The 121,959-nt window shown below is 32.1% G+C and overlaps 6 protein-coding genes, 1 long non-coding RNA gene and 1 pseudogene across 16 annotated transcripts; 4 read left to right on the forward strand and 4 right to left on the reverse strand.

Moving 5' to 3' along the window:
• Positions 1-16,774: 16,774 nt before the first annotated feature.
• On the reverse strand, positions 16,775-23,288 carry LOC114168773. Of its 8 annotated transcripts, XM_028053716.1 has the most exons (6): positions 23,075-23,288; positions 19,746-19,777; positions 19,258-19,337; positions 18,839-18,980; positions 18,475-18,757; positions 16,775-17,082 (listed from the first exon to the last, which is right to left on the reverse strand). In XM_028053716.1, the coding sequence occupies exons 1-5, from the start codon at positions 23,128-23,130 to the stop codon at positions 18,714-18,716; spliced, it is 354 nt and encodes a 117-aa protein (XP_027909517.1). In that variant the 5' UTR covers positions 23,131-23,288; the 3' UTR covers positions 16,775-17,082; positions 18,475-18,713. The 8 variants fall into 8 exon arrangements, with proteins under 8 accessions (XP_027909517.1, XP_027909515.1, XP_027909513.1 ...); XM_028053714.1 differs by having other exon boundaries at positions 18,475-18,977; positions 19,261-19,337; XM_028053712.1 differs by having other exon boundaries at positions 18,475-18,980; positions 19,261-19,337.
• LOC114168775 lies at positions 20,172-21,007 on the forward strand (annotated as a pseudogene).
• A 6,418-nt stretch (positions 23,289-29,706) lies between the features above and the next one.
• LOC114168938 (zinc finger CCCH domain-containing protein 61-like) lies at positions 29,707-31,217 on the reverse strand. Its single transcript, XM_028053924.1, has one exon. The coding sequence runs from the start codon at positions 31,088-31,090 to the stop codon at positions 30,020-30,022; it is 1,071 nt and encodes a 356-aa protein (XP_027909725.1). The 5' UTR covers positions 31,091-31,217; the 3' UTR covers positions 29,707-30,019.
• A 15,882-nt stretch (positions 31,218-47,099) lies between these two features.
• On the reverse strand, positions 47,100-49,811 carry LOC114170678 (probable protein phosphatase 2C 58). The gene is made up of 5 exons (XM_028056206.1): positions 49,543-49,811; positions 48,956-49,204; positions 48,413-48,689; positions 47,839-47,993; positions 47,100-47,476 (listed from the first exon to the last, which is right to left on the reverse strand). The coding sequence occupies exons 1-5, from the start codon at positions 49,573-49,575 to the stop codon at positions 47,339-47,341; spliced, it is 852 nt and encodes a 283-aa protein (XP_027912007.1). The 5' UTR covers positions 49,576-49,811; the 3' UTR covers positions 47,100-47,338.
• Positions 49,812-57,384: 7,573 nt separating this feature from the next.
• On the forward strand, positions 57,385-59,155 carry LOC114168299. Its single transcript, XR_003600657.1, has 3 exons — positions 57,385-57,490; positions 57,596-57,667; positions 58,835-59,155. It is a non-coding gene; the product is annotated as an uncharacterized LOC114168299 (long non-coding RNA).
• Positions 59,156-84,542: 25,387 nt separating this feature from the next.
• LOC114168735 (protein TPX2) lies at positions 84,543-89,415 on the forward strand. Its single transcript, XM_028053646.1, has 18 exons — positions 84,543-84,872; positions 85,608-85,690; positions 85,776-85,874; positions 85,954-86,340; positions 86,415-86,513; positions 86,614-86,733; positions 86,824-86,976; positions 87,057-87,119; positions 87,240-87,320; positions 87,392-87,550; positions 87,631-87,765; positions 87,884-87,967; positions 88,044-88,163; positions 88,250-88,416; positions 88,515-88,623; positions 88,694-88,753; positions 88,843-88,937; positions 89,030-89,415. Exons 1-18 carry the CDS (start codon positions 84,716-84,718, stop codon positions 89,145-89,147), a joined length of 2,289 nt encoding a protein of 762 aa, XP_027909447.1. The 5' UTR covers positions 84,543-84,715; the 3' UTR covers positions 89,148-89,415.
• A 4,586-nt stretch (positions 89,416-94,001) lies between these two features.
• On the reverse strand, positions 94,002-100,199 carry LOC114168211 (putative E3 ubiquitin-protein ligase RING1a). Of its 3 annotated transcripts, XM_028052951.1 has the most exons (10): positions 99,883-100,198; positions 99,758-99,800; positions 98,526-98,584; positions 96,401-96,482; positions 96,123-96,243; positions 95,996-96,037; positions 95,111-95,632; positions 94,917-95,024; positions 94,444-94,665; positions 94,002-94,354 (listed from the first exon to the last, which is right to left on the reverse strand). In XM_028052951.1, exons 1-10 carry the CDS (start codon positions 100,016-100,018, stop codon positions 94,328-94,330), a joined length of 1,362 nt encoding a protein of 453 aa, XP_027908752.1. In that variant the 5' UTR covers positions 100,019-100,198; the 3' UTR covers positions 94,002-94,327. The 3 variants fall into 3 exon arrangements, with proteins under 3 accessions (XP_027908752.1, XP_027908753.1, XP_027908754.1); XM_028052952.1 differs by lacking the exon at positions 95,996-96,037 and having other exon boundaries at positions 99,883-100,199; XM_028052953.1 differs by lacking the exons at positions 98,526-98,584; positions 99,758-99,800; positions 99,883-100,198 and adding an exon at positions 96,997-97,285.
• Positions 100,200-105,637: 5,438 nt separating this feature from the next.
• On the forward strand, positions 105,638-111,502 carry LOC114168974 (mitotic checkpoint serine/threonine-protein kinase BUB1). The gene is made up of 14 exons (XM_028053978.1): positions 105,638-105,809; positions 105,905-106,043; positions 107,036-107,193; positions 107,265-107,355; positions 107,497-107,607; positions 107,699-107,786; positions 108,182-108,285; positions 108,383-108,454; positions 108,530-108,619; positions 108,701-108,858; positions 109,385-109,439; positions 110,276-110,410; positions 110,499-110,620; positions 110,838-111,502. Exons 1-14 carry the CDS (start codon positions 105,727-105,729, stop codon positions 111,025-111,027), a joined length of 1,596 nt encoding a protein of 531 aa, XP_027909779.1. The 5' UTR covers positions 105,638-105,726; the 3' UTR covers positions 111,028-111,502.
• The last annotated feature ends 10,457 nt before the right edge of the window (positions 111,503-121,959 follow it).

A 121,959-nucleotide genomic window follows, 5' to 3' on the forward strand; every position in this document is an offset into this window, starting at 1 on the left:
AGAAATCTAAATAGAAATTTCAAAAAAAGAAAATATGCATCTTTGTGGTGAAAAGATTTAAGTAAGTGGTGAAGGCCAATAAGGAAGATGGTTTGATAAAAAATATTGAGTGGAAAGTTAGATCAGAGACTAAGATCAAGTTTTGGAGATACATGGATAGGTGATATCCCATTAAATGTTAGATTTCCTAGACTACATGGTAATTCTAATAATAGGGAATGAACATTAATTGAGTCAGGGAGCTGGATTAGTAACATCTAGGTCCAGAGAGAATAGTTTGAATGAGAAAAGCCCCAACTAATAAAATGCATGCATGTGTTAACACATAACTCATTACATAGAGAATGTGAGAATATGTGGATTAGGAATGATGAGGTAGGGAAGAAGTTTACGATCAAATCGACTTATATAAAATTGCATAACACATTTAATGGGATTATGATATGTTCAAGTTATTATGTAATATAAGAGTTCTCTCATCTGCACAATATTTTGCGTACAGGGTAATTTTAAACAGAGTGGCAACAAAGGAAAATCTTAGGAGGAGAGGAACAACATTAGAGACACCTTTTGTGCATTGTGTGGGTTAGAGGAAGAAATTGTAATCCACTTATTTTTTACATGTAACATAGCTAACAAAGTATATGTGCAATAGATTGGTAGGTATAAGCAATACACATTATAATCAATCGTATGCTTATTTCCAAAAAATTTCCATGTTGTCTTTTAACAACAAGGGGAACAATATTATAAAAGGGATTATGGATTTCTATATATAGCTGATTTTAAGCAAGGAAAATTTTATGTAGAGGAATTTTTTTATGGCATAATTGAGTGTGGACATGGATGAAATACAAAACTTCTATCTTGAAAAATCTCATGAGAAACAGTACTCTAGTAGGTGTTAGATAAATGTTGTCTCGTATGTATGATGTAGTTCATTGAAGATTTAGTGCACTTTTCTACATAGGACTTAGATCGACTCACCTTTTGCAATCTTTTTTTTTTTACAATATGTGGATTTGTGTAGTTATATTTTCAAGCTGATATGTAAGTTTAGCAAGGAAAGGAAATTATCACAGTTCCTGTCATAAATATCTTGTATCAAGTTTGGAATACTCTAAGTACTCCATTTATACATATGTAGTCTTCTTTGTTGATTATAAAAAATGTAAGTTAATAAATAACATGACTATGCAAATCCAAAGCACTAGAGAATATATCATACATTTTAAAAAATGTCTATCATTACAAACCAATCAATCTCGAGCACAAGTGAAAAGATTATCATACATATTATAATGAATCCTTAGAATCAAGTATAATGAATAGATTGTCGTACAAGTCGATGAAATTATAAGAGTACACAAATTTCATTCTTAACAAAAAAAAAAAAATTATCATACAAGATGGTAAATATCCTAAGAGTAATATTAAAATGTTTTGAGGTCAACCCATTTTCCATAGATCCTTTCAAAGTTATCATTCATGATTGGATCATCGATGAATAGTGTATGTAATTCTAATTCATCACAACGTTTTTATCTCAAGTTTAATATGTAACGATTTTTCTATCTTTTTTTTTTTATATCAAAAGCTACTTTATCATTATTTTTTTTTCACTTACACTCGTGAACATTTCATTAAATTAACAACTAAATCAATTTTATCTTATAAATTTTTATTTTGAACGATTATTATGACACTAAGTGCGTCCCACAATAATGGTGAATTCTTGTGATCAACCATATGTCATCACAAAGTTAGTGATTTACTTAGATTTGAGACATAAGATATTATTTTGAATTTATTACAAATGATAGAAAAATAACAAATAAGAAAAAAAAAATAAAGAGTTGATGATAGAATTGTTAGGAACAAGGTAATAAAGAAAAAAATAAAGGAGAGAAAAATAGACACAGAGAATTTAACGTGTTTCGGCGTACAATGTGTACACTAGGAAAGTATTTGTATTTCTGATATATCTTAAAGCTTTACATAGAGTCTCTTCTATAAGAAATAAAATAGAGAACCACATCTCACTATTTGAGACTAAATCAAGTACCATAAAACAAACAAGAATTGTAATTATATTTAACATAATAATATGGGAAAGTTTTAATCAGATTCAGTAGCATAATTGACCATTAGAGATTAATTTTCAATCTGTTCAGTATTTATTTATTAATTAATTAGGTTAGCAGCAGCGTTGGTGTTGGTGCAGCAACGGCAAATCAAAGGAAAGAAAGCACCAGATTTTGTTGTATCCTGTGTGGGCCCCACAGAAAGCGCACCGTGTTGACGGCTATCGATTCACTTTGGACGGCACGTGTTACTCTTTTCACTCGCTTTGCCGTCCACACATAAATAACGATAAACAAATACACGCTCTTTTTTCATTTACTTTTACTATAATTATTTTTTTATCAACAACTTTTCCCTTCTGGATTATAAATACGCTTGCATTTCTCAAAAATTGCTACAGTAATTCTTTTTTATTCTAAAATAACAGAATAATTATTAAAGTCATATTAACATATTTATTATATAAAATTCACGCTTTAAATATTTTAATATGAATGAAGAAGAAAAGAAAAAGTGAAAGAGTACTAGTTTGGTACATTCAACCAAATTCTGAAAAAAGAAGAGTAAGATGGAAGACAGAAGAGGTGTGAAGGGGAAAGGTGGGGTCATTCCCCCCTTTCCTATGGACACTCATCTATCACCTCATTTTCTTATCACTTTCCAACTTTACTATTTTATTCACACATTATATTTTTCAAATAAATTTAAAAAAAAAAAAATCTCTAATTTCTTACACAACAATGAGATGCATGCAGTAGAAAAAAACATGCTTCTCTCCATGCTTGTACTTAGAGAACACCTCTTCATTGTCATTCATTTAATATCTTTATGTACTTTTACAAATAGATTAGATTTTTTATTCATTAATGATAAGAATACAGTATATAACCATACCAAGAACAATATTAAATAGCAAAGCTAGTAATAAAATTTCAATTCTTTTATTAGATTCAATTTGAGAAAATATGATATTAACACGAGGATCCTCAATGCAAAGCCGATAATAATTATCTCATCGTGTGTCAAATCATAAAACTAATGTGAATGCCATTGGTATTTGCATGCAATGTGTCCATATTCATTAAGATTACTAATTTTCAGAAATCGAGTATTAAGTGATTGGTGGATTGTGGCGATAGTTAGATATGAGTTAGATAATAAACCTGATCAATTTTACAATCGTTAATATAATTAATATTATACTATCTTGCCTGAATTCAATACAACTCTATAAGAAATATATTAGTATTTTCTAAGTAAAAAAGATATTACCTATTGGAATTGTCAACAGAACGATCATTTTAATAATTAGTGTACTGTTTTTACTGATACTAAAAAAAAGGCATGATGACTGTAACGAGTCCCACATCGGGGAGGTCACCTCAAAGGAGGCCTTATAAGGACTTGGGCTCTCCCACTTCAATAGCTAGCTTTTGGGGTGTGGTTCTCCCAAAGACTTATGCTCGTTACAATGACATGGTGTATGTAGCACAAGAAGACATTAATGATGCGTTGATATATTCTCTTGAGAGCAAGTTTGAATCTTGGATCATGGATTCTGGTGCATCTTTTCATGCTTCTACTTGCAAGGACTTGATGAAAAATTTTAGAACTGAAAATTTTGGCAAAGTTTGTTTAGTAGATGATGAAGTTTTAGACATTGCAGGCATGAGAGATATATATCTTAGAACTTCAATTGATATAGTTTGGACATCGAAGGATGTTAGATATGTTTCAGGACTCAAGAGAATGTTAATGTTTGTGGCAAGGATGTCAAGTCATATTCGAAGATGGTCAATGGAAGGTGGTGATGGGAAATCTAGTTGTAGCTTGCGGTTGGTGGTTGTGAAAGAATAAAAAGGACCTTGAATGAGAGGGCAAAGAGTATGAGAATGTAGGGTAACCAAAGACATTCTAGACAGAAATAGTAAGCACAACAACATACCTCATTATAAAGTACCCTCAATACCCATAGGATTCAAGATTCATGAGGAGGAATGACAAGGAAAGGATGTAAGTCTTTCCCAATTGAAAGTATTTAGTTGTATTTCTTATGTTCATGTTAGAGATGTTGACGGACAAGTTTGGTCTGAAAGCAAGAAAGTGCATTTTCATTGGCTATCTCCAAGAGACTGGATAGTTGAGGAGACCACCCGTGTCACCCCAGTAGTTCAAGTGAGGAGATTCAACGGAGTTATTAGCCTCCTCACAGGTTATCTCCTTCTGCAAATTACTTGTTGATTGATGATGGAGAGCCTTTGTGTTATTACAAGGCATTGCAGATGGACGATGCATCTCAATGGGAGTTAGCCATGCAAAAGGAGATGAACTCACTTGAGAAGAATAAAACATGGTGTGTTGATTGACCTACTAGCAGGAAAGAGGACACTGCAAAACAATTGGGTGTTTATGGTCAAGGAAGAACATGATGGCAATAAGGGATACAAGGCAAGGTTAGTGGTGAAAGGATTTCAACAAAAAAGATATATTGACTATGATGAGATTTTCTCTCCTATAGTTAAAATGAGTACCATTAGACTTGTGTTGAGCATTATGGCTGCACAGGATCTACATCTAGAATAGTTAGATGTTAAGACAATATTCTTACACGGAACAACCAGAGGGTTTCTAGGTGAAAAGCAAAGAGAACTTGGTTTGCAAGTTGACCAAGAGTTTGTATGGGTTGAAGCAAGCACCAAGATAATGGAACTTGAAGTTTGACAATTTTATGAATAGGAAAGGGTACAAGAAGTGTGGCATGGATCAATGTTGTTATATGAAAGATTTTGGTCCATGTTATATTATATTATTATTGTGTGTTGATGACATGTTAGTTGTAGACTTTAATATGGATGAAATTAATATATTAAAGGCATATTTGTCTGAAGAGTTTGAGATGAAGGATTTGGGTGTTGCAAACCAGATTTTGACCATGAACATCAATAGGAACAAATCTGATGGTTCTTTAATATTATCTCAATAGAAGTATATTGGGAAAGTGCTAGAGAAATTCAATATGCATGATACCAAGATCGTAAGTACAACTTTGGGAGTTCAATTTAATCTCACTAAAGAGTAGTCTCCTAAAATAGATGAAGACAAGGTAAAAATGGCTAAGATTCCTTACACATGTGCAATTGGTAGCTTAATGTATGCAATGATATGCATTAGACCAGACATTGCTCACGCAATGGGAGTTGTTAGTAGATTCATGTCTAATCCAGGAAGGAAGCATTGGGAAGTTGTCTTTGGTTTGTACGCACACACAGACACACACGCACGCAACACGCACACAGAACAATGATTTTCTTTCTATACTCACTTCAATCATCCATTTCACTTTTTTTAAAATAAAAAAAAGCAAAAGTTTCTATACTCACTTCAATCATCCATTTCACTTTTTTTTAAAATCAAATAAAAGCAAAAGTAAAACAATATAAGAGGATAAAATAAAACAAAATAAATTATAATAAAGAAAAATAAAATTAAATAACATAAAGTAAAATAAGATAAGATAAAATAAAAGTAAATAATAATAATAGAAATATAAACATATATTTTGTTTTGTATTCTTTATTTTCAAGTTTATTTTACTCACAATTATTTATTTTTTTATTGTTATTCGAATGAAATTGAGTGTTGACAAACACTTAATTCTTGATTGTAAATTCATTGACAAAGAAAACGCCAACTAAGTCTTTCAAAATCATGTAATGTATATGAAACTTCGTTTAGTCATACAAAGTCTTTTTCAAATGAAATGTAACTATAGTTATTTTCTAGATCTGATAATGAAAGGTACATAATGTTATTTCAGAACATATTTCCATGATTTATGTGATTAACTTTTGTGAGTGTATGAACAAAATTATGAGTGTTAAATGTCATAAAGTATGAGAAATATTGGATCGATTTTATAAAATGTTACATTTAGTTTTCAATTTTTTTAAATATAAATTGAGCCTAAGTTTTCTCAATCATTTTGGTCATAATTTCATCCGATATTTCAAAATGTATTTGGTCATTATTCTAAATGCTATTCTCCCAATAATGAAAGTTATCACTTTATTTTCAATAAATTTAACGAGAGTGAAATTGTTATATGTGTGTTTTATTGATTAAGAGTTGGTTTCTTTTATGATAGGATGAAACTAAAATCTATGAATAGGCAGAGTCTTAAGTTGAAACACATAAGAAACAAATATTCACTAAATTATTAGTGAAGTGTTTATAGAATTTTGTAACCTAATTTATGTTAGGTAATGTATTGCCTAAACTCAAATTGTAATAGTTAAAAGTTATTATCTTGTTCAATTATTCTAATTTCTAGTCAAAATTCATGGAGAACCTAATTTAGAATATTCAATGTTATTTTTGTACTAATTTAGAAGTTATTAAACTTTTATTTATATTTGATGATTTTTATCAAAGTCATATTGAGGCTCAAATCAAGGATGTCATCACTAGTGTTTTTTTTTAATCTAGCAATTAATTTATATATTATGTTAATAGTGAATATGTTTACTTTATTATAGAAGAAATTATTTAAGTCTTCATGTTTTGTGATTATCTTTCGAAAATATCCATTATTTCTTTTATTAGCCTTGAAATATAGGTAATCATTTAAGTCAACACAACCTAAGACTTTTTACACACTTCGTGAAAGCTAAGACTATAAAAATAGTCAATTAAAAGATTAACACAATATACAATACCTCAATCTCAAAGATAAACTAAGAAAATATATTAGAGAAGTTAATTAAAAATCTTGACACCATTCATCACTTCACTCTTAAATATAAGTTAAAACAGTGGAAGAGATCAATAAGAAAGACAAATCTAACATGGCATAAATGATTTGAAATAAAAATAAATTGTTAAATATAATGTTCTTTATTACACAATTATATCACATATTAAAATAATTTATTTAATATATTTTCAAAATTTAATAATCCATCACAGTCGTGTTAATAGAAATATTTTTATTCCTGTAATAAATTACATAATACATAACATTATTTCTAAAGCAAATGTATGGATACAGTAGAATTAAATAATTGCTGTAAAAGAACTAAATAATCGAGTAAAAAATTAAATTAATAAAGTGAATGTTTATATAGTGAATGTTTCCCATATGTTTTATATACTCATTAAATAAGTATACAATTTTGTACTCCTTCAAATAACACATTTTTCTTATTTTTATATGAATTTTATAACTTATTATTATTTTTTCTTTTCTATTGTACTATTGTGTTTCGTTTAATAATACAGAAAATGTAGATAAATAGATGGAGAGATAAAAGAAATGTAGAAGTATAAAGCATGGATGTTTAATTATGTTGGAAAAATACAATCAATTATCAATAATATTACACGTTAACAAAATTTGTAATTCTTCTGATAATAGATTATGAATCATAGATCAGTATTTCTTTTATATTTAAAACTAAATAATCTTATTTACACTGTTTTTATCAGTTCTATTATATATATTATATTCATTTATCTTTTCTTCATTCCAAACACAATTATAATTAAAAAAAAAGAATTTAAATTATAGCTGTTTCAAAAAGTGGTATTCATTATTTATTGTATAAACACAGATGTTCTGCACCTATAGTTTGGTTAATTTATAAAGAATAGAATGAAAACATGTAATAATTTTGTGGGGACAAAATTAGTATTTATTACAAAGTAAAAGAAATAAAGATATTTTCTAGATTTAGGTAGTCTGGCCAGATTCAAAGGTATGCTCGCATTTTCATAAACTCATCTAGTTGGATAATAATTGTTTTAAAAAGATTTTAAATTTTCAAAGAATATTCATCCAGAAAACCTGTAATTTAAATATTTTTGAATATTTATATAAATAGTAACTTTTCATTCAATATAAAAAACAAAATTATACAAAAATATAATTTGAAACTGAATTAAATATAATACCAAATAATACACAAGTAAAATCCATTTATTCAAACCTGGTATGAAAAAAATAAAAATTTAACAAAATAGAATTCAAACACACACGTGTGCGAACAGTGAGTTACGCTCCTAATTTGCAGACTTTTTCTTCTGTGTTGGTGATCACGCGCCGAGAGTGTGGAAGTGGTGATTAGGAAGAGGTGATACGGCATAAAGTGAGAAAGTGAGAAGAAGAGGGGAAATTTCTGTTTGGCAGGCAGAGTTGGGTACGCGTGACACGTAGAGCGTGTGTGGGACCCAAATATCATTGCATATTAAAGCGCCACGTGACGCGGTGCACCAAAATTAGATGCTGTGCTTTTCTTTGCCGTCACCACTCACACTCACAACACTCTTCAACCGCCAATTTATTTATTCACTTCCTTATCCATCACCCACACATTCTTCTTTTACATTTTTACCCTTTCAACAATCTCTTGGATAATAAATCTCATCACCATTTTGATAAAAAAAATCATATTCTTTTATTAAAAAATTAAAAAAATTAATAAAAAATAAATTTTAATTTAAAAAAATATAAACACAAATATTCATGATGCTGAAATGATGTGGTGCTGGTTTGTGGCTGTCAGGACCACAGTTGGACACCAAGATCTGACTCTTAAGAACTCATTTATTATTCTTTAATTATTCATACCTTATCTGTGTTTAATTTTAATTTATATATATTTATTATGATGAACCATACAATTTATTTGTCTGCTAACCTAATTAAATACTTACTGATCATTATTTTTTTAAAGGACCTTCTCTATCATCGGAAGTTTCCCTATCACTTTTTCATTATATTTTTTTTTACAATTTATTCTTTATCAGTATGATCATAGGATTATCCCACTTCCTTTTACTTTGTTTGTTTCAAAAAAAATTATTTGAGAAACAGGAAAATAATGAAAAATAAAAAAGAAAGTTAAAAAAGAGATTATTTGAATTAGAAGAAAAAAGGTGAAAAGTAAAAACAAATGAATGAAAAGTTTACAAATGCAATAACTTAATAAAATTATAAAATAATTAAAATATTCATATTATTATAAATCATTTCCATTAATTATTTAAATATAATTTATTGTTAATATATTGACATTATTATTTGTTAAATTTATTTTTAATATTAATACTAATATTATTATATGACATTATTCTATTAATATTATTATTATACAACTGTTTTTATCATTCTTTTTATTGTATAAATTTATATTACTATTATTTTATTACATACATAATAACATATAAATTATGTAAGTGTCTTAATTAATTTTTTTTTTTTAAAATCATTAATGTCATTAATATTATTCATTACTTTTATCATTAAATTTTAATATATATATATATATATATATATATATATATATATATATATTTAATTTTGTAAGTAATTTTAAATATCAATATTTTTAATGTCATTAATAATTTTTATCTGAAAGTGACCTAATTGAGGCATCTTTTCAAAAGTTGATACTCAATTGACACATTTTTAAAAGTGGGTACCAAACTGAAACATCCGAACGAAAGTGAGTACCATCCGATTGATTAAACCAATTTTTTTTATATTTAAATTTTTTCTATTTCTTTTAGATATATAAATAAATTAATATTAAAAGTATATTTAATCATATAAATATTTTTAATTAGATAAATTAAAATAATTATTACATGTACATGTTAAATTACTTTATTAAGTAATAATTGAAATTTAAATTATAAATATTAATAATTTAAGTTACAGTAGTATTGCATATTTATATCCTTAAAATACATAATATAAAATAATTAATGTTTTTAATTATTTTTTTATTGATTTTTTTTAAGAAGACTAACGTAACGGGCTAGTCTATCCCACCACACTTTTGGCCCACCAATTTAGCAAACTAGATCATAACGAGTCATGGTTTGAAAATTGGGTCTTTCTTCCTGCACCTCCAAAATTTCTTCTACACCTCCAAACTTTTTTTAAATTCCCAAAAAACCCTTTGACCATTTAAGAAAATCCGCAAACACCACACCCCCAAAATTATGTCGACTTCCGGAAGTCAAAATATATCACCGGAAGTCAATTTTCGGAAGTCAAAAATGACCTCCGAAAGTCAAAATGTATCACCGGAAGTCGACTTCCGGAAGTCAAAAAAAATTTTCGGAAGTCGACTTCCGGAAGTTAAAAAATATTTGACTTCCGGGAAGTCAAAGAAAAATTCTTCGACTTCCGTAAGGTAAAATTTTTTTTTTTTTACATTTTTAATTTATTTTAGAATTTCTATTTTTTAACTTTAAATAATATTAAATAAATATAAATATAAAAATAAAAATATAAACATTAAATAAATATAAATATAAAAATAAAAATAAGTAAAATTAAAATAATATTAAACTTTAAATTACAAAAACAAAAAAATAAAAAAAATTCTGCTTCATTTAATTTTATTTAATATTTAAATTCATTTTAAAATAATAAAACTTTAAATTAAAAACAATAAAAAAGAAAATATATACAAAATATATATATATATATATATATATATATATATATATATATATATATATATATATTCGTTTTTTTTATTTTAAATGTCATTATTTATATATGTTATTTTAAATATGATTTTTTAATTATTCTTTTATTTTTATTAAACTTTTAACAAATTATATAAAAATAAATTTAAATTTAAAAATATAAAAAGATATATAATTGAAAAAGTTTTAAAATGTTTAAAATAATAAAACTTTAAAATTAAAAAAAATGAAAAAAAAAAAATATATATATATATATATATATATACACGGAAGTCGACTTCCAGTATATATATATATAAACGGATTTTGACTTCCGTTTATATATATACGGAAGTCCGACTTCCGTGTGTATATATATATATATATATATATATATATATATATATATATATATATATATATATATATATATATATATATATATATATATATATATATATATATATATTTTTTTTTTTTTTAATTTTTAATTTTTTTTAAATCTTATTTTTTATTTTGCTAAAAAATTTGAAATAATATAAATAAATAATATATAAATAATCAAATTTAAAATATAAATAAATAGAAATATTCTTGAAAATAATATATAATTTATTTTAAATTTGATTATTAATATATGTTATTTCAAATATAATTTTTTTAATTCTTTTTTATTTTTATTAAATTTTTAATAAATTATATAAAAATAAATTTAAATTTAAAAATATAAAAAATGTATAATTGAAAAAATTTTAAAAATTTGATTAAAATTAAATATTTAAATTTTAAGCAGAATTAAAAAATTCAAATAAAATATAAAATAATATATATGAAATATATAAATAAAATATTTATAATAATATCAATAAAATAAGTAAAAGTAAAAATAAAATTCAAAAATAATTTAAATTATAATAATAAAACTTTATAAAATATATATGTTTTATAATTTTTAAAACCGGAAGTCGACTTCCGTTTGTATATATATACGGAAGTCCGACTTCCGTTTTTTATATATATATATATATTTTTTTTTCATTTTTAAATTATTTAAAGTTTTATTATTTGAATTTAAATTATTTTTCAATTTTGTTTTTTTATTTTTTATTTAGTAATTTTATTATTTATTATTTATTTATTTTTTAAAGTAATTTTTTTTAAATTTAAATGTTTTATAATTTTGTATACGTATTTTAAAAAATTAAATAAAATTAAATATATTTTTTTTTATATACGGAAGTCCCAAGTCGACTTCCGGTGATGATTTTTTATTTCCGGAAGTCGACTTCCGGTGATGGTTTTTGACTTCCGGAAGTCGACTTCCGGTGATGATTTTTGACTTCCGGAAGTCATATATTTTGACTTCCGGAAGTCGACATCCGGAAGTATTTTTGGGGGTGTGATGTCCGTGCGTTTCTTTAAATGGTCAAAGGGTATTTTGGAAATTTTAAGATTTTTTGGAGGTGCAGAAGAAATGCTTGGAGGTGTAGGAAGAAAGACCCTGAAAATTTTAGGGTTGTAAAAAAGGGTCTAGCCTGACCAGTCGACCCGCCAGCCCAACATCAAAAGGGGGTCGGGATAGGATTTTCAACCGACAAATCCGTTACAGTTCGACCCAATTTTACTGGCGACCTGATAGGTTGCAAGGTGGGTTACAGTGGGCCAGCTCGCAACCCGTTCCTAGGTAATTATGTGATGTGGTTGGTTGATGTTGCTCATTCATTTCTTTTCTTTCTCTATGTTGTGCACCTGTGAAAGAGGAAACACCTTTTTCTCCTTCGTTCTCCTTTTCTTTCTCTGTACATCACACCATCACACTCACATTCTCTCTTACTTAGAAGTTAGAACATAACCCTTCTTCCCTTCCCTCTTACTTCGCGTGACATCTTACTTCAAGCGACTTCGACGACACTTCGTAGCGGCCACCTCTCCGATGACGACGTACGTCATTGGCAACGACGAAGCTCACCAACAACAACGCCTCTAATTTCGTTTCTCTTCTTCCATAGTGAGATTGTGGTTAGGGTTTTTGCGGTATTTCGGTTTTTTTGGTTGTGATGAAATTTGTGAGTTAGGATTTTTGCAGAATTGGGGTTTGTTGTGGTTGTGATGAAATTTGTTAGTTAGGGTTTTTGCAGATTGGGGGTTTTTATGGTTGTAATGAATTTGTGGGTTAGGGGTTTTGCATATTTGGGTTTTTTGAATTGGTTTTTTACAAATCAAAGTATTTGCATAATGAGATTTTGATATGTTGTGGTGTTCATCTTCTTCCTTTTCTCATAATCAAATATGTAAGTTTATTTTAAACTTTGGCTAGGGTGCTTGTTTGCTTCTCCACATCTATGAAAACTAAGATTGCATTGACTCCATCTTCATGTTCCCTATAACTGGAAATTGAAAAAAAAAATAGTAGTGAAAATAAAAAAATAAAAAATACGAGTTAGCCCATTAACCCGTTAACTCGTTAGTTGTAGGACGAGTTATATTCTTCACCCAATTTTCAAGTGGCCAACCAACTTGGCCTGATCCGTTTTAGGCGGGTCAATAACGCCAACTGTAGGACGAGTTATATTCTTCACCCAATTTTCAGGTGGTCAACCAACTTGGCCTGATCCGTTTTAGGTGGGTCAATAATGAGTCAGGTAAAAAAAAAGGTCGAGTTAGCTTGTTTTGCCACCCTTAGAAAACTTTAACCCAACCCACGAGTCGTGACTCACTTTTGACATCCCTAGTATATAAAATGTAGAAACATCAAATATGGTGATAAATATGTTGGAAGAAAAAATAGTAATGATTAGGTGTGAGAGTGTAACAAATATAATGTATGGCAGGCTTAAGAAACTTATTGGAGAATCCATTAGTAACATGAGGAAATGCTTATTTTAATGCTTAGTTTTTGAATGTTGAGTTAAGTAGAGAAGTAATCTTGTTGGAGCTCATCAGATTTACTAGTCTTCCTAAGATTTCATGACAAAAGAGAAGAAGAAAAACAATAATTTTTGAAGAACACTTTGCTAACAATTGGTCTCCTTTACACATTTTAAGGAATAACCTATGGTATAGTGTGTAAGTTTCTTTTATTTACTTAAATATTATGCTTAAAGTGACGATAATGAGTGCATTCAAATGTAATAGGTGTTGTTCAAAAGTTGTTATTTATTTTTTATGATGATTGTATAACTTGTAATAGTCATGCAATGTGGAGTTATTTGAACATTAGCAGAAGATGATAAAGTTAGTGTGAGAAACATTAAGATGGGAAGCATGTCTGATTTTGAAGGCCAAAGTGATGAATATGTTGAGAAAGATATTGAAATGTCTAATAGAGGTAAGGGAGTATACAAAAGTCATAGACATGTGTCCTTAGACATATTAGGAATGAAATTTCAACGTGAGGGTGATGTTTACAATTTTAATTATGCATATGGAAGGTGTCATGGTTTTGATAATAGGAAAGGTGAAGTTGGATATGACAAAAACGATGAAGTAGTAATGCAACAATGTTTATGTGATAAAGTTGGATTAAGGGATAAGAAACATTTAATGAGGGACGAAAAAAATGCCCATAGACCGTTGACACAAAAAAATTGTAAAGAAAAGTTGCTTACAAGGTCTGATGAGAATATAAATATGTAGAAAGTTGTGTTTTTTTAGGAAAGTAACAATCATGTCTTGTGTTAGCCTAAACATGTTGGATTCATTAAATGTTTTAGAGGCCTAAGTGATGGAGATAAGGCTCAAGTTGATTACTTACTCAAGTTGCTTAATGGAACAAAAGGGTGAATGTTATAGTGCGGGGTATAATAAGAAGAATTTGATTAACTATATTAAAACACAAACGACAAAAATGAAGGATGGGGATGTATTGGCTACATTGAGTTACTTACATGGAAAGTAAATTGCAATGAAATATTTTATTCGAGGTGTATTACATCGAACAATGGTGAATTGAAACATAGTTTTTTAGCTCATGGCAAAAGTAAGACGGGCTACTAGTGTTTCGGTAATGTAGTTCTGTTTGATAACACGTACAAAAAAGAACAAGTACAACAAGTCAATGGTTATACTTTTTGGAAAAATAATTGTTAAATGGTTCTATTTGAAAGTGGTTTTGTTTCATATGAAATAAATTCCGCATACAAATGGGTCTTGGAAACATTTTTGCACACAAGGTGTAATAAGTATCTGGTGGCAATAGTGATTGATGGAGATACTGCTATGAAGGATTCAATAATGCAAGTATTTTCTAAATAGTCACCTTTAGTTTTTGTCTCACATTTACAAAATTATGTGTGTGAGAATATGAAGAACCCAAAATTTTTATCTCATTTTACAAGGGCCATGTACAATAATGTAACACATTAATGGTTTGAAATATTTTGGAAGGACATGGTGAGGAAAGACAATGTTGAAGGTAATAATTGGGTGTGTTAGGCATATAGTAGGTAGGGTATGTGCATTGTTGCTTATATGCACAATATATTTTGTTGGAATTTCTACTACCTTTACATAAGGAGAAAGAACTCCCTTGTTAAGGTGTTGTGCAATTTCAAGCATCTATTACGGAACTATAATTACAAAGACTTGAGTTATGATCTCAAATTATTGTATATGAACCCAGTCATAACATCTTATTTTCCGAAGTTGGAGCGGTATGCTGCCAACATTTATACTAAAAATAAGTATAATATAGGTTGCATTCAAAGTTGATAAACACAGGAAAGTCGTAGCCAAGTTGAAGTGATCTATAACACAAATGAAGGTGTACTTGAGTGTGTTGTATGATGTGTTAGTAAATTTTGTTTTATCAACGAATGTTTTTCTGTCGATAAAAGTCATCAAAAATGTTATATTATTGATGATTTTTTTTGTCAATAAAATTTCATTGATAATATAATATTTTCTTGTAGTGTCACAAACATTCACCCTTGCGTGACTTAATTCCATCTTTGACATATATTTCTTTCTTTCTTTTTTCTTTTACTTCATGTATATGTGTCTCGTTGTTTGATTATCTAAAGACAATTATTTTCTTTTGCTTTCTTCTATAATTCTAAGTTGAAAAATATTTTTTTATGCATAAGAAAGTCCATGGACAAGTTCCTTAGAAAAAAAACACTAATAGAGTAGGGTCTTTCTTCCTACACCTCCAAACATCTTTTTAAATCCCAAAAATATCCTTTGATCATTTAAGTAAAGTCACAGACATCACACCGCCAAAATATACAACCGGAAGTCAACTTCCGAAAATCAAAATATATTATCGAAAATCGACTTTCGGAAGTCAAAATATATTACTGGAAATCAACTTGTAGAAGTCAAAATATATTACCGAAAGCCAACTTTCGAAAGTCAAAATATATTACCAGAAATCGACTTTCAGAATTCAAAATATATTACGAAAGTCGACTTCCGGAAGTTCAAATATATTAACAGAAATCGACTTCCTAAATTCAAAATATATTACGGAAGTTGACTTCCAAAATATATATATATATATTGTTTATATTTTTTTAATTTCAAGTTTTTTTTAATATATATTTGAAAAATAAAACAAAATATTAATATATATATATATATAATTTTATTTTATTTAATGTACTGAAAAAATAAATATAAATACAAAAATAAATAAAACTAAAATATTATTAAGCTTTAAATAAAAAATTCAAAAAATGGATTTTTTTATTTAATTTTGACATCAGAAAGTTGACTTTCAGTAATATATTTTGACTTCCGGTTATATATTTTGACTTTCAACTTCCAGTTATATATTTTGACTTTTGAAAGTATTCTTTATCGGAAGTCGACATTCAGAGGTAATTTTAGGGGTGACACTACAAAAATAATTATTTTTAGTGGGGGTTATATTTGACATTTCTAGGAGTTTTAACTCTCACTAATGGGTTTATCCGGGGTTTGACATAAGAATATCATATTATTAGTCTCTTTCTTGAATTTAAGCTGATGGTCACTTTTAATAGTAGAATATATGATGGCAGTTAAAAAAATATGTTGTTGTATGATAATTTTAGAGTAGTGTGATTAAAATATCATCTTTAAATTTTTATGTTGACAGAGTATAATACTATATACTTGCATATATAATTGATGCATTAAAATAATTCAACTGCAAAAAAGTAAGTAGATTTTCTAACCAGAAGTTTTGACAAATATATATATCATAAAAATATTACAGGTAGATGCATTTAAGAGAGAAAGATAAGAAAGGAACCTTTAAAATTCTCTGTTTCAGAATATGTGATTTCCGAACTCGTTCCCATTCGAATTAAAAGTGTCTTCTCAAACAATTTTGATCTTGAGTTGCATTCAATTAATGTAAATACATTCTGCATTTGTGATGCCGTACCAGATGACTCCGTTTCATCAAGATTTGTCGCATATAAAGCATCCAAAATACTCGTTGTATCTCCAGAAAGTTGAACATCCGAACCACACTTTATCCAAAGACTTTGAAGCTTTCGAAGCTCCTCATATATATACGATAGCTGATTAGAACTGTTATTTTGTACATCTAAAGAAATAAGAGAAGACACGTCCACGAATGTTTGAACACGAGAAGAGAGACTATTTACTAGTGACATCCAAGACCAAATGATATAGGGAAACAAGAAATAATGTCCCAAGGTTTTGCTGATGCAATTAAGCTTCCTACACTTCTTATTTACCTCACACTCCCTAGGGCCCCAGTTGATAGCCTCGTCTAGCTTCCTTCAATTTGCAACAGTGTATCAGTTTATTTTGTCCTCTCTCTCTGTCTTTAAGAATTTTCTTTTTCACAAAAATTGCACTTGCACTCTTACTACTTTGTTTACACTTTCCCCGTGTTGGTGCTGCTACTCTATACGGTTAATATTGTTGTTATTAATACTCACCACTGAAAATTAATTGGTAGGTTTAGCTCATACAACGTCAATATCAAGTGAGCACAAGAAAAAACATTGTTATTGGTGTGATTAAGTCTGTTCTTAATTAGAGGGGATGAATTAGGGTTGAACACACTACAGGATTATCCACAATCACAGTTAAGGAGAATATGATCATTTGAAGAGCTTAGATTATATTAGATTATTAAAATAAGAAAAAAAATAGAGGGGAATGAGATTAAGTTTAGATCTTGGCCTTCTTTAATGGACATGAAAGAGCAAGATAAGGTAATAGAGATGCTTAACACTTTGGGTTATAACCTCCCCAATAGAAATTCATCTTCCTCCAAGTTATCATCACCAATAGGGGAAAGAAGTGACCAACCTCCTCAATCTCACACATTGCTTTTCTCTGATCCACCCCAAACAACTTCACATCATCACCATCCTCTCAACCCCCTATTTCTCTTCCACCAAACCCTCTCAGACCTAGAAGAGATCCAGATCCAACTCCCATTTCTCCTCCTATCATAACCACCCCGAGAACACAACCACACTCCATATGAACTTTCTTTTCTGAATTAACACAATAAAACATTAGAATCTAAGGACACATGAACTCCTACAAATGATCAGCAGAAGACCATGAACAAAAAGCATAGAAAAAAACTATAACAAAAAAAAAATTAAGACACTTCATCTTCAAATCAACCTTAAAGGGAAATAATAAACACAGAAACCAGGAGAACTAACAGACTTTCATGCACAAAGCAATGAGTGAAGGTTGGTTTGAGCAAATAATGAGAAAATATAAATATAAACTTGACCTATAAACCCCATTCCCAAAATTCTCTACCACTAGCAGTAACTATTTCAAGTATAAATTACAGTATTTCAAGTTCCATCTCATGCATATCTTAAACCATACACTCATGCAAAGATCTACACACATGCATACAGAGTAAACATCTACAAAAACAAATCTTGTACAAGCATTAAAAAAATGTACAAATAGAAAACTTACCCCGGCTAAGACAAAGGAATAGGTGGTATGTTAAATTAGATTTATCTCGTTTGATAAAACATTGAATGATTCCATCCCATGGTCCAGGCTGAAAATCAAAAGGAGCAAACAATAGGGGTGTTGCTTCAGCTAATAACATCAACTATCATTGTTTGGTTAATAAAAATTTAAAAACTTAAAGCAAACAGTTTCGCATTAGAATTATAATTAACATGTTAGAAATCATGTACCTTTTCTTTTCAGTTAATGGGGTCAATGTATTCTTTTGAATCTCCTTGGAAGCCTGCAATTGGAAAATGACTCACTTTAGCATCCTTGACAGACATTGCAACATGAATGAGTTTCACAAGATGAACGTGACAACATGTAAGAAATAGCAATTGTGGACTTGACATGTGTAGAGGTGAACTTGGAGGTTCCATTATTAGCCTTTGATAACAACTTGAAGGAGGAGGTTTCTTCTTGCCCTCACCAGCCAGAACTTCCTGATTAGATATAGAGACCTGCTACAATAACAAGTGAGTGTCATGACCTCAAAATTTCAGAAGCAAATGATTCTAGGAAATTAATTATAACATAATAATTTTCATATATTTTCACAAGGTGATAAATAATGTTTTCAATCACCTAACCATTCTGTAAAAGAACTCCCGACTTTTTCATATCCACCTCATTCTACACTAGCATACTAGATACCATCCTTCTTTTTGTTTACTTTTTGATCAAATTTTACAATTATGACATCATGATTTATCGCTTATACTGAAAATAAAAGTTCACTACCACCAGTATGGCAACATGGAAGCCTTCAGGGCTACTTGAGATTGCTGACAAAACTTCATTCTTGTCACAGAAGTTAGAAACTGCACAAAAATTATGAGGTTTACTTAACAAATTCAAGGAATAACAAGAATGTACATGAGACAAGGAAATGTGTGGTGGTAATGGATGAGAATAATGGTTTGAATTTAACTATATGTCAGTAATATTCTCTGAGAAATTAGAATCACATCAAAATCTAAATGCACCACCAAAAATAAAATAGATTCATCCCATAAAGTCATATTACACAGCATTCCTTTATCCAAAATACCGTTAGAATTTGGACCACTTTCAACTTTCAAAACGCTTAGGGGCATATAGCCTAAAGCACAAATGAAAACTTTTGCACCTTAATAAACATCCTAAACCAGTTTCGACTGATATAAACAAGACAATGGTGAAGCAAAAATCAAGAAAATTAGAGAAAATCAATAGATAAAGAAACGAACCTCTGTTCGCGGTGAGAACGGTGAGAGGCACGCTGAAATCAGAAAATGAAATTGAACTAAGACGAAAATAAAAGCATGGAGATGAAATCGATGTGAGAAAAGAAGTCCCACATCGATGGGAACTTACTTTGGGGCTTACTTTTAATGTTATAAAAGGAGTCCAGTGTTTCCTTAGGAAATCATCCCAAAGTCTTTCTTTTCTTTCTATCTGCTTCAGTGAGTGAGAGAAAAAACAAGAGAGAATATTAGTTTCTCCTCTAAAAGAGAAGGTTAGTTTCTCCTTTAAGGTTCTCCTTGTATTTGTTTCTCCTATTTCCAAGAGAGGGGTTGTCATTATTTTCTCCTTGGATTAGAGAGAATGATATGTAATTTTTCCTTTCCTTGAATAAATTATATTCGTTGCCTATTATCTATTTTTTGTTCCTTTATTTTCATCTTGTATTTTAGTTGTGAGTACTTGTGCTAGTACTCTGATACCCAACAGTGGTATCAGAGCTGTTGGTTCGTGTGATTATCTTCCGCTGCTATTGTCATTAGAATAGTGCTGTGATAGTGGATAAAGTGTGGTAGTGTGAAAGTGCATGTCTAGGAAAGTTCTGGCTAGGAAAGACTTGGTACTTAAGCGTGTCCATTAGTGACCCACCTCTCTTTCCTGGGAATTACCTGGTGCACTGATTCACGATCTACTTGCATTGTTCCAGTAGACAGTACTATTCATAGTGAGAAGTGCATAAGTCGGTTTTAAAGCCATGACAACAAGATACGAGATAGAGAGGTTCAATGGGAAAAATTTCTCATTGTGGAAACTGAAGATGAAGGCAATTTTGAGAAAGGACAATTGTCTAGAAGCAATTGAAGAAAAACCTGTCGGCATTACAGATAAAAAGTGGAAGGAAATAGATAACAATGCTATAGCAAATTTGCACTTAGCATTGGCAGATGCGGTTTTATCCAGCATTGCGGAGAAGACTACAGCGAAGGAGATTTGGGATACTCTCACAAGCTTGTACGAGGTTAAGTCACTTCACACAAGAATATTCTTGAAGAGAAAACTCTATACTCTTCGAATGAGTGAGTCCACATCGGTGACAGACCACATCAACAATCTAAATACATTGTTTGCCCAACTTTCAGCGGCAGATTTCAACATAATTGAAAATGAACGTGCGGAGCTTCTACTACAGAGTTTACCTGATTCGTATGATCAGCTTGTCATCAACATTACAAATTACAATGTTGCTGACCTCCTACACTTTGAGGATGTTGCCGGAGCTGTTCTTGAAGAAGAATCTAGGCGAAAGAACAAAGAGGATATGGTGGAAAGTGCAAGGCAAATAGAAGCTTTGGTGATGGCAAGAGGTAGATCAACAGAACGTGGATCTAGTGGGAGTCAGTCTCATGATAGATATCAAAGTAAGAAGCATCTCAAATGCTACCATTGTGGCAAAAGAGGGCATGTGAAGAAAGATTGTTGGCATTTGAAGAATGGAGGAAAGAACTCTGAGGCATCAACCTCACAAGGTTGTATGGCAAATACCTCGGAGGACGAAGATATTCTGTGAAGAAGAGGAAAGATCTGGTAGGTCATGAAAGCTCAGAAGATCATGGCAGATGTGTATGTGCTTTTGCGGAGATACGTTGCAGGAAGCTAATGCAATGGTTGCATCGACAAGTCAAGAAGAAGCGATGTTGATGTGACATCGTAAACTTGGGTATAAGTCAGAGCAAAATTTGCAAATCCAGGCGGAACGTAATCTCTTACTCGGGCTCAAGAAGGTTGTTTTACCTCTATGCGAGCACTATGTGGTAAGCCAACAAACATAGTCATAGATCGCAGATTGCTAGTTTGACTACCAGAAAAAGGAAAACACAAGAAGACTTGGTTTATTCTGATGTAAGGGAATCACCAGAGTTATCACTAGGAGAATCAAAGTTTACTCCAGGAGATTGTGGGTGTACTACATCAAGAGGAAGTCAAATGTGTTGTTACCAGTTCAAGGAATCCAAAGCATGAGTAGAGCTTGAAACTGGGGAAAATTAAGTGCTTGGGCTATGCTAACAATGTGAAGGGGTACCACCTGTGGGTCCCACTACCCACAAGGTTATTGTTAAGCAGAAATGAAATGATGCTCCAACCAGAAGGCGTTAAAGAACAAGAAAACTTGGTTTGCATGGTTGAACAAATCTCAGTACGGTTTAAAGAGAGCTCAGGTGTTCGTACCAGAGATTTGATTCCTTCATAAGCCTCGGTTACAACAGACTGGGTGTTTAGACCACTGATGTTGTATGTGGATGACATGTTGGAGGTAGGCCCCAACAAAGTTCAAATCCAGGAATTGAAGGCAAAATTGGCTAGGAAGTATGAGAAGAAGGACTTGGAACTAGCAAACAAGGATTTCAAGGATGCAAATACACCGAGACAAAAAAGATAGGAAGGTTTGGCTTTCTCAGAAGAAATACTTACTGATAATCTTGCGACGCTTCAACATCCAAGATTGCAAGCCAATTTCGACCCCACTTTCTATCAATTGTTCCTCACGTATGAGTCCTAGCAGTGAAGCGGAGAGGATGGAGAAGTCTCGAGTACCGAGTGCATCGGTGGTGGACAGCCTTATAAATGCTATGATGTGTACAAGACCAGACATTGCACAAGCAGTGGGAGTGGTTAGTAGGTTCATGGCGGGTTTGGTGGAGAGCAGTGAAGTATTGACAAGAGGTCCTTAGGAGGAACCTCAGGTGTTGCATTGTGTTTTGGAGGATCAGAATTATGTGTCGATAAAGTCTACATGGATTCCATCCTACTAAAGTCTATAAGAAGAACAAGCAACATGAAGGCAGAGAATAAAGCATGATGTGAAGATTTGATTAATTTCATCAAAATCTTCAAGTGGGAGATTGTGAGAAAAGAAGTCCCACATCGATGGGAACTTACTTTGGGGCTTACTTTTAATGTTATAAAAGGAGTCCAGTGTTTCCTTAGGAAATCATCCCAAAGTCTTTCTTTTCTTTCTATTTGCTTCAGTGAGTGAGAGAAAAAACAAGAGAGAATATTAGTTTCTCCTCTAAGAGAGAAGGTTAGTTTCTCCTTTAAGGTTCTCCTTGTATTTGTTTCTCCTATTTCCAAGAGAGGGGTTGTCATTATTTTCTCCTTGGATTAGAGAGAATGATATGTAATTTTTCCTTTCCTTGAATAAATTATATTCGTTGCCTATTATCTATTTTTTGTTCCTTTATTTTCATCTTGTATTTTAGTTGTGAGTACTTGTGCTAGTACTCTGATACCCAACAATCGAAAGAACGACAAAAGCAGAGAAAGGTGTGTTTATTACCTAACTTTGGAGAGAACGATAAAATCATTGAAAAGAGAGAACATCGTCTTCTTCATAAACACAAGCCACAACTCCTAGGCACGAAGGATGAAAGCAAAAGACAAAATTAAAATCGAAAAAAATGAAATCAGAAAGAACGAAAATGAAATCGAAAGCCACAGTCTAGCTTGAGCGAAGAGCACGAACAAGCCTTCTTCTTCTTCCTATCAGCGAGCACCTTTTGAGCGAAAAAATTTCATAAACCACCGAGAAAGAGAAAAGGTCCTAGGCAAAGAGAAAAATTTCTGCCCAAATTCAAATTTTAAAAATTATAAAATAAGGAGAATAATTTTATTGGGGTTTCTCCCAAAACCCCTTGTACTTATTGAGGGTTTATAAAAACTCTACTAAGATATATATTTTAATGGAGGTTATTATAACCCCAAATAATAAAACCCAAGTAAAATCATATATTTTTATATTTTTATAGTGTGATGTGCGTAACTTCACTTAAATGGGGAATAGGTATTTTTGTGATTTAAACTTTTTTAGGAAGTGTTAGACGAAATTTTGGAGGTGTTGAAAGAAAGACCCATATATAGAGTAAGAACATATTAGATGCTCGAACTATCTCCAAAATTATGGTATGTATATTTAAAAAATACACCTGAGGGCTTTCGTTGGAGTTGCTCTAACAAAGTTTGTACATGCTAGAATATTTATCCTTACTTTGAATAAACTTACAACTACTCAAAAGAGATCCTATTACAAAGGAAAAGAACTTACATAAACTATATAATTTAAATAGATGTTAAAACAAACAAAAAGAGTGAACAAAAAGAGTGAAATTTAAAGCATAATTAGACCATGACAAACTTAAAACTTTGTCACATAATACTCTAATTTAGCACATGAAAATTTAGTGAAGTTATATAAAAATTATCAAATTTTAACATTTTCAATTCACTTTGTGGAATAAGAAAAAAACCGTATTTGGGTTAACACTCTTAAACCATTAGTATATTAATACTAAATATTTATCAATTTATGAAAAACTGTACGTAGTATTCACTTTTAATGTAATTTTGAATTAATTATCTTTTCCATTCACAATACCAAATGTTAGTTGAAAGAAATTGAATTTAGTTCCTCTCTTACCAAGTGCTTATATACAAGTCTTGCGGATTAGAAGTATAAGGCAAAAATTTTTATAAGTTCATAAATTTTTTTTTTCTCTTTGTCGCAGCGTATAACAGTTTTTAACGTTAAGTTTAATTTTATTCGGTTTTCTAGTGAACGAGCACCAGCAGAGATAATGGCATTTGCACACTATAAAATGTAACATTTTAATAGTTTTCGAATATTCTTTTCAACAAGTTAAAAATGTGAATTTTCTGTTCCGATAAGATCCATTCATAATTGAATGATATATTAATTAACTTTTTTAATTAATTGATATTTAAAATATTTAACATAAAATTCCTTTATTTTATTTTATTTGAGAATATAAATACTGATATGAATATGTTTTTAACTAATATTTTAAGTGCGTGTCATTTAGTTAATCAATAGAGTAATTGTTTTCTTCCACAATTCAACTTTTCCAAATCTATACCTAAAGGGATTATCATTTTTTATATCCACTTTTTTTCTGCTTTTATCCTTTAAATTATTATTTTATTTAAATTAATTTATTTTTAAATTTTAATCATTTTTAAATTAAACAAATAAAAAGTATTTTGTTATACCGGTGTTTTTCACCCAAGAACATTTAAGAAATAAAATTTCACGTCCTTTAAAATGATTAATTGGTAGATGGGCTTATTCATTACATTTTGACCCAATCTATGCTGGACAAGTTCAAGTAGTTGGTCTACATTTCATTGGCCAAGCCCAACTGGCAACTCTACAACCTGAAATTTTGGACTACGAAAAGCAAAAACGAGTAATATATATTGTTTAAAATAGGGTATTCTTTTAGCACCTCCGTTGCTTCTTTCTGTACCTCTAAATGTGGAAAAAGTCTAAATTATCTGAGTTGGAAACATTGCATATTTCCAAAATTTATTTTAGATGGTGCAATACAAGATTAAAAAATATATTTTGTATTATAAAATCCGAAATACATTTCATATAAAAAAATGTATTTTATATTTTTGAAATATTTTGAATTAAACAATTCAAAACATATTATACTTTAAACAATTCATAATATAATTCGGATAATACAATTTGAAATATGTTTTTGAATTACAAAATCCAAAAATAAATTTTGGATTATAAATTTAAAATATTTTTGTGGATTATATAATCTATAACAATATATAAAGAAGTTTCCCTATTTTGTATCCATATTTTATAATGCTAATTTTATCCTTAATTATTTAAAAATTAATTATTTTAAAAATAATTTACTTTTAACAATTATTCTAAAAATCTTTTTTGTCTTAAATTATTATTTTAAAAACTTTTTTTGGTACATATCTTATTTTTTTAATTTCATTTAATAACTATTTTAAAAATTAATTATATATTTGTTATTGATCTTAATTTAAATTTTTTGAAAATTAAAAAATGCGAACGCAAGTGTGAATATATATAAATACATTTTAAATTACATTGTCCAAAATATCTCTAAATATATTTTAAGTCATGCAATTCATAATACATAGATTAAACAATCTACAAATTTAAGCAATTAAAAAAATTAAAAATATATTATGAATCATATAATATAAAATATATTTTCAGATTATACCATTCAAAATATATTTGAAATGTGTAATTCATACTATATTTCTAAATTTTACAATCTAGAAAGCTAAAGCATAGAGTTTTTAAGCCTTTTTGACACCTACATGAAAGCGTAGAAAGAAACATGGGCTGCAAAAAGTAATTGAACGTGGACCAATGTGGGTCATTTTCTCCACTAAGGCCTATTCATTTTCCTCTTTCTCATTTTGGATTAGGTAATTCAAAATGTAAAACCTTGATTTCAGATAATTTTCTCTTTACGAAATGCACAAGTACACTCTAGTGAATTCTGAGTCAGTTAACTAACTCACAACAAATGTTTAACAATAAATACCAACATGCAATTTCAACAATTTCAAACACAATTACTTCTTAAATATAATGCAAACGAAATCAAAACCACGAATTATTTTTTTTTTATTCAAAAATATCTAATTGTATGGTATGTACCATCAAAGGACCATACCTTACGGAGACCACAATAGTGAAACACCATGCATGAATGTGAGGAAGATGCTATTACTCTTGTTGGTTATTCAAGCTTTTTGACATTTTTGGGTAAAAGGGTTTTCTTATAATCATGAGGCTTAAATACCTTTTTGGTCCTCATTTTCGTAGTGTTTGTTGCGGATGGTTCTCATTTTGACAGAATGTTTCAAATGGTCTTCATTTTTATCGAATGTTTAAAATGGTCCTCATTTTTACAATTCGTGTTTTATTTGGTCTTTTTCTGTAACGCCGTTTAAATCATTAACGGAACATTGTGCAGGTGGCACAGTTTGTATTAGGGTGTGTTACGTGTACCTGTACAATGTTCCGTTAATGATTTAAACAGCGTTACAGAAAATGACCAAATAAAATACGAATTGCAAAAATGAGGACCATTTTAAACATTCGGTAAAAATGAGGATCATTTTAAACATTATGTCAAAATCAAGATCATCCGCAACAAACATTACGAAAATGAGACCAAAAAGATATTTAAGCCTAACCATGAATATGTCTAACCTCAGAAAAACTTTATATATATCTTTAGCACATTAACATTGCAAATAAATAACTCAGGTTATGGTTCTTGACAGAAGAAGAAGAAAAGGTCTAGGGTTATGGCAAAGCTATTAAATAAAAGATAAGACGTGGAAATTTCATGCTGCAGCTTTATTCTTTTGTAGGTTGTGGAAGGTGCAATGGAGACATGTGTGTGTGCATAGATGCATACAAATTTGGTGACCATTTGAATGCCATACTAGGAAGGGGACAACTCATTATTCAGCCAAAGATACAATAATGTTCCCAAACAACCCTAGCCAGATCTCAACTACAAATTCAATTCAAACTCTATCACTCATTCAAATGCGCCAAAGTGCATGAACACTCAGAATCTCTCCTAGTTTTTTCTTTTCTTAAGTATATTTAAGTTATAATTTACACCATATTTTTATAGAATTTGTTGAAGATCTCTCCTCGACTAAAGATAAAACAATTTCATAATATATAATAGGTGTAAATTTAATACCTCGTCTTATAAATTGGTTTTGTAAGGTTGAATTAGATTTAAAGTTCATCTCTTAACATGATATTAAAGTCATGAATTAGAGTCTATTCTACCAAAATTTGTTAGATCTATTATATCACCCGTTATCAGAGTGCTATAAGATCACCCACTAATATGTATTCTTACGTTCAAAATGTATATGTCTTAGCATGAGAAAAATGTGGGATCCCACGTCAACTAGAAATAAAATAATTTTTTAATATATATATATATATAAATGGTGAGTTAAGCTTGAATCCTCAAGGGAAAATATTTACAGAAGTTGGTTAAAAATGTTGAATAGATGAGAGAAGAAATGTAGCACCCATTTGAGAGGTGTCAGCCATAGTCTTTTCCTAGAGTGACAACCATGGCAAGAGTATGGGGTGTTTGTCCCACAAAAGCTGCACTTTAATTTTGTTCTCTAAAGGTTCATGAAATTGTGACACAAAGTTAAGGGCACAGAGGGGACCTCAAACTCCAAAAGGTGTCATTTTAGCATGGGGTGCTCCCTCATCCCACACCATTAGGTGTGCTTGAGTTTATGGCAATCACTATACCTAACCACAAAACCCCACCAAAATCACTTATTCCATACACATATCCTTATGGGTCATAATTCCCTTCACCCCCTCTTCTTATAAGTTTACCTCCTAGGAAACAAATCTCACCCAGCACCAACCTATGTTAATTGCACCATCCCTTTTGGATTTAATCTCACTTTATAACTACTTCTCGAATTGGATCTTCATTCAATTCATACCCTCTTCAAATGGATTGTTTCTCAACATCAACTTTCTTTTTTCTGCACATTTCACTTGCCAATTCAAAACACCTTTTAACTATTTATGTATATAATCTTATCGCAATTTACCAGCTTTTGAAATCATACCCACATTAATGGTTAAAACCCTACTTAGCAACTATTACAATTTAGGTTTAGATATATGATTCAGTTAACTTTGTACGTTTGAAAAACGAATATCACTTCTCTTTTTGTACTTTAATTTGTACTTTAATTTGCTTATACAGTTAGTTAATGTAAATTCACCAACATTATACATCTTGAACTTTCTTTGAATACAACTTATTATTGGTCAAAGCATAAAAAGGAAAAGCAAAGCTGGTGGTAACTTTTTTCTTGTGACAAAAAACTTAGGAAGCAAGCATTTATCTTTAGTTGCAAAGAGTTATAAAAAAACCTTCTTTAAAAGCTAGTACAATGTATCTACTCGTTTTCTTACACTTTCTTAAAATTTGGAAAAATGAAAGTGTTAGGTTAAGTGTGATATGGGTTGTGTGGTTTCCTCGTTCTTCTATCATGTAAAATTAGTATAAACTTAATGTTAGTGAAAATGACTTGAGTTACTATTAGCAAAAAGACTCATTCGGATGACGCATAAGAAAAAGATAATGCTGGATTTGAAGAATGAGTAAAAACCAATTAATTAGACAGTGTAACCTAAAATGGAACAAATAGAACCATCTATGGAAACCTATGATAATGTCTCACGCAAAGTTCCCTCCTCAAATTTATCACAACAACTCAGAACGCACAACATTGAAAGAAACTAAGCACATCTCTGTAGGGAGGAATTTGGCAACAAAAATACTTACGTATTCCATTAGAATAACTCTATTGTTTTCATCGTCATATACAATAGCATGGCTCCAATTTCATTACATGCTGTTTACGAAGAAGACAACTATGCACTGTTTATATAAACAAACTATTGCTCAGAATATAGAATATGGTGAGAAATTATTCGTCACTACCCATTACACCAAAAACTCTATACAGAACAAATGAGTTGTGATTATATGTTCATTGAACCTTGTAATCAAATAATTGCAAGACAACCTTCACACACATATACTACACAACTAAAGTCTACGCAAAATATGATTATAAAAACTATAGAATATCAAAATAAGATATGTATTGTAAACTTTTTTTTCAATAATAAACTTTCTTATAAAAAGTTTGTAAAAATATCATAATGAAAAAAACCATAAGTAAAAACGTAAGGAGAGAGAAAAAGCGCACACACTTTTCCTTTATGAATATTATTTCCTTGCATTAATTCGGGTGCTCCTCGTGATTCACGAAAAAATCTTTATCTGTATGAACAATTTTCTATTAACCCCAGAATCAAAGCAGATAAATACAGCACCGCATACAATAAATTTTCCGAGAATATCTTAAATTTTGTCACGATAAACATTGCATGCTTGACATGTGTAAGCATCTACTGAATTTGCTTTGGCACCAATGGCCAACACAACAGAACAGAACAAAAATAAATTATATGAGATTCAGGCGTAATTATCACAGTGGTGGTAAGATAATTAAGCCAGCGAAAAATCCAAAACAGAAAAGAAAAGTTCAACATTGCATTGCATGAATGAGTTTCCCTTTTCTTTCTACATAATCCACGGAACAAAAGATGAAAATCTATTACAATGGACACAAAAATTACAGAACTAATTTTGACAACCTTAAACAAAATTCAGAAAGCAATGAAAGTACTCGAAACAATAATTAACAATAATAACAATAGAAGCCAAGGATATGTTGCTTGCTCCGACATGTATTTACACTTGGTAAATCCTCGTCACAAATCCCACCATGCACCTTTTGTCATCATCTTCAACACGTATCAATGATCAATAATAACCTACATCAGCAAGTCATTAACCCAGGCCAGATCTGGGACAATGACATCATCAACAACCCCACTTTCTTCCCTCAAAAATCTTCCATTTCCATTCATGGAAAAGCTTCCGCTTTCTTCCCTCAAAAACCTTCCATTCCCATTACAAAAGCTTCCACAAGTAGCTGTGGTTGGAGAATGAACATTGAACTGTTTATGATCCTCGGAGACATCAAGCCAAGACAGAGTGTGAGGCTTTGAAGCAGACACAGATGAAGCCTCGCCAAAATTCAAACCCTCCATGGCGCACATGAGCTCGGAGAACACATCCTTGTAGCTCACAACACCATGGCGGTGGCTAGGCAGGGAAGGAGAAGAGGAAGATGAAGAGGGTGATAAAGGTGGAGAAAAATGAGACATGCCAAACAAGGTAGAAGTTGGTGAACAAGTGGATGAACAATGACAGAACAAACAACAATGGTTACTGTTATTGTTGTTATTGTTATGATTATGAGGACTCATGTTGCTGCACTTTTTCTTCTTGTTACTGTCTTGGGGAGGCAAAACTCTGAGTTGGCGAGGGGTGTGGGCGAAAAAGCAAACTTTTCGCTTGCAATTTTTCCCATCCTTGCAAGCCTCGGTTCTATACCTTGAAGGGTGCAACCAGCACTCGAACACGCCATGGGAGAACTCGCATGCATCGCCGCTGCTACACTGCCCGCGGCGGTACTCCGGGCACACCGTCCCGGAGTAGTGAAACCGGCGAGGATCGCGGCGGCGAGCCTTCTCGCCGGGGTGTGCAAAAGGGCAGTCTGTCCAGTCGTGGCTCCGGCTACGAGTGCAGCGACGAACCTTGAACTCGAACATGCGGAATTCGTCGGAGGCGTAAGGGTCTCCGACGTCATCAGAGTCGTCGGAGTCGATGTGGGGCAGGTACTTGTGCAGGAGGGTGTCGTCGGAAAACATGTCGGCGGCGGAGCGGCGCGTGAGAAGCTTCCTTGGCGGGATGTCGATGTCTCTGAGGGATTTTTTGAGGGAGAGAAGGTGGTGAGAGGGTTGAAGTTGGAACTTGTGCTCTGCACAAATGGTGCTCATATTTTACTGTAGTAAAGGAAACAGTGAACGAATAATAATAATAATACAAAAGAGTGTTTGTGGAAAATGGATATTGTTAGAGAAGAATAAGGGTGAGTTATATAGGGTGGTTGAGGTGTTTATGAGAGAAAGAGAGAGAGAATAGTTGCACAGAGAGAGAGAGAGTGAAGGTGACAGGGATAGGTGATGAGAATGGGCGTGGCTGCATAAGATTTGGTGTAACCATGCAAAAGAGGGTACGTGGCAGTGTCACAATTCGCTGCAGTCATGTGTTTGGGCTATGTGTAACTATGTTACAAAGGTGGTTTCATGAAATATGCTATGCCATGTTTGGATTTTACCTTTGATTTGGGTTGTGTTGGAATCATCACACGTGGAAGCATGAAGAAAGTTCTAGATCATGTGTGGGGGTGTATTAACTATGGGTGAGCCTGCCCACAGGAATTACTCTAATTTTGACTCAAACCCTAAGTTACTATCATTTCACATAGTTTGGTGGTATTTGGCAAATTCATTAATGAAATGTCTGGGTACTTTTCCTTTCTTGCCATTTCAAAACAATAAGTATCCAAGACAAATAATTTAATATTTAGGAAAGCTGAATAATTTTCTATACAATCAATTTCTTACAATTTTTTTAAAGACATAGCTTTTAATTAATCATTATATTAAAGTCAAATATGTATCTTATAATTGAATGATAATGATATAAACAGATTTCAATATTTAATCCGGGTGTTGTCATATAATGTATTTGTTACGAAAAGGCAAACAATAATGTAACGTTTTTAACTATCCATAATTTCAGTCTTCAATTTTTTTTCTTACGTAATTTTAGTCCGGTAATTTCTAATTCTCCGTAATTTTATTCAATTTTTTGGTTTTGAAAATATATTAAATTATTAAATTATATTCAACAACAAAGTTCTTCCTCTCTTACTTCACAGTGTCCTACGTTTTACCCAATTATACATGTATTGTCCGAAATAGTAAAAAGAACATGAATAATTGAAATGAAAATTGAACAAAATAACGGACAGTTAAATTGTCAAGAGACTAAAGTTGCAAAACATATATTCATCAACATTACGGAATTTATAAAATATAAGTATCAAAATTGGAACTAAGCTTTAATAAAATCATGTTTACATGTTACTCATTTTTAAAACAATAGTTATAAAAAAATATTTAACTATAGGAATTCAATTCCAATAATTTTAACTTAGGTGTGCAATAACATTTTTTTACATAATTAAGAATAGGGCAACGTAGTTATACGTGGCTATGTTTTACTTTATGACTCAAGTTATAGTATGCCAACAAAACCCTGCTGCCAAAAACGAATAAAAGAAATTAGGAAAAATCCATATCCCATGGTTTCAGATTCCTGAACGAATCTTAACTAGAAAAAAAGGAATTATGTTACATTAAATTAAGAAAAATAATGAATTTACGAAATTGATCAAGTTATTACCTGAAAAGGGTAATAAAATATTTTAGAGCTGTTGAATTTTTCAAAATTAGAAAAAATATTGTATGTAAATTATAGAATTAAATATAGTTTATTTTTGAAACTTTGACTCAATTTAGTCTTCAACTTTAAAAATACGTGAATTTAATCATTTTAACCAAATTTTATTAAGTTTATTTGACATTTTAAACATATTTATAAAGTTTCAAATATGATTTATGATAATATTTAAGTTGTTTATATCGTTTAACTTATTTTCACTATAATATTAATTCAAATATTATCATCAACTATTATTAAAATATCATAAAATATGTTTGAAACGTCATAAAATCTAATTAAGAAAATCAAATTTATACATTTCTAAAATAAAAAAATTAACCACACATTTCTAAAATTGAAAAACTAATTTAAAACAAAATTTCAAAAGATAATCTCAATTTTTGCTTAATATATTTAACCGTTTGCCCATAAATGATAAATCTATGTCTATGAAAAGTTCCATCATTTGTAAATAAAGGGTTAAATGAAAATGCATAAGTAATATTGTTGATGAAAAGAGATAATTTTTACAATAATTTGGCTTGCATTATTATTTGTTAGGCCCATTTATTACATTGAAATTCGAAATATTTAGGCCCATTGCAGAAATCAATCCCCTCACCGCATCACAGTGACCATAACCAAACTTTTTATGAGCATCACTGTAATGGAAGCTTTTCCACTGTAGTTTTCTTTTCCTAGAAAGAAAGAATATTGAATGAGCATGAATCATGATTGAGGGGGCAGCAATGACACTTGTTGAATATGCACTGGTTTTTCTGATAAATTATATGCGAAGTAAGAACAAAGTTCGAGGTTAGGTAATTTCATGGGAAGGGTGAAGAGAAAGTCAGAGGTTTTTTGTCATTTATTAATTATTCCAACAAAGACATCAAAAATGGACAAACTTTCTTTAAGATTCAATAAATTGATGTATGGTAAATAGTCAAATCAAATGGGTAACTGTAATTGTCGGTTACAGAGCTCTTAAAACTGCAATCTTTTACTACTTTTAGGAAAATTTTCTCCAAATTTGTTAAAAACATGTTAACTATTTTGTAATAGATTAAGTTAAATTTAAAATTTAATTTTTGACATGATATTAAAATTATAAACACAATTATTTAAAAAAAAATTATTATTTATTAAATATAATTTTTTACTTTATATAATTGAGTTACGTTTAAATTTTTTTTATAACATGCTTTTCATTAAATTTGATTTTAAAAAGCTGAATTTCTATTTTTGTTTCTTATGATAATCCTTGTTAAAATTTGATTTTTAGGGACATTATTTTAAGGATGTTTTAATTTGTTTTTTTCAATTTTTGGAATGAGGGAAGAAGTTTTGGATTGTTTAAAGGTGGGAGTCAAATTCTCACTTCTGTTTGATTGATTTGGTAATGAAAACCTTACTAAAATTTATCAGTCAAACGGAAATGAAAATTTAATTCTTTGAAACTGAATATCCAAACCAGTCTTTTGAGTTAATTTGTTTTAACAGTACCATTTGTGAAAATTTCCTCTTTTTTATCCTTTTATTAGATGAATCATAGTTTCTCTATATATTTTAATGATAATAAAATAAAACTGTAATTATAATGATAATAAATTTTATGCATAAAAAGAAATTCAAGTGTTTGTTTCAATTTTAAGAATTATAATAGTGTATATATATATATATATATATATATATATATATATATATATATATATATATATATATATATATATATATATATATATAATACTTAATTTAAATAAAAAATTAAGTATTTGATTAATAAATGCAAGTAATGAAAGTTTTTATGGTAATTAATGTTAATTGTTATGATGTGACTAGCTCAAGTGGTTAGAGTACTTGGTTATGTTGAAAGAATTTGGGTTCGAGTCCTATGTATGTTAAATTGTGTGTTGTTTTAATTGTGTATTATTTTGGTAATATAATTGATGATGATGAGTGATAATATAATCATAGATTTATAGAAATTATCATGAAACATGTATTGGTTGTGAATAACCATTAAAACAAATTTTTAATGGTAATCTCGTTTTTTTTAGCCATTAAGCACAATTAAGACTTGGTTAAGTGTCACTGGGAGAGAGGAATTTGGTGTCTGCCATTGTTGAGCATTGTGAGGAGTGAAATTCCATAAAGAAACTATGGTTATTGAGTGAAACGGAGGAGCTGAACTGGGAGGGAGCTAAGGGAAGTCATTGTTGATCAAAGAGGACCGATATCATACTCAATTCTAAGCAAGGAATCCAGGTTAGGGGAGTTGGACTCCGTTATTTAAATTTGTATTGCTTGTTTTTCTTAATTGCATGTATTCTGGATGGTTAATCATTGCTTAAATTGTGAAACTGCAAAATTCTGGAAAATTTCCAGAAACCGCCTAGCGGGCCTTCAAAGCTGCTAGGCAACTCATAGCATTTCTATGTAATTTTTGGGTTCAAGGGAGGAACCGCTTAGCGGCATGAACTGGCCGCAAAATTTGTCTCATTTTTTATGTTTTGGGCTTCTGGGTTGATTCTGATCGGGGAAAAAGGGAGTAGCAACTATTGGTTGATTGTTGAATGCCAAAAATTGTTGAATTTCGCCGTGATTGTAAGTTAATTGGAGGAAATTGGATGATTATGGTATATTCTCATACCAGGGTTTGAGTAATTGGGAATTCTTGGGTTTAGGAAAATTGGACTGAGAGTGATTCGTTTTATGTTAATTTAACACTGGAGTGCAGTTAATTGTGTTAAGATTTGATGAATTGGTAAAATGAGGATGAAGGTGAAGTTAAGGTTCTAAGGTACAGGAGAATTCTGGAAAATTTCCAGAATGTGCATGCACCGCCAAGCGGCACCTTGTTTGTCGCCAGGCGCCAAAGACAGATGAGTGGCACTGTGAAGTTATAATTACAGCTAGAGAGTGGAGGATTCTGCAGAGTTAGTATGGGGTTTGAAATAGGGAGGTTGTAATATGCGAAATTGGTGATAAAATGGTAAGAAATGCATGAGATAATACAAGGTGAGATTAATAAAGTTTGGATTGGGCTTGGAAGAGTTGATTTTAATGGCAGTAAAGTAGGGGTTTGATTCAATTAGTACCTTGATGGATGGTAAGGCAGATTATGATTCAAGAGTTTGAGGGATTGTGTAGAGTTGCCTAAATGACTTTGAGGGTAATTATGGCTTGTAGTATAATGGTTGTGTTGATCATAAGTGGTTGGAGATTGGAATAATGGTTGCGAACATGGGTGAAATTCAGGTAGTATGAGTGAGTATGGTATCCTGTGAATAAGCAAAGTTGAACTTAAGCAAGCATAACTATTGGTGAGTTTGGATTGGTGAATTTAAAAGGGAATAGGAACATTGGTAAGAAGCTAAACTTGTGAGAATTGATGCACTTAGCTATGTCGAGGTTACTATAAGTTTTGATGCCTAAATGGGGGTTGCAAACTGTCTCGTGTGTCTAAAAATCAATATTGTGGAAGTACTTGTGTAGTGCCTGACGGTGGTGTTTGACTCGTCAAGCGGTAGCTACCAAATCAGAGGAGTACTAGAGCGTGTGGCACCTGGCGGTGAGGGTCGTCCCGCCAGGCGATACCTACAAATAGAGCTGTCAAAACGGGTTGGAACCCGCGAGCCAACCCGGCTCACCACGGGTTCAGGTCGGGTTAGGTTGAAATTTTTTTACAAATTTCAATACGGGTTGATTTTTGACCCGGTTCATTTAGAACCCGACTCATCCGGGTTGACCCCGTGGTGAGCCAGGTTGGCTCACCAACCTGCAGATAAAAAGGTCACACAAATGTTTTTATTTTTTTTATTAAGTTGGGTTTTACATTTGGGTCATATTACGTTGTTTTTTTATCCAACACATAAATAATTTGTATTTTTTTTATTTTGATTTGTATTTGAATTGTATTAAAGTTTATTTAGATTTAATTACAATTACAATTTAGTTTTGACTGAAAAACAAATAAAAAAATAATATTTTTTTTAATTAAGTGAACCCATGAGCCAACTTGTTTAACCCGCCAACCCGTGGTGGGTCGGGCCGGGTTCAAATTTTTTTGGCTCACTAAAAAATGAGCCGGGTTGGGTTGGCTCACTAAATCATCAACCCATGGTGGGTCGAGCTAGGTCGGGCCGGGTTACCCGTTTTGACAGCTCTACCTACAAAGTCAAAGGCATCAGAGGCGCTTGGTGCCTAGCGGCATGAGACTTCCATCAGGCGGTCTGGAGTTGAATATTGCCTGGCAACTCTAGAGCAACGTCAGGCAATAATGCAGAGGTTGAATGGTTGTTTGCTTTGGATGTGCGTGGTCTACAAGGCTTCAGTGATACCTTAAAGGTTGACTTGTAGGAGTGTTCCTTGAGTTGTGGCTCGAAATGATATCTCTTGAGTTGTGGCTCGGGATAGAGGGTAAACACGTGGCATTCCTTGAGTTATGGCTCGGGATGGCACACAAACACTAGGAGTATCTCTTCGTGCCACTCTCTTAGTACTTTCCAATCCTCTAACCAAATGATCCGTGTGAGGAGTAAGATAAGTTAAACCATATGTTAAACCACTTCTAGAAGAATGCCTCTACGAAAACATATTGCATTGCTCTAAATTTCTAGATCAAGGTTAGTAAAACAAAATAACAATTATAATTTTAAAACCTCACAACTCTTCTAAGTGTTTCACTCAAATCCATTCGTGTATCACACTTGTAGGCTTTTTCTCAATATACTATCTTGCCTTTTTTCACTCAAATTCCCTTTAGCACTTGATAACGAAATTCAATGGCTTAAACCAAAATTGACAATCAATGTGAAAAACATTACAAGATCTAAACTTGACTCAAGAGGTCAAAAACAAAGAGACTATAGACAAAACTTTTAAGGAAATTTAAAGACACAAAATAGTAAAACCTAGAAATGATAAAAGGGCTACAAAAAATATTTAAATGAAACAACGTGGAGACTCTAAGAAATTGACTGAAAATAATTTAATAGATTAGCAATCATAAACAATAGCGCAACATAATAATTGTGTTAAACTATACAATTTTACTTTTGCTTTTGGACCCTTCCTTTTCCTTTTCTTTTGTATTTGGATCCACTAATTTGTTTTAATGAATTTTGCAGTTCAAACACAAAAAACCCATGTGAAAACCACAATTCCACGTATAGTAATTATTTGGAATAGAAATTTTTAATTTAAAATGAAAAACACGACAAACAAATAATATACTGAAATGTTATTCAAGAATTTCAGAATAAGAATTTAAAATTAAATATTCAAAAAAAAAAGAGTTTTCTTTATATGATAGAAAAGTAAGATATAATATAAGATAAGATCAAACATTCAAGAATATTAGGATTTTCTTTATATGACAGAAAAATAAGATAAGATAAGATTAAACATTAAAAATAATTTGGGTTTTTTATATACAAAAAAATATGATATTAAATAAGATAAGATCAAACATTCAAGAATAAAAAGATGAGATAGAATAAGAAATTCAAACCAAAACCTTGCTCTAGATACCAAAATGATATTTGGTACCAAAGAAGGGATCCAAACCAGAACCTTATTCTGAATACCAAAATGATATGATCCTATCTAAGAAAGACTATGGTTGTTTCTGACTTTGAATTCCTTCTAAAATATAAACAAGAAAATAAAAAAAATGCAGAATTAGACAAGAATGGTATATGCAAAGCAGATTGATAAGTAAAGATTCGCTGCAGAGAGGTCACCCTTTAATAAGAACCGATAATAAAGTCGCCACAATCAATAAGATTGATAACTCAATGATGATTTGTCACAAAGATGCCAATCTTTGATAAGAACTTAAGGCATAAGCCAAAGACAAAGAGAATATCCTCTTTAATGAAATAAAATTCAATATTTCACTAAAAAATGTTTATATCAGCTTTTGATACCTTTATATATAGGCACATAAGTTTAAGAAAACCTAGAAATCCTAAAAGAAAGTCCAAGCCCAAAAACATAAAAACACAAATTAATTTCTAAAAGAAAGCTTAAGGCCCAAAAACATAAAAACATAAACTAATTTTAAAAGAAATTTCAAAGCCCCAAAATGTAGAAACATAAACTAATTTTTCTAACTATTCTTCAAATGTGCTCCAAGTCATGATCTTCATGTCCTTTGAATGGCAAAGGCTCCTTCTCAATTTCTTCTTGTATAGAGTCATTGGATAGTCCTTTATCGGGTATAACTTCAGTTCTTTGATTTCTTGGCCAATTTTAGTACTTGCAAATTGTGTCTTTGGTTTAGATACTTTACTTGGTTGGCCAGCTTCAATACTAGCTAGTTATGTCTTTTAAGTGGGGGAAAGAATTCAAAGCCCATACACATCATCAACTCAGCATCAAAGTTGTTGCTCCAACTTAGTTGGTTGGTGATATAAAGAACTTCTTTTTGTCCTAGTCTAATTCCCTTTGTTGTGCATTGTTTATAGAATGTTTCAAGGTGAGCTTAGGGACTCTCATGATCTTTTCCTAACAATAAATGTGAAAAATAAGATTAAGAAACGTATGCCTAGTTTTCGTTGCTCTTTCTATAAGTTGAATGACAACTTTGGAAAAATGTCTAGGTCAGTTCATGGCACAATCTCCAAAAGCGCAAGGCATACCACCTAAACCTCAAATAATGATTCTGCCACCTCCTTTATCTTCCTAATCAGTCGTCTCACTTATTGAAGAAGAGCTTTCTCTTTTTATTCTTCTTAGCCTTGTTCTTGCTTTTCTTTTCTAGATTGTTCAAAGATTAACCATTCTTCATAATAAAACACTATCAACACCCAATTTTGTCCAACTTAATTATATATATATATATATATATATAATAAAAATAAAAGTAAATAAGTAATAATAAAAATAAAATAGGTTTAATAAAAAAAATTAAATAAAAGTTTCTTTGAAAATTTTAATTAAAAAAATATAGAGAAATAACAATAAATAAATAAGAGGGGAGAAAAAGAAAATAAAAAGAAAATTTTTGGTTTTTTTTTTCCCAATCTTTTTTGTGTTTTTCCTTTTGTGCCTTTACCTTTTTAGCCCATTTATTTTATCCACCCATACCACATTTTCGTGCAACTAACAGTAGCCTAATGTTTTTATATTCTCACCCCAAACTTTGTTATGACACCTTTATTCCAGATCAAGAAAGTAGTTATATGATTGGTTTAATTACTCGTATAGTACCCAGTTTGGAGCTAGTGTGTCAAATAGGTACCCGGTTTTAAAAAAGTGTCAATTGCCTCCCAACTTTTGAAAATTGCTTCAATTAGGTCCCTTTCAGACATAGTTGACTAACGCCGTTAGTCAACGTGCCACGTGTCAATATGTGGTTTTTTTAATTTTTTTTAATTTTTAAATTTTTTTTAAATAAAAATTAAAAATGCCACGTGTCAAGTCCCTGTGTGTGACACGTGACATTATCAGTGCCACGTGGCATTATAATGCCACGTGTCAGTGTCACTATCAGATCTTATTGTGTTGATTTCGATTTAGTCCCCATATATGTCTTTTTGTTTCAATTTAGTACGTAAGTATGTGTATCTGATTCAATTTTGTCCTAATTTTTTTTTAATAATTAAAATATTTTTGTAATCCATTTTTTATAAGATTAGAAATAATTAAGTATAAATATATTTACAAAATTAAGTACTAATATTTATAATGTTTTTCTCAATTTCAGACCAAATTTATTATTTGTATAAATGTTATACTAATATTTTTTATTAAAAACGAATTTTTAACATATTACTTTATTAATTACTTTTTTATTAAGTACTCATGTTTTGTTAATTTTTTTTTTCAAAATAGAACAATATTGTGTCTTACTAATTTTAAATCAAAATTTCTATTGGTATAAATGTTATACTAATTTTTTTTTATTAAAAATGACTTAATAAAATGACTTTTACCACTAAATTTTAATATAAATATCAAATACTTAATTTTTGTAAAACTTTTATACTTAATTACTTTTAATTTTATAAAAATATTTTAATTATTAAAAAATATTAGGTCAAAATTGAATCAAATACACATAAGTAGGTACTAAATTGAAACGAAAAAACATAAATGAGGACTAAATTGAAATCAACATAATGACATCTGATAGTGATACTGACATGTGGCATTGCAATGCCACGTGGCACTGACAATGTCACGTGTCACACACAGGGACTTGACACATGGCATTTTTTTAAAATTTTAAAAAAAAATTAAAAAAATTAAAAAAATATATTTTTTTTAAAAAAAAAAAATCAAAAAAACCACAGATTGACACGTGGCACGTTGACTAACAGCGTTAGTCAACTCTGTCTGAAAGGGATCTAATTGAAGCAATTTTCAAAAATTGGGATGCAATTGACACTTTTTTATAACGGGTACCTATTTGATACACTAGCCCCAAAATGGGTACTATACGAATAATTAAACCTATATGATTCTAATAATTAGAAGCAATATCTCTTCTAATAATTAGAATATTTTTCTTGATCACGTTTGATTTTGTGCTCTGATTTTGCTGTGATTTGATTCACATAATGTGATAACATCAAGACCAATCATTGCCTTTTAGAATTTTATTTTTTTTTGTAATCAAGATTGACTTTATTGTGAGATTACATTATATTTATGGTACTCCCTATATGAACACATCAAATTAAGGAAGAAATAACATTTTTTAGAGACCTCTCTCTTAACCCAAATACAATTGCTTTTTTTGTCGATAATCCTCGCATACCAAAAACCCATTCAATATTCACACAATCCTCGCCTCCTTTTTCACTGCATCGCAACGTTTGAACCTTAGATCATTGTTGCCTTCTTTGTTGAAGAATCTTGGAGCCGCGACGATCTTTGTTGGTTCCATTCCGGGTATTTTGAAACCTCATTTATGCTTTATTTTGTTTTTAAGATTGAACCAATGTGATTTAAATAGATTTTGTGTTATTATGTGACTGATTTGAATGCTTTTTATTTTATTTACTTGATTATGTGTCTTGTCCACGTGTTTAGGATGGTGACCAAAGGTAATGTTGGCTTATGCCCACACGTGTAACCGACTCCCAGACCCAAAATATGTATTCGTGGACCATGTTCTTATCTTTATGGTTTACCATAGTTCAAAGCCCCAACGGCACCTAGAGGGTGCTCAACATCGAGGCCTCTAGAGCTATTTGGAATTGATTTTTCAAATGGCCCCCAGTGGTACATATGTGGTGCTCAATGCCAATGCAAAAATTCATAACTGATTTGCATATGATTCATGACAATTTTATGTATTTTCTGCAAAAACATTTCCTTTTAGCAGCATAAAATACACAACATTCCAAACAAGAATAAAAATATGTATATCTTGAACTTACCTCTTTTTTGAGATCTGTGTGAAAGTGAAACACAAAAGGAAAACTAAGATTATACAAAACTCAAACTTTACAAATATACATATATGATCTTTATAAGTTATGTATTGATTAAAAAAATGGTTAAAACTATCAAATACTTGAGTTAATCCCCGACAACGACGTCAAAAACTTGATGAGGACAAACCTTTGTTGGAACTTTCAACTTAAGCCCCAACAGTCCCACACAATAGTGAGTTGAAAGATCAAATTTTAAAAGAGTTATTTAGTTGTGACCTATTGGCAAGTGCATCAAATCAAATGTAATATAGTCAAATGGGAGTTATCGTATCCATAGGGATTTAACAAGTATATTGATATTTGGTTTTTAGGATTTTTGGATTTGGGTATAAAGTATGTAGATATATAGGTTAAGTGTAGTGGAGGCTAGATTCAAGTTATATTAATACCTGCAAAATGTGAAAGATTAAATAAATATCGTAACAACCATGTACCTCTAAATGAAACAATTAGACATACCCCATGTATGGTAGATAGTCTTATTGATCATTTGGTGATGAATATTGCTTTACGTGTTCTATAAGGCCAAGAAAACACAACTACTCATGATGAGTAGTATGTTGCAATAAAAATCTAACAACAACTAATTATATAATGTTTACAATATGGGCATCATCCCTCTAGCCTCACAAATATGTATTCCCACTCTACTACTACTTAGTTACTTCTCCACTCAATGCCTATAACCATGACAAAAGGTCTTTACTTATATAAACTTTCTTTAACGCTCAACTCCAATCTTGGGTAATTAGCTGCAAAGGTTTCCTTCTATGTAAGGGTTCCAATCTTTCTTTACTGCCTTAAGTGCTTAGCACCTATTCTTGTTGCTTAAGTTGTGCATATCGCCTTTGACTTTTCCTTAACTGCCTTTGACTTTTCCTTAATTGCCTTTGATATTTCCTAAACTGCCTTTTCAACGCCCAACACCAATCCTAGCACTCAATTATAAAAGTCATATTCTAGATCTTTTCAAATTGTTTTTCGGTGCTTAGCATTAGTGTATAACGTTTAGTTGTTGTAGTTCATCTTTTCCTACAAAAGTGTTGCATTTTTATCAAAACTTCATTAAATTCTCAAATAACTAATTCTCATCATAACATTATGTATTTTTAAGCTAAAAAGGTTTGATTTGCTAAGAAATGTATCAATTAGACACATTTAAGTGCTAAAAACCATTTGTCAGATTAAGTAACCTAGACATTTATCACTAAGTTAAACCTAATGCGTTTTATTTTAAAATGTATTTAATTTTTAATAGTAGTTTAATTTGTGTCTATTTGACTAATGTTAATGATAATAACTTCAAAAAAAGTCTCATGCCACACCTCCATGTTCAACAAAATTAAAATGTAAATGAAAAAAAATTATAGTGGATGAAGGATATGTGTGTGGACATAGGTGACATGTGTGGGTGAAAGAGATAAGTATGGATGGAAAAGAAGTGTAAGTAGATTTATAAATGTTAATGATGAAGATAAGTGCGGTGAGATTTATATAAAAAGTGAGGGAAGAACATTGTGAGTGATGATATTTGTCATCTTTAAATCTAGAGCCTTAGATTAAAAAGAATTTACAGTTCGTATTCGTTGTTATGAAACATATGAATAAATATATAACTTAGCATCGATCGACATCACTTAAACAAATATAAATACTAAAAATAAATAAGCTTAATGTCAACTTCACTTATGCTAATCTTATTTGTTTTTTATATATTTTAGTTAGCGTCGAAACTATTAACACTAAAACATATATTTATTTATTAAAAAGGATTAAAAATAACTTTATGTTTTCTTAACTTTAAAAAAAAAGTTAAATATGTTTTTGGTCCCTTAACTTTCAGTAAATTTTGGAATTAGTCCATTTCGAAACTTTAGACCAATTTAGTCCTTCATCTTTCGAAATACGTGGATTTAGTCTTTTTAGTCAAATTTTGTTAAGTTTATTTGACATTTCAAGCGCGTTTCATAATAGTATTTGACTTAACATTAAAGCAAAAATGTGTCAAACAGTATAAACAACTCAAATACAATCCTGAAATGCGTATGAAACATCAAATAAACCTAACAAAATTTGATTAAAATGATTAAACTCACGTATTTCGAAAAATGAAGGACTAAATTGGTACAAAGTTTCGAAATAGACTAATTCCAAAATTCACTTAAAGTTAAGGGACCAAAACATATTTAACCAAAAAAAATATAACCTTCTACATTTCATCAGAGTCGATAATCATTTGTGCTTTCAGGTTCAATCCTAAAGTTTATATATCCAAAAAATAATAATAAAATAGAAATTCATGTCATACTTTTGAAAATTATGTGAAGAAAAAATGGAGAGAAAATAATTAGTATAAGAAAATGGGTAAGGATGACAAAGGGGTGGGATGAGTTCAAATTTGACTAGGGGTGGCAATATGGGCCTAGCCCGTGGGGCCGGCCCGTTGGCCCCCAAAAATAATGCGGGACGAGTCAGGAAAGTGAACCCACAGGCTCGTAGTGGCTCGGCCCGCCAAAGCCCGCAAGCATGCTTAAAAAAACTTGCATTTGTGTATATCAATTACTTTTTCTTTGAACTCTTGCATTAATGTTCTAAATTCTTGTATGACTGAAAAAGACAAGTATTATGTATTGTTTAATGTATTAAAATTTGAAGAATACATCTTTATATCAAAGTATGAATATGAATACGATGAAAATGTTGAATTATCAATTTATCATCCAATTTCCTAAAGTTTTTGATTTAATAATTTTGTGAACTTCTTAAAGTTTCTCAATTTTTTGAACATTGAAATCTTTATCATAAGAATTTTCTAAAAAAAAAAGTGGACTGGCCCACGAACCTGCAGATCCACACTTATGCGGGATGAGCCGGACATTTCAGCCCGCATTAAAAATGTGGGACGGGGCGGGTCGATCCGTATTGTGCGAGCCAAATGCGGGTCGGACCTAAACAGGTCGGGTTGACCCGCATTGTCACTCCAAAATTTGACTATCACATCACATTTAGAAGTAAATATTTATCTTCATCTTTAATGGGTGTTAAACTTTGTCTCACCTTTATCCCTGTCAAAGAATGGATATACTTGTAATCAGATTTATATTTCAACTATGATAAATATCAGCAAATAAATTATATATATATATATATATATATATATATATATATATATATATATATATATATAAAATAACAATTAAATAAATGTTAAATAATTATAAAAATTTGTACAAATAATCAAATGTATCTTATATATAAATTTCAAAATAATGATAAAATAAAATGAATACAAGATTTGCATATTATCTATTAAAACTAAAGCTGTTTGAGTAATTTGAAATAGGGACGAATACAAGGACAAAGTTGAGTATTCGAATGGAAATGGAATGAAACATATATTTACATTTCCGACTACAACAAGTTTAAAAAGTTTGTATTATTCATATTCAATCAATAGAATTTTTAATTAAAATTGTACTAATTCATAAAATATATGCGATGATATATTCATTTATTATTCCTAAGAATAAATAGATATAAAATATATTTCTTATTGGATAAAAAACTAAAAAAATGTTAGTTTTCATTAAGTCACTATTTTATTTTTATCCAGATTTAAAAGAGAAAAAGAATAAAAAATAGAAAAAATAATATTTTTTTCTATAATTACTCTTTTCCTATTTATCTCAATAATAAATATATAGTACTTTTGCAATCACCAACGACGGGGCTTCTCAAGGCGGGATGGCCATGCCTTCCCCCTATTTTTTTTTATATTATATATAATTTTGAAATTTTCATTTTTTTTTCAAAATTTTTAAATTATATGTAGTTTATATTGTTATTAAATTAAGTATTTTTTTTATAAAATATAAAATTAAATATAAAAAAATTATTAAGAAATATTTTTTTTTTTTATTTTCTTTTTGAGTTTTCTCTCACTCTCACATATGTTTTCTTTTTATTTTTGAAAAAAAAAATTAGACACAAACTCATTATTTTTTCTATCATTTAATTTGACCTGTTCCATTATTAAAGAAAAAAAAGACCATTCTCCTATCTCACTTGATCATGAAATATTTATTTAATAGTTAGTATTATTTTTTATTTCACGAGTCTTATGTTCATTTTGTATGAATATTGAAGAAAAAGGTACTATGTGTTGTTTCATAGCCAGTTTTAATTACAGTTTGATTATCATAGATTTTTTTTAGGAACTCTCAATTTTTATTAGATTGTGATCACTTATTTTCTATTTTAAATAATTTTTAGGAACTCTCAATTTTTATTAGATTGTGATAAATATTGATGAAAAATAAAATGATAGATTCATTTTCTTGAGGTGATAAAAGGAAAACTACAATAAAAGTGAAAATAAAAACAAGACAAATTCAATTCTTTTACATATTCTGAAACATAATATTAATGATCATATTGTTCAACCAGATGAGCCTTTTCTTGAGACTCAACGAATTACATGTGAGAAATTTCGTTTTAATTCTTGGAAAGGTTTTCATATTTAAGTTTGAAAAAAAATAGCTAGAACTTTTAATTCTGATCTAATTATTGACGAATTCAAGAATTTGAAAGAAAAATACTTTATATATGTATGATTTGTTTTGTAGTTACAATTATACTAAATTATATATTAATGTTTATTATATTAGTCACAATAATTAAAAATATAAAATTTGAGTATATTATATTTACTCCCCAAATTTATAAATAATCACTAAATTACTTAATTTTAATTAACTTATTTATTATTTTTAAAATAAAATATTTCTTACATTTGTATGTCGTTTTATTGTCAAACAAATAAAGATATTTTTTATTCTTTTCTTTTCCCTTTCATAAGACTTTTTTTCATATTCTTTTCTTACAATGCAAGATAGGATTAGAAAAAGAGCATTGATATCAACAGAGAAACAACTATTTGAAAACTTATTATATTAATATTTTTTAAATTAAAATATTAATAAAATATTATATTATTAAAATAAAATTCTCAAGTGTTTATTTAATAGTGAGTGTCAAAACACAATTTTCCTGCAGAAGCAGGGGTCACAACTAATCATTTAGATACAGACATAAAAAAAAATCTCATTAAAGAAGCAAGAGTTACTGAATCATTTATACATATGCAAAACCAGTGCTTGTGAGATTCTACAAGCATTTAGTTAAGGAAAGAAAGAACATGAAGTGCTTAATCTAAGATTCTAAATGTTCCACTGGGGTCTTCTTTGTTTGGGAAAAGATATGTTCCACTAATCCATAAGCATGTCATTGGAACCTCACAACTATGCAAGATATGTCATCTTTACTTTTCTTGGAAACTGCCTCTTCTATTAAGTGCTTTGCTGCAGCTTGAGCATCCTTTATTTGCCTAATGGAATCCACTGCTTCTTGGTTTGACATTACCTGAAAACATCATCCAAAAAAAATCCGTGTTTATCAGTATATTTTAAAGACACAGTAGAAGAACAAAACAGAAGTATTCAACAGAGAATCTAAATTCTATTTTGAGATTGGTTAGCAAAATCACTTTTTAACAGAAAAATTAAACAAAGCACAGCTAGTTTTATGATATATTGACTTTTACTACTCATTTTGTTTTCAAATGTGGCATATCAATTTTGTAGTTCCTTTTATGAAACCATTGAATGAATTTAAAACTATTTTTTCCTGTCAAAGTAGCTTGGACTTCTAGAAACCAAAATAGAAACATTACTTAAAAGGAATCCGAGGAAGTGAAAGAGAAAGAAAATGATGAGAAAGTTAACCTTCCATATTCCATCACTAGCCAGAATAAGAAACTCTGTATGATGAAGTACTTCCTCTACAAACACATCAGGTTCTGAACTAAGATGCATCTTCAAGCTTCTATCACCAAAAGCTCTTGCTACTGCCAACTGTCCATCTACTCGAGGGACATCTCCTGCAGAAAACATAAATTCAAATGTTCTAAATTACCAATTTTGTTCTTAGTTTCTAATGCAGTTCTTCTTCAAACCAAAATGCATGTATATAGATTATAGCATACTTGCAAAGCATGTCATGTCATGTCATGTCTGTCCTTCTAAGAAAGGTTGTAGGAATTCAGAATCAAATGACTTTTCAGACTAAAGAAGCATATGAAAGAACTTATTCAAACTTATAAAAAGCACTTCTGAATCATAGAACATGGTTATAAGTTTAAGTTCATTTTAACTTATTTTAATAAGTTACATAGGCCATTTTAGCATATGCATAAGGAATTTGAATTCTCTGAGTTTTTCTGTACTGTTTATCTGTTGTGTTTATGCATATGATGCACTTTTCTGTGCCACACAACATCTCAACAAGTTGGTTTTTTACCTGGAATGTTTGATACGAACCCTCCACGTCTCTCAATAGATTTCTTTTCCTTGCTTGGTTCATGATCTACAGATAGTTGCCTAGCCTTTCCATGCTCACAAATAACAGCTCTTGAGTCACCAACGTTTCCTACTACAAGCTTCTGACCATCTATCAGTATTGCAGTTACTGCTGTTGACCCTCCTCTTCCCAACTCAAGTGCTTGTTCCAATATTTTCTCATCAGTTTCAATATAAGCCCTTTTCACTGCGTTTTCTGTCTCAGTCCAAAAGTCATGCTGCTTGCAGAAAACATCAATATGAGTAAAAAAGAAGAATCACTTGAAGCAGGTTTAGAAACTTGTCAAACGTTGAAGGGCTACCAAGTTCAAAACTTAGATATGTACCATGTTGTTTTGTGTTAGTGTTTTTATGTAATCATGTAATAAAGATGAAACTTCAATTCTGATTGAAGAGAATACCACCAGAAACTTAAGAACTGTGTACAAGATTTGTCATATGAGAATGTGATCAAAATGATGCAGCAGAAGGAAAATTGCCTTACCTGTTTCAAGATGTTGTGAAAAAGATGGTTCTGCAAATAGCTTGCAACATCATGGCCTAAGTGGCCATCAAATATTGCAAACAAACCTAATTCTCTGTCTTTTTCTTGCTTGAATTCTGAAACTAAATAATCTTCCATGGGATGTCCAGATTTTCCCTTCATCAAGTGGAAGCCATGTGTAATGTGTTTTGATATTTTCCCTTTTCCTTTCCCTGTCTCTGGTGTTGATGTTCCAAACCCTGCTTTCACCTAAACACATGATCAAAGTAATAGATCTTTCAGAAAGCTCAACCTTGAAACTGATACCATGTTTAAAGACGATAATTTCCTCAAAAATTGAATAACTTAAAAGGAAAAACAGTGACATTCATTGCATTCATTGGTTGAAAGAACATCCAAGTTGCATTCAATGCAAACAAATCAAGAAACCTCAAGATAACTCCAGAACATCACAAGAACTCGCATTTGCAAAACACATGAATAAACCAGAGTAGAATAACTAGTTCAAAACATGTGAATGAATCAACTTGACATGCTTAGTTTGCAGAAAAGAATCATGATGGTTTGGTTTCTCTTGTTCTTCTGACCTTCATCATATTGAGGATGTCTCTTCCTGTCATGATGGTACAATGCTAGAAATTGTTGTTGAATGTTGAGCGTTGTTTGTTGATGAATGTTTGAATTGAAGAGAATAGAGAGAGAGAAAATGAAGATGTGAGTATAAATAAGGAAAGTTTGACTTTGTGCACGTGACTTGCCCGCAACTTTTATTTTGTAGCCCGCGTTCTTTGAACACAACGCGTAATTGCCGACGCAGCTTTCTTTTTTCAAGTTGCTTCTATCTCTTTCGAGTTTCTCTTTCACATCATTTACCTTAGTATCTTCTTAATATCAACTTTCCCACTTGCAATTTGTTCCCATTTGTATGAATGCAAAAACAAAGCCCCCACATGGATTAAGGAAAAAATATGCGTTACATTGTGTTTTACTGGGTCATGGAGTAACTTAAGCTTATCATCAACTTTCTTTCTTATTATGCATGTCAAAGTCTGAATTAATTAATGCAAACTTGTTTCCCCTCAATAATACAACTATAATAAATATCTACATAAAATGCTTTGTGTTCGCATATTCTTTTCTAAATTAGTACAAAAAAAAAAAAGAATTTATCTATGGATAAAATTCGTCGACAATCACAATAGTTTTTCGGTAGAGCAAAATTACGAACTACAAAAAGTTTGTCGGTAAAATGATATAATTATCTTGTGTAAATATCCATAAGTAATTATTGATAGATTTTCTTATTAATAAAATTTATCGGTAAATATCATGATTTGGTTTCTTCATCTTTCTTTTCCTTCTCCTCAATTGTCATCGTTGTTGTGTACGTTGCTGCCACCGGTGTAATCCTGATCATTGTCGTCATTGAGTTCTACATCTTTAGCTCTTACTCCTCCTTTTCTCTCCTCTTTATTCTTTTCTTTTTCATCTTATTCTCATGTCTATTTAATTTATAACAAATATTTTGTCAAATTTAATAAAAAAATTAACATTTATGTTATTAACAGATCTATCAATTGAATTATCAACAAATTTTTAAAAATAGAATTGTCGACAACTTTCAAAATAATTCATTCCTAAAAAAATATAGCACAACATGGTCAACAATAAAGTGAAAATTTTAACGTGATTTTACCATTAGAATTTACCGAAATAAATATTTGTTGATAATAAAATTTTTAAATTATTGATGAACTTTATTGAATAATTTTATCAATGGATAATTTCACCGATAACTAAATTTTAAATCTGTAGATAAAATGTCTAAGGAAATTTAATTTTACCAAACAAATTTTTTAGTTGATAAAATTGGTTTGTATATATTATTTTATTGTAAACTTTATTTACCAGTGAAATTGTATCAATAATATAATATATTTTTTAGTGTTCAAAATAGGTCGAATAGTGGCATGTGTTAAATATTTGTGATGTTAAGGTTAAAGGGGTGTTGTTTTATAGGTTTGATTGGGAGTTTTGAGAAAATTAAATATGTAGAGAGAAGATGGAGGTGGTGGTAGGTAAGAGAGAATTTTATATTGTTTAGGGGAAATTTTGATTGAATTATTACAGAGAGGTGGTTGTAACTTGCATAATGGGATCATGCAATTGCAACTGAGTCAATCAAAAGCAGCCACATGGTGGTGGAATGGATCAAAAGGGTGACTTTAATAAAGAAAAGAAACTGCTTTGTTGATTCATTAATGCATGCTAATTCTATTATATGCTTCTTTCTTATGTGCCCACGTTTCACAATTGTATTATCTTGACACCTTCATTAAACTAAAGTGGGAAACTAAACTAATAATTTTTTATGTCGTTTATTAATATTTCTTTAATCTTGTCGATCTTTTCTTTTCAATAAAGAGTTGGATAAATGTATTGAAATCACATCTTTTTGACGTTGTATAAGCTGATGTTGATATTCTCGTTAAACTAAACTAGGTCAAAATTTAAAGTGAAATTGTAAGATAGATTTGAGATATATAGTATAGTGTGATATCATTATGTGATTCTATGTAAAAGGAAGTATATTTAGCCCAAACATACGTAAGGTAAATAAAGCATTTTACTTTTACGGTCTCTAAAAATTCAAAAATTAGGAGAACTAGTCTAAAAATCATTATTAATTATTAAATAAATAATTAAGCGCGTTATTATTAATTTATAGGTTAAAATACTCTGTTGGTCCTCGTTTTTGTATTAAAATCTCAATTTGGTCCTCATATTTTTATTAGTCTCAATTAGATCCACATTTTGGTAAATCAATAACAATTAGGTCATTTTCGTTAGTATGGAGCTACCACCGTCAAGTAGGTGTCACGTGTCAGCACCTCGTTTTTTTGAATTTTTTGAATTTTTAAATTTTTTTTTTTAAAAAATAATTTTTTTAAAAAAATTTTATTTTTTTAAAAAAAATATTTATGCCACATGTCACGTCTATAATGTGCCACGTGTCAATCTAATATGGTGACACATGTCAAATTATTATATGAATATCAATTTGGTCCTCATTTGTTAATTTGATTTGATTTCAGTCCCAAATATTTTTAAAAAATTTCAATTTCATGTGCTCCAAATTTTATTTTTATATAGATGTTATGATGATACCTTTATTACAAGTGATATTTCTATTACATATTTTAAACAATATTAAATTTATTTTAATTTATATTTTACATTAAACTTTATTTAAATTTTATTTTAAAATTATAAATATATAGTTTTATAAATTTATATTCGAAGTATTTGTATAACATTAAATATCAACAATTTTTTAGAGTTGGCTCAAAAATAACAATTTTATAAATTCAAATGTAAAATTTTAAAACAATTTTATAACAAATTAAAATAAATATATTTAAAATTTTAATATTAAATAAATTTAATATTATTAAATATTTAATAATAATATCAATTTTAATAAAAATAATCATAACATTATATAAAAAGTAAATTTTGGTTTAAATTAGGAGTGCATGAAATTGAAAATTTTTCAAAACATTTTGGGATTAAAATCATATCGAATTTACAAATATGGAGACCAAATTAATATTCATACAATAATTTGACACGTGTCACCATATTAGATTGACACGTGGCACACTACAGACATGACACGTGACATAAATATTTTTTACAAAAAAAGATTAAAAGAAATATTTCTTTTTGAAAAAAAATATTCAAAAAATTTAAAAAAAACGAGGAGCTGACACGTGGCACCTACTTAACGGTGTTAGTTCTATACTAACGGAAATGACCTAATTATTACTGATTTGCACAAATGTGGACCTAATTGAGACTAATAAAAATATGAGGACCAAATTAAGATTTTTGTACAAAAACGAGGACCAACGGAGTATTTTAACCTAATTTATACATAGTTTACCACATTAGTAAAAAACTAGTATTTGATAGGCTATATGGTTATACAAAAATTGTTGATGAAAATTGATAAGCGATATTTTTAAAATTAAAGGAAAATATATGGTAATCATTAATTTTTAATTATCATATTTCTTTAAGAATCACCATTGCATATGATAATACTAGAAGAAATAATGATCACTATTTTATCTTTCAACTATACAGAAACATCATTGTAAAACAATTTTACTATTGTTCTCCTCTCCACGTTTTCCTTCTTGTATTGCATTGTTCCGCCATCATCAAGTTATCTCCACCATTTTAGATTGTGCTGTTGTTCCCTATTTTTTCTGTTTTATTGGATCATAATAAACAAATACTATTTTTTTGTTTCACCACTATTCAATATTGATGAATTTTATAGAAAGATTGTTGGAAGTCTTACATCGATTAGAGATTAGGCCGATTCATAATATATAAGTGAGGTGCAAACCTCACCTTCCAAGGCGGTTTTTTGAGGTTGAGTTAGACTTAAAATTCACTTCTAATATGGTATCAGAGTCAAACAGAGAGATATAATATTCGACGAGTTTTTTGAAAAAAAAAAGGATAATTGGATACATATAACATTGATGAAACATAAATTCAACCAAAATGTTACGATAATAAATTAGGGGTATTTTTTAATATAATACTCAACTTTTTTTTTTATTTTACGAAACTTAGACTCACATATTTAAAAATAAAAGTAACAAAAAATAAAATATTAATATTTGGAAATGAATCAAGTAGAAACATTAAATATGAATATTTATTAAATATTAAGTAGGTGTAGAAAGATTGAAATATGTGGATATGTTTCTTTTATTTACATCATTGTCACTAAATCCTTCATTTCATTCTTATCTTCCTCCATATAGATTTTACATTTACTTTCTATTGCTTTGTTAATTTTTAAAGTTTAATTTATGTTGTGTCTTGATATTATGTTTGTTTAATTTCTAAATATATTTAGATTGGATTAGAAATATTTGTATTTATTAGTTTTTTTAATGTATTAGTATTGGGTAAAAATATGTTACACCTATATAAATTATGTCATTTTTTATTTGAAACTTCATATTTTAAATATTATGTTACCAAAATTTTGAAATATTTATCTAAGTCTAAAATTGTAAAACTCGAATTTTATGTAAATTCAAAAGAATTTCAGAATATCGTAAATTAGTAAGAGTTTATTTTATATTAAAAATTATATTAAGCCCAATGATCAGTTAAAACAATTTCTTTAGTTAAATCTCATATATGTAGTACAATCACACGAAGGAATTATTAAATATAAATTATAAATTTATATTTAAAATGAATAATTTAAATGATGATATTCATTTTTTTGTGATATTTTAGAATTTTTTTTAAAAAAAATCTTTTATGAAAACATTATTCACAGCCAAAGACACATGAAGTTATCGTTGGATGAGAATGATGTTTTATATTTATTTTTGTTAAACAGAAAATAAAAACTTTATAATTTATTTCAGAAACAAAACACACAATCTTTTATAATAGTTGGAGATATTTAATTTGAAAATTAAATTCATTTTTCTAAACCTAAAAATAAACTTTTCTTTTATGAGAATGAAATGGTCCAAATTTGTCTCTATTATTCATTTGTGGACATGCCTAACTTCAACTCTAAAGAATGCAAACAATATAAATCTTAAAATATTCTAGTGCATAAACTATTTAAAAAATAAATAAATAAACAAAGAAAGTGAAGATTTTTAAATCCAAGGTCAAGCATACCAACACATTTATAAATGTTTACACTTAAGTTAGCAATCAATAATAAAAGACGACTAATGCTTCAATTAAGAATGACGCATTAAATTGGGTTTTCTTAGTTAGGTGCTAATTTTCAACGTTTGACATTTGCCCAAATAATCAAGTCCACACATTTATATATTATATATGTAGGTCTACGTTTCTCAAAAAAAAAAAAACTAAAAACTTTATTTTATTTTATTTTTAACCAAAATCAAATTACTTTTTAGCGCACTTGAAAAAATAAATAGTGTGTATACATTGAGTTAAAAAATGCTTTTTGGAAAATGTTCTTCATTGTAAAACACTTAAAATCCATTTGTTAAATAAGAATAAATTTAAACTAAATTTATAAATACTCCCTAAACTATATTAGCTAGTAGAAAAGCTAAATTTGGTCTCTCATATTAGAATAAAAGGATTTTGCTATAAGAGCCACAAAAATTAATTGTACCCTCCCTTTTGGGTAAAGTAAATATACTTGGAAAATGTTCATTTCACATCACAATATCTTTGGAAGAAGAAGAAAAGTTAATAATATGTAATTAATGAGACTATGAGTCAGAGCAAAAGAGGAAGAAAACAGTCAAAAGGAGAAGTTAGGAGTGTTTTATAAAAATATCTTAGAAAAACAACACATTTAACTTATTCTAATATGTTCAAAACGGTAGTGTTTTAGTTATTTACTATTTTTTAATATTATTATACTTTATCGGAAAAATCAAAAGGGAGAAAAAAATTATGCAATTATGATAAGAAGACTTCTCATCAATAAAATTTTAAAAGAAGATCAATAGAAAGTAAGGATAAAAATATTGGAAATGATTTAATAATTTAGAGATAAAAGAAAGATTAAAATACTTTTTTTGTCCCAATTTTCGTCAAGTTTTGTCAAATCAATCATAATTTTGTCCTTGTGCTCAAATAGGTCCAAATTTTCATCAATTTTGTTCAATTTGATCCTTTTTACTAACACTGTTTAAATTATTGTCAATTATTGTCGATAATGAACAATGATTGTCATGTTACTTCATGATTTTTTTTGTTTTTTTTTAATGTTCACATATCAACCCAACAGCGTGTCAAAGTCAATGTTTTATATTCAATTTACTCCCTGTATTTGTTATTTTATTTTTGTTCAATTTACTCCCAATTTGTTTAAAATTGACCAATTTTGTTCCTTTCAAAATTGAGACCAAATTTAATTTTTATATAAGTTATAATTATGTGAATTTTAATATATTTAATAAACATATTTAATAAAAAATGTAAATTTTAATATAAAAATTAAATTTGGTCTCGATTTGGAGAGGGACAAAATTGATTCATGATAACAAAAATTTGAACTAAATTGAACAAAAATAATGAATATAGGTACCAAATTGAATATAAAAATTGACTCTAACATATGACACAATGCTAGGTTGACATGTGGACATTTAAAAATTTTAAAAAAAAATTAAAAATCACGAAGTGACTCGTGGCAGTTACGGTTTATGGTCGTTAATGATTTAAATGGTGTTAGCAAAAAAGGACCAAATTAAACAAAATTAACGAAAATTGGGACCGATTTGAGAAAAAAATAAAATTAGGATTGATTTGACAAAATTTGATAAAAATTAAGACAAAAAGGTATTTTAACCTAAAAGAAAATAGTTTATCGTATAATAGACGCTTTTCATATAATGGTGATAAATAGAAGTATTTTCTCATATTTTCCTATACTAAATATGCTTTCTATATATAAAAATTATTTTTATCCAAAAAATCAAATTGACCAAAATTAATAAGAATTAAGATCTAATTGAACACTCAAATTAAATAAGAATAAGATTAAATAAGTACAAAAAAAAAATAAACACTAAGAATATTTAAGTCTAAAGTTTATTTTCACACCTCTCTCTTCATATTGTAAATTGGTTGTTTGGATAACAAAAAAGTCTTTCATTTTCATTTATATGTTTACAACATATGACACTACTATCATTTGGAATGTCAATCTACATAAGGTAATGGTTATGTCAATAACTAAAATTGAATTTATTATCTGACAACAATTATGAAAGAAGCTTTAGAATTAAGGGTTATAGTTGAAGAATTGAAAGTGTAAAACCCAAGTTATCACAATCTTTTATATTAATAACAATGTCATATAGTAAAAAAATCAAGTTTACTATGAAAGAATCAAGAACATTAATATTAAATTACAATTAATTTTTTATAAGAGACGAAAATACTCATAAATTTATCCCGATAATGAAAATTTCAACAAATCGTATTTTCTTTAGTATGATTATAAAAATTCTACCCAACAACAACTTCTTTTACTGATTGAATTTAGTTTATTAGATTGGTGCTTAATTCACGTAGTGACATTTGTTGGTAGTTTCACTTCAAATATTTGTTCCTAAATCAATACGAAGATTTATAAAGTTTGCCGTAGTAAATAAATTTATCAAAGGTTGTCTAGTTTCCACTTAGTGAATAATTTGGTGCACACTTATTTTTCTTTTGTCATAATCATTTTTCATTTTACATTTTTTTTTCTTTAGAGGAATGGATGTAAGACCCACTTTTCGTGCTGCCCTTTTTCTTAAGGCTGCCCCTAACCATTGGGCCTTAGGGCTGGCCCAGAGGGGGGGGGACAGACCTAAATCTGCCACAAACCCTAATCGTTGTGCTCATTTGCGTAAAACAGATTTCAGCATTCCTTGAGCTGCTGCTGTCGTCTGCTAGGGTTTGCTCCTCCGTCCCGTTTGAGTTAGTTCAACCCTGTTACTCCTGCACGTAAGTTTGTTCTATAACCTTAAGCCTTTTCTAAGTTATTTTTCGTGTCCTATGTTGGGGTTCACCGTAGTAAACCCAATCTTCCTTTTGTGCCACTATCTCCAGCTCTTCAATCTGCTCGTGGAGCTGCTACAGTGGTGGGCTTAGGTGTCAAAGTAAATTGCTAGCTCATTCCAGGTAAGGGAAGCTAGACTTCATACTTTTGATTCACTGTTTGGTGTGCTTTGGTCCTATTTCGTGTTTTGGTGATCGTATGTTGTTTCTAATGGTACGGAAATGCTTTGGGTGTTGTTGTGAGTGAGTCCTTGTTTGTATACGCGTGGTTCAGTGGTGAGTACTGATATACTCGCCCAGGCGAGAATAACAGGAACTCGCCTAGTTTTTCTGCTCGAGCGCTCGCCCAGGCGAGGGGCTGTGTTTTGAGCGACGAACTGTCTCACTCAGGCGAGACAGCCTCGCCTAAGCGAGAGCTCGCGAAGTTCTCCAGGAGCCACTGTTGCAGTCTCTCCTAAGCGAGAGTCTGCGGCTTGAGCGAGAGTGCTCTTCTCGCCTGAGCGAGGACTTCAGCTTGAGCGAGACCGCTTCAGGGTTTTGCTATGCCTTGTTTCATGAATGTTGATGGTTGTTTGATTGGCTGGTTCAGTGACTTATTTTGTATAAAAGGGGGGGTGGATTTGAATGTACTATGTATGTATGGGTGAGAATAAATGAATTGGAAATGAGCTCGGCATGAGATATATTTGATGGTTGATCACTCATACTAAATGACATGTTAATGGTATGCATAGGAACCTCATGATTGATTGATAATGAATGAGTAAGGTTCGTGTAGGATATAATTCCATAACCCTTGTAGTGGGGCTTGTGGTGGTGCCTCACCTTATGGACGTAATTCTGTGGGCCCTTCTAGGGGGAGTCCTCGGTGGTGCCTCAGCGATAGGACCTAATTCCATGAACCTCGAGGGGAGGGTTCACGGTGGTGCCTCGAGACTAGGACGTAATTCCACGAGGGTAACGTGGTGGTGCCTCAAGGCCAGGACGTAATTCCACGAAGGCCACATGGTGGTGCCTCTTGTAAAGGTGTAATTCCGCGAAGGCCTCGTGGTGATGCCTCATTGCTAGGACATAATTTCACTGCCACGTGGTGGTGCCTCATTAAGCGTATCCGGATGGTCAAGTCTTAGTGTTTTATATGGTTTGGTACCTCATATGTGGATGTCTTATGCATGTTTGACATGAAATTGTATGTTGAGTGTATGATATGATGACTTCTTCGCTAGCTTACCCTTTCGCTTGCTTGTGTGTTATGTGTGGTCTCTTCCTTTGCGATGATCATCAACCTAGTTGATGTGAGCAGATGTGAGAACTCCTGGCAGTGGTACTAATAATAGGGATGCTGCAGCTTGATGGATTGGATGGGTATTTGGCCCACTGTGGGGCCCATCACTGAAGCATTTTATTAGTTATGATTCTCTTGTCCGAACAAGACCTAGTTTAATCATTTGTTTTCTTTCAGTGTATTTTTGTTTGGGTCGTGTGGAGCCCTTTTCATGTAATCTGGGTATATCTAATGTATTGTATAACTTTATACCCTAAACTCCGTACTCTCTGAATATTCATGTATGTGATGTAGGATATCCGGTTTTTGGGATGTTACAATGAATCTAAGAGGGACTAAAACAATTTTTTAAATTTTTTGGATTAAAAATCGTCTAAATTAAAGATAATAATCACAAATGTAAAGATTAAAAGTCTTAAAAAGTAAAATAATTTTGGGGATCAAATCCCTGCCGCCCTATATTTGTGGTCTTCCACAACATGATTAAATCCTGAATTTGCTCGGCGCAAAGTTGGACCAAACCAAAAGCAGGAAAAAAAGTATTATAAGTTGTTGCTTCTGATAAAAATAAACACAAACAAATTTGGCCATTATGAGAAGCAGCGTGTTGAATAACAGAGACTACGTGTTCATCATTCACTGAACCTTGTCCTTTATTTCATCACTATTTATTAATTGATTACCTTTTTCATTATTGTAATGTATAAGTAAACATTAACTTTCATGGTTGATTTGATGTCATTTCATTATCATTTTCCCATTCAGTGTTTTTGTATGTTGTATGGCTAATTTGAACTTGGATGATTAGATTTCATATTTTCACATTATTCAACAAAACAAATTTTAATTTTTTTAAATTTTTTTAATGTAAAATTATTTATTAATTTATCGTAATTAATTTTATTTAATATTCTTTTAATAGATATTAATGTCCATTTAGTTAAATTTTATTTAGTTTTGAAAAATTCTTTCGATCAAAATAACTTATATGAAAATTGTTGACATTATTTTGTAAATTATTCATGTATTTTGATAAAAATATATTCTTTTCGTATAATTTAAAATGTTAATTAATTTATTATTTTACAATTCTATTTTTTTTAAATATTTATTTCTTCAAATAAATTCAATTCATCAATATTCAACAAATTATAATGTTTCAAATATTTTTTAAGAATTAATTATTTTTCAAGTGCAACATTTTATTCTTTGAAAAATCTATTTCAGTGATTTTAATATGACACTTTTTCTACTGATAAATCTCACAAGTTTGTATCAATATTTTTCATTAGCTAGATCATATATATTTTATCATCTAGTCTCTCATTCTCCTTCTTACTATCATGAGTTTGAGAATCAAAATTATCATCGTCACTAACTATTTATTTTCTCTATTGTTATTTTTACCTATATATATATTGTTCCTGCAGAAGACAAATAAGATAAGTTAGGCACGAGTATCACCTTACCATGTAGTCCGTCATCTCTTCAGTTGGCCTCTTCCCAGTCGATACATGTCAGCTTGAACCCAGAAGGGGTTACCAGCAGAAGAGTCTCCGAAGCTTAAGTAAGTCAAAGCTCTCAGAGAGTCAAATCAGCGATTAATGAATGCGTACCTTTAAATGATGGGGTCCACGCGTATTTATAGAGCATTAATGACGTTTGACCATTTCATGGGCTGGGCCTTGACTTGGGCTCTAGGTGGGGCTTGCGAGTGGGCCAGGGCCCAAACCCGGGCCCTTAAGATTTATTGAATGCGGGGGCTTCTATCATACTAAGTGTATTGAAGTGGTCGGCTTAGGCTGTAATCTTACCGGATATGCTCAAGTAGTCGGTTTAGACCGACTGCTTGCCTTGATGGCTTATGTTGGTGATATGAGGTGCAGGTTGTCCCTTTAGACGTTTAGTTTAGGTTAAAACCGGTACAAATTAGGCTAACTCGGCCTAGGCTGAATACTTGGCGGCCTCGATATGCGCATTGTCTACTTATTTGGTCGAGTTTGGCTAGGTACGGTACACCAGTCCCCCAGCCTTGTCCGATATGAGTTGTCGGTCAAGGATGATATGTGTTGATAAGCTAGCGGAACCGGCTAGGTGTGATACATACATACATACATATATATATATATATATATATATATATATATATATATATATATATATATATATATATATATATATATTTTATTATCTTGTTAATTCAAAGAGTCAAGAAATATAATAAGTAGGCGTGAATTCACGGAAGGAGTAAAGAACAAGATAGAAATCAAAATTATTTGGTAAGAAAACAAAGATAATTAACCATTCTCTTATTTTTAAACAAAAATATGATTTATTGAAAATTTACAATTAATTTAAGGGCAAAAACATGTTTTTGGTCCTGAAGTTTGACCATAATTTAGAAATGGTCCCTGATCCAAACTTGGTCACTATTTTGTCTCTGCACTTTCAAAATCGTTGTTTTTGACCCTTATTTATGAACAATATTAAAAATAACAAACGACGTGTCACATATTATTTTATTTTTTTATAAAATAAAAAAATAGCATCGGTCTAGCCGAAGCTTTTCACAAAAATTGGAAAAAGTATATTTTTTGGTCTCTAAAATTTAAATTTAATTTGAAAATGGTCATAGTTGAAACTTATCACATTTTGATCCTGCACATTCAAAATCATTATTAATATATAATAATATTATTACTATTATTAATAATAATAATTATTATATATCATATATCATATATTATTATTATTATTATATATCATGTATTATTATTATTAATATTATTAATAATTAAAAAATATATATTAATATATGAGTAATAATATTTATAATTATTAATAATATTAATATATCAGTAATAATATTAATAATAATTAACAATATTATAAAATAATAATATTATTATTATTAATATTATTACTGATATATTAATATTATTAATTATGATTTATATTATTATTGATATATTATTATTAATATTATATAATTATTATTAATATTAGTATTAATAATAGTTATAATATTATTATTTATTTTAATATTATTAATAATAATATATAATTATTATTAATATATAAGCATAATACTATTAATAATTATATAATAATAATATTATTATTATTAATAGTAATATTATTATTATTATTATTTTGAATTTGTTGGACCAACCAGTGACAAAGTTTTGACCAAAGATCACTTTCAAATTAAGTTTAAACTTTAAGGACTAAAATTTTATTTTTTTTAAAATTTTCGTGAAAAGCCAATGCTAGTTTTTTATTTTATAAAAATTAAATAATGCAATGCATGCCATTTGTTATTTTTAACGTCATCCAACAATAGTAACAAAAAATAACGATTTTAAATATGCAGAGATCAAACAATAATCAAATTTTAACCATGAACCATTTTCAAATTAAGATCAAAATTGGATCAAAAACATAATTTTCCTTTAATTTAATAAATTATATTAGTACTAGAAAGTTTATCTTTTGAAACTTTCTATTTAAGAAACCCTAAAACAAAGACTTTACTTAAACTTTAAGTCGACGTTGTTCATAAGATATCTCATTCATTCTAATTATAAAAGGTAATAAATTGAATTGATTTTTTTAAAAATAATAGAATTAATCTGAAATAAAATAACATACCTCGTTGTTTCAAAACTGAAAACTTTAATATAATTATCATAATTAACTTTCCTAATATATATATATATATATATATGAAAAAAATTAGAAACTTAATGTTTTTAATTAAGTAGAAACGTCATTAAGAGATTTTCTTTAAATGTATTAATCTCAAAAAATACTAAACCACTGGATGCTATGTTGTGATTATCATCACTGACATCTAAATATGCAGGCCTTATATTAGATGCTCTTAGAAAAAAAAATAAATGGAATAAAAATCTTTAATAACATTTTACTGAGCGATATTTAATTATCTGTTTTTAAGTTTTAAAACGAAAAAAGAGTCCAGATTTTTTATTAATTTTTTTTGTTAATATTAAAAATATATTATATTAATATTTTAAATAATTTTTTAATATATTTTAAAACATTAAAATTAATGATAATTGTGACATCTCATTTAAATAGATTAATCTACTAAACAAAACATCGCATAGTTATAATATTTAAGAGCAAAGCTGACAAAAGAAACCAAAGTTAAAGAATGTACTTTAACAGTCATCCATAGGAGTACCTAGAGGGAAACTTGGGCATACAACCATACCATAAACAAAACAATTCTAGAGTTTAACAGTTGTGCAAAAGAAATGCTCTAGGAGCATGGAATTACAAGGCACTAGGGCCATAGAACTTCTTCGAAAACCATAGCAACGGGCCCACTAGGCTGCACTGCTACCACCATCAGGCCTACCTCCAACGGTGTTCCCATCTGCTCCGACCAATGGTGATCATCGCAAAAAAAGAAACACAACAGAAACATACACAAAACGCAAGGGTAAGCTAATATAATATGAAACTTATCATAGTGTAAAAGAGCAAGTACATAAACATTCTCAGGCATACAACACAGAGACACATAAGTCATGTTATGGCAAACAAGCAAGACACTATGACTCAATTATCCGGATACATATACTAAGATCGGATTCACTGGACGCTTGCACTTGTGGTGGCCTCTACTGCTCTGCAGAGCCATTGCCAATGGGTTTCACCCTACCACTCACAAGGTTAGCCTTTAAGCGTCTAAGGCCATTATCCTGCCAAAGACTAGGGCCTCCCGCTACTCTCACCACTTGGGCAGTTTGCTCTACTTGAGACTCACTGACCCTTTAGAGTTTCGGGATGCGATCCTTACTTGAATCCTTATCTTAATATATACACTACACGCCACCATAGAGTCTCCCCACGAGACTCATGGAATTACGCCTATCTCACAATCAAAATCATGTTTCTCATACAATTCCCCAGCTCATTTTGGTCATTGATCCAATTCTCACATCAAGTACTACAAACCCACAATCCATGATAAACCACATACCAATCATGCCAATTAAACTCACAAAATGCAAACACCCAAGCATATTCATGTACATCACATTTAGGAAGGATAACTTAACCAAGGCATGCAACAAACCATCCAAACAGCTAGGAAAACAGAGCACGCCTTCGCGAACTCGCTCAGGCGAGATGCTGTCCTCACAGAAACAACGAATTCTCGCCCAGGCGAGACGCGCGACAGTGGAGGTTTCACGGGATCTCGCTCAGGCGAGGCCTTCTCGCCTGAGCGAGACTAGGCGTCGCTCAGAAACGAAAATGGCCGCCTAGGCGAGTTCTCGAGGCAGAACCTTAAGCAAATGCCCTGTTATTCTCGCCTAGGCGAGACAAGCTCGCTTGGGCGAGATTAACAGGTCTCACCACTGTCAGCATACATGCAGTCGCAGACACAGCCCAAATCAATGCCCAAAAACACATGCAACTCAGTTTTATTCGATTAAACATGCTTTTGAAGTTCCTAAACATGGAACAAACCAACAAGACACCCAACAACAAAATGAACGGTTAAATCTAGCTTCCCTTACCTTGTTAGACGCTAGCAGAAAAGAGTAGTAACCCAAGAAAAGTAGTGGAGCACAGGAGCAGCGTACGGAGCTGAAAACAGACCCACACGAAGTTGAGAAAGGGTGCTAGGGAGAACCTAAGACAAAACTATTAACCTCTGAACTGGTGAAAGAGAAGGACAAGGTTGGAGTTCGACTTACCCGGAAGTACAATGTCCTTTGCTATCACGAAACAAGGAGAGAACCTCTATGCCCTGGCAGAGCTCTTACACTAGACGAGGGAAGGGAACAAGGAGCTGTTTTCTGAAAATGGAACAGAATGAAGGGGTTAGGGGCTGGCAAGGGTATTGGGTCCCCTTATTGGGCCGGCCTTAGGCCCACGAAGGCTAGGCCCCAAAACTCAACTGAAAAGGAAAAAGGGGCTTACAATATCTCCCCAACAACAAAAATTTTTCGTCCCCGAAAAATCAGACTTACCAGAATAGATATGGATATAAACTCCTCATCTCCTCCTCTAGCTCCCAGGTAGAGTCCCCTGTCCTCCGGTCCCAGATGACCTTCACAAGGCTAGTGGCTCTTCCCTTGCGTTCCTTAACTTGGCGATCCTCTGTGGCTACGGGTTGTACCACTACCCGGAGATCCTCCCTGACTTCCACATCTTCAGCCTCCAAGACATGCGATGGGTCGAACACGTACTTCCGTAACTGTGATACATGAAAGACTGGGTGTAGATTAGCCAACTGGGGTGGCAATGCAATCTCATAAGCCACGGGCCCTATCCTCCTCAAGATCTGATACGGACCCAAGAACTTAGGAGACAACTTCCTTGAGCGGATAGCCCTCCCCACACCAATGGTTCGGGTCACCCTCAAGAACACATGCTCCCCAGCCTCAAACTCTAGGGGTCTTCTCCTTCGGTCAGCATATGCCTTCTGCCGACTCTGGGATGCTTGCAACCTGTCTCTGACTAACCGCACCTTCTCTGTGGTCTGTTGCAACAACTCTGGTCCAACCAAAACTGACTCACCGTCTTGCTACCAACATAAAGGAGTCCTACACCTCCTCCCATACAAAGCCTCATAAGGCGTCATCCCTATACTCGCTTGGTAACTGTTGTTGTAAGTAAACTCCACCAGCGGTAACACCTCATCCCAACTACCAAGGTGGTCCAAGATACATGTCCTCAACAAGTCCTCCAAGGACTGAATCACTCTCTCTGACTGACCATCAGTCTGAGGATGATAAGCAGAACTCATCCTCAGCCTGCTACCCATAGCCTCCTATAACGTCTGCCAGAACCTTGAAGTGAACCTGGGGTCTCTGTCAGACACTATGCTACTAGGCACTCCATGAAGTCTCACTATCTCACGGATGTAGAGCTGAGTCAACTTGGTCATAGACATTCTGAGATTCACTGCCAAAAAGTGAGCACTCTTCGTTAGCCGATCCACCACCACCCATATAGCATCATGCCCTCTCACGGTGCGAGGCAAGTGGGTAACAAAATCCATAGCTATGCTATCCCACTTCCACACCGGAATATCTAAGGGCTGGAGCGTTCCACCAGGTTTCTGATGCTCCACCTTAGCCTTTTGACAAGTCAAACAGGCCGATACAAACTGTGCAACTTCCTTTTTCATGCCCTGCCACCAAAAGTTCTCCTTGAGGTCTTGGTACATCTTAGTCATGCCAGGGTGCAGACTAAGACGACTCTTGTGTCCCTCCTCAAGGATCAACTTCCTCAACTCAACATCCTCTGGTACACAAACCCTGCCTCTGAACCTCAACACACCATCACTACCCAAGGCAAACTCCTTGGCCTGATCCGATCCCAGTAACTCTTTTACCTTCTGTAGACTAACATCCGTTGCTTGTCTCTCCCTGATTAAGCTCAAGAAGTCACTAGATATAACCAAGGTGCTACACCTGATGAATTCCGGTTCCAACTCAAACTGTAGCTTCATGTCTCTGAAACTCTCAAGCAACTCTAACTCTTTCATCATCAAGTGTGCCACATGCACTGCCTTCCTACTCAGTGCGTCTGCCACCACATTCGCCTTCCCTGGATGATAGAGAAGCTCGAAGTCGTAGTCCTTCAGAAACTCTATCCACCGCCTCTGCCTCATATTCAACTCTTTTTGATCGAAGAGATACTTCAAGCTCTTGTGGTCACTAAACACACGGAACTGTGCACCATACAAGTAGTGTCTCCATATCTTCAAAGCAAAAACCACCGCTGCTAACTCTAGGTCATGAGTGGGGTAGTTCTTCTCATGAACCTTCAACTGCCTTGAAGCATAAGCCACCACCTTCCTTTCCTGCATCAAGACACACCCAAGACCCTGATGAGAGGCATCACAGTAGACCTCAAAGGGTTTACTCACATCCGGAATTATCAGAACTGGAGCACTCGTCAACCTCTGCTTAAGCTTTCTGAAGCTCTCTTCACATCTATCAGTCCATGCAAACGGTTGATCTTTTCGGGTTAACTGTGTCAGGGGTGCCACTATCTTGGAGAACCCCTCTATAAATCTCCTGTAATAGCCAGCTAAACCCACGAAACTTCGAATCTCCGTCACTGACTTGGGACATTCCCACTGTATCAGAGCCTCTACCTTAGCTGGATCCACAGCTATACCCTGAACTGATATCACGTGCCCCAAGAACTGCACCTCTCTCATCCAGAAGTCACACTTTGACAACTTGGCAAATAGTTGTTTCTCCCTCAAGATACCAAGCATTATCCTCAGATGCTCAGCATGTTCCTCATGCGTCCTGCAGTAGATGAGTATGTCGTCTATGAAGGCCACGACAAACTTATCTAAAAACGGACGGAAGATCCGGTTCATGTAGTCCATGAACAAAGCCGGGGCATTGGTCACACCGAATGGCATGACAACATACTCATAGTGCCCGTATCTGGACCTGAAAGCAGTCTTCTCAACATCTTCTGCCTTCACCAGAATCTGATGATAACCTGACCGGAGATCAATCTTGGAGAACACCGACGCCCCATGTAGCTGATCCATCAAATCATCTATTCTCGGCAAGGGGTACTTGTTTTTGATAGTCAACTTGTTCAGCTGCCTATAATCCACACACAGCCTCGAGCCGCCATCCTTCTTCTTTACCAATAAGACAGGCGCTCCCCACGGTGAAGCGCTCGGCCGTATAAACTATTTCTCAAGCAGTCCCTCTATCTGTTTCTTTAACTCCACCAACTCTGCTGGTGCCATGCGATAAGGAGCTATCGACACAGGGCCGGCTCCCGGTACCAAGTCTATGGAGAACTCAACTTCTCTCCTCGGGGGCAAACCTGGTACCTCTTCGGGGAACACATCTTCAAATTCCCTGACCACTGGTATCACTGTTATCCTTTCCTCTTTCTCAACCTCTATCCTGGCAAAAACCATAAAGCACTGTGCGCCGCCCTGGATTTCCTTCATAACCCCATGAGAAGACAACAACTCAGGCTCCTCTGAGTTCGAGAACAACAGCTTCTTCTCCCGACAGTCTATGAGAACATGATTGGCGGAGAGCCAATCCATTCCCAAGATCACATCAAGCCCTTGCAGAGGGAGGCATATAAGATTGACTTTGTATACGCGCCCCTCTACCTCAACTGGACATCTAGCACACACAGAGGAAGTCCTAACCAACCCAGATGCCGGAGTAGATACCACAAGGTCAAACGGTAGCTCACACACCGGCAGGCCCAACCCCCGCACACAAGACTCTGACACAAAAGAGTGTGTCGCTCCAGAATCAAAAAGCACGCAACATGATTTGCCAGATATCAAACAACAACCAATCACAAGGTTACCTGAACCTGCTGCCTCTGACCCGGTCATAGCAAAAACCCTGCCTGTAGCCTGAGGCCTGCTGCCTCCCCTCCTCTGCTGAGTCTGACCCGAAGTCTGGCTCGGAGTCTGCGGTGAGGGTCGTGCCACCGTCCTCCTTAGAGTAGGACAATCCCTACCAAAGTGGCCCTCTCTGCCACAATGGTTGCACCTGCGGAAACCCGATAGCTGCGGGCAAAAACTCTTCACGTGCGGTCCTCCGCAGTGGTGGCACTGGATCCTGCTGGGTGGGGAAGAAAAACCTCTAGACCCCTGTGGCTGTGGGTGAGGTCTAGCATATGGCTTCCTCTTCTCTTCAACTCGTGGCTTGGACCCAGATGGTCCGCTAACTCTCTGCTGTGGCTGCTGTTGGGCTTCCACCTCTACCTTCATACGCTCCATGACCCTGGCCTTTTCCACCAAGGCCGCAAAATCCTTGATGGATAGCGGGGCCACCATCAACCGAATGTCTCCTCTGAGACCATTCTCAAACTTCCTGCAGCGCCACTCCTCATCGAGCGACATGGTGTAGAAACGCCCCAGATGCTTAAACCTCTCAGCGTACTCGGCTACTGACTTGTCCCCCTGTGTTAGCTGGAGGAACTCTACCTCCTTAGCGTACCTCACGCTATCAGGGAAAAACTCAGATAGGAACCTCCTCTTGAAGGCTTCCCATGTGATATCCTCGTGCTTCTCTTCCATTACTAACCTCATACTGGCCCACCAATGCTCAGCCTCTCCAGTGAGCATGTAAATTGTGAAAGCAAGCCTGCTCTCATCGGGGCACCTCTTGGCATCAAAGATGCGCTCCATATCCTTCATCCACTGGTCCGCCTGATCGGGACTCGTCTTGCCATCAAACTTGGCTGGGCGGTGCTTCAAGAAGTCTTCCAAACTCCATTCAGGGGGTGGAGGTTGGGGATGAGGACCATACATCTGAGCACCTGCAGCATTCTCCCCTAACTGACGGAGAACATCCACATGCTGCCTCTGTGCGTCCTCAGCAGCCTGCCTAGCAGCTTCCATCTGCTGCATCATGAAGTTCTGCTGCTCAAGAGAGGCTTCCTGGCGCTGCATCGCCGCCTCATGCTGTTGCATCATGGCATTGCTCTGTTGCGTCAAGGCAGCAGCCATGGCCTCGATCGCCCTAGCCAGATCTTGTCCGTCGCCCTGAGGGAGTGGAGGAGGAGCGATACGCGGGGGTGCCATAACACTGGACACACAGAAAGCACCGTTAGAAACTGGGTTAGACCGGAAACTCATCTAAACATGGCGAGGAGGGCACAACAAAAGCTAAGCAAACACATAACCCACAGACACTTAGGAACGAAGGCTCTGATACCATAAAATGTGACATCTCATTTAAATAGATTAATCTACTAAACAAAACATCGCATAGTTATAATATTTAAGAGCAAAGCTGACAAAAGAAACCAAAGTTAAAGAATGTACTTTAACAGTCATCCATAGGAGTACCTAGAGGGAAACTTGGGCATACAACCATGCCATAAACAAAACAATTCTAAGGTTTAACAGTTGTGCAAAAGAAATGCTCTAGGAGCATGGAATTACAAGGCACTAGGGCCATAGAACTTCTTCGAAAACCATAGCAACGGGCCCACTAGGCTGCAGTGCTACCACCATCAGGCCTACCTACAACGGTGTTCCCATCTGCTCCCACCAATGGTGATCATGCAAAAAAAGAAACACAACAGAAACATACACAAAACGCAAGGGTAAGCTAATATAATATGAAACTTATCATAGTGTAAAAGAGCAAGCACATAAACATTCTCAGGCATACAACACAGAGACACATAAGTCATGTTATGGCAAACAAGCAAGACACTATGACTCAATTATCCGGATACATATACTAAGATCGGATTCACTGGACGCTTGCACTTGTGGTGGCCTCTACTGCTCTGCAGAGCCATTGCCAATGGGTTTCACCCTACCACTCACAAGGTTAGCCTTTAAGCGTCTAAGGCCATTATCCTGCCAAAGACTAGGGCCTCCCACTACTCTCACCACTTGGGTCAGTTTGCTCTACTTGAGACTCACTGACCCTTTAGAGTTTCAGGATGCGATCCTTACTTGAATCCTTATCTTAATATATACACTACACGCCACCATAGAGTCTCCCCACGAGACTCATGGAATTACGCCTATCTCACAATCAAAATCATGTTTCTCATACAATTCCCCAGCTCATTTTGGTCATTGATCCAATTCTCACGTCAAGTACTACAAACCCACAATCCATGATAAACCACATACCAATCATGCCAATTAAACTCACAAAATGCAAACACCCAAGCATATTCATGTACATCACATTTAGGAAGGATAACTTAACCAAGGCATGCAACAAACCATCCAAACAGCTAGGAAAACAGAGCACGCCTTCGCGAACTCGCTCAGGCGAGATGCTGTCCTCACAAAAACAACGAATTCTCGCCCAGGCGAGACGCGCGACAGTGGAGGTTTCACGGGATCTCGCTCAGGCGAGGCCTTCTCGCCTGAGCGAGACTAGGCGTCGCTCAGAAACGAAAATGGCCGCCTAGGCGAGTTCTCGAGGCAGAACCTTAAGCAAATGCCCTGTTATTCTCGCCTAGGCGAGACAAGCTCGCTTGGGCGAGATTAACAGGTCTCACCACTGTCAGCATACATGCAGTCGCAGAAACAGCCCAAAAACACATGCAACTCAGTTTTATTCGATTAAACATGCTTTTGAAGTTCCTAAACATGGAACAAACCAACAAGACACCCAACAACAAAATGAACGGTTAAATCTAGCTTCCCTTACCTTGTTAGACGCTAGCAGAAAAGAGTAGTAACCCAAGAAAAGTAGTGGAGCACAGGAGCAGGGTACGAAGCTGAAAACAGACCCACACGAAGTTGAGAAAGGGTGCTAGGGAGAACCCAAGACAAAACTATTAACCTCTGAACTGGTGAAAGAGAAGGACAAGGTTGGAGTTCGACTTACCCGGAAGTACAATGTCCTTTGCTATCACGAAACAAGGAGAGAACCTCTATGCCCTAGCAGAGCTCTTACACTAGACGAGGGAAGGGAACAAGGAGCTGTTTTCTGAAAATGGAACAGAATGAAGGGGTTAGGGGCTGGCAAGGGTATTGGGTCCCCTTATTGGGCCGGCCTTAGGCCCACGAAGGCTAGGCCCCAAAACTCAACTGAAAAGGAAAAAGGGGCTTACAATAATAATATATTATGAAAGTACAATAAAAAAAAATCAACAAAAATCCAAATTCGTGAAAAAAATGAGTACTGAGCGATATTTAATTATCTGTTTTTAAGCTTTAAGGCGAAAAGGTGAGTCACGCTTCCTGGCCACCAATCCAAAACCCGGGGTGGGTGCGGGTCCACCAATCCAAAACCCGTGAATCCATTTTAATTCATATCACTATATTTGTAAAATTAAGATTGGACTGTAGACATTTTTTTAATTAAAACAAAAATAATTTAAAAGATTAACTTTTATGTATTATAATTTTTAATAATATAAATATAAAATAATATTATAATTTTAATCATTAACATTTATAAATTAATATAAATTAAATTTTAATTATTAGTTATAAGAGTAATTAAATATATAAATATAATAATTATTTTAATTTATTTAATTAAAAAATATTAATTAATCAATTTAAATCTTAAAAAATATTTATATAATTAAATATGCTCATAATTAATATATATATATATATATATATATATATATATATATTATTTTTTAAAATAATTAAAAAGTTATAAAAAAATAACTAGTAGGCCAGTCTTCTATTCCAGCCTATCGAGGTGGGTTATAATTTTTGACCTTTTGTTGTGATAAATTAGTCCAACCCTTCTGGAGTTGGTAGGCCAATAATAGTTTGGACTAAAATCTTGGTTCACCTGTTTTGCTACTCTTACTAAACTTATTACATAGTTAAACTTAGGTATAATTACTGATTTGGTACCCAAACTTTTTCTTTAAATTTAATTTGGTACCCAAATTTTTAGTTTGTTCAATTTAGTACCCCAATTTTCTAAAGAGATTCAATTTAGTCATCTCTGTTAAGTTGGAGTTAACACCGTGTTCGTACAAGACACGTGTCAAGTTATGAAATTTTTAATTTTTTAATTTTTTTTTCAATTTTTTTTTTCAAAAAATTTAAAAACTGCCACATGTCAGTTTATTATCGTGCCACGTGGCAGCTTACAATCATGACACGTGGCAGTGGTAATAGTTGTTTTCAATTTAGTACCCCAATTTAAATTTTTGGTTCAATTTAGTACCCCAATTTTTTAAAATGATCCAATTTCGTCATTTTCAATTTGAGACCAAATTAGTAACTAAGTTTAATTATAACTTATATATACGTGTTAAAATAATTGTTTTGAATTTATACTTCAAATCACTACACCTAAATATTCAAATTATTTTATTTTTACAAGTGTAAAAAATTTCATGTGTAAAAAATGACAAAGGTTAAAATGTCAAAAATAAAATAATTTAAGTATTTAGGTGAAATGATTTGATGTATATATTAGAAAAAGTTATTGTAACATGTATATATAAGTTGTAATTAAGGTTATTTACTAATTTGGTCTCAAATTGGAGAGGACGAAATTGGATCATTTTAAAAAATTTGGGTACTAAATTGAACCAAAAATTTAAATTGGGGTAATAAATTGAAAACAACTATTACCATTGCCAAGTGTCATGATTGTAAGCTGCCATATGGCACGATAATAAACTGACACGTGGCAGTTTTTAAATTTTTTTGAAAAAAAAAATAATTTTTTTTAAAAAAATAAATAAAAAAAAAATTGTATGGCTTGACACATGTCCTGTACGGACACGGTGTTAACTCCAACTTAACGGAGAGGAACAAATTGAATCTCTTTAGAAAATTGGAGTACTAAATTAAACAAACCAAAAATTTGGGTACCAAATTTAACACGAAAAAATTTGGGTACCAAATCAGTAATTATACCTTAAATTTATTACATGTTTAATCACCTATAAGTTAAATCAAATATAAGAAATGGAAGAATTTGTTTTGTAAACCATTATAATCATATCAAAGAGATTGTGATTTATTGTGACCCTCTTTGTTCAAGTGATTGTGTATCACTCATACTCGTTATAATGCGAAGCCATAAGTTTGAACACGTGTCTCAAGTTTGTCATACCAAACTTCAAACTTGTGAATGACTTTCCTAAGGTAAGTATTTTCAGATGTTTCAAATCACGCGATATCAATTCTAATAATCTTCCTAGTAACTCCAAGTTGTTTAGTATCAAATTCATCATTCGATTTATCCTTAACCTTTTCAACCTCACGCTTACTATTAATTATTATCATAATATGATCAACATATAATAACAATATTATAAAGCAATCTACTCCAATAAACTTTTCAATTTGAAAAAAAAAAGAGTTAAATTTTAAAAGTTAAAAATATTTAATATTTTACAACATTCATAGTACTTAAAATTTGTTTTGTAATAATTTAAATAAAGTGTTAAATTTAGTTAATATAAAGATTTTGTTAAAGAATATTAAATTATTTGATAATAAAAATAAAAAAATTTAAATATTGATTTAATTAATAATTTTAAGCGTATTTATAATTAAATATATTTATTACACACATTTCTGAAAATCATTGTTTTAAAATAAATTGGTTGTAATATCTAAATGAAATCAGATTTATTTTTTTGTTAAGAGTAATCAAAATTTTTAAATTGAATAAATATTTTTTTTTTTTTTGGATTTAATGACATTTGAAAAGTTTATTTTGTTGAAGTAAAATAATAAAAAATAATAATTAAACATGTTCTAAAATAAGAAATAAATAATATATTAATTAAAATTATTAAAATTTTACTACGTAAGATCTAAAATATAATATTAATTTGAGTTGTGATCCTATTGTTATTGTTAATAAAATAACATGTTACGTTTGTAATATTTTATTTTTGAACAATATTTTTTTGTAATAATTTTTTATTTGAAATAATAACATATTTTAAATTGTTTAATAATAAGAAAATATTTTGATAATAAAAATTGAAAAGCTAAGTTGTATCGTTAATTAATTATTGAAGTTAATAGTGTAAATATATATTGATTGAAGTTGGTATTGTTTCTTTTAAGGGATTCAAATGTGATTTTGTGAAAGGTTACAACTAAATTGACTAATGTGTTATATTAAAAAAATTTCAAATCAAATAATTAGATTACCAAAATATTTCTATTGTTATACGTTATATAAAATTATATATAAAATTATATATAAATGACTTAGAATTATTTTTATAAATGTTATTCAATTATTGAAATCATAAAAAAATTATTCAAAAAAATAAATAATACAATATATTTTGCATGAAAATAAATTTAATATATAAGGTAGAAAATAAGTAAATATTTCGAGGGTAGCGTGGGAAAAAATAAATATGAAGAGGATAAATTAGTCTTTTAACATTTGTCACCCTCCCATCTCACCAAGAGTAGAGGGATGACATTTATTGTGAATCCTGGTAATTCTCCATCCCTATCCCTATCCCTATCCCTTTCCATCACTCCAAAAAAGAACAAGGCAATTACCCTTTAATATGCGATTCTCATTCCTCTTGAATAATGAATATACTTAAAAGAACACAGTTTCAGTGAAAATTAGAATCAATCCCTCTTTGAAACGTTGCCTCAATCTAGTCATCCAACTTTAGAAATATGTGGAATTAATCTTGTTAACCAAATTTTGTTAGGTTTATTTAATGTTTCAAACTTCAAACGTATTTCATGATAGTATTTGAGTTGTTTAAACTGATTGACTAATTACCACTTCAATGGTAGTTGAGAAATACATTTGAAACGTCAAAAAAATTTAACAAAAATTTGGTTAGAAAAACTAAATCCACACTTTTTTTTATTAAAGATGAGGGAATATATTGGTCTAAAGTTTCGAAAATAGATTATTTCCAATATTTATTGAAAGTTAGTGGACTTAACAAAAATTTGGTTAAAAAGACTAAATCCACATTTTTTTTAAATATAAGGGACTATATTGGTCTAAAGTTTCGAAGATGGACTATTTCCAAATTTCATTGGAAGTAAGAGGATAAAAAACATATTTAATGTAAAGGAAAATGATATCCTGACTCCATTTTTTGACCCCTTATTTGACTCCATGAGGTGGCATGCACAGGTGGATTTTATTTTTTAAATTAAAATTAATTTTATTAAACCATTTTACTTCAGACGTGGCACGTTTTGGAGAGTGGGTGTGGACGTGAAAATTGAAAGGGTGAGAAACACGTTTTGGAGAGTGGTGTGGGCGTGAAAATTGAAAGGGTGAGAAAGTAGGTTTTCTTTGGAGAGTGGGTGTGCGCAGAAGAAGCAAAATTGAAAGGGTGAGAAGGTAGGTTTTCTTTGGAGGGTGGGTGTGCGCAGAGCAAGCAAAAACGAAGAAAGGGAAAAGAAAGAAAGAAAGGGAAAAGGAAGAAAGGAGAAAGGAGAAAAAGGGAGAAGACGTGTGTTGTAGTGAAATCGAAGAAGACGAATGGAGAAGACGATCCTCCAAGAGTTAGGGTTTTTGTTGCTCTCCATTGTTCGATTCAGCATCGTGGTTCGTAGGTCTGTTTTTTTTTTTTTGCGTTTCTCCACTACGCCAACAGGTTTGTAGTTTTTTTTTTCCAAATCGTCGTTGTTGGTTTTTTGGTTAAGGAACTGAGATTTTTTTTTTTTTTGTTTTTGGTGGCATAGTCGAGTGAGTTATTCTTTAAAGGAAAATTTAACATCTATCTTGTACAGGTGAATGACCACAACACTGTAATCGAAGAAGAAAAAGGGAAAAGACAAAGCTTGTGAAGTTATGGTTTTTTGTGCTTTCAGTTGTTCGATTCAGGCGGTGATTGGTAAGTTTGTGTTATTTTTTCGTTTCTGTGATTTTGGTGCTTTGATAGGTGCATGAATACTAGTTTTCTAACTAGGTTGATGAAATTTGTCTTATTTTTTGTGATGACCTGTTTGATCACAAGTGATGACTTGTGCTGCATTTTGTGTAATAATGTGGTTTGACTCAATTTTTTGAATTCATACTATAGCAGTCAATAGTTGATTATAGGGTAATTAAGTATGAGTAATATGCGTTGATTTGTAGTTATTTCTTTCATGTGGTTTCATACCCAAGTGGGTTAAACATGTCTGATTTGTTGGTGATGACTTGTGTGCATCCAAGTGATGACCTGTGCTGCATTTTTTGCAATTATGTGGTTTGACTCAATTTTTTTAACTTCCATATTATTTTAGTCAATAATTGATTATTGGGTGATTCACTTTGAATAATCTGAGTTAATTTGTAATTATCTCTTTGATGTGGTTTCATAGCCAAGTTGATTACACTTGTATGATGTATGAGTGATGACCTGTTTGCTAACAAGTGATGATCTGTGTTGAATTTTTTGGAAGCATGTGGTATGACTCAATTTTTTTATCTTTCATGTCATACCAGTCAATAATTGATTATGGGGTGATTAAGTATGGGTAATATGCATTGATTTGTAGTTATTTCTTTCATGTGGTTTCATACCCAAGTGGATTAAACTTGTATGATTTATTGATGATGACATGTTTGCTCACAAGTGCTGACCTGTGCTTAATTTTTTGAAGCATGTGGTATGACTCAATTTTTTTAACTTCCATATTATTTTAGTCAATAATTGATTATTGAGTGCTAGGGGATTAAAGCTGTTGAACATCAAGAAAGTGTGCTAGGGGAATTGCAAAAAGAACTTGTAGACTTGAATGCAATGATGATTGAGAGGAAGAACCAACGCCAGCATCAGCAGGGCAAAATGAAGTTTTTTGAGTTGGGTGAACCAAGTGTTGGTCATTCGCAAACACCTAATTCCAACCACCCCAAGGGCTGTATTGAATTTGTCAATTCTGGTGAGAGGGGTCATGTGGAAGAAGTTCATTTTCCAAATCAGGAAGCACAAGAATCCGAACAGAGCAACATGTATGTGCGACGAAGGGATGGTCCTCGGATGCGTGTCAAGAGTATGGCAATAAGAACTCCTTTTGCAACATTTAGTGGGAGGAAGCGTCATAAGTAGTTGATTTAGAAATTTTATGTTTGTTGTAGTTAGGATTTATATTGCTAAATTTGGTATTTTTTATGTTTAGACATTGTGGAAGTGATTTATGACAATTTTCTTGTTTGGCTTAGTCATTGATTTATGAAATTCTGAGTGGTTTATGTGAAGTTATAGCTGGATGTTGTTCATCCTAATTTTCATTGAGTGCAAATAAATTTTATAGTAGGTGAACAGTGAATACGTATGTGGTCAGAAATTTAGTAATATTGGTTACCACACAGATCACAAATAAGTAATTATGTGCAAAATGTTGTTTACAGGTCAACACTTAATATATGAATGATCTATATTTAAAAATGTGAGAGTTATCATGTCTTGAATGTTTTACCAATTATAACACACCTGATTAATATATAATATGTGATGTAGAACTTGCGAACTAAATAGCCCATACCAAACTTAATGTTCTTCAAAAAAGTTTACTCTAATTTCATACCAGATTTTTTGTACATGTGCAAATTTTTTGGACCAGGTCACTACTTAATAGTTCTCGAGTCATCATATAATTTGAATACAGATAAGAAGAATATCATGTTGGAGTTGTGGATGAATTATCCCACATGTAGTTTGTTGTTGTTCAATATGTTTCATATACGCCATAAAGGTGTTATATTTCATTAAGTATGGAGTACTTATTGACACCCTTACCCAAATACCTTATATTATGTGCGTGTACAAAATGTGAAGCGTAGATCAACACTTAATAGTGAAATGGTCACTATTTAAAATTATCAGAGTTATGATGTTTTTCCTCTTTTATCAATTATCACACACCTACTTTGGAAAGGTTTATTTTCGTTGAATTTATGTTAGCAGAGACCAAGAATTTGGAAGGTGTGCAAATGTTTATTGTAGGTCAGCATTTAATACTTGATTGATAACCATTTATTATTCTCAGTGTTGACATGTATGTTATGTTCCACTTGTACCACAATTTTCCCACAGATTCATCATGGGCAGTATCTTACATTATATTTTACTCTATTTATGTGATTGATTGTAAGTGAGTTTCATACTAAAACCTTTTTCATAGATTTCAAATTTTGAAGGTGTGCAAAATCTTTGTCGGTGATCAACAGTTAATAGTACATAGATAATCATATAATAAGTTTAGCTGACAGTGAATTTACATGGATATCAAAGTGATAAAATAAGTTTAATATCATAGATGTAGTAGATCCTTCCAACAGTGTCATGAAAATTAAAATTAACAACATAAACACTAAAGTTAAAAATAAATAGCCTAAAAATTGAAGATATTAAATAGTCATGAGTTACGTAAGTGATATATTATCCAGAACATAAGATTGAACTTTGGAGCTCTCCCCAACCTCAAAACATGGAATATTGGTGGATGGAGGAACCATCCTCTACAGTATATCCTCCACATTAGCAGTGTTAGTAGGTTGCACGTTGGGCTGCAAATTGGGTCCCATATTTGTGTTGTCATTTGCGTTCGGATTGGAATTTATACTGGTCTGGGCATTGGCTTCCACGTTTTGTTTGACAACATAGTTAAGTCACACCACAGGCATAAAAGCTTTAACTTCTTCTTCAGTTGGATGAGTTATGTCATACTTGAAAACCTACAAATGTCATGAATGATTATATTGTGTGACTTGAAGACATGGTATGAATTAAAAAAAAAAACATATATTTGTTTCAAGATTAGTTATTTGCCTTGACAATGTTCCTAAGTGTGATGTCGAGGTACCCAAAAGGTCTGAATATAGCAACCTATTGAATCAAAATTCATAAAGTTTTATGAGTAACTATACATGAAGAGGAAAAACAATAAAGAGACATAATTTCATACAAGTTTAATCCACTTGGGTATGAAACCACATGAAATAAATAACTACAAATCAATGCATATTACCATACTTAATCAACCCATAATCAACTATTGACTGGTATGACATGAAAGATCAAAAAAATTGAGTCATACCACATGCTTCCAAAAAATTCAACACAGATCATCATTTGTGAGCAAACAGGTCATCACTCATACATCATACAAGTGTAATCAACTTAGCTATGAAACCACATCAAAGAGATAATTACAAATTAACTCAGATTATCCAAAGTGAATCACCCAATAATCAATTATTGACTAGTATAATATGGAAGTTCAAAAAATTTAGTTAAACAACATGATTGCAAAAAATGCAGCACAGGTCATCACTTGGATGCACATAAGTCATCACCAACAAATCAGACATGTTTAACCCACTTGGGTATGAAACCACATGAAAGAAATTATTACAAATCAACACATATTACCCAAAGTGAATCACCCCATAATCAACTATTGACTGCTATAGTATGAGTTCAAAAAATTGAGTCAAACCACGTTATTGCACAAAATGCAGCACAGGTCATCACTTGTGAGCAAACATATCATCACAAAAAATAAGACAGATTTGATCAACATAGTCAGGAAACTAGTATTCGTGCACCTATCAAAGCACCAAAATCACAGAAACGAAAAAATAACTCAAACTTACCAACCACCGCCTGAATCGAGCAACTGAAAGCACCAAAAACCCTAACTTCGCAAGGTTTGTCTTTTCCCTTTTTCTTCTTCAATTATAGTGTTTGTGGTCATTCACCTGTACAAGATAGATGTTCAATTTGCCTTTAAAGAATAACTCAGTCGAGTATGCCACCAAAAACAAAAAAAAATCTCAGTTCCTTAACAAAAAAACCCTCAACGATGATTTCGAAAAAAAAAAACACAAATCTGTTGGCGCAGTGGAGAAACACAAAAAAAAAGAACAGACCTACGAACCACGATGCTGAATCGAACAATGGAAAGCAACAAAAACCCTAACTCTGCGAGGATTGTCTTTTCCCTTCTTCTTCTTCGATTTCACTACAACACACGTCTTCTCCCTTTTTCTCCTTTCTTCCTTCCTCCTTTCTTCCTTTTCCCTTTCTTCATTTTTGCTTGCTCTGCGCACACACACTCTCCAAAGAAAACCTACCTTATCACCCTTTCAATTTTGCTTGCTCTGCGCACACCCACTCTCTAGAGAAAATCTACTTTTTCACCCTTTCAATTTTCACGCCCACACCCACTCTCCAAAACGTCTTTCTACAAAATAAGTTTTAATAAAAAATAAAAAAGTCACGTCTGAAGTAAAATGCTTTAATAAAATTAATTTTAATTTAAAAAATAAAATCCACCTGTGCATGCCACCTCATGAAGTCAAATAAGGAGTCACAGTATGGAGTCACTTTATCATTTTCCTTAATGTAAAACCCTAGAAAATGACATTTTAGAATTGATATTGGTTTAAAAATAGTGAGACTCGATTATTTTAATATTAAAAGGTTTTAGTATAAATAGTTTTGTTATAAATGAGTTTTATTATTTTAAAAACATATCATCTCTCTAAAAACCACTTTTCTATAGTTCTCTAACTTTTCTCTAGAAGTTCTCACATTTTGTTCATCTGTTTGAAGATCGGAGACCGCTAAGGTGATCCTCTTGGCGAGCTCTTCCTTTCTATCCGATCAGTTTCTTTAATCGTGTAAGTTGAACTTCTGCTCATTTTTTTGTGGGTCTTCTCTATTTTGGCTTGCATGTGACCCTGCTTTGGTTGCATGTGACGTTTTAATCATCAATATGAGTCTTTGTTGGTTAGTGATCATAACGACAGGTCTTGATCATTCTTGTGTTGTTCCTAGGTATAGATAGAACGTCTTGTGGAGCAAAAGGTGTTTTGGTATTCCTTGAGTTTGTTGAGTTGTTTCGGTCGATTGAGTCGCTTTGTTAGGTAAGGGAAGCTAGTATTACTTTACTGTGTAGTGTTTTTCTAAATTTATGATTGCATGTTGATGAATTTGATCTATGATGAGTATGGTTGTTTTGCTTGTATGGTTTGATATATACTTCTCATAGCTGAATCCACGGGTTGTGGAAATATCCACTGGTTACCTGTGGAATACGTTGGTGTGAATTCTGCATCCTAGAGCCAAATCCAAGGGTTATGGAAAAATCCCTATGTTGCTTGTGGAACCTTCTGTTTATTTCTTCACCTTTAACATGAATTGTCATCTCCCTTCTATCATGTGTGACATTTATGTTTTTCTTTGTGTTTATGAAGTTTTACTAGTTGTTCTTGAACATTTATGTTATAGAGTGCTTATTACATGAAATTATGAAATATGATATGTGAATATGATGAATGAGTTGTCTATGATTGGTGGGTATGTTTATGGAGAAGTGATGAGGTTATATGTATGAAAGAGAATCAGTGGAATGAGATGGTTAAAGTTGGATTGCATCTTTGTTTTGAAGTGTTGGATTTTGAGGAAATGTCATGATGGTAAGAGAGTGAAAGTGAATCTTAATGGAATGGAATGAGAAAGTTGATTTGAATTGTTTGTTGCACAAGGGTTGTGCTTCTAAGGAAGAAGTGCAATCCTCACTAGTAGGTTGTTATGCATTGGCTAGGTTGTTAGAAGTGGGCTTTAAGCCTAACTCAACCCCACAAAACCGGTTTGTAAGGTGAAGATTGCACCCACTTATATATTGTGAATTGACCTTATCTCTAGCCGATGTGGGACTTCCAACACATCCCCTCACGCCAAGGTATATTCATCTCGTGCGTGGGACAAGGAACTAGTGGGTGATCTATTAGCGGCCCAATATCGGGTGGAACAGAATGTCCAAGAATGTTCGTTAGGATAGGCTCTAAGTTGGCTCTGATACCATATTAGAAGTGGGCTTTAAGCCTAATTCAACCCCACAAAACTGGCTTGTAAGGTGAGGATTGCACCCACTTATATATTGTGAATTGGTCTTATCTCTAGTCAATGTGGGACTTCTAACACTAGTAGGTTGTTATGCATTGGCTAGGGATATGTGTTGGTCAGAAGCTATCCTATACTCTATTAGGCTTACAAACTCATATAGAGTGTCGTGACCTACGTGGTGAGAGTTTAAGGAGGTTCTTATGGCGGGATTAGGGGTGAGACCACTAATATGGCGATGCCATAAGTAACTTACGTTGTACAGATGAAATTGATTCATGTTGGTTAGGCCAAGTGGAGCTAGGGCCTTTGCCGCAATCCACTTTTCGTGAAGCCAAGTGGAGTCAGGGCCTTTGCCACAATCCACTTTTATGACAGGTACACAGCTTCTTTGTCTGAGTCAATGCATAGATCCGGATAATTGAGTCTAGAAAGTCTGCAATTATATGTTTGGTATTTCTTTTTATGAATGCTTGAAATATGCTAATTTATAATGTAACAAGTTTAAATATTACATGATTATTTCTTTTGTAAACTAGCTTACCCTTGCACTTTGTGTCTCTTGTTTGTCCTTCTTTTGCGATGATCACCTATTCGGTGAGAACAGATGAGGTTGCAGGTTTAGAGGCACCTTTGAAGGATGAGGAACCATCCATTAGGCTAGTGAAAGGTTTCTAGGAGTTGTAATAAGTGATTAACACTTTTTTTGTAACACCCCTGGCGCACCAGCCCAAAGCATGTCAGGTTACTACAGCCCGATGCACCCCAACCCCGTCACCCTTCTCCGTCCATTCATACTGGGTGGGTTGTTGCCAGTGGGAATCGAACCCCCAACCTGACCACCTTTAACACCTCTGGCACACCAGCAGATGCTACCAGTTGTGCTGCAGCGCAACTGGTAGCATCTGCTGGTGTGCCAAAGGTGTTAAAGGTCAGGTTGGGGGTTCGATTCCCACTGGCAACAACCCACCCAGTATGAATGGACGGAGAAGGGTGACGGGGTTGGGATGCATCGGGCTGTAGTAACCTGACATGCTTTGGGCTGGTGCGCCAGGGGTGTTACAATATAGAGCTTGGTTGGTTTTAGTTGGTTTGTATAATTGATATATTTTTATAGTTTTATCTTTTGTAAGATTGTATTAATATATTTTATATAATGGATAATTTGTTACGAACATTATGATGAAATATCATAGTTTATGAATTTTTTTAAGTTGCTGAAATTAGGATGTGACATTTAACCCTTTGAAATTTTATTTTAAGCTAATGTAAATTGAGATTTAAAATAAATATTAGAAATATTTTTTATTAAAATGATAAGAAAATTTATAAATTCAAGTTAATAATATCTACAAAATAGATAAATAAATTTATAAACTTATTAATAATAAAATATATATTATTTATTTAATATTTATATAAAATGTATTAAAAATAATTATGAAAAATAAATAAAATTTCTATGATTTTTATGTTTAAAAAAATTAAAAAGAAAGTTGGAATTCAGTTTCGCCAAACCAAATTCTAATCTATCTTTTTTAATAATTATGAAAAGTAAAAAGTATTATTTAAGTAAATATTGTGAATAATATCTCATTAGTAAAATTTTATTGAAAATTATGTTATTTTAAAGAAAACTTTACCAATGATTATAAATGGTAAACAGTATTATTTAGATAAATATTTAAAAAGATAATTAGTGGAGCATGCTACTTTTGAAAAAAAAATATAAGAAAAACACTTGCAAATAAATTATAGTTTTTTTTTCTACAAATAAAAAAAAGACCTAAAAAAAGCAAAATAAAAGAAGAACAAAATCATAATAAACAACAAAACAATTATTCCAACACCAACTCAAACCAAGTGATGGTTAATTCTGACATCAGGTCCTTTTAAATGCTATCATTACATCAAAGTAACAAGAAGTTTAAAGAAAATGAGATTTTATTTTGGAATCACTTCTCTATTCTTCCATATGAGAATTAAGGAAATGAGATTCCATTTAAGCAAAGAAGTTATATTTCAAATTCAAAAATCATATTAGCAATTGATTTATTTATTTTTATTTATTGTTATAATACTACTATTGATTGATCATAAATAATTTTAAGTCTGGTTTTAAAATGGTTATAAAAGTTAACAATTCTATTATGCATGTTAATCTGTATTTTGTAATTAATCTCATTTTAATCAAATTTAATTATACTACTTTAATGATTAACTTTACACTTAGCATGTTTTCTTGCAACTATTGCAATTTCTCACACTCACTCACCTACATGTTCTTCGAAACGTCGTCGTTTGAGAAGTGGTGTTGATGAGAAATGAGAAAATAGCCGTTGTGACACTTGCGAACCATATAAACCAATCGGTTCGCTACCTGGCTTCATAATAAAGTTCAAAAGAAAATTGGACCGTTAGAGAACTAACCGTTACACTTTCCGCTCAACATTACACACATTCCCTCTGCCTCGTTTCTTTCCTTTCACAGAAGCACCAAATAAAACACGCTCTCTCCCTTTCCCTCTCTCTTATTAATCACTTCTCGAGTTCTCGACGTTAAACCCTAATCGGAACGTGAAATGGCGGTGACGGAGGAAACCGGTGGCGCCACCGTGATGGACGAGACCTACGAGTTCTCGGCGCCGCGATTCTTCGACTTCATTAAAGGAGAAACCGATGAGGAATCGCTTAAGGCTGAGCTCTGGTTCGACACCGCTCTCTCTTACGCTCCTTCTCGTAGGTTCCTGTTCTCTCTTTTTATTTCTCAGTTCTTGCTCATGATCAATCTCTTTTATTCTATAATTCTATAATGATAATAATAATAATTATAATATTGATTGGTTTCAAGGATTTTAGGAATTAGATTTGAGAGAAGTTAGGGTTGTCGTCTTTATATTGAGGTTTTGTTTCGTAGGTGAGTTTAATGATCGGAAATATTGAAATGAAGTGAGGAAATTAGTTCTTTCTTTTGTTCTTATTGGTTCCTATCATCGTGGAATATTTAAATGACACAGTATGGTGTGAATGCGAATTTTTTTTCTTTCATTTTCGTTAAAGTTTCTCCTGTAATTTATGATAGGGTTGCTTTGCTTCCAATTGCTTCATAGTTTTTAGTTGCATTTGGTTCTATGCAGTTGTTTGATCTCAGCTGTGTTTCGGACTCTGTAGTTTGTCTTCTAGGAAATTGATACTCAACTCTTTCACTCATTCCAACAAATTGTGATTAGTGAATGGCTCTCAGCCTAAAAACTGTTCTGTTAAAGTATCCTGGTTTTACATATGTTGTGAATGGTTTTCAGCCGAAACTTAGTGATTTCTCCATTTGTTGTTTTAGAAAGTGTTCAAAGTCTGTAGTGTTTTTAATAGGAAATAGCAATTAAACATTGTTGGTTCTTCTATGTGTTGTCACAAAGTGATTTGTGTTAACGAATTAGTTGGCTGAACTTTTCTGGGTTTTCAAATTTGTTGCAGCATTCATGCCTAAAATCAAGACTGCTAGATCTATTACTGTAGATACCTTGTGTGATTTTAGTGAAGCAGACAAAATGCAGAAGGTACTATTATCTATTTCAGTTTTGGTCGAGTGTATAATTGAATATTCACTCTTTAATCACAATATATTATCTGCTGTTTTGATAGATGTTAGCTAGTGTTGATGATAATGCTCTGGAAAGGAATATATACCCACAGAGCATGGCTGCCAAAACAGAGGAAGTTGAAGCTGATAAAATGCAGAAGGTACTGTTGCATCAGTTTTCATGATAAATATGCACTTTTAGATTTGGTTAGTTTGACTGATTATACTTCATTTTACTAGGCACCAGCAAATGTTGATGAGAAAGTTCTGGAAACTAATCTCAAACCCCAGTGTTTGGCTGTCACTAGTGTAAAGGAAGATGATGCACCTTGCACTGATAAGGAAAGAAGTGAGAATGATTATAAAGGAGATAGTGGATGCTTTGTTTCATCAGCTGAAGGAGCACCTGCTGAAGTAGCAAAAGATGCTTGCACTCCGAAACCAGCTTTGCTCAAAAAAGTTACCACTTCCACTAATTCCAAGAAGACCCAGAATAAGAAGATTCTTACGAATACAAAACCTCAGCTAAAGTCAGCAACTGGGAAGAGCATTGGTGGGACTCTTCACTTATCCCATGAGAATCAAGCTATTAAGAGGCAAAAATTGGATGGAGGAAAATCTAGACAGGTAATTTTGAACTTCACTGTTGCATTTTTGGTCTTTACATAAAATGCGTTCTAATTTATATTTTAACTTTACAGATTCTGAATGTCAAGCATCAAACTTTGCCTCATAACAAATCAAAATTGGGTTTTACGATGTCTTCTAGCACTAGTAAAACTAATAAGGAGGACAGAAAGGTTTGTTTCGTCCCATTAATTCTCATATATTAAATCAAATACTTTATGTTTCAAATCTCTTTGGTTCTTTTTCTTCACTTGTTGAATTATGTATTTGAAGGTTTATGTTCGTGAGACACCAACAACTCCTGCATCTGTACCATTTATATCAATGGCAGAAATGATGAAAAGATTTCAGTCCAGTACTAGAGATCTAGCCCTGCCTAGCGTTGTTTCTCATGTATGGATCAAACTTTCTACTTCCACTTCATGTTTTAGTGCTCGAATAATTTTTTTACTAAATATTCATAATGGTGCTTCTTTGGTTCAGACAAAACCAAAACTTACATTGACTAGGCCTAAGGAGCCTGAATTTGAGACATCTCAGCGCGTTCGCCCAACTAGGGTGAAGAGTAGTGCAGAACTTGAGGAAGAAATGATGGCTAAAATTCCAAAATTCAAGGCTCGAACATTGAATAAGAAGGTACTGTTTTCATTCTTGTTTTCTGTTATTCTTCACTTTCATTTGTGTGTTTTTTATGTGTTTGTTCTTCTCTATTCTAGATTTTGCAAACTGCAACTTTGCCTCCTATTCCAAGAAGTACACCTCAGCCACCAGAATTTAAGGTAAACCATCACCAAAGAATAGAAGACTGAATTGCAAATGAAAAATATACAAACTTATTCACGCACATTACAAGTGCCAAATGGCTATATTCTGAATTACTGACTTCTTATTTTCTTCAGGAATTTCGTCTGGAAACTTTGGCTAGAGCCCATCAGAATGCAGACACTGCTTCAATATCTTCAACAGAGGTGTCCCATAAGGTATCTTTTAGAAACAATTGAATCAACTATTTGTCACTTCGATCCACTACTCACTTCTCTTTGTTAAACAGGGGAATTCATGGAAGCCTCACCATCTTACAGAACCCAAAACTCCATTACTTCAAACTTCACTAAGAGCCCGCCCACCCAAGGTGAAAAGCTCATTAGAATTAGAGCAAGAGGAGCTTCAAAACATTCCTAAATTCAAGGCAAAACCTCTAAATAAGAAGGTAATAGTGTCGTCAACTGAGATGTTACCCATTTCTAAGAATTTACTCTATCAATTAACTAACCGTAATTTTTCTTTCAGATCTTTGAAAGTAAAGGGGATATTGGAATATTCTGCAATACCAAGAAGCATGTTACTGAACCTCAAGAATTTCATTTTGCCACAGATGAAAGGATTCCACCACCTGCTTCTTCCGTGGCTGATTTATTTAGCAAGGTAATGATGAAATATCTGCTCGCAGAGATATCTAGAATATTAAAATAATATTTTTCTTTTCAGTTCTGGAATCATTTTTATCGTGTGAGATTAATCATTTTATCTTTTATGGTTGCAGCTTTCTTTGAAGTCTGAATCTGAACGGAACCATAACCCAATTAAAAGAAACACAACTCCAAATCCATTTCATCTCCACACAGAGGTTCATTACTTCCCCTTAGGTTGAAACTGCAATGTTTTGATCTAGTTATTCTTATACCGATTCTTAACCATGACAGGAAAGAGGTGCCGAGAAAGAGAAGAAACTGGTCATGGAACTTCTGCACAAACAGTTGGAAGAGGAAATAGCAAGGGTTCCCAAGGCTAATCCATACCCTTACACCACCGATTACCCTGTGGTACAGAATTTTTGTCGATCAAAACTTTTTTGTCTGTTTGCTAGTTGAAAAAAATTGATGATGTGTACTGTGAATATCATTTGCAGATCCCACCAAAACCAGAACCAAAGCAATGCACAAGACCAGAGCCATTCCAATTGGAGAGTTTGATGAGACATGAAGAAGAAATGCAAAGGGAACAGGAAGAAAGACAGAGAATAGAAAGAGAAGAGGCCCAGATGAGAGAGTTTAAAGCACTACCAATCTTAAAAGAGTGAGTGAAGAAAAAAGCAAGACCTTTTTACTTTAATGTGCAGATGGTGAAACTACAAAAGAACTAATTTTTTTTTTCGTGGATATTATAAAATGCAGGGACCCAATCCCTCTTCCAGTGAAGGTCCGCAAACCTCTCACACAAGTTCAGGAATTTAGTTTACATGTGAATCATCGAGCTGTGGACAGAGCACAATTTGATGAAAGGGTAATCAAAAATTTCATATAGCTTTTGTGAGGTTTTACTTTGAAAGTACTGAAATAGCTTGTTTTTACAGATTAAAGAAAAAGAAATGGTGTACAAACGATACAGAGAGGAGAGTGAAGCAGCAAGAATGGTATGTCAACTATGTCTGCAATTTAATATCTGGGAATAAGATAGTTATCTGATTGATACTGATAAGTGATATGTACCATGAATGTGCAGATAGAGGAAGAGAAAGCTTTGAAACAATTGCGAAGGACGATGGTTCCTCATGCTAGACCAGTTCCAAGTTTTGATAATCCTTTTTGTCCCCAAAAGTATGAGTTTAAAACCTAACTAAATTTTCTTATACTTTTTACATTGTAAATTTTTTATTGCTTATTGTGTTCTCTCACCATGTTGCTTTTAGGTCTTCCAAGGACATAACGAAACCCAAATCACCAACTTTGCGTGTACTCCAGAGAAAGGAAAGACGAAAGGTATTCACTGGAACAGTGGTCTCGAGTCCTGCCTCTAACATGAGATGATTTTTTCAGGAGCAAGTGTAATTGTTCAAGAACTCTTGAATCCTCTCTAAGCGGTGTTGTGTAAGAAAAACTCTTGAATTCTCTCCAAGTGGTGATGTGTCTGTAATACTACTCTTCTCATAGCTCCTAAAAAAATCCCAATTCTTTGATGTATATTTTCCCAAAACATGTTAAATATGTATTAGTTTAGGCATCACAGTGTGATGTCAACATTAACAAGTGATATTTTTCTCGGTAGATTAATAATGCTAATTATATTGATGCTCCATTTGTGTTTATTCTATCATAAGTTTCACATATCTGCACGATCCATTATCTTTTTTATTCACATTTATCTTTCTTTTTCATGTCATCTTTCTATTTTAATTGGCACTCTATATCATTAATGAAAGTATATCTTTTTATATTTATCATGAATAAAATTAACTTAAATATGTATTAATTTCTGAAATTGAGATAAATACATTTTTGGTTTCCAAATTAAAAAAAAAATGTATTTTTAATTTTTAGGAAAAAAAATATTAATATGCTGTATTTGTTTTTCAAATAGTTTCATGTTTAATTTGGTTACGGATATTTTAGTTTAATATTTAATATTTATATTCTGTATTTATTTCGATTTGGTCTAATCGGCTAAATATGTAAGTTACCTTACCATAGACATAATTAAATTATGTAAAATGTAAAATTGAGAATTAAATTAAAATAATTGAAAATAAATAACGTTACGAAAGCGTATATATGGAGATTACAGAATAAATTTAATATGTAAAATGTAAAATTGAGAATTAAATTAAAATTATTAAAAATAAAAGGGTTAAATATGTTTTTTGTGTCTTAAGTTTGAGTAAATTTTGAAATTATAGATCAATTTAATTCTTCTTTCGAAATACGTAGATTTAGTCATTTTAATCAAATTTTGTTAGGCTTATTTGATGTTTTGTACACATTTCAAGATTGTATTTGAGTTTGATTTAGTCATTGTAATCAAATTTTGTTAGGTTTATTTGATGTTTTCGTACACATTTCAGGATTGTGTTTGAGTTGTTTATATTGTTTGACATATTTTTGTTTTTATGTTAAGTCAAATACTAAAATGTTAAATAAACTTAATGAAATTTGATTAAAATAACATATTTTGAAAGATGAAGAAATAAATTGATTCAAAATTTTAAAATAAACTAATTCCAAAATTTACTGAAAATTAAGAAACAAAAACATATTTAACCCAAATAAAATAGTGGCACGAAAAATGTATATTTGGAGATTACAAAATCATAATTCAACAAAAAACTTTTCATATGTCTTTAATTAAACGTGTTTTTAAAGTCAAATTCAAAAAATAAGTGTTTCATCATTATAGGATGTTAGTAGTTTAAAGCAATAGTAATATTTTATGAACTTTAGCATGTTTGAGCCTAAAATAAATTTAAGAATGAAATATTTTATTTAAAATTTAGTTTTTAAATTTTTTTCATGTAAAATTATCTATGAAATTTTTGTAATTAATTTTATTTAATACTTCCACAATTTAATTTAAACAAAAATTTTAGTTTCTCATCAAAATATAGACAAAAAATAGGAGTGACAAAACGAGCCCGTTGAACATGGTTGGGACGGGCCAGAAAATGGAACCCATCTCATTTTATGACAGGTTGACGGGCTAACGCCCGTTTGGCCCATCCTTTTTTTTCAAAGAAAAAAAATTATATTCTTAAATTGATTACCTACTAAATTATTGATTAGAAGAGAAAATATAAGGAGGAGAACACTACACTAATGTATGGAGATAAAAATCACATATTTATTCATGAAAATAAACTCTTAAGAACTTAAATTTTATTATTCATGTTAACTATTAATAAAAGTGAAGAAGCAAAACACAAAAAACATTGATACGGGCCATAGGCTGGCCCACTTTATTTGATATTGACGGGCCACGGGCCAGTCGACGGCCAACTCGTCTTGCAGCCCAACGAGCTGACGAGCCAAACAGTCGAGTTAATATGCACTAACATGCTAAAATTCTTGATCCAACCACCTTATTCTCTATAGGCTGACGGGTTGACCCGTTGGACCAATTCGTTTTGCCATCCATAGCAGAAAAACATGCAAAACTCAAATTGAAAAAGACCGAAAAGTAAAACCAAACAAAAAAAACGACGCAATTTTAATCCTAATACAAATTCAACTAATAGAATAAAAATAACAGTAACACGAATATAAAGAAAAAATATACTAACTAAAGATAAGGATAAAACTATTGGTAAAGAAAAACCTTGAGTACTTTAATAGAAAGAAAAACTTATAATTAATGTTGCCTCCAAGTTTAATGTTTTGTAAATACTGTAATTACTTGGTAAGATTGAAATTATTTTATCTTAATAATCTTGTAGTTGTTTCTCATATAAATATACTTTGAGCAAAAATATTAATTAATCAAAACTTAAAACTATTTATTATATTTAAAATTATAAGATTTCTTGACTGTCAGTGATAAACTAATTGATGTTTATCATTTAAATCATATCATCTAGGTTAAATTATTCTAGAGGATCTCATGTTTGTAATGAAATCTCAAGTATGTCTCCTTTTTATTTGATTCAATTGGATCTCTATTTTGAAAAATTCATTGTAATTAGGTTATTTTCATTAGTAGTATAGTAACAGTGTTAACTATGTGTCATGTGTCAACATATGGTTTTTTTAATTTTTTTAAAATAAAAATTGTCACGTGTCAATATGACATTGTGCCACTTGACAGAGACAATGTGATATGGCAGTGATAATGTCACATGTCAATATTGGATGTGAAAAGTCTCAATGTAAACCATATATTTGTTATTTTGTTTCAATTTGATCCGAATTTTTTTAAAACTGAATCAATTTCATCCTTATACCAAATTTAATTTTTATATAAATTTTACAATGGTATTTTTATTATAATTGATATTTTTAACAAAATTATGTTTATTTAAATGTATATTTTGCATTGAATTTTATTTAAATTTTTTTAAAATATTTATATATTTAAAATTTATAGATAAATGTTAGAGTTGCATTTACAATAAAAAATTTATAAATTCAAATATAAAATTTTAAAACAATTTTATAACAATTTAAAATAAATATATTTATTTAAAAATTTACAATTCAATTTATAATGTTGTTATTTTTAAACCAACTCTAACATTTGTCTATAAATTATTGATATATAAATACTTGAAACAATATTTAAATAAAATTCAGATGAAAAATAAAAAATTAATCTTGTTAGAAGTATCATTGTGACATTTATATAAAGGTAAAATTTTGTCTAAATTTGAATAGGGATTGAAATTGATTCAATTTTTAAAAAAATTGGACCAAATTGAGCCAAAATAACAAATACAAGAACTACATTGAGATTTTTTACATCCCATAATGACACATGACGCTGTCACTGCCACATCACATTGTCTCTACGACGTGACACAATGTCAGATTGACATGTGACAATTATTATTTTTTTTAAATATATAAAAATATTAAAAATTTAAAAAAAATAAAATTAAAAAGAAAAAAACCAATGTACTAACATATGACACATAGTTAATATCATTACTATACTACTAATATAAATGACCTAATTGCAACGAATTTTTTAAAATAGGGACCCAATTGAGTTAAATAAAAAAAAAAGACCTACTTGATATTTCGTTACAAAAATGAGAACCTCTGAAATGATTTAACGTATCATCTAATGATGATATGTTCTTGGTTAAATACCATAAAGGGTATTGTAACTCAAAGATCTTCATCAACCAAACTATACTTCTTTAATAAAAAGTGTTTTACATCACAATCACTTTCCATATTCTTGATACAAGGCTCAATACCATAACTTCTCTTTATTAGGAATTCACTTTTAGTTTATTTTAAAATGGTATAATTTTTTTTAGTTCATTTATTTGTTCATTAGTGCAACAAATACTTTGTTATGTCAGTTAAAAAATATTATCTATGACGATTCTGGAACAGCCATAAATACAACTGATATAGAAAATTTATACTTTTTTTGTCGACTATGTTACAACTGCCATAGAAAGTCTCACTTCCATTCCATTCATAAATTCTACATGAAATTCTAATTTCCCCATGACAACACGTTTTACTCTAACCTTATGCTCACCGTCATTCACTCTCTACATCGCTTCCTCCGTCACTTCGTTTACATCCGCAAGATATTTGTTCTCACCTCCCCTTTCTTCGCCTTCAATACCATTTTTGCCATGCACTTATTCGTCAAGGAAAAACATGAAATAGGCTTCTACAAAAATTAAAATTAGTTTGTACATAAGTTAATTCGTAAAAAAAAAATCAAAATTTTCCAATTTTTATTTCTTAACTTTTGCATACAAAAAAATTTGTTCCTTTTATCTCTTACATTGAAAACAAAATCTTAATGAAAAATTGTTCAAATATATGCGTAAATCAATTATTAAAATATTATAATTTTTACAAATATCTGAGATGTATATGAAACAAAATAAGTAAACCATTCATGATACATATTTTATTAATCTTAAGATAGATGGTTGGTTTTTGTGGTAAAAATAGAAAAAAAAATTGAAAAGAAGATGATATGGGTTGTTCTCCAGCTAACGAACAAAAAAATGTATTATTAACAAACTCTAAGTGCTGAGAGGATAATGTCACAATGGGGTTTGTTATGCTCTTCGAATTTAGTTAAGGTACATGCATTTTGAACAAGTGTTTATATTCGAAATGATAAATTTAGAATACTGGAGAAATTATTTTGCTAAATCTGCTTATGGCAATAAGTAAGCAAATGAGCACAAGAGTTTTCTGTCCTTTTAAGGAATTGTAAATAAATAAACAAAATTAAAACTGTCATAAATTTTAGAGGGTGCAAACCAAAGTACAAACTTGTATGCAACAAGTTGAAACAAACTCTTGTATATAAATAAGGTTCACATAAATTCATCATAGTTTTAAGTTGAAAATTTTCCTATGTACATGCAGAGTAAGTCCTTACATCAACAATATCAAAACTGTCTATATAACCTCTGGGGACGTTCATATTATTTAACTATATATAGTTTTGTAGTTAAAAATTTTGCTATGTACGTACAGAATAAGTTCTGGCATTCATAAATTCAAAAGCTGTCTTTAATGTTTCACTCCTTCCGCCTGTATGCCAGAATCTGAAGCAGAAGAAAAAGGGTACAAAAATTAGTCAATACTTGAACAAGCAATAATATTCAGTAAAAGATGCGTCTTGATTCATACTCACCATATGCGCCCTTTGAGATATACATTTGGATTTAAGTTCTGTCAAAGATTCATGCCCTTGCAGAGTTTCCAATTCATCTTTGCTAGGATCTATAATCAGTGCCGTTAACTCATCAAAGGATGAAGTCTCATCAAACGACTTGTCACAGACTGTATTGCAGCATCCTTTAACTGCCAATATCTCAACGTCTTCAATTGGCAAAGATGTCTGGCCAGCAACATACTATGCACAAAAAGGATCCATGGAAAAAAAATAGAAAATCATCATCAGGCTTATAATTGGATCATCCAGAAAAGAACATCATGCAATCACTTTCATCGAAAAAATGCTTTCATTGCGTAAATGTCAACAACATAAGCTAGTAAGCGTGAATCTATGAAGTCCAGTATTGATGTCACGACACAACATTGTTAAAATTAAAACTTGACTACAAAGTATCATTGTAAGAAACAAGTGATCAAAGAGAAGCTCACCTCACAAAGGTGCTTCACAGACAAAGTTGGTCGACAGCAAAGGTGTGGCTGCTGCAAGCTTGGTGTACTTTGTTTGTCCAGAGACAAAAGAATGAGATGGACGTCTAACTGCAAAGATGAACATAGGCTCTATAAATTGAATTCAAACTGGGATATATTCATCATTGTATAGGGAATTCAGCTGTAAGCTATACCTCATCAGTGTTTTCATTCAAATTACGGAGATAATCAACTAACTTTGCCAAGCGGCTACTGCGGGCACTTTTGCTATTGATACCATTGCCACTGCCACTGCCATGCCGTGTGTGACTCCTAAAACCACCCCTTCCCCAAGTTAGCTTTTGAGGTTTTGACAACGGTCTAGAAGAAATTCCTCGATTCTCTCTTACGTCCACATCACTTTCTATGCATCCACCCTCAGGACTTGCTGTCGATGATGATGGCTGAGAAGGCCGAACTCGGGTTCGCCTCTTTCGCCTTCTCTGCCTAAATTCTGTACATCGCTCATCTGTGGAAGATGAGTCCTTTTCATTATTATCATTTTCATCCTCATTATCTTCAGATCCTTGATTATCAATTACTTGGTTTTGTCTCCTAGAAAGAACATTTCGTTGATTGCGCTGTGATCTTGTTACAAATGAGCCTGGTGTATCTCTACGTCTCTTAACCAGTGCTTCAGATTGTCGTTGAACAACTTTTGCAATTGAAGCTTGAATCTGTCAGAAAAGCTATCAAATGACAACCTAGTAGCAAAGTACTCTTGAACATGGTAAGATCTGACTATATAGAGAATGTTGGCAACTGATAAAATCCAAATAAGGATAACTCTGAACAGTAAGTAAATATAAATTGATGGTGGGAATTTAGGGGCAGCCTAGCGAATAGATAGTCAACAAATCTGATTTTAAAGAAAAAGAAAAGGTCATCAACTATACTAGCATTCCCCTCAAAGGCTAAGATTTGAGCTTCGTAACCCAGGAGTGCTATACATTCAATAACAATTTCACCGTGAAACTTTCCTTAATGGTGTAACTGAAAGTTGAAGCATACTTAAACACGATTGCTCAAAAAATATTTACCAGCTTATTGCGGTTCTTGTCCTCTTCACGAAACTCAAGCTCCTAATAGGTGTGATATAACTAGTTAAATATTGTGAAAGTTTATGTAAAGTCATTAAATATTAAATACAAATCAAGTGAACTATACCTCTTCCTCGTACTTCTCAATGTCTGGATATAAAGCTGCAATTAGAGCATCGTAGTTCGGATCATCTCTCAAAGAACGACGACTGGCACAGTGTGTCCGACAAGCAGGGCATTCATTGTTCCTGAATTACACAAAAAATTAATAATCTAGCTGCATATAGACATTACAGCTATGGTTTTTTAGATAAAAGACAAAAAATAGGCAAGATGAGGAGCAAATTATCAAGAGCAAATTAATTACATAAAGGAAAAAGTCTGGAACGGCTTCATGTAACCTACCCCAGTCGCATCGACTTGTCAATGCATTCTCTGCAAAACCGGTGCAAGCATTCCATAACTGTTCGTGTCTTCTTAATAATACCTGTTTGAGGAAGCATCAGAAATACTGTCATATCTTCAACGAATAGGACGTTTGTTAGAACTCAGGTATAACATGAATAGAAGATTTAAAAATTTCCCTCAAGGATAAAATCCCGCTCTACCTAGCAAAATCATAATTAAGACGAAAGGCACCAAAAACAATGGCCAATCAACATTATTGTTGATGTACAAACACCAGATACAGTGAAAAAATATATATATAATTGCATTCATTAGACAAACTAATTTATAGAAGCAAGTTTCCTATTTTTGATCTTTAGGACTTTTTATTTTAAAAACATGAGTCAACAAAGTAATATGCACTTCTAATAAGAGCTCATTTAATCACTCATCAACTTCAGCTGCTTTAACGATAATCACTCTTTCCTGCTTTATGCAACAAATTTAAAGTTTTGGTTTCAAACTGTTCAAAAGCCTTCATGAACCGAAAATATCTTGAGTTGTACATGATATTTGCTTTCGTTCTTGTAAATTCGCACTGTTATTTAGCACACCTTCACAAAAATATTGGTGAATTGAAGTTGCAAATCTCCCACAGTTGCCCCAAGTGCACACTCCCAAATGACACATGAGAAGAGAATTAGAAAGTGAGAACAGAAGCCACGAGAATGAGAGCTCATCTTACTGGTCCTAAATAAGAAAATGATCTGGCTCAGCGAAGACCACAATCTGCCACTGAAGCAAAACCACAAATGGGTTTCAGGATTGACAATCAATCAAATTATAATAATCACTGACCTTTGATCACCGCCTTGATTGGCTGCTTCAAAATCAGAAAATTCTTCCCATCAAGAGTCAAGAAAAACAACAACGGAAGAAGACAAAGACACAAGTCCAGACACAAACTGAGGAAAGCTGAGGTTTAAACAGATTTGACTGTGAATACATTCCTCTGAGTCAAAACAAGTTGACGATACCAAATTAGACTTTATGGTAGTAAAGAAAATGGTAGAAAACAAGAGAAAACAGAAATTTAAGAGAGAATGATCATTGAGGATTGTAGTTATGATTGATAAAGAACTTGCGTGGTTCCTGTACATACACAAGCTGTTACAAGTTGTCAGAGATGCCTTTTCTGACTGACCAATCAATAACTAAATTTTTAATGAACTTCCAAACTCACTTATACAAATTCAATTGTAACACAATTGCAGCCTTGCAGAAAGTTCAGCACTGGCAGTCTATTAAACTGAGCTAGGAATATAAACTCTATTGGAGGGAAATCACTCTTTTTTTTGTTTTGGTAATAATTTTCTAGAGTACTTTTAAACCACAAAAGAGATGTTTGCATATTAGAAAGGGAGATTTAAAAGGAGAACAACTGTGGCACAGTGGTAGAAGGAAGGAATTCCACTACAAAGTGATTTGATATCAAATACATCGAAAACAACTAAACAACATCTAAATGAGAGGCCCTGCAACACTTCTCTTCAATTCACATTTCAAACTTTACTCTCCTTCCTTTTCTTCCACCCAACCAAATATAGCACAAAAGCAGCTTTATCATAAAATTGCTTCTTCTATCCCAACCCACCACACGGTAATATCCATTTCTGATATACACATACCACCACCAGCTTCTCTCATCCAGTGTCACAATGTCTAAACACATATATTTTGAAGATGATAGAGTAGTTGTGTAGAAAAAAATGGGGAAACACATGGTTTTAAAGGAAGTAGAAGTAGGTTTCCAAGTTTAGCATAATGCATCAATAAGAATAACAACAACAATAGTCTTAAGCCACATGATGAGGTTAGATAGATGGGCCACATCACATTGAAGAGCTCCAACAAATAAAATTCTCAAGGATATTAGTCACCATAAGATTCCTTTGAAAATATCCTCACATGTCCTTAATCTCCATCCATCTTTTTTTTTTTGCAGAACTAAAACTACATGACCTACTTTCATCTCTAATGTCTGCCTTCTTCCACCAACCAAGATAAAAAAATATATTCTCACACATAATTTAATAGCAGAGATGTACCAAGAAATATTAGACTTGATAAAGAAAACACATACCAAGACAAATTGGACATTGGACTTCTTTGCGAATTTCAAGAAGCTCTACAAAAACAAATCTGCAAACGAAGCACAAACATAAGCTTTCATTTACACAAACCTAATAAGAAAAACAGAATTAATAATGCAGTTGATAGCTCGAATATACAGATTGGGTAGTCACAAAAATCTTCACCCACTTGATAGCTAATACTAAATTTGATAAACAGAGTAAAGTTGCAATATGTTTGCACGAAAATACTTCACAGACATTAGCCATAGTCACCTAAGAAGCTACAACAAGGACAAAATACAGTTTTCAAACTTAATTGCAGCTTCTTGCAGATAATTATGTGAACTTTGAACAGATATATTTAATTTGCTATCGTATAAAAATAGACTATGTAATGTGAATGCACTTTTATAGCAAATCAATCATGGACACAAGCTTTAAATTCAAATGAGCATATCTAGATCCTAACCCAAAGGAAAATTACAACAATACCATCGTGATTGTTATTCCAATTCATTATTCAGGACAAATCTAAACCTAAATTTAGAATACGGGTCATGCTTCTCATTTACGTCATCAAACACACACGGAACCTTTCTGAATCATCCCGTTCAATCTCAACATACAAAACAAAACCCACCCCAATAAGTTAGAATATCTAGTATATCTAGTAACTACCTGATGGATCTACTATCCATCTGTTGATTAATTTCTTTCTTCACCCAACCGCAACGTTAGGGATTAAAAAATCACAATGCAATTGCTCATAGAAAAATCTGGGAGCACAACAAAAACTATTGTAACTATGTTCCAAGAATTACAACCACTAAGCAACTTCCTATTCAACTGCAGCCACTTCAATGTTTTTTTATCACCAATCCAAAACTTCACGAAAAACTGACAAATGATATTCTGATTGCCAAAGAAAAACACATTTCAAAACCATTTGAACGAGATCTTCAGCGCATCACGACCCCCAGAAAACACGTCTGATCCAAAGGTAGGACCTAATACCAAAACCTACGCTAAAAACAAATCAACGGCGTCCCACACACGCATAAAGAAGACGAAAATCAAAACATGCAACGGATTACTAATCAAATAGGAGGAATTTGGAAACCAAATAATACGTCATGGCTCAAACAACACTAGCTGGATCAAAATGGTATCATGCGGAGAAACAATAGATTAAATAAAAGCAAGTAAATAATGAGTATGATGCAAGCGAGAGAGATAGTACTCGGAATTGTCTTCGGAGGGAGAAGACGGGGCGCGGTGAGAATCTGAGAAGAGAATGAAGAAACTATGAGAAGAAGAGGAAGAAAATAAAAGAATCTAGAAGAAAGGAAGGGGAATATTAGAAACCTGAACCGTTTGATTCGTAATTATCCTCTTGTTGTTGTGCATCTTCTTCTTCCTCAGTTTTTTCTTGGTGGTGATGTTTGGTGTGGTGGTGGTGATCGTAAGGAGAATCGGGGAAGGAACGCTTCTGAGCGGGCATTGCTATTGGTAACTACGAAGATTTCACTATGTGTGATGATGGTGAGAACAGCGAGAAGAGACTAGGATCAGAAGAAAAGCTTGGACGGAAGAACGAGATTCGCAATTTTGGTGTCAATGCCTTTCTCTCTCTATCTATGCATTACCTTGCAGCGTGTGCTGTAACAATGTATTTAGGTGGATTTCACGTAGATAAATGGATTTATTTGATATATGGTTCGTTTTAGGTTTAGACATATGGTGGGTGATTTAATATGTAAATATATAAGATAATATGATATGACTGGATACACAAATATAATAATAAGATAGCAAGGTTATATTTATATAAATGATATATGAAAGATAATAAATTAAATAATGTAAGGGATGTATGTAAAATAAAATTCTTATTAAAACTAGTGGAAATAAATTCATGTATGAGCATGCATATCAAAAATATTAATGGTTTCTTACAAAGATTCTCTTCAAGAAAAATGAAATATTATAATAATTATAAAAAAAGAATATTAAGAAAAATATTAAAAAAATAAATATTCTTTTAGTTTTAGGATGGTATAATAATATAATATTTGAGGATAATTACTGAGAATTTTTATAAATTATAAAATTAATAAATTGAGTTATAGTGATAAGGATAAATTTGATACTAAATATTGTGTATAAAAAATGAAAGACTAATTTACTTGATTACCAAAGAAAGAGGAGTAAATCGATGGAAGTAGAAGGAAATAACAGTTATAATAGTTTTATTGAAAAGTAGCGTTACACATGCGTTATCCCTTTATGTGTATGTATTTTTTAAATATGCGTGATATTATATTAGTAGGTGATAATATTATAATGTTATTAAGTTAATATATATATATATATATATATATATTAAAATTATATTTATTAAAAATAAAGTAAAATATATCAGAACAAATAAAAGGATAACCATTAATAAATAAAGAAGAATAGAAGAAGCAGAGACATCTGATTTTATAAAAAGTTTGTAAAAGTAACGGTCAATTTTTAAAAATTTAATAAATTGTTATATTTAAAGGATAAAATCGGTATTTTGAAAAGTGGACACAAAAAGGGAAATTTCCATTATATATTGTTATAGATATGTAAAAGAAACTATTAATTCAAAAAAGAATATATTTTAAAGGGTAAATTAAAAATAAGTAAATATAAATAAAAATGAATTTTTATATATATGATTACCATAAACAAAATAAATATACAAGTAAATTTATATTTATTAAAAAAATAGAAAAAATGGAGAAAGAAAAGAAAAAAAATGATAATGAATAAAATAAAGAAAATAAAGATTAGAATAATTTTATAAAAAATATGTAAAAATAATTGTTAGTCTTAGAAAATAAATAAATAATATATTATAAAGGGTGAATTAGAAATAAGTAATTATGGATAAAAAGAAAAAATATTCTTTATATATAATTATAAATTATATATAATTTTCTAAATTTAAATTTAACCTTTTAAAAAATTATGAATTGATTTAAAAAAAATAAACTAAATTAAGCTTAAACTTATATTCTTTTTACGTAATTATTTTTACAATCTAAAAAATATAAGAATTTAAAATTATAATTAATATCTTAAAAATATTGAATTATTTTTTTAATTTAATATTTAATAAATAATCTAATTTAAATTTATGTTTCACGATAATAATAAATATAAATAAATATAATATAAGATATGATAATAAGTTAAGAAAGAGATTGTAATATATATATATATATATATATATATATATATATATATATATATATATATATATATATATATAAATTAATATTGATAAAATTATATAAATTTCATTTTATCATTTCATCTACAAAGTTAAGTTTTCTTATAGTTATAAATAGATACTATTATTCAAATATTTGTGATATTTTATTTTTATTAATAAAAACCTCTTGCATTAAAAAAATAGTTTTATCAATGCAGAGAGAAAAAAAATTAATTAGCTCAAGATAAATATGGTTAATTTTAATGAAATAACCTACACTGATATTAATAAAAAAAAGTCAAATCCTGATAAAAAAAATTATGAATGATTAGCAAAAAATAATTACCATTAAATCTAACTTAAAAAAAATTCATTCATATCAATGAAAAAGAGAAGGTAATGTTTTGTTAACCAGAATCTAGCTCTAACATCCTAATTTTATGGCCTAAAAACTAGTAAATAGGATGTTTCATCTTCCTAGTGTGTTCAAAACAAATAAATTAAAGTAAGTATAAAATATATTAATACAGTTTTATGATATTATGATAAGATTATAAAATTAGATAAAGAGTTATACTCTTATTATATACTTCTTTCCTCTCTACTTTGAGAATTTGAATAATTATTAGAGCGTCAGAATAACTTTTAACTGGATCCTTACATCAATGCATACAAAAATTCACTAATTATTCTCCTTGAATTAATATCAACACTTCTCAATTATCAATCATTTCTTAATTAATCATTCATAAAAGTTACAAAGCTTCTAAAATAAATCAGTCAACAACTACAAGGTCTTGATCTACTCGTCCAACGAACACACTTCTCATTGGACGAAAAGTGCATTTTCAACTAGAAACCAGATTGCTCGTTCAACGAGAGTGTATCATTGGGACTCTAGGGGAAAACATCCTTCAATAAGTTGACTAGCAAGTGAATGCCCGTCCAACGACTCTCAAGTTAATAAGCCTCTGACTTTGGATTCATCTAGTGAGTAAATGCTCGCCCAACGACTCTCAAATTAGTGATCCTCTGACTCATAATTTGTCCAACGAGTAAATGTTTGTTCCACAAGTTTACATAATTATACAGAACATGATTCTACATAGTCTAAACAGCTCATGGACATTCACAAATGTCAAAACATACCAATTATAATTTCACAAAATTTATGAACTCAATTTATCACACTTGCAATACTAATCATACAACATTTCATAATCTCATCATATAACCCAAATCATGTAAATGTGAGAATTTAATCCCCGATTTAATAAGTAAAACTCATAACACAATTCAATCATGCTAACAAATCACAGTACAATAATCTAATTAGTAATTCAAACACGTATATAACTTAAATAATATTATTTAAACTAATAATAATAAGATATAGTAGTTTAAATTAATACTAATACTAATTTAAATATTAATAACAATTATTTTACGTGTCTATTGAAATTTATAAGTAATTAAAATTGGCTTTATATATTCAAGAGTACACATCTTTATCTACATTATATTATTAATGAATTATATATATATATATATATATATATATATATATATATATATATATATATATATATATATATATATATATATATATATACTGGTGCAGAAGGCTTACTATATGAATTGCATTGTAAATAATAAATATATAAGAATAAACTATAAATAAAAATCAATGATATTTCCTCTAAAAAATAAAGCCACACCTTACTTAATAAACTATAAATTCTAAAATAATCGATACATCACTTCTTCCCAACATCTTAATTCTTAATGTTTTCTTACAAATAAGACAATGAATTTAAATTGATGGGATAGTGTTTTGATGGTGATTTGGAATGGATCAGAGTAAGAAAATGATAGTGAAAGGTGTGTGGGACCACATCAACACGAATTGAGCCACGTGTGGGGATGACAAACTCTATCATGTGGATAATGTCTGAAGTCGTCCACATTTTGATAGATAATCTCCGGATTGACTTGGTATGAATATAAGTATGAAAATTATCCTACTTTTTTAATTGTTATGAAGATCAAAATGAAGACATATTCGCCATGTTCCCGTACCTATCATATATATATATATATATATATAGAGAGAGAGAGAGAGAGAGAGAGAGAGAGAGAGAGATTTTTTATTTCTTATAATTGTTTGGCTTGTCATACAATTCTTTCACATCTCTAAGATATTTTTCGTCTCATCATAAACTTTATGCAATTATGTTCAAATTATGTATCTTTTTTATAATTTTATTTATTGTATATGTTCTTTTCACATGATAATGTTTAACACTTTCAATCTAAGTGTTCAACAACATAAACATTTCATTTACTAGATTATATAAAAAAATTATCTTTTTTGGTTCTATTATTATTAATTTTTGTTTCATTTAAATAACTCTTTTGATTTGCTATCGCTAAAAAAAATTTCGTATTTCTCAGCCATCATCGACCAAGTTGATCTTTGAAAAGATTTCTTGGATCTCTAAGGTATTTTTATCATCTTATCATATATTTAATTATACATTTATTTTCCTTTGTGTGATTTCATTTAATGATCTCTCAAATTATTTTTAAGACACACTTTTGATATTTTTTTAATATTTTGATCTGTTGTTTATTTTTATCATGTAAAATATTATTTTGATATTTTTTATATAATTATTTTTTGTTTTCTAACTCATTATCATACATGTAATTTTATCACTATAATTATATAAATATTTTTATTTACTATAATATAATAATTTAATGCAATTGTCATGAACCTTTTTATTACCATCCAACATATATTGATGTTCAAAATATATATGTTAAAATTATATTATTATTAGTTTAATCTATGTTTCTTGTGTGATTTTGATCAAATAATGTAATATATTTTTTATTGGTGTATAAAAGAAGAGATTTCATTATAATTTAAAAAATTGAAGTAAACACGCGTTTAAAATATTTTTTAATTTGAATTTGTTTTTCTTGTATATTGTTTTAAAAATATTTTTGAATTTTATCAACTAAGTTTCATTAATGTTTGCAAATTTAATAAATATTTAGTTTCTCATGAAATTTTATTTGGTATTCTAATTTGAGATGTATATAACTATAATATCTTTCTAAATATTTGATATTGAAAAAACAAACTTTATTTTAATATTAAATATTTGATAATATTATGTTTCCTTTATCGTAATTTTGTATTATTTGATAAAAAATAATTAATTGATATTAAAACATATTTGTATTGTATGTCCATTACCAGGTGGGAGTAGAAATGAGACAAAATTTTGATAAATGATGATTAATTTTTTTCTAGGTGGGTATGAGATAATATAACCCGTTCCATTTCACATTGTTGCCATCCTAACCATGTCAATACAAATTGGGCCATTTCATATAAACTTACAACCATGTTCATTGTGTTGTTAATTATTTAAATCATATTAAAAAAATGATAAAATTTGACAAAAAATTTAAACTTCATTGAATGAAAAAAAAAAACTAAAGTGAACAAAATTCAACAAAATTCAACAAAAATAGAAAGAGAATTAGTATTTAAGTCTAAAATCTATAAGAAAAAAAATCAAGAATAATTATTAAGGTTAATTTTTTGGACAATAAATAAACATAGTAGTCTTTAAAAGTTAAATATACGTCTAATTATTCGTCAATGAAATTAAAATAAAAGTAATAAAATTAAAAATTTTGTAGAAATATTATTATTTTTATATAAAAGTAAAATATGTACTTAACTAAATATTTTTCCTAATTCAGAAGTTCTATTTCATTCTTATTCTTTTAACATTGGGTTGGTTGTTTTGAGAGAACGAAAATTACTGAGACCCCCAAACTTTTTTTTAATTATAAAAAAGCATGTAAATTCAAAATTGCGCAGCTCCCGCCCACTTCTAGTCTCAGTTATCAGATTCTGAGTGAGTTCAAGGTTCAACTCCATGATCACCACCGCGCTCAGCCATTCACCCGGTTTCACAATTGCGGCTAATGCACCGGAGGACCCTCTCGTACCTTTTCTCTGGTTGATCCCTTTCTCTCTGGAACTCTATGCAGACACAAAGTTCCACAATCTCATTAATTTTGTGTGTATTTTTATTTTTTATTTTTTGAATTCAGGTCTATCAAGAAAGCCCTAGAAGCTTCGGGCGATTCCACTCCAAATCTCAGTAACTTACTCAGAGATTGCATCAGAAACTTCAAGAACAATGACCGGTATCGGAACGACGTCAGATTCCTCAAGATCTGGCTCATCTATGTAATTCCCTCTCTCTCTCTCTCACTCTCTCTCTAAGAAAAATAGCTCCTCGATGTTGAACTCATCACACCCCAGGTTATAGTGCACACAATTCAACAAGCAACAGTGATTAACCTAGTTAATTGCAGTGTCTTAGGCTCTATTTAGATAAATTTATGGACAAAAACTTGCATAAAAGCAGAATATAAGAAGCAAAGCAAGTTACATTTTTTCTCTCAACTTGTGTACTTCATATTTTGTAGAGTTTGGGTTGTATGTGCTTAAAAATAATGATAATGGAAATAAGAAGCAGAAAAAAAAAACTGTTGTATTTCTGTTTCTGCTTTCTTAAATAGTTTACCTAAAGGTGTAAAAATTTCTAACAAGTTATTATTTCATTAAAAAATTAGGCTTCTCTGAACAATAGTTTAAACAAACCTATTTGAGATGAAAGAACTTCTCTGAAGATTGAAACTCAACAAGATACTCTTTGGATAAATTCTGGAATAAGTACTTTAGAAAAAACAGCATAAAATAAAATGAATTAAGTTTCTTATATAAGATAAAATTAAGCGTGAAAAAAATTAAAATAAATTTTGGACGAGTAGTTAAGTAAAACGATTCTTCAAACTATCACAAACCAGTATCAATTTATAGGAAACATTTTTTTTTTTCATTTTATTTTCTTATGTTATAACTGTTTGGGGACAACTTTATTTAAATAGAGAATAGGTTGATTTACACACATTTTCTATTTCCTTCTTTTATAAGTTTATTTTAACATGTTCACATATATGTTTTGTCTGAATGGATCTTAATGCATTAATCTAACTAGTATTGCAATTTGCTACTAACATAGTAACTTGTGGTTGCGCCCATGTAGTAATCGGGGAATTCATTTATATTGTTGGAAGTTTATAATGGTTTAAGAGCTAGGATTTCAGGTGGAATGTTGTCACTTTTGAGGAACTTTTGGAAGGGTTCATCTTGGTTATGTTGGTTTCTTTGTGCAGATGGGAGTCAGCGATGATTTTGTCGTTGTATTCAAAGAAATGCTGGACAGTAATGTATGTGCCAATAATTCTGCACTTTATGTTTGGTCTGCAAGTTTATTTGAGTTGAAGGGAAGATTGCGTGATGCTCTCTCTATCTACCAGCTTGGGATTGGCAGGTTGGTTTTGTTGATATTGCAAGTTGAATAATAATGTAATTTGATTTACTGTTTGGGTCTATGTTCGATAGGAACGCGAAGCCAGTTGTGTGGTTGAGGGAGGCTCATACCTTATTTCTCAATAGAATGTCTGAAATACAGAATGCTGCTTCAAACCTGAAGGTACCGTATTGGAACAATCTCTCACAATTAAAAAACAAAATTGTGTACTATTATTTTTTACGGTTTCTGACACTTATGTCAGTTCAATTTTGAGATTTCTAATTACTAATTCAAGGGTTGTTATATTATGTATGAGTTCAGGTTGATGATATAGAATCCATGAAATTGGAAAATAGTGGCATCAATCCTTGGGACACTTCCACCATGGATAGCATGTTAAAGACGATACATCCTTTACTTATGAAATTTGATGTGAGATGTTTAATCCTTTGATATCTACGCCTTGATTTAACACATGTGACAAAAATTCAGTTCCCTTATGCTTCCTTCAAGACGCTTTCAGGGGTATCGTTCAAGCCCTAAACCATACTCAGGAAAAGTGGCATTATCTTCGTTGAAGAATTCATCAAGGAATAAAGTTATTGAGATAGGTTGTTCATTGTTTAGTCCTATCGTATTTATTATCTGAAATCTGAGTATAAAACAAAATTTTGGTTCTTGGAAGACTTGGAGTCAGGGGACATTTGTTCCTAAAAAGTAAAAGTCACTGTTATTAAAAAAAAAACAATTTAGTTCCTAGTAATGTCGAGCAAAACAATCACCAAATTATTGGCGCGAGCGTGTCTGTGTGTCTATATATATATATATATATATATATATATATATATATATATATATATATATATATATATGCGTGGATAAATGTGTAAAAATGGTTTATACTAGAGTTTTACTTATTTCTCTATAAGCTGCTTCTTCATATGCGAGCTTCAATTTATGTTACTAACAGATCAATTACTCCTTTGTTCTTATCATGACATTACAGGTGGAATGAAGTACCTTATAAAGGGATGTGCTGGACAGGGTGGTTTTGCCCAAGTATATAAGGCTAATGCCAACAGTGATCCCGACAATGTTGTTGCTCTAAAGGTGATGATGACCTTTCAAATAATTTTTCTCCTAATTGAAAACCCATTGTCTCATTTGAATTTAGACGTATTTTGAACGATTAAACCTTAAATGACAGATACAAAAACCAGCTTTCCCGTGGGAATTTTACATTTATCGTCAGCTTGATCTGCGGATCTTAGACAGAGAGGTGTGTTGTTGTCAACTATACTATTGACCCACTTTTTCTATGAGCATCTGATTATTCTGAATTTTGCTTTATCAGAGGTCAAGTTATGGTTTCGCTCACCGAATTCATCTCTATTCTGACTGTAGTATACTCATCTGTGACTATTTAGCTAATGGGACGCTACAGGTCCGTCATTTATTTCCTGTGATTTTCCTTATTTACTTCAATGTCATTTGGTATTAATCTTCAACTGAAAATACTATGCAGGATGTGGTGAACTCATATCTGGTCTTAGGAAAATCCATGGAAGAAGTGTTATGCATTTATTACACTATTGAAATGTTAAACATGGTTGAAACTTTGCATGGTGTTGGCTTGATTCATGGTGATTTCAAGCCTGATAATCTGCTAATTCGATATGCTAGGTAAATTTAAGCAGCTTATGCACAGTTCATGCTCACGTTACTTCTTTTCACAAACCTCATGCTTGTACAATCAGAGTATTATAATAATTCAAAACTTTTTCATTCTTTCCAAATTATCCATTCCTACATTTCCTTCATTCTTTTGTTTGTTTGTACCTTGCAAGAATGTAATCTTAAAGTTGTTTCTCCATTCTTAATTTGGGATGGTATGATTAATGTATCTAAAGGAGGGGGTTTTTCAAACCATTATTTGCATCTTGTTATTTTATACCCTTGTATCTAAGGATTTTAGGTATCTACCCAAGCATCATCTACAGGAGGAAAATTGAAAGCATCATCAATATAATCATATAAACATGTTTGCCATATTTCATGACTACACTTGGTTGCAATTTTTTGAAAGTTTTTTATTTGATGAGCATTGTATGATGTGCAATGCAGGCTCTAGTAACCGCGCGTTGTCTCAAGTTGGTTACATGATTTGCTTTTATGGATGGTTCTAATTACATTTCTAGCTATTTTTCAGGAGTGACCTTACTGAAGATGGGTTCTTGAACCGAAGTGGTCCTTGGTGTGATCAGGTTAGTTTTTATCTGGATGAATACAATAGAAATAACGTGTCTATAAAGGGGAATTGAATAGAACTTTTAAAAATGCTTTGAAACATTTTTGCAATAGGATGATGATTACAGACTTTGGGGTTGATCATAAAATAGTTGGAAAACGTTTCAAGAGGATTTTTGCAAAGCTTGAAAACGATAGCCGACAATTGGTACAAGAGTAATAGTAGACCAAAAAAAAAATACATGTTTTATACTGGTTCAACTTGAAACTAGGTTATATCTTGTTTTCCTTTACAACATGTAAAAGGTTTCATTAATTAAAGCTTGATTACAAGCTTATCATTGTCACTTCTGGTTTACACCAAATATAAAAAACCACTCCTAACTATTTATTTATCTCTCCTAAGATAAAGAAGAAGTATTTTTAACATTAAACCGCTTTTGTGTTTCCTGTATATTTTATTACTACACTCTTGGCTACAATAACAAAGGCTACAAGGAAAACTCTCTGAAGAGAGGATATAAACTATGAACACTCCTTGTTAGAGGTTACGGAGGCTTTACTATACTATTGCTTGCAAAACACTTAATTTCATATAGAATCACTTAGCATCACTTGTCATTTCTGCATTAAAGATTCTATTTAGATGCTTGAGAGAGCTTCTATTTCAATGTCTTTAAAAACACTGGTGGAGCTTGTGTGTGGAACCTTGTCCTTAAGGCAATGCTTTACCAAAGGTTGATAGCCTTTTTATTGACATTTTGTTTTTCTGTTTAACTCAATTCGCTATGCATAGGACAACGTCTTTTCGCCGGTTTCATTAATCGACAGGTCGTATTGTTCTATATTGTAGGGTCTTTGCCTTGTTGACTGGGGAAGAGGGATTGATCTGCAACTCTTTCCAGATCACACGGTATTTAAGGGTGATTGCAGAACTTCTGGTTTTCGCTGCATTGAGATGCTAGAGAACAAGCCGTGGAAATTTCAGGCAAGTCACGTCTTAAATTGCACTACAAATGCAATGGAACTCATTATTTACTGCTTTTGAGTTTCTCTTCTTTATCACCTGCAAACAGGTAGATGCGTATGGCCTTTGCGCTAATGTTCATGTGATGTTGCATGGTTCCTATATGGAAGTCGTCAAAAAAGAACAATCTGATGGGGGCTACGTGTATCTTCCCAAACTACCCTTTAAACGGTATATTCCTTGTGTTATGTTGTATGCAATTGTCACTTTTGTTTATCACAGCTATTTTTTTATCAGGGGGTCGTTGTATGAAACTTGCATCTTTCTACTTTCCTGGATACCAAAGTGAATTTGGAAAATTTAATGCCACAACAGAAATGCTTTTCCCTCTTACTTTTATCTTCAACTTCCTTTCTCATTTTGATATTTTTCTTGTTGGAAAAAACAGTTACTGGAACATTGAGCTCTGGAAGAGTTTCTTCACTAAAATGCTAAACCAATACCCCCATGATGATGATAGGAGTTTGCTGCATGACTTGAAGAAGTCCTTCCAAGACTATATGACCTCCAATCCCCAGCTTATAAAGAAACTAAAGGAGTTACTCTCAAGGCAAAGGGCTTCCATGTGTTCCGCTTAATGTTTCAAGATCATTACATCCACACTTCTGTTTTAACCGTCTACTAATCACCTCTTATATTATTGTTGTGAAGGAAGAAAAGTAAATAAATGCACAATGCAAGCAATCAAAGACAGGTTTAGAAGGTAAACGTCCTTTCGTTTTTTAAGTTTTGTAACACATGCTCATTAACTAAGGTACAGACCATGTTTTAGTTGGTTAAGATCATAGTAATTTCAAATTAAACGAAGACTGGATACACTCTTATCCAGTATAGAGACAAGCTCACCTTTTGTGTATAAGCATGCATTAGCCCCTGTAATTTTTTTTTTTTATCTGTAGTTTGATTAAGGCAAAAAATTTGACCCTTTGTAATGGGTTCGAGCATGTGTGCAAATGTATTGTATTGTATGCAGGTAGTGTGACAGTTGTATATCGTGTATTGGGTTATGGTTATTGTTTACAACATGCATCATGTTCAAATAAACTATAAAGTTGTGTGTTCTTTTAAATCTCTATATATGTGACACTTGGTGTTCTTTTATTTGTACGCCATGATGGTTGATGGATCCACTAGGTGCACCAAGTTTATGCAAAAGTGTCTAAATCAAAGCATTCAGTTAATCAATTGATATGAACTGAAAAACGCTCCCAGTGTCAAGAATTTTAACAAGTTTCTCCGTTCCCTAATCTCTCCATAGACAATGAACTCTCTTACCAACAAGGAAATATGGTTCTTTGACGATTTGGGTGAAGTGTATGTTGACTATAAGTTGTGAAATGAAGTGACTAATATTTATTTCATCTCTAACTATAAGATATTGCATTCAAATTTTATTGTTTTCTTATAAAAGTTTTTATCTATCTCGTATGAATTATTTTTTTAACCAAACATTTTAAATTATTTTAGATGTTATGAAATGTCTCTCTTTTTTCCTCCTTTGAAGCTTTGGAGAGGTCAGGACTTCGACTTTAAAAATTTACTTGCTATTTTTTTTATATACGTTAGTATTAATTACTTATAAGTAGTTTTGAAAAATATTAGAACTACAGATAAATTTGACATTACTAACTTAGTTACCTTATTGCGAATTAATTATAATTATGCGCTGGAGTTCACATGTCGACTATTTAGCACCACATAAGAAAGATAAGTGTAAACACCTCCACCCTGCAATCAATGGAATAGTAACACAGACCAGAGAATTTGAACGAAATAAAAGCAACACTAAAGAGGCTAAGGAATTATTTTATTCAAAAGTTCCTTTCTGCATAACACCAAACGTTCCAGAAAACAAGAGAATCAAAAGAGAGATGAATTCCTGAAACTTTTTCCTCCCCTCTCTCCTCTAACGGTTTCCTCTCTTAAACCCCTGCTGCACTGCTAGGTCACGTAGTCCTTCAACCACACGCTTTCTCTCTTGGCTCGTGTGCTTCTATTGCTGTCCTTGTTAACCGCCACGTGTTTTCCTCTCATTAAATTGTCACTAACAGTGTCTTGCTCATTTTCTGTCTGCCCCTGTAACGGTATTCCTTTCATTACAATAAGTTTGGTTCTGTAAAATACTTAACAATTTTTACGAGAGACTTTGGATAACATGAGTGATAAAAACTGATAAAGAAATACATAATAGGGATCGATTAAAGAGATTTTTTTTTTCAAGAAAATAGTGTTAATTTGCCTCTATTTCTACTCAATTTTTTTTTTCTATTTTTATCTTCACCTCTATTATTTTTATGCAACCAAACAAGTTTTTTGTCTTCTAAGACCTTAGGCTCACAACCTTCCAAAGAGCAATAGAAGTCACTGCGAGAGGCCACGGACCTTATTGATCACCAAGTTTACTTCTAACATTACTAATAATTTATTGGTTAAAATACTCTCTTGATTCTCGTTTTTGTAACAAAATTTTGATTTGGTCATCGTATTTTTATTAGTCTCAATTAGGTTTTCATTTTTACAAATTAGTATCAATTAAGACATTTCCGTCAGTAGAGAACTAACACCGTTAAGTAGGTGCCACGTGTCATGTCCTCGTTTTTTTGAATTTTGTATTAATTTTTGAATTTTTTTGAATTTTTAATTTTTTTTAAACTTTTTTTATTTTTTATTTTAAAAATGTTTATGCCACGTGTCAGGTTTGTAGCGTGTCATGTGTCAATCTAATATGGTGACACGTGTCAAATTATTGTATGAATCTCAATTTGGTCATCATATTTGTTAATTTGATTTGATTTCAGTTCTAAATTTAAAAAAAAAAAAAATTTCATGTGCTCCAAATTTAGAACAAATTTATTTTTTTTATAAATGTAATGATTATACTTTTATTACAAGTGATATTTCTATTACATATTTTTAACAATATTTAATTTATTTAAATTTATATTTTACATTAAACTTTATTTAAATTTTATTTTAAAATTATAAATATATAGATTAATAAATTTATATTCTAAATATTTGTATAATATTCAATATCAACAATATTTTAGAGTTGGCTTAAAAAATAACAATTTTATAAATTCAAATGTAAAATTTTAAAATAATTTTATAACAAATTAAAATAAATATATTTAAAATTTTAATATTAAATACAATTAATATTATGAAAATATTTAATAAAACTATCAATTTTAATAAAAATAATCATAACATTATATAAAAGTAAAATTTGGTCTAAATTTGGAATGCCTGAAATTGAAATTTTTAAAAAAATTTGAGACTCAAATCAAATCAAATTAACAAATATGAGAACCAAATTGAGATTCATACAATAATTTGACACGTGTCACCATATTAGATTGACACGTGACACACTACAGACGTGACATGTGGCATAATTTTTTTTTAAAAAAATTTAAAAATTTAAAAAAAATAAAAATTTAAAAAAAAATTCAAAAAATTCAAAAAAACGAGAAGCTGACACATGACATCTACTTAACGGTGTTAGTTCTCCAATAACAAAAGGACCTAATTGGTACTAATTTACAAGAATGAGGACCTAATTGAGACTAATAAAAATATGAGGACCAAATTAAGATTTTGCGACAAAAACGAGGACCAACGGAATATTTTAACATAATTTATTTTTATCCTATTTATTTATTTTACTTTCTTCTAAGTGCCTTGATTTTTTTTAGCAAGAACACTTTAACATTATCTTTGGACAAGAGATTTCAATAATTTTAAGAAATTGAAATACTTAGTAAAATTATTTGTAATTAAATTATTTTTATTTCTTAAATAATTAATTTGGATTAAATAATTAAAATATTTTATATTTCAACTTTTTGTTTGGATAAAGTAATTTAATTTTTATTTTACGATGAACTTAACTCTATTTTTGAGTCTAATTTAACTTAACTCGACCTTAGCTGGTTCGAACTACGTTGATTCAAATCAATTCAACCACGACATAATTTGAATCATTTCAACCTCAGCCTATTCGAATCGATTCGGCCCGAGTTGACTCGACTCAACCTTCAACTAGGGTAGATTAGTTTAAACCTTATGTCTAATCCAACTCAACTTGATCTTCAGTCCCGGTCGACCTAGTTTGAACTTTGGGCAAAGTCGATTCAGCTTAAAACCATCTCGCTCAGACCTTCGGCCCGGACCGCATCGACTTGAACTTTGGCTCGAGCTAACTCGACTCGATCTTTGGCTTGAGACAACTCGACTCGACCTACAACACGTGCAACTAGTTCGACCTTCGACCTAGATTGACCTAGCTTGACATTTGTTTTGAGTCAACTCAAGTTAAAGCCATCTGATCTCGACCTTCAGCCAGGGTTGAATCGGCTGAACCATCGATTCAGAGAGACTTGACTCAACCTTCGGTCCAACTTTGCTCGTCCTTCAATTCGTCCTTTGGCTCAGGCGAGCTTGACTTGATCTTAGCTCAAACTAAGTTATCTCGATCTTATGCCTGATCCGACTCAACATTTTGGACTTATAAAGTTTTTTGTCCTAAACAATGAGCGATTTCATAATTTGAGAAATTTAAATTTCCTTCCTTTTTTTAGCAAATTTCAAATTGTACTATCTTAATAAAAAAAACAAATGAATTTCAAATTTTACATTCTAAAATACAGAACTATAATATTTTTTCATTTCAGATTTTGAAATCTAGAAGATCTACGAATTGCAAAGTCCATAACTTAAATTGAAAAGAAAAAAACAATTTATCCTACAAACTATTTCGTATACAACTTACCAAATAAGTTATTTACGAAGATTTTCGTAAATAATCTATAACTTATATTTAAAAAAAATTAGATTTTTGTAACAACCCATAAATTTAACTAGAAATTCTGCAACAGTTTTATAAATACATATTTATGAAAAGTATATATTTTAATAATGATACCTTAATTACTATTTTAAAATATTTTATATAATTTTATTACTGTATTTAAGCCACAAAAATTCTCAAAATAATAAATAATAAAAGAAAAAGAGTCGGTGAATTGGAACAGAAGCAGGCAAAATAAATTTCTAAAAAAATGGCTATTAAGCACCAATAGCACCAGCAATGACGAGCGGATCTTAAGATAAAATTTAGGAGGTCAAAATAAAAAGTTAAATATGTTTTTAGTCGAATTTTGATACAAAATTAGGATACGTTGTTGAAACTTTGATACATTTTACTACTCAAATTTTAAATGAATAGATATAGTACTTTTAACCCAATTAAATTATTTTTTTTATGTGTCATATGTGTTTCACGAATAACCTTTTAATTTGTCAGTTATTCTTTTCTTCTTCCTAGTCTATTAATAACAAAAATGGATTCTTCTGGTATATAAAAAAATCCTAACGACTCTTGCTACTATAAACACCTCAATCACGATTTTTTATATTAAATATTTAACCTTAAAATAAGAAATTGTATAGATATTAGATGTCAAATAAAATAAAAATAGTAAATGAAATAGGACACACATTTTTATAATTAATTGGTAGGTTCCTTCGTTTTTATTATTTTGTTTTTTAAAAATGACCAGGTTTTTCAACGGATATTGAAAAAGAACGTATTAGATACAGTAAACAACTAAACTACTAAAAATGAATTTTAATTTTACATCAAAACTCAGAAATTAAAATATGAGAAATATATAAATTTAAAAAAAATATCAAATCTATTAAAATTTAAAATATATATGTTACCTAAGTAGAAAAAATAAAATTGGAAAAGGGGAGGAGGGCCATGGCCCTATAGGGACACTAAGGTCCGCCCCTGCTAGTATAGTTATCATCAAAGGTGTGGTGACGAAGGATTAAAATAAATTTATGCTACGAACAAAACTGAAACAGAAGTGACTTTGCAGTTGCACTTATAATCCGAATAGTTAGATGCGTGAAAACAAAGCCAATTACATAACTAATGGTGCAAGTCTGAAAAGTTCCGCTATGCCATTTAATTTAAATCTTATAACCCCTATACCGATCTTATAACCAAAATTCTAAATCCTCTTCAAATCAAATCCAATCAAATATATAATTAAGGAAAAAATAGAAGTTTATAATTTACTTATATTGTAAATTAAGAATATATGGAACAAGACTCCAATTTCCATCATTTTTCATCATACCCTCTCAATCTTCTATGTTTTTCCTTTTTCTACTTACTATTTTACAGTCAAGTATTTCTTTCGATCAATATTTTCAAATATTTTTCTTATTTCGATAAAAAAAAGAAAAATATTTTTCTTATTTCTATCTCTAAAGCAAGTTTTAATAATGTTCCTGCAGAAGAACAAATAAGAAGTCAGGCATAAGAGTCACCTTACCATGTAGTCCGCTATCTCCTCAGTTGGCCTCTTCCCATTTGATACATGTCGGCTTGAACCCAGGAGGGGTTACCTGCAGAAGAATTTCCGAAGCTCAAGTAAGTCCAAGCTCTCAGGGAGTCAAATCAGCAATTAATGAATGCGTACCTTTAAATGATGGGGTCCACGTGTATTTATAGAATATTAATGGCGTTTAACTATTATATGGGCTGGGTTTAGTCTTGGGCCCCAGCTTGGGCCATGAGTGGGCCATGAGTGGGCCTGGTCCTAAAACAGGTCTTAGAGGTGTATTGAGGATAGGATACTGATGTTGCTTAACTTTCTAGGCAAGTAGTCGGTTTCGGCCGGTTACCTGCCTAGATGGCTTGTACTGGTGGTGTCCGGGTACTAGATGGTATGTGGTTTTGACGTGTGTACTATTTACTTGATTGAGTTTGGCTAGGTACGGTACACTAGTCCCCCAGCCTTGTCTGATATGGGTTGTCGGTCAAGGATGACATGTGTTGGTGAACTAGCAACACCGGCTAGGTGTGATACACCAGTCCCCCAGCCTTTAAGTGTGGTGAACAGTGTTAAGGCTTGGAAGTGTCAGAAGGTAGGTGAAAGGGCGTCAGGTGGTCACATCGTTAAACTTTTGGCGCCGTCGTTTTTTATGTGTCATATCTTTCATAATGATCGTGTCGATTGGCCTGGGGTTTCATTTTGGCGGGAAGAGTTTAAGTCGTTTGGGATCGTGGACTATAAATATGGGTTTGAAAGCAGCTGAGGGTTCACTTGGTTCATTTGCGAGTTTCGAAATCAGACATCTTGTGCGCATCATATTGTCCGACTAGTTCCCAAATTCCGCCGACATCTTTCCGTAAAAACTCAAACAGGTATGTCTAGTAGCGATAGCTCATCGTTATCTACGTCTAGTAGTAGTCAAAGTACTGAGTCGGATAGGAGTAGAGATGACCGGCTTCGTGGAGAGGGTGTGAGTGCTGGAGTTGGCACAAGCGGGGTGCCAATGGAGGTGGTGAGGGAGGTCCGAGAAGATCCTCCTGAAGAGCTGGAGGAGAGTAACTGGCCGGCTAAGGGCGGTTATGCGTGGGTTGCATCCGATGTTCGTGACCAGTCATCACTGTTTAGGTGGTCTCGTCTGCTGAATTCTTGGCTAAACTGCACACCCGTCATATCTAGAGGGGTTAGTGGAGATATTGTTTCATTGGAAAGAGTGAGCGCTATCGACTGGGTATGCCACGGGCAAGAAGGGGCTACCGAGAAGTTCTTCTATATGTACATGTGCCATTTTTCTCAGCTTCATATACGACTACCTTTCGACGACTTTACTATGGGTGTGCTGCGGGCTTTGAATGTGGCGCCTACTCAGCTACACCCTAATAGTTGGGCTTACTTACAGGCCTTCCGCATTCTGTGTGAGTCGTTGTACTTGGAGCCTTCACCCTATGCGTTCTTATATTTTTATGATACTAGACCCCGGAGGCCGGCTACCTGGCTGTCATTAATCAGTCGTCCTAGCATTAGCAGATTGGATGCATTCTCCCAATCTTTCAAGCACTTCAAGGACGGATACTTCAAAGTTGTAGTGAAGGAGGGAGGCGAGCAGTACTTTCTGAATGCGGATGGGAGTACAAAATTCCCTTTTAGTTGGACCAATAACCCTTCGCGTTACAAGGATATGGGAGTGGAGGAGTTGTCGTCTGGAGACAAGGAGGTGGTTGGGATGTTGTTAAGATTTGTGGATAAGTTGCCCACTAAGGGCTTAGTTAGGGTTTATAATTCGGTGCATCCGATTATAGATATTGAAGGTATCTGTTTATTACTTAAGCTGTGTTAATGATGCTAAGTTGTTTTGATCCGAGTTGTGATATGTTATTGCAGGGCATATGGCGCAATCTGGCAAGAAGAACTTGGCGCTCTTTCAGGCACTGAGGAAGGAGATGGCCGCCAAGGCCAAGGAGGCTGGGAAAGCTGGTGTTCCCAATTTACAGGAATCCGTGGTGGAAGCACACGTACATGGCGGCACGAAGAGGAGGGCTGAGCTTCCGTCTCGGCCGGGGAAGGGTAAGGATGTAAAGAAAATAAGGGCAGCTATCCTTAGGTCAGGTGATGGGGCGGGATCGGCCAGCGGGGAGAAGTTGCCGGAGGCCGGGCTAATTGAGTTGCCGGAGATATCCGTGAGGAAGGATATCTCAATCAACTTGCCCGATACTGTTGTGAATTCTATCGATAATATGGAGGTTGACCATATTGTGAGGACTATGGTTGAATTTGGGAGTAAGGCCTTAGTGTTGGGTAGACGTGTGGGGTCCCTTTACAGAAGGGAAGTGAAGGAGGTGGGGGAGTTGCAGGGTAAGGTGGACAAGTTGGCGGAGGAGAAGGCGGCTTTGGAGAAGGAGAAGGAAGGGTGGGAAGCTGAGAGGAAGAGGTTGGTGTCATGGAAGGTTCGTTGTTTGGATTCTGAGGAGAAGTTGAATAAGCGTATTGGGGAGCTGGAGGAAGACTATGAGGATCTAAAGGACAAGTATGACGGGGCTGTGGGTGAGTTGGATGACTTGAAGAATAGTGTTATTCAGGAGCATATTAATGGGTTTGAGAAGGGGTTGCGGCAGGCGGCCTTCTTCTATAAGGACGTGGATGCCCTGGATTCAAGGTTCGATGTGGACAAAGATGTGGTTGGTGGAAAGCTGGTAGGGGAGGATGAAGAGGGTGGGGAAGAGGTTGGGAATGAGGCGGCTGAGGCAGAGAAAGATGCGGATGTAACCGTGGAGGGTGATGGCAACAAAGCAGCTTAGGATGTAATTTTTATATTGTTCTATTTCGCAATGAATCCTAAGTCTGTAATAACTCGTACAATATTTTGATTTGTTTTTAATGTGATGCATCTTGTGGATATATATGTTTTGTGGTTGTTGATGATAGCATGTGATAGGAATATGCGATATGTTGTGTTGTATGCGTGTTTACCTAGGGGAACATTGTTGGCGTTTGTATGTTAACCACGAGTAAAGGGTGTTCGACCCAGGCCGCTTACTTGTGGTAAGGGTGGGGAACTTAAACGAAATAACCGCGAGTAAAGGGTGTTCGACCCAGGCCGCTTACTTGTGGTAAGGGTGGGGAACTTAAACGAAATAACCGCGAGTAAAGGGTGTTCGACCCAGGCCGCTTACTTGTGGTAAGGGTGGGGAACTTAAACGAAATAACCGCGAGTAAAGGGTGTTCGACCCAGGCCGCTTACTTGTGGTAAGGGTGGGGAACTTAAACGAAATAACCACGAGTAAAGGGTGTTCGACCCAGGCCGCTTACTTGTGGTAAGGGTGGAGAACTTAAACGAAATAACCGCGAGTAAAAGGTGTTCGACCCAGGCCGCTTACTTGTGGTAAGGGTGGGGAACTTAAACGAAATAACCGCGAGTAAAGGGTGTTCGACCCAGGCCGCTTACTTGTGGTAAGGGTGGGGAACTTAAACGAATAACCACGAGTAAAGGGTGTTCGACCCAGGCCGCTTACTTGTGGTAAGGGTGGGGAACTTAAACGAAATAACCACGAGTAAAGGGTGTTCGACCCAGGCCGCTTACTTGTGGTAAGGGTGGGGAACTTAAACGAAATAACCGCGAGTAAAGGGTGTTCGACCCAGGCCGCTTACTTGTGGTAAGGGTGGGGAACTTAAACGAATAACCACGAGTAAAGTAGTATAGAGTCATAAAGTAGGGAACCACTCATTTTATTTATTCAAATGGGGGTGCCTCGTTAAAACCTCCTTGGCCAAAACCCTCCTTAGGGAAAAAAGACCAAGTGAGGAAAAAGAGTACACCCGTGGTTACAAGTATGGATCCGCTTATGGTGTATGTTCAACTGAAATAAAACTTGAGGTGGGATACATTCCATGTGTTGGGGATTTCTTCCCCAGATAGTTGTTCTAGGCGATAAGCCCCACCTCCTGTGTCTTCTCGTATGCGGTATGGGCCGTCCCAATTGGCGGAGAACTTGCCATCCTTCTTTCTAGCACTGCTGGCCATTCTCCATACTAGGTCTCCTATGACAAACGAACGGGGGTGCAGGTTTGCGTTATATTTCCTGGCGGCTCGTTGTTTGGCGGCGAGATTGCGTATTTGGGCTTTTTCTCTGAGTTCGGGAAGGAGGTTGAGATGCAAGGTCATGTTTTGGTGGTTGTGAGCTGGGTCGTATAGTTCTCGGCGCAGGGATGGTTCGCCAATTTCTACCGGTATCATGGCGTCTGCGCCGTAGACCAGGCTGAAGGGGGATTCATTAGTTGACGATTGCGGGGTGCATCTGTAGGCCCATAGTACTTCAATTAACTCTTCTGGCCATCGGCCTTTAGCGGTATCCAATCTTTTACGCAGTTCCACGAGGATAACTTTGTTTGCCGCTTCCGCCTGCCCATTGGTCTGTGGGTGTTCTACAGAACTGGTGATATGTTTGATGCCCAAACCGGTGTAGAATTTTGCTAGTTCTTTGTCAATAAATTGTCGGCCGTTATCTGTTATGATGGTATGCGGTATACCATATCTGCATATGATGTCCTTCCACACAAACTGCTGGACTTGCTGGGCCGTGATAGTGGTCAATGGTTTGGCTTCAATCCACTTGGTGAAGTAGTCGACGGCTACGATTAGGAACTTAACCTGTCCTTTGCCGGGTGTGAATGGGCCTAGGATGTCCATTCCCCATTTAGCGAATGACCAGGGGGATAATATGTGATGTAGCTGTTCTTGTTTTTGATGTATAAGGTTGCCATGCTTCTGACATGATTTGCACTTTTTGACGTAGTCTTGGCAGTCTGCCTCTATTGTAGGCCAGAAGTACCCGGCTCTGAGAATTCTTGTGGCCATGGTGCGCGCGCCTGAATGATAACCGCAGATTCCTTCGTGTAGTTCCTTAATGACGTACTGGGCTTGTTCTGGCGTGACACATTTAAGTAGGGGCTGGCCGTATCCGTGTTTGTAGAGGTCGTCGCCTACCATAGTGTACCTGGCGGCTTTGGCCAGCCAAGTTTTGTCCACGTCGGCCGGGGGGTTGCCAGTTTTGAGGTACTGAAGGTTAGGGGTGGTCCAGTTTGGGTTTTGGGTAGGGGTGAGATTGTCTGATGGGGTGTGAGTTAACGTTTGGCAAATGTGTGTGACTGAGGGTGCGGATAGTG

The sequence above is a fragment of the Vigna unguiculata genome, chromosome 11, assembly GCF_004118075.2.
Source record: "Vigna unguiculata cultivar IT97K-499-35 chromosome 11, ASM411807v1, whole genome shotgun sequence".
Classification (NCBI taxonomy): domain Eukaryota; kingdom Viridiplantae; phylum Streptophyta; class Magnoliopsida; order Fabales; family Fabaceae; genus Vigna; species Vigna unguiculata.

What these genes read in the sequence shown, in the direction of transcription:
- LOC114168974 (XM_028053978.1), top strand. Translation starts at nt 105,727, where the DNA reads ATGATCACCACCGCGCTCAGCCATTCACCCGGTTTCACAATTGCGGCT. An exon ending in TGCGGATCTTAGACAGAGAG is followed by an intron (nt 108,455 to 108,529) that starts GTGTGTTGTTGT and finishes TTGCTTTATCAG; the next exon opens with AGGTCAAGTTATGGTTTCGC. An exon ending in TAGCTAATGGGACGCTACAG is followed by an intron (nt 108,620 to 108,700) that starts GTCCGTCATTTA and finishes AATACTATGCAG; the next exon opens with GATGTGGTGAACTCATATCT.
- LOC114168211 (XM_028052951.1), bottom strand. Translation starts at nt 100,018, where the DNA reads ATGCCCGCTCAGAAGCGTTCCTTCCCCGATTCTCCTTACGATCACCAC. An exon ending in GACAAGTCGATGCGACTGGG is followed by an intron (nt 96,244 to 96,400) that starts GTAGGTTACATG and finishes TGTGTAATTCAG; the next exon opens with GAACAATGAATGCCCTGCTT. An exon ending in TATCTCAAAGGGCGCATATG is followed by an intron (nt 94,355 to 94,443) that starts GTGAGTATGAAT and finishes CTTCTGCTTCAG; the next exon opens with ATTCTGGCATACAGGCGGAA.
- LOC114168773 (XM_028053711.1), bottom strand. Translation starts at nt 23,130, where the DNA reads ATGAAGAAGACGATGTTCTCTCTTTTCAATGATTTTATCGTTCTCTCC. An exon ending in ATCGTTCTCTCCAAAGTTAG is followed by an intron (nt 19,778 to 23,074) that starts GTAATAAACACA and finishes TTCTGATTTCAG; the next exon opens with CGTGCCTCTCACCGTTCTCA. An exon ending in CGTTCTCACCGCGAACAGAG is followed by an intron (nt 19,338 to 19,745) that starts GTTCGTTTCTTT and finishes ATTTTTGTGCAG; the next exon opens with TTTCTAACTTCTGTGACAAG.
- LOC114168735 (XM_028053646.1), top strand. Translation starts at nt 84,716, where the DNA reads ATGGCGGTGACGGAGGAAACCGGTGGCGCCACCGTGATGGACGAGACC. An exon ending in ATGGAGGAAAATCTAGACAG is followed by an intron (nt 86,341 to 86,414) that starts GTAATTTTGAAC and finishes TTAACTTTACAG; the next exon opens with ATTCTGAATGTCAAGCATCA. An exon ending in AGAGTGAAGCAGCAAGAATG is followed by an intron (nt 88,754 to 88,842) that starts GTATGTCAACTA and finishes ATGAATGTGCAG; the next exon opens with ATAGAGGAAGAGAAAGCTTT.
- LOC114170678 (XM_028056206.1), bottom strand. Translation starts at nt 49,575, where the DNA reads ATGACAGGAAGAGACATCCTCAATATGATGAAG. An exon ending in TTCACAACATCTTGAAACAG is followed by an intron (nt 48,690 to 48,955) that starts GTAAGGCAATTT and finishes TTCTGCAAGCAG; the next exon opens with CATGACTTTTGGACTGAGAC. An exon ending in GTTCGTATCAAACATTCCAG is followed by an intron (nt 47,994 to 48,412) that starts GTAAAAAACCAA and finishes TGTTTTCTGCAG; the next exon opens with GAGATGTCCCTCGAGTAGAT.
- LOC114168938 (XM_028053924.1), bottom strand. Translation starts at nt 31,090, where the DNA reads ATGAGCACCATTTGTGCAGAGCACAAGTTCCAACTTCAACCCTCTCAC.